The sequence below is a fragment of the Lepidochelys kempii genome, chromosome 27 (assembly GCF_965140285.1).
Source record: "Lepidochelys kempii isolate rLepKem1 chromosome 27, rLepKem1.hap1, whole genome shotgun sequence".
Lineage (NCBI taxonomy): Eukaryota > Metazoa > Chordata > Testudines > Cheloniidae > Lepidochelys > Lepidochelys kempii.
Window position 1 is genome coordinate 14,811,755 of NC_136406.1, and position 141,979 is coordinate 14,953,733.

Sequence of the window (141,979 nt, forward strand, 5' to 3'; positions counted from 1 at the left end):
CTCCAAGCCCCTGCATCCCCCCCAAGCTCCTGCACCCCCCCCCTTACAGGAGACTGCACCCCTCCCCAAGCCCCTGCATCCCCCCCTTACAGGAGACTGCACCCCGCTCCAAGCCCCTGCATCCCCCCCTTACAGGAGACTGCACCCCGCTCCAAGCCCCTGCATCCCCCCCTTACAGGAGACTGCACCCCGCCCCAAGCCCCTGCATCCCCCCCTTACAGGAGACTGCACCCCGCCCCAAGCTCCTGCACCCCCCCCCTTACAGGAGACTGCACCCCTCCCCAAGCCCCTGCATCCCCCCCTTACAGGAGACTGCACCCCTCCCCAAGCTCCTGCACCCCCCCTTACAGGAGACTGCACCCCGCTCCAAGCCCCTGCATCCCCCCCTTACAGGAGACTGCACCCCGCTCCAAGCCCCTGCATCCCCCCCTTACAGGAGACTGCACCCCGCCCCAAGCCCCTGCATCCCCCCCTTACAGGAGACTGCACCCCGCCCCAAGCCCCTGCATCCCCCCTTACAGGAGACTGCACCCCGCTCCAAGCCCCTGCATCCCCCCCTTACAGGAGACTGCACCCCTCCCCAAGCTCCTGCACCCCCCCCTTACAGGAGACTGCACCCCGCTCCAAGCCCCTGCATCCCCCCCTTACAGGAGACTGCACCCCGATCCAAGCCCCTGCATCCCCCCCCTTACAGGAGACTGCACCCCGCCCCAAGCCCCTGCATCCCCCCCCTTACAGGAGACTGCACCCCTCTCCAAGCCCCTGCACCCCCCCTTACAGGAGACTGCATTTCTCCCCAAGCCCCTGCATGCCCCCCCCTTACAGGAGACTGCACCCCTCCCCAAGCCCCTTCATCCCCCCCCCTTACAGGAGACTGCACCCCTCCCCAAGCCCCTGCACCCCCCCCTTACAGGAGACTGCACCCCTCCCCAAGCTCCTGCACCCCCGCCTTACAGGAGACTGCACCCTTCCCCAAGCCCCTGCATCCCCCCCCCCTTACAGGAGACTGCACCCTTCCCCAAGCCCCTGCATCCCCCCCCTTACAGGAGACTGTACCCCTCCCCAAGCTCCTGCACCCCTCCCCAAGCTCCTGCACCCCCCCCCCCAGAGAGACTACGCCCCTTCCCCAGCTCCTGCATCCCCCCACCCTAGGGGAGACTGCACCCCTTCCCAGGGCCATCTGATCCGCAACGCGAGGCTGCACCCTTCCCCGTTCAACACAGGGCACACAGCAGCACCCTCTCCCCCGACAGACAGACAGACACACACACCCCTAAAATCCAGGGGAGATGGCAATTCCTCGGGTTTAACCCCACTTCTACCTCTCTTAGTGGAGCTCTCCCCCCCCCCCGGGGACTGACCACAGAATCTGCATCCCCTTCACCTTATCCCTAGGGCCCTGCAAGGGGGAGATCGCCACCGGTCCTCCAGGAGCCTAACACCCCCCACCCCGGGCAGAGGGCTGCGTCTGCCCCCTGGGAAACTTCACCCATCACCCCTCATCTACCCAAGGAGATCACACGCCCCAAACCTGCCCAGTGGGAGATTGCAGCCCCCTTCCCCCTGGAGCTTTGCGCCCCTCCTGCACCCGGGGGGCTGCCCCTCTGGCAGTGATGGTTTACCCCCAGCTGTGGCTGCTAGCGCTCCCCCCAGCGGTGCCAGAGGAGACTGCAGCAATTTCCGGTAGGAACCGCCGTGCCCCGGCTGCGGCCAATCACCTCCCCGCTGGGCGGGGCTTCGGAATGATGGCGGGAGAATCAAGCGTGGTAGGGGGGATTTAAATAGGCCGAGCCGCAAGAGGTGCGGTGGCTCTGGGGAAGGTAGCAGGGATGGACTCAGCTGAACGTGAGCTGCAGCTAGAAGCCCAGATGGGCTGAGGAATTCAGACCAAAAAGCCCGTCTGAAAGAAGGACTCTCCGCCTTAGGGAAAGACAGATTCCCTCAGCTGAGGAAAACAGATTCAACAGGAGCAGCACCCTAGAATCTACTACAAAACTCCAGAGTAAAAGGAAAAGCACTACCCTGACACTAGATCAGAGGTCCCTGGTGGTAAATTATGGCTGTTGGAGCCTTTTCTATTCTCCACTACACCCTGTGGGCAAATACCCGTTTAATACACGTTGTACTTCTACAGTGCCCTTCTTCAGAGAATCTCAAAGGACCTTAGAAACATCACTTAACTTTCCCAAGAGCATTGTGAGAGAGGTCCACATCATTTACAGATAGGAGAAACTGAGGTACAAAGAGGAAAAGGACCTTGCTCAAGATCACATAGTTAGGCAGTGGTATAGCTAGAATTAGAACCCAGATCCCGACTCCCAGTCTTGTGCTTCTGCTTAAAACCATCTTTCTCCTCACATCAGTCCTCAGTTGGGCCAGTGAGTGCTCTCTGTATCCTGTTCAACTGTGCACATTTTAACCTATGGGGGAATCTTAGGCAGCAACAATCACAGTCTTGAAATTGTACTAGGGTGAGGAGCCATCTAAGTTCCACAGTGGTTTATAGGAGACAACTGAATGGAAGACAGCTGAAGCACATCAATTGTGAACATAAGCTATAATTAAGGGACTTTAAAGGACCACTAGGGATACAGAACTACTGCTCTGTAGCTGTCTTATCCATAAACACATGGCAAACATTTATATTCGACAAGCCAGTGAAACGTGGTGACCATTGGACTACATTGAATTTTTGTGTAACAGAACAGATTAATCCAATAGATTAGCTTCCTGTGCGGAAGCATGTCTCCACCAAACATTTTGCTAGAACTAAACTAGTTGCTAGCTAACACTAGTTCTCCCTTCACTAATGTCAAATTAGTTACAAGAATTCCTGGTCCGGTCCAGTGATTTTAGCAATTCTGAACAAGGACTGTGTATATGCATATACGGTGCCCAGTATGTTGTGGGTACTAACAGAGCTAAATGACAAAAACCTTGTAAACTGAATATATTATTTGATCATCAGTTCTCACTTAAGAGGGCTAGCCATGAAAGGCACAAATCATTAGGGAATACAAATTTTCCTCCCCATTTTATTTGTTCCTCTTTACCATTAAATCAGATGAGGGCTGTAATTCTAAACCAGAGCACTAAAAAACTACACGTTAAGATTCAGTGCTCTGACCCCCAAGACATGCAGTACGGAAGGCACAGCTGGTGGACAAGGGGGGCAAAGATGGCTGCACCCCTGGGATTCTAGTCTGCTGCAGCCCACAGAATAAATTAGGCTGCCAATGGGCTGTGTTACAGCCCAAAATCTACATTAGGCCATGCACTGTGGAGATGGTTTTAGCATAGCCCTTGCACCAAGGCATACAAAGGAGGTGGCCTTATGGTGTACCTGTGCCTGGGGCATTCTCCCCTAGCCTCTTGCAGCACAAGTTCTGGCTCCTGCATGCCACCAGAGCAGTGGACAGAATGTGTCCCGTACTGTCAGAACCAATGTTTCACTGACAGGCAATAGCAATCTTTGATTTCTAAAATGATTTTTTGTAAGAGTGTTGACTTTACATACCTTGAAGTTAAGACAGTTCTTGGGAAGCAGAATGCTTTTAAATAAAGACAAGACAATATTCTTACCAAAGAAATGTATTTGCATGTAAATAAACATGTTTTGTTTTTTTGCAGTATTTCCAAAAAAGTTGAAAGTACACTCTACATTGAAAAAGAATGAAAAATTAGCAGGAAGTATTTACACGGTTGCTCACAAAAAGCAGATTTGAAGACACTTATTTACATAATGACCATTTAGGAAAGAACCATTTTCTTTTAATCTCAACATCCACTTCTTAACCTGAGATTAAAAGGTTTGGCTTTTTAAAAATTTTTTAGTTTGTTTACACATTTATCTTTCCAATACTGAAAGATGTAAAATATCATATAGAATAACAAAAATATTTTAAAAATAAAACATTTGTAAGAGATCAAACATTTACATGTAAAATGTCTGTGTAATATTGACAAGTGTACCTCATCTCTGATCAGTGCAATAGGAGCATCATGCAACTGTTGCCTGACTTTTAATGGCTGTCTTTCTCCCTTACTTAGTGTAAAACAAATAAGTGTATAAAGGGGAAAGGTTACAGTGCATTATAAGTGGACTGAAAAGCTATTTACCTGCTATGACTACTGTTCAGGATTCAGTTTCTCTCGCAGCACTCAAAGTCACAGATGCTTAAAGAGGATGCAACTTTGTTCCCTGTATTTCTTTAGGTGTTAGCAATGATGCCCACCTCTTGCAGGAGAAATTTAGAACCCTGAACTTGAGTCTTAGGTAAGTAGTGAAGGAAACACATTCAGCTGTTTCATTTAAAATATATTTATAATTTAAATCTTAATAATTTGCAAAGCTGAACAATTTTTTAAAAAGCCTTTTACTGAATCTTTTATACTGTTAAAACACCAGTCCATTTTATTGAGAAAATTATTCCTTGAAAACCCAAACCTTGCTTTCCTTTTGTAACAGTGCTGTTAGCTTCAGCTAAGCCGTCACACAATCCAAAGACATTTAAAGGGTTATTTTAAATAAAGCAACTTAAAATGAGACGGACAGAACTAAAACAGATGACAACCTGTTGCCATCTGAACAAGTATTATTTCCAAGGTGCAGCCACTCTAGCAGGGTCTCAAGATGGGTGTTGTATTTCTTACATCCTCTTCATTGACACCACACAGTCATACAATTCTGATACTGCATCAAATAATGTCATTTGCTGCAGGTTTGGACTTTATTTACTATTTTCTATGGGAGTATTGGTGAGAGGGAAGCCATGGAATGCAGACCACTAGGAGCAAGGGATGGAGGTTGGAAAATAAAAGGGAGAGCTATTGTGTTTGAGAGAGAAATTCCTGCCTGCTTTCCATGTGACAACAGCAATTTCAGTATACAGCCCCAAATAGAGCTGAAGACAGGAAGAATGGAAAAGCCTATCGATAGCTGCATAGAAGCCAACCCACCAAAAAGATACAACCATTCCAGTTTTTTAGGGGCTCTACATGAGCCAGAAAAGAGAAGCTGTTTGGCCTGAAAATTATCAGGGGGCTGGACTGTGTGCAAGACAGGAAATATCTACAGTTTAAAGGAAACCTAAACCTTGAAGTCTTTTCAAACTGCAAACCCAAAATAAAGGGTATTCTCAAGCCCACAGGTGAAATCCTGGCCCCATTGAAGTCAGTGGCAAAACTCAGTGGGGCCAGGATTTCACTCAGTGCATTTCCCTGCAAGACCTAAAAGGAGATGGGTTCACAGTACTCGTTAGATACACTGTGTTCCCTTGTCTGCAGGCTCTTCCATGTCTCCTCCTCTATCAAAACAATCCTAAGTGCTTTTGTTTATAAAATGGACTTCTCGTTCCTATCCTCTCAAGGACAGAGACTAGCAGGTCTTGCCTGCCTCTTCCTTTAAAGTCCTGGTGAGAGAGGGAAATCCGCCATTCGGGGAAATTATTGCTTCTATTGCAGCCAATCAGTTTTCACAGAGCCAAGACATTTCAGCATGGTTTTCATCAACATAAGTTCTAACACCGGCACAGGAATGATTCACACCTATTGGTGAGCTAACAACCTCTCGGGGGGGGGAGGCATGGGGAATGCTTGTGTGTGTATTACCAGCAGTGCTGCTGTGGAAAAATGTGCTGCACACACACAAAAATTAAAAACTCCCCTTAGGCACTTTTGCAACAAAAAGATTAAAAAAATAAGGCCTGATTCCACAAACCGTTTGCGCACACGAGTAACAATAGTTGCACTGACTTCAAATGGGATTTTTTACAATGAATAAAGTTAAGCCTACTCTTAAGTATTTGCAGGATTGGGCCCTAAATGTATCTCTGTAAAGGTTGTGAATTTTCACAGCACTGGGATTCCGGGGGATTTCATTTCCTTTAAACCTAGCAAAGAGCGCTCAGATCAGGGCAAAGCATGCTGTGATTTTACCAGCTTTCCCAAAGCTACAGTGGCTGCACATTTTCCAAGCTTTCCTAACCCACAGCTAACCAAGCTCCCACTCTCCCAGAGTCCCTTCAAACCCCGCATCACACCATTGAAATATAGAGACTGCATGAAAACCAAACAGCATGAGGCATTCAAATAGGGACATAAATAAATAGCTAAAATGCAAGGTCAATCAAACATCGACATAAATATCCTTCATCGCTTTGACCTGGAATAAAACGCTGATGTCCATCAAAACACAGTGCCTGATTTTGCAGAGCTGCTGCTGTCAATGGAAGATGAAGGTCCTCAGCACCTCTAAGAATCAGACACTAAATGATGAAGAAACTCCATAAAAGAAACCTGCAAAGCATTTCTCTTTTCTCCAGCCACCCTTCAAAAAAAGAGAAAACCACAAGCCCCAAACATTAAAATATGCCCTAAAGTTATTAGCTCAAAACTTTCTAAAAATTTCTCATGAAAAGGAGAGGGAGGGGGGAAAAATCTGATTCTCCCACAATAATTTATGTTTCTGCACCAATTTAGGGTCTGTTTCTCCAAACACTTACCCACATGCTTAACTCTACGCCCACTGACTTTACAGGACTATTAATACGTGTAAAATTCAGCATGTGTGTAAATGAGCTGCACACTTGGGGCCACAGTCAGAAGACTGGTTTGCCATTCCCAGTCAGAAAGATCAGCACTCGCAGGTATTCTGTGCAGGTTTTTGAGATCCTCAGGAATACTGTTTTCATTTTAAACCATGTCCCTCAAGGTAAGTGTGGAACTCTGAAATGAACGATTCTTTGCTTGCTATCTCTAGAACCCACTAGGGGGTTCTAGAGATCTTTTAAAATTATTTTTTTTTAAATTAATTGCCAATCAGAGCAACATCCATGAGGTCATCATCTTCCTCCCCAATCAAAAAATCAGGGCTTGGCCGAGATGGCCTGTCAGCTGATAGGCTAGCACTACTTGTCATGGACAGAGTCTGGTCAGAAGAAATTGGTGATTTAGACCAACTTTCTGGTTTAATGCTGTGTGACTTCTTCTTGTCTCTGTCTTTGTCACGATCCCTATCTCTGTCACGGTCTTTGTCTTTCACTTTCTTCTTCTCTTTTTTGTGCTTCTTATGTTTTTCTGAACTATATTCCGGCAGTGGCCTAATGCCATCATCAGAGCTGGGACTGTTCTGATAGGATTTCTCTGCTATAGAGGAGCCAGACTCGCTCTCACTGTCTATGTTTTGAGGAGTGTATGCTGGTGACTTACTGTGGCTGGGTGAGCAACGTTCATGCTTTGGAGTAGACCCACTGATCAGAGGGGATCCATAGCTTTTGGAAGAAGCCATCTGAGGCCTTAAGCTATCTCCACCTCCTTCCCCAGGTTTCTGCAAGGTTACTTTGGCTTTTATGCTAGGGGAACCACCATCGTGTTTGCTGATGATAATCTTGGCCACTCCAGTACTACCAATGTTTTTGGAATCCGAAGTCTTCTTGGAAGAGTCAACAGATCCTCCAGAAACAGAGACTTTGGATTTGTCTTTGTCACTTTTCTCCCGCTTCCCCTGAAATTCACCTCCAGACATGTTGTGTTTGGAGGACAAAGAATGGCTTGAGGAATTGGAACTTGGCCCCATCTGTCCATCCATTGGGTCTTCACCTCCAGGCCCACTAGTAACAACCCCATGTTTAAGTTTGTCTATGACTGCAATCAAGGATGGCTTCTTGTTTCTGCTTGGAGATTTTCCCTTGGAGCTTCCATGCTGGTTCTGAGATGAAGACATGGAAGAACCACTAGATGAAAAGGAAGATGAAGATGTTGTAGAAGAGTTTGATGAAGGAGGTGGTTTCTGGGACATGGACCCAGAGGATCCCATTCCTGAAGAGGACTTCATATTTGACCCTGATCCAGTCCCAGACATATGTGAGCCCCCAGAACCTGAAGTGATAGGCGATTTTGCTTTAGATGATGGGGGAGTACCTGGAACAGGTTTCATTGGAGAGGCAAGCTTGTCAGAACCCCCTGATGGTCTAGAATGTGAAGGAGAAATGTTTGGTTTACTCATGGAAGGGTTCATAAGTGATGAAGGCTTCCCTTGAGGCTTCATCTTGGTACCTCCGGAACTGCTGCTGAGGCCATGTTTGGTGATAGGGGAGGATCCAGGCTTTCCCACAGACTGAGCTGAGCTTTTTGACTGACCTGAACCTGAGCCACCTTGGCTCAGGTAGAGGCTGCTGCTCATCTTTGAGCCAGAAGACCCTTCTGATTTACTGCTTTTTACTTTGCCTGAGGCAGAAGAGGAGGAGGAAGAGGAGGACGAATGGCTGTGATGGCTTTTGCTGCTCGAGACAGAGCCACTGCTTGTATACTGGCCGTGTGACGGTTTGCCAACAGTCACTGTCCCTTTGGGGATCTGAATTGTGATTTTTGGAATAGGAGGAGTGGCTACACCAGGAGGAGTCTGAGATCTGCCTGAACTTCCAGGAGATTTTGATCCGCCGGAGCTTGCTGGTGGGGTGAAAGGTCTGTTTGATGAACTATGAGAGGGAGATTTCCCTTCTACGTCTGCTTTCTTCCGCTTTGGAAGCTTTTCTTTACTTTTACCATCACTGGACGGGGTCCGGCTGCGTTTTCCTGGCTTACCATCTAGCCCAGGACCCGATAAACTACTCCCAGAGCCATTGCCTTCCTTTACCCGTTTCTGAGACTTTTCCTTTCCCAAATCCCCTGTACTTAGTAAAGGGCTCTGGCTTCCACTGTGATGCTCCATAATGTCAGAGGACCCCAGGGTTTTGCTCGCAGCTGCAATAATACTAAAGTCAACCATGTCTGCCTGATTGCTTCCTTTAAATTTATTTTCTCCCCCGTCACCCCCCAACACTTGCACTCCCAAACTACTTAGGGCCTGGGATGCAAAGCCCTTGAAATCGTCAGCATCTCCACTCTGACTGCTCTCATCGAAGTACTCCTCCCCAAAGCCACTCTGACTCTGACTGTTCAGTAAGTCAGGGTTGAAATCTACTCCTTCAGGGAAAAAATGGTTTGAAGAGTCACTGTTTGGGCTCACAGTCGCATCTGCTATAAGGTCAGCTGGATCAGTGTACGGGGTCTCACTGCTATTTGTCTGAAAGACATCTGGGTCAAATAGGGCACTTTGTGAATGTCCTGAACTAGAAGAGTCCCTTACAGGCGTTCCAATGGGTGGACAGTCCTCATTAGTGCTGGGGAGCTTGGCAGCCTCCTCTGCTATATCAGAAAGGATATCAGTAACGTCAGCTCCAATGCTGTCTGAACTGGAAAGTCGAACCATCCTCTGAATACTGGGCTGAGAGTGAGGTATAGGCTGGGGGTACGTAGTAGGAGGAGTGCTGCACTGACTGGGCGCTGGAGTAATATGAGGGGTATCCAGAGTATCGGCGGTCATGTTGACATCAAAAATTGGGTTCTGGGAATCAACGTCCATTGAAAACAGCTCTCTCTGAAAATCATCCTCAGTTTGATGCTTGGGCTTATCTGCTGGTGTGCGAGATTTTTTTTTCTTTTGCTTGTTCCCCCCAGGGCCCATTTCCATTCTGGGGGAGCCAGAAGAAGAGTTCTGCCTTTCAAGAGGGCTGCTCCCATACAAAGTGGAGAAGTCCTGAGGAGGATTGTCTTTAAGGAGGTTCATGAGCATCGGGTGGTTCTTGGTGTTGCTTGCTGGTGAGGATACTGGTGGTGGCGTGTGATGGGGAGGGGTTGGACTTGAGCCTATGGTAGACCCCACATTCCCTGTGATCTGCAACAAACTAGTGAGAATAGGGTTCTGAGACACTTTGCTGTAGTCCTCCCCATGGCCCACCGAGTCATGCCTCTCTTTCATGCTCATGCTCATGTTAAACAGGGTAGTGATGGGCCCCCCCGGAAAAGTGTTTGTTGGTGTAGTGGTACCACTCATTGGGTTGCTGCCTGTGGTCATGCCGTACCCTGGGCTGCTGGCGGGGGGCAGGTTTTTCTTCACCATGTCTTCTACTGTCTCTGCAATAAGGGACAGGGCTGGTGTATCTGCCTGAATGGTTTCTGCCTTTCTACGAATGGCTCTCATCGTCACAGGAATGGACATACATCTGCAAGACAGAAAGTGTGAAGGATTTAGTATGCAATTTGCTCATGTATAGAAACTGTCAACTAAAGAGTTTTAAAAACATTACAGGATTCACTGCAGCTCTGAGAGTTAGGAATTATCTCCCTTTTGCAGGAGGGTAAACTAATGCAAATCGCAAGAGACTTGCCTCAGGTCACATGGAAAGACAGCAACTGAGCCAGGAATTGCCAGAATTTAGAATCTTTTGTTCCCTGCTGTATCTATTCATAGCTACTCTATCATACTCCTCTAACCACTGAACAACAGTGCCTCTCTACATTGCCTTTATTAATATTATCTGCTACATTTTTAATTACAATCAAACTTTAATAATTAGTAACTAAGTAATACTTAAGAGAAGAAGGATGATCTTGCAGCTAAAGAGATTGGGAGTTAGGAGGGATAGGTTCTGTTCCCGGCTCTGCCACAGGCTCTATGTGTGACCTTGGGCAAGTCAACTTAATCTGTGCCTCAGTTTCCCCATCTATAAAATAGGAATAATCGTACTGACCTGGAAGGTAGGTAATTCATCAACATTGTTAAAGAAGTCTGTAGGGTCTCTGTATGTGCAGAGCATTATTAACACCTTGTAGTTTTCTAAATGCTTCCAATGTTGCCTGGGGCTGAGTAATTTTGATAAATGTAAAATCTGGGGGGTGGCAGGGCTATCAAATGTTGGAACTGTGAGTGAGTCACCCTCTAATTCAAAGAGAGGCAGAGACTTTGAAGGCAAATACAAGCTCATCATGAAGCATGAAAACACATACAACTAACAGGTTTCAGAGTAACAGCCGTGTTAGTCTGTATTCGCAAAAAGAAAAGGAGGACTTGTGGCACCTTAGAGACTAACCAATTTATTAGAGCATAAGCTTTCGTGAGCTACAGCTCACTTCCTCAGATGCATATCGTGGAAACACGATATGCATCTGAGGAAGTGAGCTGTAGCTCACGAAAGCTTATGCTCTAATAAATTGGTTAGTCTCTAAGGTGCCACAAGTCCTCCTTTTCTTTCTACATACAACTAAGACAGGCATCCAGGAAACAAATATTTAATAAGGTCAGCTGTTGCTGCTCCACAGTTACAATTGGAACCGAGATTCCAATACAACCCTGGTTTTGCCTCCCTTTCTCCCGACCATCATTTGCCTGAAATCCACAGACAAAGGATGAATGGCTTCAAATCTGGTAGGTTTTGTCCAAGGCTGGCGTAGAAAACTCTCAACAACAGGTGAAGTGCAATAGAAATGGAGTTCTGGAATGATGCCACCCAGACAGAAGTGTTCATCAGAATTCAGAAGTCTTTTAATGATATTTTGTCTCTTTTGTAGCTAAGAAATAGAAAGGATAATGGAAGCCGTATGTACCAGTAGACAGGGCATTAGACAGAGGCTCAAGTGACTTGGCTTATATTCCCATCTCTGCCACTTGCCTGCTCGGTGACCTTGGGCATATGACTGTAAACCTCCGTGCCTCAGTTTCCCCATCTGTATAATGGGAATAATGCTACTTAAGTCATTTGTAAAGTGCTTTGAGATTTATGGATGAAAATTGCTACAAAAGATCTAGGCATTATTATTTATTTGTATTATTGTAACGCTATTACTATTATACAGAGAATTGAGGAGGCTAGAAATCTATGTCGCATGCTTAACACAATGATTGTTAAGCAAGAGTTACTGATATATTAACTCGGTTTCATTAGACACCTTCTATTCAAAATTGGAAGACTACAAATGTTCAGCTATTCAAGCACTCTCTTTGGCTGAACAAACTGTAGTGCTTTATAAATAACTATGGAGGATAGTCTGAGCGAGGTAGCAGGTGATACACAACGGGATCTTTCTGCAGAAAAATGAACTGTAGAACCACTGTCCCCTAGATATTTGTGAAGTGCCCACCAGTATCTGGGTGCTAATGTTCTGGGGATTTATAAAAGATGCTCTGAGTAGCATCTTATAGCAGCACAGAGAAGGCCTGGTTTACCTCTGAACAACTTTGGCAATGAAGTCATCTGTGCAGATGAGAGCATCAGAGAGCCCTTTATATAGTTTACAGTTCACATGTGTGGAGTCCTGCACATCCATGACCACTGAAAGACAGAGAGGAGGCATTTGGGAGAAATTAAACTTCCAACTGTAGTGGCAAAAAACAACACCCCTATCTTCACCTGAAATCCATTTATAAATACATGCTTTTCACTGAACCCTACTCACCACACACCAGGGAGTCATTCACAGGATGCTGAAAGGATACACTGAAGCAGGAATCTGAGAGGGGACAAACTTCAAATTGCAGGATCCCAGGAGAATCTGAAAGACACAGGAGCTGGTAAATGCAGCATCTACACAGCACAAGAGACAAAGACAGACATGAGCTCAAATATAGCCATTGAAAAGAAAGAAAAATAAAAAGGTGAAGCAAAGCAGCCTGGGCCTCTAATTTCCTATTCCCCAAACCCGCCGTCTGATTCTAATATGCTACAGAAAACAATCCAGGATCATCTCCAGTCACAGAATTTTATTTATGTTAGTCAATGTGTCACCCACCTTCTTTTAAAACAGTTCGCTTGACACAACTGCCAATCAGTGTGTTGTAGGCCACTTGATGCCTGATCAAGTTGAGGATGAGAGGAACCCGGCCAGGGTGCTGGAAGGTGATTTTACTAATGAGAGTTCCTTGCAGGCTCCTTCCATCTGGAAGAGGAGCATCCTTGTTCAGGAAATAGCAGTGCTGCTGTCCTGGAAGAGCCTAGGAAACAACCTGTGCGTTACCCCAATGGTACTGGATACAAGGAAGTAAAGACAGCTACCAAAGCAAATGCAACTCCAAAATCTGTGTCATGCTAAGTTACCTTTGTGGTTGGAATTGACAAACATTGTAGAGACACTTTCTAAGAATCAAACCCTTTTATAAACTGATTTACAACCTGAACCAACAAAATACCAGTCTAGAAATACCACTGCCAAGAATGATAGTATCACTCTGTACCTCTATACTGCCCCATCAGAGGTTCTCAAAGCACTTTTATACACAGTAAACTTCACTGTCCTTTTGTGAGGTGGTTAAGTATCGATTCATTTTACAGTTGGGGAAACGGAGGCACAGAAGGTGAAATCTTGGCCTCACTGAATTCAATGTGAGTTTTATATTGACTTCAGTGAGCCCAGGATTTCACACAAACTGTTTAAGTGACTTACCCAAAGGTCACACAATGTAGTCAGTGGAACAGCCACATACAGAACCCAAGAATGCTATCTCCCAGATCTCTGCCCTAACCACCACGGTGACATTCCACCTCTCATGGTGCTTGGGTTTTATAATTACACAGTCAAAGTCAATTCCCACTCATTGTACCTGCAATTGCAAAAACATCTATAAAACCACAAAAAGTCCATTCAAATTACATTAAGAATCTAAGATACCTATAGAAGCCAGATAATTCCATGTTAATGTAAACAATCAGTCACTTGCTTTTTACAGATATTGGAATGTTCAATGGAAACTGCATCCTTCAACACAGTAGCCAACCCAGAAAGTACCTTTCTCTTCCCTCCTCACATCAGCTACAAGTTTTCCAGCTCATGGCAGTCACTCAGAGAAGCAGTGGTTTAACAGTACAGATGATTTCAATACCTTCCCATAAATCCAGGCTCCGGCATACCATAATTTTGGCTACCCTCATAGTTCTCATCTGTGCAATTAACCCAATCAAAAGAGCAAGTCTGTCCTTAGGAGGATCAGCTCATTAGTACAGGCACACATTTAAAAGAGGTCATTTATCAAATGTTATTAGACCAAATTGCTGATCTCCTCTGGTCACTTTACATTCTCCACTTGTGTTCTGGTATGTGATTCTCAGTTAAATAGGAACATTAAACAAGACAACCCATGCAGACAAACTCATTGGTTGCACATGCATCGGTTTATTTACCAACACAGTACATCGTGGTTTTGGGTTACCTTTTGTAATGGAGGTAGATCAGTTGCAAAAAGAAACTCTTGCAGTCCAGAGGATGACAAATCCACAGTTAAGACAGGACAATTAACCTACTGTGATTGTGTCTTTTCCAGCATTCTGGCTTGGATAACAGGTTGTGTCTACACACAAAAGCTGTAGCTCTTTAAGTATAACTGCATCCACTCTAAGGGCTGTACTGGAATAACTACTGATAAAAACATGCCCCAATTGACAGTTATACTGGTACAAGAGAAGGCTGGAGTTGTATTTAATAGATTCCAGTCCAGGGTTTCTAACTTTTTTCAAGAGTCTTCAACCTGCCTCTTCTGTGTGCTTAGTTCCCCAGTTCTAGTGACATACTTACTGCATAGAAGCGCATGTTGTGGTTTAAAGGTACAGAATCGGTCTCCTTGGATAACTCAAACTGTGTGATCAGCTCATACAGGGGGACAAATGTTGGCGGGGTGTCAAACAATGGGATTCCTGAGGGGAAACAGCAGAGCATAATGACATCACAGAGCTAAAAGGAGCTGCACAATAACATGGACCTAGTCAATCCTCAAAAGCACATATAAAAGAGAGTATAAGAGTTTGGGTTAAACTCACTTGGTGTGCTTAAAACAATCTACTAGTAAAAGCTAGTGAATACTTGTCTGATAGAGTTACAGCTCACCTGTGCAGCTCTGCAGTTTCTGAATGAAAGGCCGGGATACTGGAATAGGTCGTGGGAACTTCAAGAAGAAGCAAGCTGGCAAGTCAACACTGTTGGCACTGGTGACTGATGAGAAGGACGGAGTCCTAAAACGTTGAAGTTACTTGTTATTTTTTATTACATGCATATTTGTATTTATGTAGGTACATTATGCTCCTATCCCCCGAAAACAATGCCTGAGTACCATACAAACATTAATAAATTTATCCTCACAACACACTTGTAAGGTAGAAAAGTATTATGATGTATGCACAGAAACATTTTTTAAAGTGTATATACATTTTAAGTGTAAGATACACATTTTATCCTCTGCCCAAACAGAAGTATAGTGTCTGTTACTTCTGAAAAATTACGACACTTGATTAACACCTGAAAACTAGGCTTCACTCATGTCTCAAGTGCAGGGTATTTCACAGATCAGGGCAACATCAAATCCCATGACTGATGATATGACATTGTGTTACTGACATGCCTTGGAAAGATGACTCAAAAGAGTGACATGCCAGCAGCATCTGAATGAGGCCACTGTGAGAGGCCCCAGCAGAAGTGCCCTTTCCTTACCCTTTGTTGTCAACAGGATGAGATCCCATAATTAATGGTGCAATTGGGAGTTTGTACATAGCCAAGGTTCCTTCGATTGTTATCGACGCGTTCATGCCCAAAGACCGAGGGACTGGAAGGGGAGGCAAGAGAAAGGAGACCATATCAAAACCTGCTGGAAAACCCATTCATGTGTTTTAGAAGTTAAAAATACTGCTCACATAGAGATGTGTTATTTGTCTATGTAGCACCTCTTTTAAAGTTTGATATAGCCTAGTTTGAGTGTGCAGCCTTTTGTTTATGCTATTTGAAGTTCTATTTCTGGAGTGGGCTTGTTACCGGTCAGCAATAACTTTCAGGTGATTTTACAAGCTTGCAGTACACGTCTATGTGCAAAATTATTTATGATTTTGGAGCATTTCAGCCCCAGTGTCTTATTTTTCCAACTTGTCTCGCTTTTGCTAGATACAGAGCTTGGTGTTACTGTATAAAATGCTACCGAAGAGCAAACACCTACGAACAGGTGAAGTTTACTATTCTCGTCCTACAAAAAGCCACACTCATAATCACAGCTGGAACCAGGGGAAAGAATTTTTTTTAGTTTTCTTTTTAAATTAATCAATATAAAATAAACCTACAGTTAGCCATCCTGGATGAAATTCACTCCAGTGCAGAGGACCAGCATATTTTGAGGGCTTAAGCAGGATTTAAGTGATGCACTGGCTTTGTGCAGGCCTGCACAGAAGTGGATTTCACCTCCAGAGGTCAACTGTATCCAGAAAATGGGAGAAGTGTCCCAGGATTTGCATGTGCTTATCAAACCTACGTCCGTCACTCTGCCCTTGATTCTCTCATATTGGAGAGCAGTGGTTGCAGACAGCCAAATGGTCATGACTCCCTGATCCTGGCTGTCCAGCCCCAGTGGAAGCTGGAGTAGCAGGGGATCTAGTTTAACTTCTGTCACTGGTGTAAGGTCCTGAATGGACCATTGGCTTTATGTTAGTGGATGACCAAGAGCGCTGTAGCTCTGCTTCGCCCTGCTCCTCCTGCCCTTGGAACACATCGGCCATGACCTCTCCTTTCTGTTATGCCAGAGGCAAGGGGCTGGCTGGCGTAGAAAGCAGAAGAGCCACCTCTGCCAGCTTTCTGCTGGTGAAGACTTCCCCTATGCAGTGTGAATTCTCCATCAGCCAGCTCCAGATAGGAAGGCCATTTTGTGCTGCTTATGAAGGAGAAGCCAGCCATCAATCTTCAGAATTCTACACTTTCCTCAAAAATCTAAACTCTACCACCAGTGAGTCAGTCACTCACGCTATAAAGAAGCTGCCTTCTTCTACAATATTCTTGCCTCTGACTTCATAGAAAAGTTTAAACAAAACTAGGAACAAGTTTTAGACAGACTGAAAATCTTATGTGCCTAAAGTACAATCAGTGGCCAGAAGCAGCCTTTTAGGTGACGTACCGTTGTTCTCATGCAAAATAATGGTTGCTCCAGTGCCTTCTTCAAATAAATCATAGGGTGAAATGTAATACTTGAGATTCATCAGATGACCTGTGGGAAAAGGCTGGTTAATGAGGGCCTTGATGGATGAGTTACTCTGATCCTTCATAAAAGTCACTAGCAACCAGACCATACTCACTTTGCAATACTGCACAGCACATGAAGTGCAAAGCTGTTCAAACAGTCGCTCTTTTTAACAGAGGCCAAGATGTCTGACAGAGAGAAACTGTGCATTCTAAATCCAGTATACTGAGTGATTTTGTAAAAGTAAAACTACCCTACTGGATCATGAGATACTTAGAAATATGTAGATGACCACCACTCTTACACTGGCAACTCTTATCCACTATTAGTATCTGCTAATATGAAGCTCAGCTACCATCTGTAAAGGTTTAAGTCACCTGAATAAAATCAGACAACTAAGAAGGGTCTGTTCAATCCCCTTTTCTCTCTTTTGGTTACACAAAAGACACAGATACCTCCACTTCTTGGGGTGAGATACCCAACACTGCCATGAAGAATCTTGTCAAGGGGACTTGCGTTGGTGGCTTGCCTACAACAGAGAGAATAGTACATTTAGGATGTGCTGGAGCATAGCTCGAATCCCAAACATCTAAGCACTGGTGGCTCCTTTAAGATCTTACAATACACACTTCACAGTCAGATAAAAGTAAATATCTTAAGCTCCACACTATAACTGGAAAATGTCTCAAAGTATTGGCAAAAGGAGTCATCAGTTTCCCCACTAGCTAAGTGGGTTTTAGTCCACTAAACCTAATGTAAGTGGTTTCCAACCTGTTTTGTTGGAACAACCTCTGTGATGGGTGGCTGATCAACCCCATCCCAGGATCTCCTCCTGCTAGATACTAAAAAAGCTGCTGTATCTATTTTTTTTTTTTGGTCAGTCTCTCGTCCACGCTGTCTCTGCTCTTTTTCTATCTCTAATCTCTCTTTTTCATCCTCAGCCTGTTTTTTCCTCACCTTCTATTTCAATTGCTCATTCTGCAGTTAAACACAGACTTTAGAAAAGCCGAAAAAATTATGAACAGTTTCTATAACGCTTTGTATCAACCTCCAGTTGCATGGGGTTGCTCTAATGTAAGCATCAGTTTTTAAAAGGAAGTCAGAAAGTACCGGTCTCATCATGCCGCCAATTCATGCCCAGGTATTGAGAAAATCAAAGGTGTATAAATGTTCTTACCAGTACATCACTGCCATCTTTGAGAGATCCAGCTCCAAAGATTGAAGAGCCAAGTACATTTTAGTTTTAAGTTTGCTTGAAAAAAAGCAATATGGAAAAAAAAAAAAGAATTCAAGAAACTGTACAGAACCTAAAGTTACCTCAGAACTTCAGATTAAATTCTTTACTAAAAGTATTACCCTAATCATGGTATTAAATCACTAAAGACAGTCACTTTTTCCTATTATGGTTTCAATGTAAACTGATAAGACATAAACAGTGAATGATACAATGTCTCACATCTTAGATTGTATATTATATTTTATCTTCTTTTCTCAATTTGTACAGAGCAAATCATGTACATATGTATTCCTAATTTGATATCTGTGTACTTCATGATTATAATAAAATATAAAATTAAGGGATTTACACGTACATCTGTGTTTTTTAAATAAAAAATGCACAGAACCACAGAGGAGAAAATGAAAAGAATAAGAATTTTTATGCTTCATAGTCTTAACTTAGGCCCTGATCCTGCAAACATGTATGCATCTGAATAACCCAATGTAAACCCTTTGGGGCAGGGACTGTCTTTTTGTTCTGTGCTTTTACAACGCCTAGCACAATGGGATCCTGATCCACAATTGGGACTCTTAGGCACAATGGTAATTCAAATAAATACACAGAGGATCAGGGCATTGGTAAGGAAATTTGTTAATATTGTTTATCTTGACAGTAACCTTTAAATGCAGTGCTTTTTTATGTATAAAAGACAGATGGTTATCTGTCACACAAGCAGGCGCATGGAAGCCAACAGGACTAGTCACCTGTGTAAAATTAACATGGGTTAAGTGCTTGCAGAATTGGGGCCTAGACTGGTTATATAACCATGGGGGCGGGAGGAGAATACACTACATACACTTACTTGTCTCCAGGAAGTTTATAAAGGTTCACAAGCCCCTTTAGATGCTTAGAGAATTCATCAAAGTTTTTCTCTCTAGGAGGAGGAAAAAATTGTCATTGTTAAACAATTTGGATAAATCGTTCATAGTAGATCGTTTTATTTTTAAGAATTATTACCTTTATAATACAATTCTTAAATCACTGAGGAATTTACTTTTGCAACACAAAAACTGCGAAAATATGTTTCTTTAATCACTCCTTTAATATTTGCAGTTGATTTAGTTTTAGTTTTTTGTTTTTTAAATGTCTCTGCAAAACACCCTGGTCAAGAGACAATTGTGTGGCCTCGTACAGAGGCTTCAGAGGTACCACGCATGATGAAGAGAGTCAGGAAGCCCTAGCCAAACAAAGCCAGAAAACCTCTTGTGAAAGTGCAAAGACTTTGTGAAGAAGGAACAGTTACCAACTGCTGTACAATTCCTCCCATAAAATAGTACTGCTGATCAATATCAGGAAAAAGAATCTTTTTCAGGATGCAATGAACAGCTGTTTTTGCTCACCTCAGCTGTTGCACCAGTTCTGGACAGCTCTGAAATGGAAAGAACATATACTACATTCATTTCAAATTCATCTGTGACTTTTGAACATTTCTATGACTATAAAATACAGGGACAGAATGAGGTTTCTGACCATTATCTTCTGGTCAGAAACAGTTTTACACTCACTGCTCTACACCAGCATGGTTCTGATGCCCTGTTTGTCAATCACTTGCAGCACAAATTCATTTAATACTATCTCCTGTTAAACAACTATACCAGTTTTCAAACTTGGGGGCTTTAAGTTGAATACCTAAATCCATATGTAGGTATCTACTAAAAGTGGCATGGTTTTCAGAGGTGCAATTAAATCAATGGGAATTGCAGATGCTACTGCCTCTGAAAAATCAGGCCACTTTTTTATGATGCCTAACTTTAGGCCTCCAAGTTGAAATATTTTGACCCAAGTTTCATCTTCCATCTACAGAACTGTAAGTTTTATCAATGATAAAGAAATATGCTGAAGAAAACCAATAAAAAGCTGCAGATAACTGTAATTCTGCTTTGTCAATTGATTATACTCTGACTCAAAGAAAAATATGGACCATTATCTAAGTGGTTCTTGTTCACATGCACAGAACTGAACCAATCACCAAATTTAGGAGTGAGAAGGAATCTCCCCATGGAGGTTTTCACCTTCCACTGAAGCCATGAGTAGAGATTTTCTATGAGAACTAGATGGACATATTTTACACAATTGATTCCCTGTGTTTGTGCAGAGGGGAGGCAAACCAACACTGCTTGCCTTTGGCGTTACCCATCTCCTCTTTCTAGGTTATACGTACCACAGGATTTTCTCCATGGTGCGCCACCTTCACATCACACAGCAGCCCTGTAGGATCTAACTGGACTTCCACATAGAACATGTCTGAAGTGATGTAACATTCAGTGCCATTTGCACTAAGGTGAGATCCAAGGCTTACATACAAAACAAAACAAAAATTGCTATGAGATGCACACAAAAAACAATCAAACCAGCAGTGAGATTATGATGATTCTGTACAGATACACAGGAAATGCTTCTGCCACAAAAGAAGACTTACCCATTTTGTCTAGCTATAGACTCCAAGCGATCGGTCATGGCAGGCAGAGATGATACTAAACAGGAAAGACACAAGGCAAGTTTAGATCGAATGACTCTTACTTTTCCCATAGGAGTGTATTCCTTTGGCACTAAGTGCAGTCTCAACTACCCTTCCTCACACACACACGAGCCAACATTACGCACTTGTGCAGTTACACATCTGGGTGTGCGCACACATGAATTATCCACATGCAAAAAATAGCAGGAGCAATTTTTAAAAAGAAAAATACAGCCCACCATCGCAGTCACAACTGCAAAGAAATGAACTGATATTCTTCCATGTTCCCATACCTAATCACTTTTGGGTTGAGGCCAGGCAAATGGTTTAGAATAAAATACTACTGGCAACCTAAACTATGACATTCTACTGTGGCATAAGTGGTAAATATGTGCGTGTGAAAGTGTGCACGCATATATGTCAATGCACATACCATAAACACAAAATGAAACATTTGCTATTTCTGTTTGTTTTTACAATTTAATATTTCTATCATGTTTCATTCTGAACACCATGGAAAGCGTAAGTACATTTTTTGTTGTTACATTTCCAAAGAGTTTACCAACCTTTTAATGCTTTCTGCAAAGTCTCCAAACAGCTCACCAGATGTTGATGGCCCCCAGAGTTCATCGCAACCCGTTTTTCCTAAGTGAAAAGGGAGAAAACAACCCCCATTTGTATGCAATGTTCATCAAGAGTGAGTCATTATAACTATTATTCAGGGCCAAATGTTGTTTATTCAAACAATTTAAAGTAAATTAAATCCCATCCCAGAATTACTCTTCCATTTAGGTCCCTAAAATGAGAACAGGAGCAAGATAACAAAGATATCCACTGCGCACACACCTCTTTTTTTTCCTTAAGCAGCTGATTGAATTGGAGGAACTGACTCTAATAGCTTTTTATATATGCATAATTCTAAACAAACAGAATAATAAAGGAAGAAATGGGGGGAGGGGGAGGGAATAGCCAGGCATACAAATTTCACACATCACAGAACAATATTTGCAGAAAACTTTTCGTTACCTTTCCCTAGCATGACCAGACGTCCTGATTTTATAGGGACAGTCCTGATATTTGGGGCTTTTTCTTATATAGGCTCCTTTTACCTCCCACCCCCATCCCGATTTTTCACACTTACTATCTGGTCCCCCTATCTTTCCCTTCCCCATTGCTGCCTTTTCAACAAACACACCAGCCGGGCAGTGGTGCTAAAACTGAATGCAACATGCCTAGTATTAGGAACACTTCTACAATAATTTGGTGCAGTGTCTCACAAATTAACTGTACTTCTACCAGAAAAGGAGAATGAATGAGACTGTGCTGCATAACTGCACTAACAGCTAGTTGCCAAAGGGGACTGGTACCTTAGTTCTAAGTAGACACTGCAGTCCAGTGGTTAAGGGCAGCAGGATCATGGGGTCTATTCCTGACTCTGCCAATGTTCCATGGGTGTTAGCCCTTGGGTAAGCTACATCTTCTCTTTGTGTCTGTTCCGATGAAGTGAGCTGTAGCTCACGAAAGCTCACGCTCAAATAAATTTGTTAGTCTCTAAGGTGCCACAAGTCCTCCTTTTCTTGTTTCTCCTTAGTCTGTCTTGTCTATTTAAATTATAAACTTTCTCAGGCAGGAACTATTTCTCCCTGTTTCAGTTAGCACAATGGGGACCCTGATCTTGGCTATGCCCTCTAGGTGCAACTGGTAAAACTCTATCTTCTATGAGCGATTGTAAGGATTAATATTTTGCAAATCATTTTGAGATAGCTGGCTGAGGAGTGCTAAAGAAGTATTACTACTAATCCAGACTACATAACTACACCATTCTCCCAGTAAACAATCTCATCCAGACTCCTCCAATTCTCACCATGACTTGACGGACAAGCTTCACCGTTTCAGTCCAAGGTCTGTTTTGGTTAAACTTTGCATGAAGTCTTTCCAAGAGAGAACTCATCTTATTCAGCTTCTCCGTTTCTACAGGACAAATGATATGGGACAACTCAGTCAGGGGGCCTGCCACTGTTTAATCTCCGTGCTGACAATAAAATTCAAACTTTTACAAATAAAAACTCCTGCGAGTTCCAAATAAAAGATGTGTCCTTTGCCCTTAACAGCAACATAAAACAATTCAGAGAAATTTTACTTATTGCCAATTTACTCTTCTCTCTTTCTCTCTCTCACACACACACACACACACAGTTAAATAATGCAAAGATTGTACCAAAGATCATCAAACCCAGGAGACTATAAGACTTCAAATACCTCCTGGGGAAATCAGTAGTACTACATATGTGAGTAAGATGTGAGAGTGGGATTTGGTCCATCTTGTTTAGTCTTGGTATTGCATTATAACTGACTGGGTACCCCTTGCAGACACAAGAGGATGGTTTAAAGACCTGCTGAAACCTCAAGGAAAACAGAAGATAAGAAGTATAGCAGTTCTTTAAAAAGGGGAGGTTCTACTTTTAATCTCCTGTCTCTTATTGCACTGTATATACATAGTTCCTCTCCAACTCTTTTGTTCTACTAACCTCATTGTATGGCAAAGATCCTCCGCACAGACCACCTTCTCTCCCCACCTCCCACTACATATTCCTCAACCATTTGTATTCTGTGAATCTCCAAGAAGGAAGCTACAGATCACAGTTTGAGATCCACTGTAGTCACATTCATGAATCATAGAATATCAGGGTTGGAAGGGACCTCAGGAGGTCATCTAGTCCAACCCCCTGCTCAAAGCAGGACCAATCCCCCATAGTTGCCCCAGATCCCTAAATGGCCCCCTCAAGGATTCAACTCACAACCCTGGGTTTAGCAGGCCAATACTCAAACCACTGAGCTATCCCTCATGTATTCAATTACTTTCTTTTTTTAAAAACACCTTCACAGCACTGAATGGAAGTCAACATAACACACTATAAAGACTCCAACTGGAGCCCATTTGCAGTGAAGGACCTGACTGAGGCAGCGACAGTTGGAATGCTGTACAGGAAGGGACTCATGCCCCGACCCAACTGCCAGCACCTCAGAGGGCTCAAAATTCTATGATTTAGAGGTATTCTGACCTGCCTAGTGGGATGGAGCCAATACCGAAGGGTTGGTATCCTGTGGGCACGGTATCATTAGGTTGCAGAGATGTCCTAGAACTGGGATTGCTATTTGCACACTGCAAGGGAGTGACACAATTCGAGATTTCACAGTAAATGGGGTTTCAAGGGACACCATCACTTGAAATCTAGTCATTTTAAAAAAATGAGTGTCATGTCTCAGCCTCCTCCCTAGCACCACAACCCTTACTCATCTCCCACCCTGGTGCGAAGGCGAGGTCATGGGGGGAGGAAGGAGGGCAGAGCACTGCACCTGATGCACAGGATTGCAGTGGCACTCAGGTTTGGCCCAGCCACACCTCAACTGTGACAGGAGCCACTGCCGTGGGGTGAGTGCAGGGCAGGCTCATTTACCAACTCCCCCACCCTCCCCTCTGCACCAGGCCAGGACAAATGAACGTTTGCCTGCTTTTGCACCTGTGGTTTCATTATTTCTGTGGGTCCAACTGAACCCATGCTAATGCCACACCTGCTTTTATTAGAAAAGAAACAGGTTCCTCTATAGTTAGACTCTTTGAAATGTACAGCAATCATCACAGTTTATTTTAGCAACCTCATCTGAGTTGTCAGATCCAAGAAAAACAGAGGGAAACAGCACCTGATGATGTAAGTTACTGCTCATGTAAACACACATCTAGGGACTTTTCAAACTCAGGTTGGTGATGGAATAGATCAGAGGTTCCCAAACTGTGGAGAACACCTCTAGGGCAAGGGAAGCACAACATTATTAGGGGAATGTGAGGACCTGACTGTGCTGTGCTGAAGAGTCTGAGCCAAGAGGGGCCCAGTTGGGTAAGAGAAGCAGATAAGGGGGCTGTGTGGGCAGTCTCAGCTGTTAGGACCAGGTTCCCTGTTCATCTCACTCCCCCGCTGCCAACTGGCCGTTACCATGCTCTGCTGGGGAAGCCAGAAGGGACTCTGCAAGAAGGAAGCTGTAAGCTGTCCCCCTTACTTTTGATACCCCTGCAGCACAGAGCGCCTTCCTGTCCCCAGCTGCCTCCCCTGCTGGACAGGGCCTGAGTAGAGGAAGCAGACAGAGCCTAGTGCCCCAGGGCCAGGCTAAGAGGCCAAAGTCAGGAGGGGGCCACTACTCATAGGGTGCAGCATTCTGCTGCTCTCCTGATCCAAGCAGGGCTCCATTTGCTTCTCTGCACAGGGAGGAGTGTGATAGGCAGGGAGCCAGGTCCCATCAGCCAAGACCACCCCAACCCCTGTAGGGAGTGGAAACTGCCACATGGGACACACCCACTCTGCTCCCCATAGGTAGCAGGCATCCCTCCCTCAACGTGGGTACCAGACACTCACCCCGTGCGTACCAGGCACCCCACACAAGGGCGTGTGTGCTCAGGACATGAATCTCCAAAGGAGGGCTCAGCAAAAAAAAAGTTTGGGAACTTCTGGACTAAATTATATCATTCACTGACAGTGTAATAGCAACTGAAGGGGCATGTTTAATGAAGGTGAAGGTGTCTGCAATCTGATCTATTTTATGCTACACCCATCCCCAAAAGATCTCAAACTCCACTATATAATGCTGTATCTTGATCAAAGCGCAAGCTATTTTGATCAACATAAAGCTTTGCACAGTAGGACCTACTGTAACCTCTCCTGGGCCATATAGGATCATGCTGGATCACCACGGCTTAGGTAGCCGTACGTTCCGTATACCAGGAGACCACGCAGCCCAAGATGAAACGTCCCACCCTAAACAGCTGTGCTGTCCTCAGGCTGCTCCCACGAAGATGCAGCAGCCTGGGCTAGGAACCCGTAAGCTCCAGCAACCATTCACATCCCACTGGGGCGACAGGTAGCGAAGAACCCCAGCGTACATGGGCTGTATTGCTGTGACAGATGTGGGTGGCCGTGGGCCCCCCATGTCGGTCCCCTTCCATGCAGGGTAGCAGAGCAACATGGTAGCAACGGGGGGGGGCAACGTGTGTGTAGGGAGGAAATAACTCCCCATTAGCCGAGCAGGGAGCAACCTAAATCCCTTGGCGCTGACGGGGGGGGGAGCTGAACGCAGGGAAGGGGGCGGGGGCAGCAGAATCTCTGAGGGAAGTTGGAGCAGATCGCCCCCTTCCCTAGAAGCCAGGGCTCCCCCTACAGCGTCTGGGGCTCCCCCTTCAGCTCTCCCCCCCCGAGCCCCGCCTCTCCCAGGGCCAGGGCCAAGCCTCCCCCCGCCCCGACTCACCCTCGGCGCCCCCCTGTGCCGCCTTCATCCCGTGGGCCGGTGCGGGCCTGGGAGGGGGGGAGGGAGGAGGGCCCCGGGGCAGGCCGCAGGCGCCGGCCTGGCGTAGAGCAGGTACCCGCGGCCAGGCCCCTCCCGCTCGGGCCTCAGTCCGCGGCGGCCGCCGCCAGCCCAACGGCCATGGCTACGCTCCAAACCGCGCGACACTTCCGCCTTCTCGCAGCCACCGAGACGTCTCGCGAGAGCGGAGCGGCGAGACCCGGGATGGGAGCGAGGGGGGGGGGGGCGGGTGTCATCTCGCGAGACTTGCGGGCCTCACTCTTTCCCTCCGGCTCTCCCCTTCCTCGGGCAGCGGGGCTGGGTCGTGAGAGGTCACAGGCGGGGGGCACGTGTGCGCCCATGCGGTGCCCAGGAGGGTCACAGGGCAGGCAGCGGCTTCTGCAAGGGGAGAGGGAAAAGGGGTGGGGCGTTTTACGTCCGCAGGTGGAAAAAACACTGCCACTGAAGCCAAAATGTTACAAAAATATTTAATTGCCCGGGGGGAAAAAACAAAACAAAACAACCTAAAAAGTTTTAAACAGAAAAGTTTCATCCCCTTCCCCCTCCCCCCCCACTTTGTAAAATAGCTGAAGCAGCAAATCGTGGTTACTGCTGGGGGAAGGGTAGCACACATCTCAAAACCTACCATCCCAACAGCTAAGAGACTTAACATAAGTAATGCAAAAGCAGGGCAAGTTATTTTAGACAAGACAGGATTCTTTTCTTAGGCCGAAACAACATTGCTGTAACTTCAGCTTCATAATTCCCTGTTTCAGATAGCACTTTACCATTATGATACAAGATACCGCATGTCAATATGAGGCAGAAAATTTCATGTCTAAAATGGGACAGTTAACAGACTTATTTTATTCATTTACAAAGTAAGTTTAATATCACAGGTGATGTGCAGGGGTTATGAAGGAAGCTGCAAAAGCAGCCTCCACTGACTATAGTAATCCAGCCTGAACCTACTGTTGGGTTATAAAATGGGGCAAGAAGAGACTTGAGGAATTAGTGGTTTCATTGGGTATGGCCTAATTCACAGTACTGTAGCCACATATGTCCCAAGATGAATGAGGTAATAGCTTTTATTGGTCCAACTTTTGCTGGTGAAAGAGACAAGATTAATACTGTGCCCCAACACACTTTTCAAGATCCATGGGTCCTATACATGCCTATCACATCATTCAACGTATTTCATCCAGTGCACTAAATGCTCCAGTAACAACAATGTAGTTGAAATGAGCTCTCCAATGAGTTCACTCAGAAAAATGGTGAGACAAAAACACTATATCAGCTGTAAGTAAATACTTTTCACAAAATGATCACTCCCTATCTGACCTCTTAATCCTCATCAAAAACCTACACACCACCCTCAAAATACAAACCTGGGTAGTGGGTCACTTCATCTTGAATGGTTTCTTGCAACAGGCATTAACTCCTTATACCAATTTGTACCACTTTGTATTTTGCTAGGACACTGTTGAGTACGTGCCCCACACCTAAGAAGAGTTGTGTACATTCAAAACAACTTATCTTTTACTGGATCAGCTTCTGTTGGTGAAAGACATTACTTCACCCACTATGTATCTAATGTGTAATTTATCTGATCTGTAAATTCCTACTAAGGTGCCACAAGTACTCCTGTTCTTCTTCCTGCTACAGGAACCAGTAGACAAAAAAGTTTAGGCCCTACATTAACAGTTACAGTTCTAAACACATCTAAAATGAGCTTTTAAACTTATTATAGGTTTTACACCTTTCTCCCCAAAGAAGGTTTTTAAGAGGCTATGTTAGGCACCTTTACAATTAGAAAAATCTATGTAAAATAACACAAGTCCTCAAAATATATTAACTATTTTTACATTATTTTTATCCAGTGGCTATTGTTGCTCCCTTTCATTGAGTTAGGTCTTCTGCAGCTGAACATTGCTTGGCTTTTACAACAGATGGCTTTCATCAGAAGGCCTCAAAGAACTTTACAGGCATGAAAGCTCACAACACCCAAAAATAAGGGGTCACTAGTCCCCTAAAGGGGAAACAATACAAGAGCATGGGGAAGAAAATATCCCAAGCGCGTATCATTCTTCTTGGAGCAGGATATAATGCGTCAAGTATCTAGTTTTTTGTAGGCAGCCACACTCCCCATCAGGCCCAAATGCATAGTTCTAGCTCCTTGTAGAGTAAACAGAAAGATGCCCTTTTGTAGAATCCAAGAAGCATACCTGCTTCGCTCCTACAATATGACAAACAAAGATCTCTTCTTAGGAGAGTTTGCCTAAGCAGTTGATTTTAACCGCCGACAGACAGACAGATAGGCAAGCACTCTTCTCTCCCCCTGGGGCAATCCAGCCTACTTTCATACCTTCCCTCTTTATGGCACTGACGTTCTGTTAATAAGCCACAGCTGAAGACCCTCTTCTCCAAGAGTGGCAGCTCAGGCAATCTTTGTGAATGGGATAGGATTCTCTCTTTCCCCAAGGAAAGAGATTTATCCCCATTCAATGGCCTATGGTGCAGGGTACATATGACTTAACACGTACCCATGTGAGGTAGTGAATACAAATAAATTAATATTTAACAAAAAAGTAATGGAAAACTGTCCTGATAAAACTAGTAGATTTGCCAATGCAATACAAATGGGGGAAAATGCTACCTAGGACCATAATGGTTGTCACTTTTTTTTACAGAATAATCACTCTGAAATTCATGACATGTGGAGGTAGAACTCATATCCTTCTGCTCCAGAAAGCACTGCATTCTACCAAGTAAACTAAAGGAGAATCTCCTTCAGCTGTTAGCAGTATAGGGCCTCTGATGCACAGGTCTGATTCCATCCAGTAGAGAACTGTGTTGAACACTTATACAGGCCAGCTCATTACAATCTTGTAATAAATCACAGTGCTCTCTGTGGAACCAAACACACATTATAGCGGATCAAATTGAAGAATAAAATCAGGGTGCAAGGAGGTCATCTGTCTACCAGGATATTAGTGAGGCCCTGATCCTGTAATGAGCTCCATGTGGTAGGTGTCCCAAAAAGGAAGTTAGAAGGTGACTTGATTGTGGTTTTGAAGTACCTATATGTGAAGATTTCTGATAGATTAAAAAAACCTTTACTACCAGACAAAAGCATAACAAGATCCAATGGCTGGAAATGTAAGCTAGACAAATTCAAACTGGAAATTAGGTGCAGATTTGCTAACAACAATATGTGGGGTGGGACACTATTAACCATTGGAACAGCTTGCTGAGAGGAGTGGTGGATTCTCCATCTCTTGAAGTCTTTACATCAAGATTGGATGTCTTTCTAAAAGATATAGTCTACTTCAGCCAAAAGTTATTGGCCTTGATATTGGAATTATTGGTTGTAATTCTGTGGCCTGTGTTAAAAAGCAGACAAGGAAAGCAGACAAGATGATCACAATAGTCCTTTCTAGCCTTAAAAACTATGAAGTTGGTGGCACTCTATGTGGGCATAAGGGGCTTTCCATACCGAGCTCATTGCAGAATTGGGGCTTTTAGTAGGGGAGGTGGGAGCAAAAGCAGCCATAAACCACAAACTATTTGTATTTCTTTTGCCATCCTTTAACTTAAAAACAAAGCATAGATTTGTTTTTAAAGTCTGTAAAATATGAGCCTAAAGGCAATTTTATGGCCTAGAGAATATAGTCAAGGAGGTCTATAATGAGATACAAACAACTATTATAGGCAGAAGGCTGTGTTCAAAATGCTGACATGGCTACATGGAAGCCATATATACATACATGCAAATTGAATAAATACTAATCACAATATTTCAGAGCTTTTGAAAAATTGCCTTTAAGTGATGTGACCATGATACAAAACTACATCTGCCTTCTACAGTAACAGTCCAAACCTTACAGTTTCCAACAGATTTAATGGTGCATTGCTGCGGCCACTGCTATATCATTCAGTAGCACTGATCCCCAATCCATCATGTGTAGCACTCAAGTCTCAAAATAGTCCTTTTCACTATTTTTTCTCTTTAGAATAAGACAGGGATGGAAACTGCAAGGGGGTATTTTTTATCAGAGGGAAGGCAGGGAGTTTTTACTTGCTTTTTCTATTTGATTTAAAGTTTTAAAACTGGCATTTAAAGGCCCTTACTATACTCCTCACTATCAGCCAAATCTGGAGGCCTTCACCCAACTTTTGCTCAGTCCTTACTCAGGTAAAATGTCCACTGAAGTGAATCAAAGTGGGTGAGGTAGTATCTTTTAGTACTCTGTTGGATAGAGAGACAAGCTTCCAGCCAAACAGAGCTCTTCTTGGCTGAAAGCTTGTCTCTCTCACCAACAGAAGTTGATCCAATAAAATATATTATCTCACACACCTTGTCTCTCTAATATTCTGGGACTGACACGGCTACAACTACACCACATACTCTGGAGTGACAAATTGTCTGAGTGATAGGCAAGACAAATGTTCCGATGTCTCCCCACTGATTTTGAGTGCTTCAGTTTCTGGGTAGAAACACGCAGGGCCTGTTTCTCAAAGGGTGCCAAGGACCTGCAGCCTGTGTTGTAAGAACTGCAGGAATTCACTGTCTATGTCAAAAAATTGTCTAGGGGGTGAGAACCATAGGATTGGGAGTCAGAACTCCTGGGTTGTTTCCAGCTTGAAGGGGAGTGTGATCTGGGGTTTAGAGCCACTGCGGGTCAGGACTCCTCAGTTCTGTTTTTGGCTCTGGGAACAGGAGTGGGGTCTAGTGGTTAGAGCAAGGGACTGGGAGTCAGGATGCCTGGGTTCTCTTTCCATGAAGCTGGGCCTCGACAGGCACTGACTCACACATCCCCTCCCTGCCTGGGGGCACTGCTGGGGGGGGGCGTGCTTGGTATGTGTTTCATGCCGCCCATTGCAAGGCCCTCAGGCTCCCTCTGGAGCTGGAGAGGGCGTTCCACGGTGCTCCTGATACAGATGCGGACCCAGAGTAACACGGCTGCCACTCTGACACCTGAACACAAGTGTGTTTGGGGCAGGGCCCTAGCGATTTGTCCACACTCTGCATCTCCATAAAGTTTTGTTTGGGGGAGGGGGGGGAGGAGCTGTCCGAACAGCTCGCCTGGCTCCTCAATAAAGTTTTGTTAAAAAGAGAGGCCGCCTTGTGCTCGCTTGTTTCTCTGACGGCGTCACCAGGTCGCTCAATAAAGTTTTGTTGCGGAGCCCAGCGCGGAGCTCTCGCGAGGTTTGAGCGGGCCCGGCCGGAGTTTCTCGCGGCGTTTGGGCGAGCGAGGCGGGGAGGCTTCGCTCATCGCGCGAGAGCGGGAGTCTCGCGCGAGTTGGCGGCTGCCCCCTTGGAAGCGGTGCCGTTTCGCTTTGGGAAGTGAGAGGGGAGGCGGCCCCGGGAGCGGGGCGGACAAAGGGGGCCGCGAGCCGGGCACCCGCCGCGCCGCGGCCGAGGGGGCGGGATCCGGGGACCCTCCGCGTCGGGAGCCACTCAGGGAGCCGGGCCTAGGGACCTGCTCAGAGGCCCAGGGGGCCCCTGCCCAGGCGACCCTCTGCCCAGGCCAGGGCGCCCGCTCCAGGGCCCAGCCACCCTCCTCCCCAGGCCCCCCTCCCGGGGGCTTTCCAGGCCCTTTAGCTTCCTGCCTAGGGGCCCTGTGAGGTCAAGGCCCCTCCCCCCGCCACCCACCCCGGGGCCTGATCCAAAGAGCTGCACCCCATGAAGCAGGGCGAGAGCTAGAAGCAGGGAGGACAGGCAGCGGGGGCAAGTGGCTGTGAATGGTGGGAGGAGAAAGGAGAGCCAGGGAAAGAGGAGAGAGGCCTGTAGCGGGAGGGTGTGTGTGTGTGTGACTGGGGTTTAAAGTTTGGGGGTTTTGGAGGATTCCCCCCTCCCCTCTTCCAAGCACAGTGGAGAAGGAATGCCAAATCCAGAGAGACATGGGGGCAAGAAGGATGGAGGAGGAGGGGGGTCCTTGCAGCAGCAGACATCCAGCAGTGGCAGTTCGAACAGCAAGGAGAGGCACCGGCTGGTCTCCAGACACAAGAGGCACAGGTCCAAGCACTCCAAAGATTCGCCGCTGGTGGCTCAAGAGGCGGCGGCACCACTGGGTGCAATGATCAAGCCCCTGGTGGAGTATGACGACATCAGCTCCGACTCGGACACCTTCTCAGACGATGTGGCCCTCAAGCTGGAAAGAAGGGAGAATGATGAGAGGAAAGGAAGTTCAGACAGGAGCGACAGGTTGCACAAGCACCGGCACCACCAGCACAAGCGTATTCGGGAGCTGATCAGGAGTAAGCAGGTGGACAAAGAGAAGAAACTGGAAAAGAATCAGGAGGTGTCCAGCAAGTCAGGGTCCACCAAGGACCGGGTGTCGGGGACCTCCAAGAGACTCAATGAGGAGAATGAGGAACATTTTAAGTCACAGCCATCAAGAAGCAGCAACAAGGAGTCCAGGTCGGCCAAAGCACACAAGGAGAAGTCCAGAAAAGAGCGGGAGCTGAAGTCTGGGCACAAAGACCGCAGTAAAAGCCATCGGAAAAGGGACACTCTGAAAAGCTACAAAGCAACTGATAGTCCAAAACGGAAATCCAGGAGTCCCCACAGGAAATGGGCTGACAGCCCCAAACAGGATGACAGCCCCTCAGGAGCATCCTACACCCAAGAATATGATCTCAGCCCTCCACGGTCGCATACATCCAGCAACTATGATTCCTACAAGAAGAGCCCCGGTGGCTCATCGCGCAGGCAGTCGGTCAGCCCACCCTACAAGGAACCTGTAGCATACCAGTCCAATACTCGGTCTCCTAGTCCTTACAGTAGGAGACAGAGGTCCGTCAGCCCGTACAACAGGAGGCGCTCATCCAGTTATGAGAGAGGAAGTGGGTCGTACAGCGGGAGGTCACCCAGCCCATACAGCCGAAGGCGCTCGAGCAGTCCTTTTGTTGCCAAGCGGTCAGTGAGCCGAAGTCCAGTAGCCAGGTGTGTGATCTCTATGTTGTCTCTTATGTGTTGGGGGGAGATTGGATGGCTCTGGGGTTGCGAGTGATTGACCCTCTAGATCATCTATTCAGGTCTGGCCCAGGTAATTAGTGTTCACTTCTTACTGCCAAGGGCTCCTCACTGGTCTGTGTGAGTTTGATGGGCTCGTTACAGTTCCCTTTTGATAGATATCCGCATCTTAAAAAGCACCGCCATTGTTGGCACTGATCAGCCTCCGTGTTGGCAGCCTCAGCAAAGAGGCCAATACTGAATGAGCCATTAGGATTGAATTACACTTGCCTGTAGAGGTGGCTCCTGCAGAATACGAGTGAAGCATTGTGGGGAAGTTTGCACTAGTGAGTGTTCTGTAGAAAGTATCTAAATTTCTAGCGATAAAAATCCAGCACCTTTCATTAGCACTAAATGTACTTTAAAAAGCTCTCACGTTCTGGAAACTTTGATCAAAATTCTAAGAAAGAGATTTATCGCAGTTGTCAGAAGGATTGTTTAATTCAGAGCATATCTCACTCTGAGCTGATTAATTTTTTTCTTTCATCATAATTAGTTGACCGTATTTAAGTTGCTTCTTTCTAGTTTAAAGTTGATTTTCTCAGGCTGTGTTCTGCTCAGTTATGGATCATTTGCTTCCATTTGTTTTAAATAGCTCCTTGGCATTCTAGAAGAGTAATTAGGTAACTTTTTTATTTTGGAACAGATGTATTTTTTTCTCTTTATGCACCAGTAACTTTGACACACACACAAAAAATGCCTATTTTTGTTTGAAATTAGTAATAGTGCTGCATTTTATTTCAGATGTATAGTAATCAAGAGTATTTTGAGTACAGATTGGTAGGTAGCCTAACATTATTTTTCAATCTAAAGCTTGTGTCTCCATGAACTTCCAGTTCACAGCATGTGTGTTATGGAACTATGGGTATAGCTTTATCATAATTCTAAACTGAACTTGAAAGAAGTAAGCCCTTAGGGTAAACTGTCAAAACAACATGTACAATGTTAGTTGTGTTGCTTCCCTGGATTCCATTGGGAGCTGTGAGCAAGGAGATTGGTCTTGGGAATCTTTATCCATGTGATTGGTACTTCTCATGTGGGTAGTCCCATTGAACTCCTTGCTTGTGGAATTGAGCCCTAAAACCACATCCACTTCTCTCAACGTTTAGGGAGTAGGCTTTCCAATGAAAATTAGGGCTGGTATGGGCTAAGAACATTGCCTTTGTCTTCACAGCAAATAGTTATCTCAGTGTAAAATCCTAGTGGCGATAAGACATTGGTAATTTTTGCTTCAATTTAGCTCACTGAGGTCAACCCTATTCTCCCCCCATCTGGAATTTATTTGACTAGCTACATGGAAGCAAAAGCTACCTGTCCCTTAGCCATCTTGATATAAAATCCTAGTGGAGACATCTCCATGTAAAAATGTATATATATTGGGGGGGAACGAAGACATTGCTTTCACAGACTATGCGCTTTTAAGCCCCTTAGAAAAGTCTACTGGGTGACAGATGCCTTGTGTATCCTTTCTGGCTGTGCTTGTAGGCTCTGTTAAAGGTGTGTATCTACTCTTCCTTAACCAGCAAGAGGGTTGCTATTGGTTGGAGGGTAGTAGAGGAATCAGTGGGATCCTAAAGCTCTGTGTTTTCCCTCCATTCCTCCCCTTAGTCTGTATAATGCTAGTTACTCCTGTGAAGTGAAGATCACTTTTTCTGAACCTGGTTTCATGGAAGCAGCTTTGAATGTGCTTCCGTGAACTTGCATAGCCATGTGGGAAAGTTTTCGAGGACACCTTTCTGGTACAGCACTTAGCTGGTTAACCAAACCCAAAAAAATTCCAAAGGTTACTGTTTGTTTACACTCTGTTTATTTCAAATTCTTTGAATCTAGGGTTAAATTGATAACCCACCACAGTCCCGCCCCTTTCTCTTAAAGCTGGTCTGCAGTTTTTTTTATAGCACACTCTTTTTAATCAAAGCTCGGTTTCAATGAGCAACACAAAGCAAGAAATAAAGAGTCAACTGAGTGTGCAAGAAGCTTTCGGAAAATGGCTACCCCAAAGTACAATATTGCACTTAAATGAGCAGAGGGAAATGTTCAGACCTTATTTTCTTTCTAACTGTTACACACAGGAGTTCTGATTTTCAGTTTGCTTGTGTTAGTTGTTGCTTCACTGAACCTGCATTCCATGCAGTGAGGAAAGTTCAGTGTAAATTCCTCAGAGGGGGAGGAAAGAGTCTTTCCTGTGGCACTGATGTTTTTTCATTGGCTGAGGGTGAAATCCTTCCTAGTGATTCTTTTACCTCCCCATTCCCAAAATGTAGTCTGAGAAGGAAGATGGTGAACTAAATACTGGAATGTCCCTGATGCAGAAAGCACACTGTGGGTCACATTCCAAGTGGGCCCCCCAAACAAACTGCTTTTGGTTAAGGAGGAAATGTGGAGTCTTTGGTTGGGAGGGAAAGTAACAGATATAATCACTGTTGTTCTCTATAGCAGTTGTAGTAACCATGCCATTGCAGCTGTAGCCAAGAGAAAGAATTCAGGTAACACCCCACTTGATGGATGTGGGCTTGTACACTGTTATGAGATTTTAGTTTCTGGGTTTGTATGCGCGCCATAGTCACTGGTGTGCAGCACAAAATCATGTATTGTCAGATGTCCATGAACTGGATTTAGAAGGTTTAATTTGAGGTAGTTTCTCTAATGCAAGGGTGGGCAAACCGCAGGCTGCATCCGGCCCACCAGATGTTTTAATTCGGCCCTTGAGCTCCTGCTGGGGAGCAAGGTCTGAGACTTGCCCCGCTCCTGTGCTTCAGCCGGCGAGCAGGGTCGGGGGCTGCTCTGCTCGGCTCATGGAAGCAGTGGCATGTCCCCTCTCTGGCTCCTACATGTAGGGGCAGCCAGGGGCTCCACTCCACACACTGCCTCCGCCTCTAGCGCTGCCCCCGCAGCTCTTATTGGCTGGGAAACGTGGCCAATGGGAGCTGCAGGGGCGGCACCTGCAGAAGGGGCAGCGTGCAGCAGAGACGCCTGGCTGTGCCTCCGGGTAGGAGCCGGGCGGGGGACATGCCACTGCTTCCAGGAGATGCTTGAGGTAAGTGACGCCCGGAGCCTGCACCCTGAGCCAGCCCCATGTACCCCAAACCCCTCATCCCCAGCCCCACCCCAGAGCCTGCACCCCTAGCCAGAGCCCTCATCCCCTCCACCCCGTGTCCCTGCCCCATCCCTGATACCCCTCCTTTCCTCCGAACACCTTGGTCCCAGCTTGGAGCACCTCTTACACCCCCAGCCCCACCCCAGAGCCCACACCCCCAGCCGGAGCCCCCTCCCGCATCCTGAACTCCTCATTTCTGGCCTCACCCCCTCCAGCACCCCAACCCCAATTTCATGAGCATTCATGGCCCACCGTACTATTTCCATACCCAGATGTGGCCCTCAGGCCAAAAAGTTTGCCCACCCCTGCTCTAGTGGTTAAAACAAGAAACCAGGAGTCAAGATGCCTGAGTCCTAGTCCCACCTTCGCCACTAACTTTCACTTCAGCACTATGCTTGTGATTTCTCCATTGCATAATGGGGGAATAATGCCAAATAACCTCACCTGTGAGGTATGCTTAATGTTTTTAAATTGCTCTGAGAGCCTCAGGTGACAGGCATTCTGGAAGTGTCCAGTTGTGCTCTCTCTATCATCTCTTGTTCTGCATTCATCACTGGCTGAGGGGAAACTGTTGCTAACAACTCTTAGCAACTTCCAGTTTCATAGTATAGATAGGGCTAGAGATTTCTATCAGTTATTCCTCCAACGATCTCTTTGGTACCGCTCTGATTGTTCCCAGAGTGCTTTGGTCTTGTTTAGTGAGCCATTCCCATTCTCTCCCACTGATACCTTTGTCTTAATTCACGGGCCTCGTGGGTAGCATTTTACACGTCCAGTTTCCTGCATTAGAAATAACAGGAATTTTGTAACCATTCCGCTATAGCTGGAAAGAAAATCTTGAACATCTCTAAAGCTGGGAGCTTTTCCTCCCTTTTTAAGTCCTATAAACTAGGTAATCTGCAGTGCAGTGTTGGTTTCAAAGGTGATGTGTGAGGGCAAATCACTAACCTCTCGGTCAGAGATAAAGTTACTCAGTGATTACACTAGACAGGGGAAACACCTTACAAAACTTCCTGTATATATTTGCTTCTCTTAAAACATATTTCAATTCAGTCAGCAGTGACAAAAGCTAATATTGCCTGTGGAGGGGAAGGTTTCCAGATCCATGTTATGAATCACTTGTAGCTGGGATTTAGTGCATGATTCAGTGCTCTTTTAGTTTAGAATTAAGTTAGCTCTGTTTGCAGCTAACCATGTCATACAAGTTCAGTTAGGAATGTTGTCCTCAGCAAAGTCTGCAAGTGTGACCTCTGAGTGCAGTGAAAGCATGCTGCTAGCTATTTCAGCTCTTGACAGTTTTGCAGCGGGATGTGGAAAGTGAACTACTATCCAAATGGCAAATTCTGCCTGTGTGTGTGACAGTTAAACTGATTATCCAGAGTCCCCTGAAGATGACATACCAGCTTGAGGCATATTGCCAGCTTCTGTTTAAGCACAACTTCCATGAACATTGAAGACAGGATCTGAAATAAGTCTTGACTTTTTTTATACTCTTATTGCTGTTTTTTTTCTTTAAGACTAAAGGTAAGATCCACTTAGTCACATTGATATTTGGCCACTACAGTCACAAATGTCTAGTGAAATGCTTTAAAATAAGCCATTTCTATCCTTCAGCTTATTTTTAAAGCATTTATGTTGTCAGAATATTTGTTTAAAATTGTGATTCTCTTATCTTATGCAAATTATATTAGTCTCTTACACTGCATTTCAATTATAGTTGACAAATCTGCTAACAGCTTCCATGTTTAAACACAGTTGCTATTACATGTTTTCTGAGCTGTGTGGAAAAGGGAATTTCTTTTAACCATGATCTAAAATCATGCTATATTTTCTACTGTGGTCAGAGAACTCTAGGTTTGAATAAATCATAGAATAAAAATCAGTTGTGAACATGATTTCAACTAAGCAAGGGTAGAGTCTGACTTCAAGATTTTTTTTATTTTTTAGTAACGTGTGTCTTCCAGATCATTAAAGTCGATCATTTCCACATTACTCCTCTTAAAATACACTGTCCCATGACTTGCAAAATCCCAATCTTCCTTAAAAAGGAGAAAATATTCACTGACCTGTAAATTGAAAATACCAGTTTTCTGTTTGTTTGGTTTTTATTTCCAGTCTTTCCAATGAATCTTCATTCCTAATCTCCACTAGGTTCACAGATACTGCAGACTTGTGCCTAATCCAAGTTTATCCTCTATTCAGCTCGTGTACTTTAAAGGAAGGCATTTTTCTCCTTATTTGTGGCTCACACTACGGTGCAGATTTCCAAATTCATTTAATATCTCTGCCTATGTAATAAATTGTAGCTCACTTTTTGTAAATTCAGGCTTAGAGTATCTCTGAACATGTCTAAATCAGGGTGAAAGCCTCAAATTGTCTTTCTGACTTGCAATGTACAAATGCACTTATGGTAATAGTAAAACCTCTACTTGGAGTGAGGATGTTCTGTGGGCAAAAGTGGCATTCACTAGGAGAATGCCTCATTGCAGTGATACTCAGACTTAGGCTCTTGAGCTGCAAGTAGCTCTTGATTGGGTCTCCTGCGGCTCTGTGCAGCATATGATATTAAAACACTGTGTGAGTGAATATATAATACTATAGTGAATGAAACAATGAATTCACACTACTGTGTCTATTTTGGGTAATGTTGATTGCTAGTTTGATTCCTTAGCCACTGAGGTCTGAGTATCACTGCCTTACTGTAACACCACTGATCAACGCCGCAAGGTTGTGCAGAACATTCCCACAAGCAATACTCATGTCTTATCATTGTGTTTTCCCTCCTGCTCTACTGCCCCGAAAGATTCGTAAACTGTCAGCTCATCCTCTCAACTAAAATCCTCCAGTCAAGCACTGTGCATGTGTTATCTCTTCTTCAACTTGGGGTTTGTCTAACCGTCATCTTGCGGTTCTGTTATTTTAATTGTTGATTTGTAAGCAGCAAGATCTTTGACCTTGGAAGCTCCCTAGATGGTGGATAATTTTCAAGTGTCATCAAACTGGTATCCTTAATTTAAGTGTCCTCAGACAAGCCTTGGGTATGGTCAGAAATGGAGTTGACAATTTATGAATGCTCTTGTCTTTCAAGAGGGCTATCCCTATATGTTAATTTCAGTAACTAACAGAGTATGCATTAGACTGCATCTCAGTTTTCTGCTTCCTGCTCTTTCCATAGGAAGTCTGTGAAGTCCCGAAGTCGAAGTCCTGTATATTCAAGACACTCATCATCTCACAGTAAAAAGCAGAGGTCCGGTTCACGTAGTCGTCATTCCAGTATATCGCCTGCGAGGCTACCATTGAACTCCAGCCTGGGAGCAGAGCTCAGCAGGAAAAAGAAGGAACGAGCTGCAGCAGCGGCGGCAGCAGCGAAGGTGGATGGGAAGGAGGCAAAGAACTCCCCTGTTTTTCTGTCTATAAAAGAGAACAGCTCATCTGAGGTTAAGGAGACAGGGGCGGAGTCTAAAAAGGTACCCAAAATCATTAAATCTGAAAAATCGGCCTCCGACACGGAACTGGTTAATTTAATACACATAAATGCAGAGACTAAAACATCTCTGGAGCCAATAAAAACCAAGATAGACGAGAACTCTGAGAAGAAGCATGCAGCTCCAATTAAAGACTCAAAACCGATGGGAACAAAAGACTCCAAGTCTGTAGTAGCGAAAGAGGAGATTGCAACTCCAAAAGAGACAGAGACAACAGAGAAGGAGAACCCACCTCCATTGCCCTCAATAAAATCACCTCCCCCACCTCTACCAACGACTACGCCGCCACCTCAGATTCCCCCGTTGCCTCCTTTGCCTCCATCACCAGCTGTTCCACCTCTACCGCTTTCCCAGCTGACTTCTGTTCAGGTCCCTACTTCAGTCCCAGCCTCTTTGCCATCTTCTTCCCACTCAAGAACATCTGCTTTGTCCACTCAGGCAAACTCTCAGCCCTCTGTCCAGGTCTCTACAAAACCACAGGTGTCTGTGACGGCTGCTATCCCACACCTGAAGACTTCAACGCTGCCTCCACTCCCGCTCCCACCTATTCTGCTCGGGGAAGATGACTTAGATAGGTAAGGTCATGTGGAAACCTCAGTTCTGCTTGGGTTGGAATACATTGTACTAACACGTTACAGAGAAGAGATTTTATTTTTAGCTTGGTGACTCTTCCTTTACCCTGTATATGTTTCCTAGAAGATACCTAGTTTTGTACTTGATTCTGTTGAAGCCTGTGCCATTCTACTGAAAACACCACTCATAACTAAATGCCCTGTCACGTCGTCGTTCACAATGTTATCTTCTTGTCCGTCTCTCCATCCAGAATAGCTATTTGGAGGGGCTTATGATTCCGTGCTGAAACTAACACAAAATCTCGGTGAGGAAGAGAAGTTTAGAGGCTTTTTTTAAAAAAACAGTTAAAAAAAAAATATGGGAGAAGGTGGGGCTTCACATGGGAGAAGGGATCCTCTTACGTGCAGCAACTTGCAAGAGAAGGTCCTGAATTATTATAAAAACTGGAATGCTCCAAAAAGCTGTGTTAAAGTAACAGGAAAGAGCATGTGACTTATAGGAGAGGACAACACAAAGCAGTGTCGCACTTGCAGCATGTTGTTCGGACATGCAGGCCTTGTCTACCTGAAACAAATTGCATTGCTTTAATTTACATTGGGTTTTTTAATCAATTGCTAATTGATTTAAGCTAAACTAAAAGTACTATATGAGAACTAGGTAGTATTTTATTTATTTATAATAAACTGAACTAAGAGTGTCGACAGAAGTTTGCCTCAGACTAACTAAGCTGCTTTAAAATTGCACCTGGTGCAACTGTGTCCTGTAAGCAAGGCCATAGACAGAAAATAAAAGAATCTCAGAAGTTAAGTAGCATATCTGGGAGGTGGGTTGTTGGGAATAAGGAAACCATGCGTAGTTCAGTAGTTTTAATGGTAATTCACCCTGTGGTTTTACGTGCAACCTGTTCTTTATCTGTGCCCCATGCTGCTTATCTAATTACATTGTTATATAATTTTAATGTGGAAGAGGGTAACCCTTTACTGTCTATCTCTAAGGGGTTTTGTTTACATAGGGATGCTCAGGAAATTAATCCAAGTTAACTTTTAAAGTGGATTACTTAAACCAAATTAAACCCAGGTGTGGATACTCTTATTCAAAATAAAAGTTACCTTAATTTTGATTGTGTCACACAGGGGTTTAATGCAGTTTAACCAATCTACTTTAATTTCACATCTTAAATCAATTCTAATTAATTCTCCTGAGAGTTCACTTATAGATGAGCCCTAAGCAGAATGTCAAGACTGAGTCCTTTCCCAAGTGAGCTGTAGTATTGACTGCTACTCCAATCATTTTGAGATCTGATAGATTACTCAACTAATCCCCTAGATGACTCCAAACACTCGCTTTTTATGGTGATGGAAATTATCTGTATAAACCAGGGCAAAGGAAATAGAAGCAACTGAAAAAGGATTAAAAACTTTTTTGTCATGGCAGAATACTTTCTTGAAGTTTTGTAATTTGTGAATGATTCCACATTAGGTCCTCACTATTTTTTACTTTACTAAATTGCTCACCAAAACCCTTGCTCTCTCTCTACTTCTCAGTAAAGAGGTACTGGGATATCTTAATATGAGACTTAATTACTCTTGCATAATGTAAAACAATTCAATCTACTAGTATATTCTGAAGTATTATTACCACTTCTTACGTGAACAAAGTTCATTATATGTTCTTTGTTCACTTACTGTTCTCAATCGATCTTTTAGGCATTAGTATTAGCAAGGTACTGCTGTAATTGTGATCATTACAATACGTTATAAAAGTTTAGACCAGTGCAACCTTATGTTGTCTTTCACAAACAGCACTTGGTTTAGTGTTGTTCAGCTTTTTAAATAGCAGTGAGAGTGGAAAGAATAGCCTTAATGTGGTATCTAGACCAGTACTTGTATTGGAAAAGTACACACTAAACATAATGCTGTGGTTGCTAACATGGTGTAATAGCCTATAGCCTATTGAGTCAGCTCTGGTATAGTTAAGCCAGCCTTGTAAAGCATCATAAACTTTACCACAAACTCACACACCTCTTATTTTCATCGCTGCCACGCTAATATTGTATGTGTCCCCAGATGAGTGGCTGATTACTCTTTCAAGGTTGACTTGCAGCTTTGTCAGTTTCTTCATTTTACCTCCACTACCATTGTGTATTTTGAGAGATTTATAACATAATTGCAGAATATATTTCCACCCAAAGATTGGCAAACAAGTTCTCAGCCAGCCAGTTCATTTGAAAAAAGAGGAGGCAAACAAATAAAGCCACTTCATTAGGGTTAGCAGGTGTTAGTTGCAAATGACACATTGACCATGCACAGGACATTGTTTTCAATCACTTATAACTATTTGTTGATGGTGAACAAAATTTCTTTAAGTAGGTTTCTTTATTCTGTTTCCAACATGTGGAAAAAACACATGCCCTTCTCGATTTCTAAGACTATGGCAAGCATGAAGTTTAGAATCCCATTGGAGTTACCCAAGTACAAAATGCAGCTCAGATGAGTAAATAAAGATTCTTGTACCTTTCTCTTCATGCTTGTGTAATGCTAAAAAGACTCACGATGTATCATTGCAAAGGATTCACCTTTGCATTCAGATGCAGCATGAGATGTTTCATCTTACAGGGGAGGGCATGAGGAGGGAGTGGAAACGAAGGTTTTAGAATCATTTTAGGCATGTGATGGCTGACGTCACTCTAAGTCTCATAGCTTGAATTCCTTGGGATCTCTGGGAGGTAATGACTATCCCCAAAATAGCTAAGAGATGTGCTAATTACAGTTTTTTAGAGCAGCTACAGCTGTTTTACTGTTATGGGATTTTATTTCCCTTGTTCTTTGTATTGATGGGGTTTTGGTTTTTTGAAGCTTTGCAGCTCATCTTTAAGGTTTTCCACTCCATCTGTATGCAACACTCAGGTTTAGGTAATGCAGAGGTGATGTTTGTTTAGATTTAGTGTTTAAAAAAAAGAATGGCTATGCAAATGTCTTTGCGCCCTGACCATAACTAAATTTAAAATAGCCACCTAGCAGCATAATTCTGAGATACAAATAAATTAACTCCAGCTAGCCAGCAGCCTTAAATAATCAAACGAAGGTGACAGTTTACATCAGTCAGCAGATAACCATGAAAAAACTCCAGAAAAGCCTCTCCTCTCCAGATGCTACCGAGCAACACATCTTCATCCTTCCCCAAAAACCCCGTCAAGCAAATACGCTTCCCAGCAAGCTGCAAAAGTATCAAATTCAGGCTTTTTTGCATGAAGGTGTGTGGAGCATGTTAAAACACTGCATAATGTTACGGATCTAGAACAAATTCCCTGCTAGCAAAAGTGGGTAAAGCTCCGTTGCAGTTGGTGGAACAGGAACTGCTTCTCCTGATGGTGAATGGCACACACAGGCTGAATAACTAGGCGCTGAATCCGAATAAATAACTTTTAAATATTCTTCAAATAGCTTGTTTATAACCTATGAAGCTGGCGAGATAATTTGACCACGTCTATCAGGCTCTACCACAAGAACTGATTTTCAGACGTGGCACTTGAGTTAGGTGCCTTCGTCCGACATTTAGGTATGTCTACACTGCAGCTGGGAACATGCTTGAGCTAGTGCGCCGAAAATAGCAGGGCAGCCAGTGGTAGCACAGGCAGCAGCTTGTGCTGGCTGCCCAAGTACAAACCTGCCCGCGCCCCCAGGAACGTTTGTACTCGAGCGGCTAATCCGAGCTGCCGCCTGGGCCACCCCTGTTTAGACTGCTATTTTTAGCCTGCCGGCTCGATCCCATATCTGAATCCCATTTTGAGGGCTCCTCTTGTCAGCCTTAACGCTGAGGTTCTTTGCTTTCATTAAGACTGACCAATACGGGGCAATCCTGCTCTTCTAAGTTAACTGCAGTACTTCGGGTGACTTTTAAACAGGGGCAAGAGCAGGCCCATAGATCTTTCTCTTGTGTCTGTTGTTACTTTCATGGCTTATAACAGCCATAGTGATACATATCAGTGACAGTTTTCCTCTAGTACTTGGAGTAGCAGGGCTTTTCTAATTAGTTCACTAAACCTATGTGCTGACCTCAGTAGAAGTAAAAAGACAATTTTTTTTGGTCTGTTCCTTTAAAGAGTATCAGAACTCAGTTATTCCAAAGGGGAAAGTACTGTACTTCAATCAAAACCTCCTTCCATGTCTTGCTTCTGTATTCATTTGTGGAATACATTGTGTTTCATCACAGGTTTCAGCTAGGTTGGGAAGTGGCTAGTGAGTAAGGTAACTTTCCTAATTTTCTATTCCCATCAGTTCAGTTGCATTGGCTTCTTTGTGCTGACGAGCAGAATTTTAGACCTGCTGATGCTGACATGCATCAACCTCCCCAAGCAGGTTGCCCTAAGAATGATCCAAGAAAGGCTGCTTGTCTATTTCTCAATAGACAGCTTTTCCCTTTCCTGGGGAGGGTGGAGTCTTGTACAGGGTAAGTATTATGAATAATGTGACTTGCCTACTGCCATTCAACTTGGATTGTAATTCCAATTTATTCAAATCCAGGAATTCTCCCTGATACTCCTTCCGTGTCCCCCCGATAAACTAGATTCTGCATTTCAGTCTCCCACTAGTTAAAGATAACACTACATTACCATTGGTACCATAATAAAAGAAGAAATGAGCTGGTGATCTACCTGCAATATGCAGAAGTTATTGTTGCCCCATTTCTGTCCTTGCGTTAGGTCCTTGAGTTAAAAGCAATATAGTGGAGAGATGGTTAGTTTTGCTTCCATGTTATAGATTTGCAATGGCCATTAATGGGCTTAAGGATCAGAACATGCCTTTAAATCTGTTTTAATGAGTAGACAGGAGATGGGAAGTAGGGCTCAATAAATAGATAACAGGTTATATCCCAAATTTGTTGTTGCGTTTATATAATGTTAAGAATTTTTATTCCACTGTCATGGGAGACTTTTAGTTGCAAAGAGTTATGTGGTCTTTTGAGGCTGGACTGTGTTTTTAATTTAGTATTTTTCTATGTTGACTTTGGCTTTGAAACAAGAAAGATGCTTAATTTTAACCCTGAGTGTCTAGAGCTAGGCTCCTAAATCCATACTTGGCCCCCTAACTTCAGGCACTCAAGTCTGAAACTTTTGGCCTGTGATCCTCTTTATTTGAAGTGGCATCTTAAGTTTGACCATATTGTATTAACTTGCTGTAACTTTCTGGGATTTAGTCCAAAGGAGATTCTTCCTCCAAAACTTGTGAAGAAAGAGAGAGAGCAGAGACCACGACACTTGCTCATGGACCTCCCGCTCCCTCCAGAGCTTCCTGGAGGGGATCCATCTCCCCCGGAGTCTCCAGAACCAAAGGCAGTCACACCACCTCAGCAACCATTCAAAAAGAGACCAAAGTAAGTGTTTGCACAGACTGCATGTTAGCATCTCTAAACGGTGTCTTCTTACGGTGGTGATCTTGTGTTTATATAGCACCTTTCATCGAGAAAGATCCCAAAGTGTTTTAGAATGTGGCTATAAATTGGACATTGAAACTGTTTTCCCTATCATGAAAATGCACCTACCTCTGAGGTTAAATCTGCAACTGTTTTAGCAGTTCTCAGCAACCTAGCAAGTCACTTCATGTTGAAAAAAAAATTCCTAATGTATTTGATGAATCTGAAGAGAGAAGTGTAAGTAGGCACAATGCAAATGCCCAGTTGGAGTCTAGTCAGGACACTGCTGTTAATGCTACCAGCTGTGCAAAAAGTACTAGCGGATTTTTAATGACTACACATATTCAGGATCTCAGTTTTATGTTTCTTCAAGGGGCATGTTCTGTTTTACAGCCCAACTTACCTCTCTTCTGGACAACCCATAATTTTTTCTGGAAATCATTTGACCTGAGACAGGCTTGAATCATGATACTGTGGTTCTAAAAAAAACCCAAAACGTTCGAAAGAAACTAAACCCCTGTTGTGCTGGCTTTCTTTTATTCGCTGCATTGACTCCTTTGGGTTTCTAGTTCACATTTGACAGGTTTAAGGCTCTGTCTGTCAGTCTAAACACGGGTGTTTGTCCATGCAGGAGAATGGGGTCCTTTCTCCATCCATTTGAATATTAACAAACTAGAAGGGCTACAGATTGGGGGGGGGGGGGGGGGGGAAGAGCAGGTGAAATGTAGCATATTTGCATCACAATGCCTGCCTGTAATTCAGACTTTATTTTGTCAAGGTTCTGACAGGTCCCATTGTTCTATAATCTATTACATGATCCTTCCTATGGTGTGAATTACTGGAGTGTTTCATGTACACCATAAGCCTAGTCCACCTTGAAAATTCCCATAAACTTTCATTTAACAATTGCCTTGAAAACAGTATTGTGGCTGAATTGGGAAAGGACCTGTCCTTCTGAAGCCAAAGAAACCTGGCTGGCAAACAACCTGATGTAGAATCTTCAGTGTTTCTAGGAAGCAGTTGTTCAGGAAAAGGGGCTACATACCTTCACTCATGACATTGGTGAAGTATTGGTGATCTATTCTCCACTCGGTGGGCATACTTGACTTTCTTTAACGCTAATGAGAACTATGCATTCGTCAAGAGTATAAACTCTTTTGTACAATTAGGAGCGTCTTCTATATTTTCTTTCCTTTCCCAAGGCATATTTGCTACATTGTGTCCTAAATAATAATCAAATGTCCTATGTTCATTTCCAAATACTTAACAAATCTAAAATTATGAAAGAATTATGTTACAGTAAAGAATACCAATTGGCTTCTGTCCAAACCCCACTCACATTAAGAGCAATGTAACAAGATCTTTAGCAGAATCCTGTGTATCATTCTCTGTTCATAAGACAGGGCAAATCCATTTATTTGAGGTACAGGCTAACTGAAGAATGGTGAGACATACTGAGAACCTTTTAGTAGTGTGTTTTGATACATCATAACCCTTGATCCCTATTTTAGATCATTGTATGTGGAGAAATAAGGGATGACATTGGATGGAGTTCAAATTATGCTCTTTGGTCTTGTACAATTGTTAGGTCTGTTCTTTAAGTGTAGGGACCTGATATAGCATAACACTGCCGGATGATGGGCATAGAAAAAAGTCCCATTTGGCTACTCTGCCTGTAGGAGGTATAGGACTATATAGTGTAATTCACTAAAGACTATTGGAGTAAAAATTTACAAAATAGCACTTAATGAGAGTTAGTCATGAAAGCGACCATGGAAATAGCCTGTTACAGGCCTCATTTTAGAGCAGGTTGAAACAATGAGTACAGTAGTTGCCATTTTAAATTAAAGATGGCATTTGTTGCTTGGATAGTTAATTTTTTTCCTGTTCTTATTATGTTTTTTCCTGTTCTTAGTATGATATTTAATATTGTTGTGTGGGATGGGTTGATATAAATGTTTGTCTAGTGATGCCTGCTGTATTGAGTAAAGAAAATGCACCTCCATCTAGCGCAATGTTTCTCAATAACCGGTCTTTGGCCTGGCGCCAGTCCCTGAAATCTCCCTGACGCAGCAAGCCAGTCCCTGGTATCAAAAAGGTTGAGAAACACTGATCTAGCACACCGTATAAAATTCCTAACTCTGCAATCTGTTAGATTACAGAACAGTCCCCCCCAAGGAAGTGATGGTATCCCTTTGCTTGTTGGTAATTACTATCTAGATTTAAGGTATACTGTAGTCTGAGGAACAATCCTGTGTTACAAGTTGGATAGGTAAGATGACCAAATTGCTCTCCAGTCTATTAATTTTTAGGATTTAAATTTAAAAAATTCACTTCCATTTAAAGCAGTTATGATCAAGTCCTATTGTTCGGGATTTTAAAACTAATCTTCCCTTTTTCAGAATCTGTTGTCCTCGTTATGGTGAGAGGAGACAGACAGAAAGCGACTGGGGGAAGCGCTGCGTGGATAAATTTGATATCATTGGGATTATTGGAGAGGGAACATATGGGCAAGTGTACAAAGCCAAGGACAAGGATACAGGTAAAGGTTAGATATAGCCTTAGTCTGAATAAGGCAATATTGAAAGAATTTCCCTAAGTGATTCTTGGATGTCTTTTTAATTATTTTTGGTGCTATCACAGTGAGCCTGCTTAAAAGCTCATTCCAGTTTTAGTGCTGTTACTACTCAATGGGGAATACCACCATGACCAGTAATGGACTTTGGAATGTGGACTTTCAGAGGACTCTCAGGGAGCAAGGCTTCCCAAACCCCATTGGCCTTCTTTGGAAGTTGGCACCTAACTGTTCTTTTGTTCCTGTGAAAATCTCCCCATGTGCATCCACAATGTTACTCCATCCTGTAAACCCACAAATTTGTTTTCATGGCTGCTGTCTCTCAAGCCACAGATGAGATCATTGGCACAACAAAGACTCTAACGTAGAGTGACCAAAGCAAATAAGTTAAACAAAACTGTGATCCTGTTCTTAACTCACCTTTCTCTGCTTAGTATTGTAGCATCTATTGCTCTCAATGTTTCTGGTTTTGTGTGGGTATACTATGGGAGAGTTTGCTAATCCTGCACTTTATAGTTTGCACATAGATGGTGTTCTCTCCCCACTTAGCAAAGTTTTAGTAGATGAGACAGCATTGTAGATAGTGAGTTTGCTTAATACGAAGTGTTTCACCCAATGTCCTACAGTGCGTTTTCCAGTGAATTACAAAGTATAACAAATCAATTCCAGATTAAATGAACAAACCACGTTCTGCGATGGTGGGATCCTTGCTCTTTAGTGTGCTGTCCACTTGCTAATTTGTGTTGTCTCCCAGTCAGTGCAAATTAGTGAAGCTCTATTGTCATGTACCTTGCATTTCTAGGATGTCTTTCATCTCAGGATCTCAAAATGCTTTACAAACACTGAATCTCACAAGCCCTATTCCTGTGTGAAGAAGGTGGCGTCCTCATTTTTCAGATTGAGAAACCACGCCACATGGTTTGAACTGACTTTGGGAAAGTAACATAGTTAGCCGTTTGCAGAGCTGGGAATAGAAACCAGGAATTCTGATACCCTCTGTCTGGTTCTAACCACCACTTCACTGAGTAGCTCTTTTGTGTTGAACTAGTGAAATAGTATTCGCAAGCAAAAAAATACTTTAAGATAGAGTTCAGATTGAGCCATGTAACTTTTTTGGAAAATGTCTTCGTGCAGGGATGGGCAGCAGCAGGCCCACCAGATCATCTTATTTGGCCCGCCACAGCCCAGCTTAGGGCAGGCATCTAGCAGCATGTGGGGCAAGGCATCACATGGTGAGAACCAGTGGGCCGGATCAGGTAGCTGGGCCTAACCTTCTGGGACAATAGCCGTCGCTGTCAGGTGGACTCACTCTTCATCTCCCACCCTGGAGGCCAGGACCCGACACACATACACTGTGTCACACCCTCTGGGGGCAGGACCCAACATACATATGCCCCAGCCCAAAGGGTTTTAGTGGCTTTTGTGGCCATCTACTACCTTAAAGTTGCCCATCCCTAACTGTCTTCAGATTGCAATGTTCTTCTATTACCAATGTAACTGGAACCTGGAAAGGTCTTTGCTAAGAACATAATTAAAGACTGAATGAGCAGTTTTCTTAATGAAAACTAATCATAAAAAGACCAAACTCAAAGGCCTGGGCAGGCCAGAGGCGGGACAGCATCAAGAGTTTATCATTTGGAGTATCTATCCACAAACACTTTGACACTGACTTGTTTTGACAGGTGAACTGGTGGCTTTAAAGAAAGTGCGATTGGACAATGAGAAGGAAGGCTTCCCCATAACGGCCATCCGCGAGATTAAAATCCTTCGGCAGTTGATCCATCGCAGCGTTGTTAACATGAAGGAAATTGTTACAGACAAACAAGATGCACTGGACTTCAAAAAGGACAAAGGTATTGCTAGCTGCATAGTGTGGTTGAACTAACAGAAATGTCTCCAGCACCTTGTTTACTATCCTGGTGTAAGGGTGGGTCTAGAAATCTGATACAGTTCTGATTTATTATAGGGTTTCTTGCTAGAGAAAACTCTAGAATTGCCTGTTGCTATGTGTCTGCATCTGGATTAAAAAAAAAAAAAAATCTACATGTATTTTATGACTGCAGATCACAGCAACAAAATCTCCACAGCCTGCTACTGATTTTGCTTCGGTACCAGATATTATCCTTTTTGTGGGTTGCCTGCAACAGAACATGCGTTTTCTGATCACTGGTACAGAATCATTACTTGGAAGTGTTCCCAAGACTCCAAGCATTCATACTAGTCCAAGTATCCAGCTTTGCGGCAGTCTTATAGCAGCATTAGCTCATGAGCTGCTAGAGGCCGAGATCAATAGTTACGCCATTTGGAAACTGGTATCAACATAATGAATTACTCTGATGCTCTAAAGAGAAGACTCCAGCGTCTTCTCCCTTGGCTGCATTGGCTCTGCAGGGTATCAGACTGTCTAAAATGGGAGGTGTGGGGGGAGTTTGTGAGCTGAGAGTGAGCTGAAGTCTGTCCTTTGTGCATCAACAACAGAATTGTTGCTTAAATCTTAATCAGTTACACCTGAGCAACCCTGTTCCTATTGAAGACTGTGGATTTTCATAGGTGTAAAAATGGGCTGCAGATCCTTTAATAATGGTGGTGCTGTACAAGGGTCCAGGTTGACTTTGCAGAACTGTCTGTTAGAAGAAATATATTTGTTCTTGTAAACTAAGCATGCTTGAGATGAATGTGATTGGGAGGCAATGAATGTGGAATGCCACGGTACCAATCTTAGAGTCCTGTCACTTTACAGAGCCGATGCACACTTAGTGCGTCCCAAGGGTAAAGTATACTTGTTTCTGTCCTGGGAGGTTTGTGAATGATCAGTCTTTAAAACTGAGTTTGCCTTTGCTGGTTTAGCTGTAGCATTTTTCCCCCAGCACTGGGCAGTCCCTTTATTATGCTGGATAACGTTGCCTGTCTCAAGAGCCAGTTAATGGTATGGAAGGTTTCCCATCCTGTCTCACTTCTAAGTTTGATGGTGCTTTTAAAAACACAGCCCTTTTAGGTTGCACTTGGAGAGTCCCTTTTTCCAGCAGATTCAAGTCCTTGATGCCATAGGTAGCTTATGGTAATGCTTCCACTCTGGCCTTTTGTCGCTTTCCATGAAAAGAAAAGTGCTGAGCTCCTGCCCTCTGGAGATCAGACCCCCTCCCCTCCTCACCCCCTGCCTCAGAAGTATGCAGCTGAGCATATAAAATCACAAGTCACCTTTTTCTAAATCTTGGCCTTTATCTTGAAGCAATTCCTCTACATAACCAAAAACATTGAAACTTTTGACTCTACTTTTCACCCCCTGTCTTAAACTTTGTTTCTGTGGCAGGTGCCTTTTACCTTGTGTTTGAATACATGGACCATGACCTCATGGGGCTGCTAGAATCCGGCCTGGTGCATTTCTCAGAGGACCATATCAAGTCTTTCATGAAACAGTTGATGGAGGGGCTGGATTATTGTCACAAAAAGAACTTCCTTCATCGAGACATTAAATGTTCCAACATCTTATTAAACAACAGGTAACTTGGTACTGGATAGGGTAGATGATGATTTCATCAAACTGGCTAATTTGAGCTGTGAGATGATAGCTCACTGATTCATTTAGATTATGGGAAAGAATACAAGGATCTTATCTGCTGTAGTGGTCCTGTCTCCTGTGTGTTTCCATCAGAAGTGATAGATATTCTAATTAAGCAATAGGTAATATCCTATCTGTAATAGGAGTTTTCTTTAACCAAAGGTGAATGAACCTAATAACCTTCTGCTTAACTTCCTGTTGGCGGCAACCTCTGCAGAAGAGACCTTTTGCTGGCAAACTTACTGCTCCTTATCTCAGTCTCTTAAGGATGGCAAACCGTGTCTGGGTGCAGTTTCTGACTCCACAGCATTTCAACAAAAATGTTGCTTATTTAATACTAGTATTTAGGGGACTTGTTTGGTTATGTTAAAGGAAACATATATGCCTTTTGAATAGGAAATGGCATCCTGGAATGGATCATTCCGGGTGCATCACAAGGTTAAACCTTGCTACTGAAAACCATCTGCAACAAAATGTCATAAAGAACATTGTGGGAAGGCTGAGTTGTAATAAATAAGGTGTTTGTTCAGTGAAAGAGCCCAAAGGAGTATTCCTGCAGCTATTGCTGCTAGGTTCAAGTCTCAAAGTCCCTGGGGGAGAATATAATGGGTTTATTCCAGCACCATCTCCACTGAGTCCTTTGTTGGCATAAATAATGTGGGAAAGGAGTCTTCCTCTCTCTCAATGTCTCTGGATTTTTCTGACTGTTCCTCCCCACTTCCCATCGCCTGCAGACGCCACCCATGCTCTGCACTGTCAGAGTTTAATTCCTTAGCTGTTTAGAGGCTGGGATTGTGGTGGTGGCAGTGTATTGGATGTGAGCTCCGATGTCCCTCACTGTTGACCACCTGGAGACCAGTTTTAGGAGTGGCATAGAGGTGTCAGAATGACTTCCTATGTAGTCTTCTGCTAAAGTCGCTGGATGCAGTGGGATAGGTTACAAATTGGAGACAGTTTTCTAGGATTCTTCAGGTCGCCATCTGAACGCCAGTGAGGGCAAATTAAAACTGATAGAATCTGATCGTAACACTGCAAGTCACTGCAGCCACATGCCCATTTGTGATGGTCGTGAAATTGAATGCTTGTATGTCTATCCTTCCATAGAGCATAGGATCTGTTAAAAATCAGACAGGCATATCCAACATGAGCAGTTGCCAAACACCAGTTGTCCTTGGTCCTTTCTGTTACCTTTCTTTCTATTTCAGCAAGTGATCCCATCTGTAACTCATGCCCATAGTTGTGCTTGTGTTTTTCAGTGGGCAGATCAAACTTGCAGATTTTGGACTTGCTCGACTGTACAGCTCTGAAGAGAGGTAAGTCACTCAAAGGGGGAATTTGCTAACATATGTGAATTGAACCACTGAGTCTCCTGATGCCCCAGTACTCGGTCAGCCTGGGAAGCTAGCCGGCAGCCCCTTTATAGAGTAAATGTGTAATACTATGCCAGCTGTCTAATAGCCTTTCTTTAGACAAACCCAGCTGACTGTGCAGAAGTTTCACTTCCTTGACTGCCATGAGTCTGCTCTTCAAATTTTTGTACCATTATTTTTCACTTCCTACTTTAACTTTTCAGCAGGGTTGCTGTTAAACCTCAGCTACCTTCCAGTTTAGAGTTAGCTGCACTTCAGTGCTGGGTTAGGTGATTTGTGTATGTGGGTGTATCGGCAAGGATTTCTGAGGCTAGCCACTTAAAGAAGTGGCCTGATTTTCAGACATGTGGCCCACCTACAGCTCTCATTGACTTACAGAGGAACTGTGTGCCCCCTCCCCCACACTTCTGAAAACCAGGCTGCTCTTGTTTAACTGCCTAATTCTAGGCCCCTGTGTTTGAAAGCGAAGGCCATGGTTCTTAAAGCATTTTGGGATCCACTGACGTGAAAAGAACTGTACAAATGTAAGTCTGTCATCTTACCTTCCAGCCGTCCATACACCAATAAAGTCATTACATTATGGTATCGACCTCCAGAATTGCTGCTAGGCGAGGAGCGTTACACACCAGCCATAGACGTGTGGAGCTGTGGGTAAGTGCCTCGTTTTATTCGGTAGCATTTTGTTTGAGCTGTGAGAATCCGAAAGAGTCCAAATGTGGTTCTAAAGGTTCTGACAGAACAGCCTTGTGTAATGTGTTGTATCTGTTGGTCGTGCAATAGTAACCATACAGGTAGGTTCCACTTGATCGCGTCTCTGCAACATTTGAGAAGTTCCGAAAACCCTTGTGTCTTTTCCAGAACTATCATTAATTAAACTTTTAACACAAGGGTTCGTCTAAATGGAAACTTGGGGATGGTCTGCTAAAAATTCGTAGCTGTATCTTTCCCTGTAAAGGGCTTAATTCCTGGTTATAATGACTTTCTTTTTTTGACATATGTAAGACCACTACCATTACTATACGTAGCCCACCTACTAAAGTAATGCCTCTTTCTTTTCACTTCCTTCATCCCTGGTATAGTTTCAGCCATGCTTAGTTAGCAAACTTTGGGTAAATTCCAAATCCAATGCAGTTAATATTCTGCACAAAGGACCTTTGTAGAATTTGTATATTCTCTCTCGTTGACTTCTACGTCAAACTAGCTCAGTTTACAAGTCCGAAGATTTTATTTTATTTTTTTCTAAACTGGCAAAATCTCCATGGGGTCAAAGAGATCTAGGTGGAATTTCATTCTTCTGCTACACCGGGTAAACAAAGGTGCTGCAGTCAAAACCTAGATGACAGGTTTGGTGATTATTGGACCCTGTCCAAGGATTTAGCATGGTTACAGAACATGGTTAAGTCGATTCTGTGCTACAAACTGTGACCATGCCATGTCTGTGAATCCCTGACTGAGCTGTAGTGGGGACAGGAGTAGAGAAAAGGCCTCTTTAGCAGAGTTTTCTCTCTAGCTATAACAGTTGACGTTAACCCAGTGAAATTTGTATTAGCTTTGTAAATATCTTTATGAAAAAACTTGAGGCGGAGTCTAAAATATTTTTAAACTGGATCCAAAATAAGGGTGCCTTACCACCCAAGTAACTGAAACATTTATTAAGGACTCTTAAGAGCGAGTGTGGAATATTTGAACGCGTGTCGGAAGGCCAGTGTACATTAGTATTGAAGAACAGTAGCATAAAATTTACCTAGTTAGCTTTTTACAGGGACTGAGGCATCGTTGTGTTTAGTTCTAAACCACTTGCTTAGATGTCATTACTATTTAAATTTTAACTAGTAAGCCTTGAAGTTAATGCCCCATTAAGGTGCGCAAGGGAAGTTCATTTCTCAGGTGCTCTTTGTTCATTTTGTGCAGCTTGCTGACTCAGTGCATCAATGAATTGATGACATGATGGAGGTTCTTCGGAATCAAGGAAACTTTATTTAAACAGAGAAGCTAAAGGAAGTTTAGATTTCTCAGAAGAGAGCAATATCCATACAAGATCACAAATTGGAGAACTCAGGGCTTTCCAGTGGCCTTATATAGCCACCAGAGCAATTTGATGCCTGTGAATTTAGCAAGATTTTTAAAGAATCTCAGAACTTGAGTTTCAAGAATGCAGGATCCACAGGTGGGGCCAGATTTTCCAAAGGGCTCAGCACCCAGCAGCTTTCTTTGTGATGCTTTCGGATGAATTTTCAGCTGAGCTCAGCACATGACAGGCCGAGCTCTGTTTTGTAAATCTGCTTGCTTATGTTGGCCTTTTAGTGGGAACTCAGCTCTCTTGACAATTTGGCCCCAATCTGAGAGTGCCGATCCCTTCTGAAAACTGTGACTATGAAGTCAAGTTGTTGTTCAGTGTCCAACAGAGAAAGAGTTGTTAGCCCAGGTGCCCACATCAGACCACTGCTATATTTGGCACTAATTGGTACTCCTGTCGGAAGGCTCACCACAGAGGCCGGGAATTGAATGGATAATGGAGACTGAACTCTTCCCTCCTCTATTTTTTTCCTAGCTGGAGGTATAATAGACTCAATTTATCTTTTTCAAGGCAGGTGAAATACTGCTGGCAATTTCTTATAGACTAGCCTAGCTAAGCCTTCATGATCCTGTTTACATTTCCCTTTGCCTGAGAAGAGTTAATATGTCGCAGGTGTGACATCTTAACAGGGCCACTGGCAAGTGTTGCTCCCTAAATGCATGTGATGGCTGACTCTTCGCACGCAGGTTAGTTGGTCAGCTCCAAGTTTTGAGCTCGGATGCAAATGAACCCTCAGGCAAAGCTGCTTATAGCCAGAAATGCAACACTAGTCAAATGATCGTCCCCAGTGTCTGCTGTCATGACCTGTCGGTTTTCCTCTTCCAGTTGTATCCTCGGGGAGCTGTTTACAAAGAAGCCTATTTTTCAAGCCAATCTGGAACTGGCTCAGCTTGAATTAATCAGGTAAAGCATTGTGCACGCATGTCTGAGTAGTAGTACTGGGGAACCTGCTCATGCACTTAGTCTTCGGTGTCACAGCCGTTCTCGAACCCTAATCAGTTTGCAAAGTGAGACCAGCAATGACCGTAACTCCAGATACAAGTAGTTAGGCCTCTAGGTGTTTGTGCTTGCAAACCAGGTTGATGCCTGACTATTCATATTTACACCAATAGTGAAGTGAGGGTGTAAGTATTTGAGTGTAAAAATCACTCCTGCAAAAATAGAGATCAGCACTGAAAACTCTTGTCTGTCAAATGGTTTTAAAACCAAGGTAAGCCTCTGTCTTTCTGATACTGCTTTTACCTGAGCTTTTGTCTAATTCTCCTCAGTGTGTCCTCAGACCTGGGCTGTCTGTATGCTAAGCTGATTCAGAGAGGAAATTGTTTCACTTGGGCAGCTCTTCTTCTTCTCCTGCTGTCTGTGCTGCGCATGCTGACTGTGTTCTTGTTCCCCGGTTCTCTTGTAGCCGGCTCTGCGGGAGCCCCTGCCCAGCTGTGTGGCCAGACGTCATCAAGCTGCCCTACTTCAACACTATGAAACCGAAGAAGCAATACCGAAGGCGCCTACGGGAGGAGTTCTCTTTGTGAGTTTGATAAGAGAGGAGATGAGTGACTGTCTTTGTGGCTTTGTGACCTTCTGTAACTGCTTGCTAGTGATGGCACTGTAATGTCCACTGGCTGCCTTCTACTTTAGGTGGCACGGCAGGTGGTGGTGGGATGAAGGGACAGTTCTCCCATTTCACTGTGCCCTCCTGGGGGACTCTTTCCTGTCCCAGGAAAGCTGGAGGTGGCCTATCAACACCTCTTTGAATTTCTACCCCATGATTGTTGCTCAAGAATGAGCTGCCTTCTAACCCCACCCACAGCTCTTTGCAGCGCTCACTTTAAATCCACTGGCTAGGAAACTTTCAGGACAGCATCAGCCTGTCAAGACTCCCTTCATGAGAACCAGGCCCAAGGGGCCAGCTATCCCAGAAAGCTGCAATTGTCTGCCTCCAAGGACAGTGGTGTGCATGGTCTCTGGAAGACCTTAATCATGTGATTTGCCTTGTGGCTTCAAATAGGAATTTAAAGTCACTAATGGCTAAAGTGACACTGAAAATATTATGAATCCAGTGTCTGTTTTTTGTGCCACAGATACTTTGGAGTGTGTTCCTTGCTTGAGCCGGTACGACTCCAACATTAATTTGGACTGAGTGGGTCTTCCCATGTCTCAAGGGGAGTGGTCAAGCCATTTTCTGAGCCCTCTCCTTTTAGAACAGCCTCTTAATTCTGACCTGGTCCCCATAATCTTCACCCAGCGTTCCTTCGGCTGCTCTTGATCTGCTGGACCACATGCTGACGCTGGACCCCAGCAAACGTTGCACGGCAGAACAGGCCTTGCAGAGCGATTTTCTTAAGGATGTGGACCTCGGCAAGATGGCTCCTCCAGAGTACGTATTGATGGGCATCACCCACTGCAGTTTGCCAAAAGTGGTGGCCTGAGCTAGGATTCCTAGGCTCTTTGCTCTGCTCTGCCCCAGCCGTGTGGCTGTGGGCAAGTCACTTTACCTTAGTGTCTCTTTTGCCTCTCCCCTCTGTAAAATGGGGATACCACTTATCTCTCACAGGGGCTGAAGTTCACTTTAGTAATGCTTGTAAAGTGCTCTGAGATCCTCTGATGGAAGATGATATAGAACGGTAAAGTATCATTAAAAACCCCCAACCTCTTTGCCAAGGAGGATTGGCTGGGCCTTTTGAGTTCGTTAATACTGCTTATTAATTGGCTAGAAGGCTTGCTGTTGAGTAGCATCACACAGCTCCACCCACAGAGCACACTGATAGTGAAACCCTGTTCCTTTGTGTCTCCGTATGCAGGGATGACGGGCTTTGAAATACCTGTGACCCCTTTAGAGCTGCCAAGGGCAGCCCCGTCATGAGACCATCACTTTGTCTCGCAATTTAGCACGTCACATGAATGGCCAGGCCCTGATGGGTTTGGGTTTAGAAATCTGCTGGAGCAGCTGGCTGTTCCCAAGCAAAACCCAAAACTATAAACATACTTGGATTGTTTGAAAGGTCTCAGCGAGGCACTGAACTCTCTTAACGCTCCAAATGAGGAATCCAGACATATGCAAGGCAGTGAAATGGGAGTCTGGGTTTTTCCTGGGCCTGTGAACTAGATTGAGGTTTTCGATTTTTTTTTTTTAAGGCCAAAAGGGACTGTTACCCGCACAAAATTATCTATCACTTGCACACTCTAGAGAACCCACTTCCTACCTAGTTCCTAGGGTTCGAGGCATAACCCGGTTAATGTAGGCACCACCACCCTTTCCCAGTTCCTAGGGCTCCAGGCAAAAGGCACCTAACTTTACCCTCCGTGGGCTCTGGGCTCAGAGCAAACACTCATTCCTTGTGGACTCAGGGCTTAATCTTTTGTGAGTTTACAGGATCTTTTACCAGTGAAAGAGCCTTACACAGTAATATCCTACTTACCCTCTGTTTGTTAACAATCACCAAAACAGAATGCACACGCTACACATACAATGCTCATCACTCCCAGTAAGACAGATTAACTTTGCCTGATGGCTAGACAGGATCAGGTCATCTGGAGGACTCCAGCTTCTGCACGGTGTGGTTGGCAGAGTGTTGAGCTCTGATCTTGGGGCTGTGTCCTGGAGTTGGTTCCCAAAGAACTTTCTTTTGGACCCCAGTTTATATAGTGAAACTTGAGTCCTGCTTAGCTGTGCCTTAACTTAGCCCAATCATTTTACTAAAATTTTACTAACCAAACCTAACATACTGTAACAAAATTCTCTAACCTAATCATCCCGCCACCTTAATTAATTTACACCTAGTAAAATTAATTATGTAACAGACAGAAACAATCAATGAACAAGACAGAGATCATACAGACAAACAATAGAGAAGTGGGGACCATAATGACAAAACAATAAAGAAATGAGGATTTCACAACTATTGATAAGCGATTTCTTGACCGACAGGATGCTGTCAAACTAAGTTTTCTTTAACCATCTTAAAATCCGTTTATCTGGTTATAGTAGGTGCCATTAGGACAGGATTCCTTCCTAACAGCCTGAGATGACATTGTTTTAATGTAATTGAGATGGAATGTGAGGATGACTTCCTGCTTCTAAGCTAATGGCTGCTGCTCTTAATATGGCTGCAGACAAAGACCTTAGGTCTTATAATATGGCTACAGGAAAAGGCCTTATCCTTACAGGACCATTAGATCAGCGGTTCTCAAACTGTGGGTCATGAACCCCTTTTTAATGGGGTTATCAGGGCTGGCGTTAGACTTGCTGGGGCTCAGGGCCAAAGCCCGAACGCCACCACACGGGGCCAAAGTCTGACCCCCTACTGCCCAGGGTTGAAGTGGAAGCCCCACCGCCCAGGCTTTGGCTTTGGCTTTGATGCGCGCCCTCCCGCCCATTTGGGGCAGTGGGGCTTGGGTGGGTGTAGGCTTCAGTCCCCCTTCCTGGGGTCATGTAGTAATTTTTGTTGTCAGAAGGGGATCACAGTGCAATAAAGTTTGAGAACCCCTATATTAGATCATCTAATCTGAGTCTTCTGTCTGTCCCAGGCCATAGAATTTCACCCAGTTACCCTTTTATTGAGTCCTAACTAGGAGCTACATGCCTCAAAGCTAATCTAGCCCTGACTTAATTAAGATCCCTGTACAGTTTAAGCGGTGTGAGCACAGTAATGTCTCCTTCATCACTGTAGGACACAAACCCCTCCTTGTTTGGTAATGTTGCTGCCATCAGAACAATGTCTCACGAAAGCTCATGCTCTAATAAATTGGTTAGTCTCTAAGGTGCCACAAGTCCTCCTTTTCTTTTTGCGAATACAGACTAACACGGCTGTTACTCTGAAACCTTTGTGTTACTGAGAACTTCCCCAGCCCATGTAAGGTTTAACTCAGGACTTCTCATCGCTTTTCCTATGTTTCTTCTCTCATCAAGTTTTGTCCTCTTCCAGCCTCCCTCACTGGCAGGATTGCCATGAGCTGTGGAGCAAGAAACGCCGACGACAGCGGCAAAGTGGGATAACAGTGGAGGAGCCTCCGTCGTCTAAAGTTTCTCGGAAAGAAACTACCTCTGTAACGAGCACAGACGCTGTGAAGAACAGCAGCAGCCCGGCACACCCACAGCCTGTCCAGCTCAAGATAGAGCCTGGTGCTGGAGATGCAATAGGTCAGTTTGATGTTGTCACAACAGTTTCCTGTGTCTATTCCAGTGGGAACTTTGTCAGTTGCAAATGTTTCCAGCCGGTCTCTGAAGGCTCCTGGTGGAATTTATAATCAGCTGGAGTATACTTTACATAGAGAGGAAATGAGCGCCTAGTACATACAATTATACACCCTCTGCTCCTTTGCATGTATTCCTATATGACAACAAACATGAAAGAGAATCTTGTGAGTCACTTAAGACCAGCAAAGTATCTGAGAATATACTGAAGGAAACAATCGTGCACTGGCAGGCGGATGGACTGGATGACCTAAGAATTCTATTCTGTAACTGTTTTTGACCTAATTGTGTGTTGCATTATAATGACTAACTTTCAGAGTAGGAGGAGCTGGGAATATCTTGTAGGCAAAGTCCAAATTCTCTGCTGGGATCAATGGATTTTTGCCCATTAATCATTGTAGTAAATATTATGCCTGGTAGTAAACATTTGCAGGATCAGGACCTTACACTATCTATTCATGCTGGTGTCTAAATATTAAGTAAACGCAAGGGAGCCATATTGACTCCTGGAAATAGACATATGCAACGTTTTCTAAACAAATCTGTTGTCTGTATTATGGAAGCACCAAGGAACCTCAGTCAGGTCAGGACCCCTTTGTTCTAGGTGCTGTACAGACAAAGGACAAAGAAGACAGTCCATGCCCCAGTGAGATTGTGCGTTGGGATGCAGCATGCGGCTGAAAGAAGACGAATGGGGTTGGGTGAATGAGGGAACAATAAAACATGCCGAGTGACGTGGAAAATCAGAAATCCCAGCTTGCTATTTGCCTGACAAGTAACGGAAGCTTGTTTTCAAGCTTCTGACGGTTTTGCAAAAAAGAACAAAGTATAAAATAAAATACCCCGGCTAATTTCTTACTGGTTATCTGACAGTGTACTCACAGCTTGGTGATTCAGCAACAAATGGCGCTTTCCTCTGAGTCGGCCGCTGAGTCAGATGCTGTGCTCCAGCTTGGTGCAAAGGGAGGCTGTGCCCTTGGTGGTGTCATATTTCAGATGAGACTTTGACACATGCTTAACAGGGCCCAGTCCCACATGCTCTCTGACCAGATTCCAGCGTGAGAAATTACATTTTTCCCAGTACAATTTCCCCTCCCATTTTGATTGGATGCCTACGCTGCTGCACTTTCTGCCCCAGATTGTCATGTGTGCTGTTAAACAGCTGCTGCATTCCAACCCACAAGGACCTGCTTTTCAGGGCTGAAGGAAGCACTTCTGGTCTGCAAAGCACTCTGGGGAATTCTGGTTGGAAAGTGCTAGGTGAATGTAAAATATTAACCACACAAAGGGGGATAAAAATCAGCCAGAACAGCCAAACGCTAAGTGCCCAAACCGAGGAGATCGTCAGGAGGTACTTGAGCAAACTTTAACATGGAATTCCTTTCCTAAAACTCCCTCCTTGCTTTTGAAAGGTTGGGGGGTGGGTTTTCTGCTCTGCTTTTCCAAAGGAATGGTTCTGCACTTATGTGCTATGCCTCTCCTGAACCGCTTTCTGTGACGCTTCTTGTATTCTCTGCAGGCCTTGGAGACATCACGCAGCAGCTGAATCAAAGCGAACTGGCTGTTTTACTGAACTTGCTGCAGAGCCAGACGGATCTCAGTGTCCCACAGATGGCCCAGCTGTTAAACGTACATTCTAACCCAGAGATGCAGCAGCAGCTGGAAGCTCTCAACCAGTCCATCAGTGCTCTGACAGAAGTCACAACTCAGCAGCAGGACTCTCAGAAAGTGGCCCTGGAGGAAGCCATAGAAGAAGAGCCAACCACAGAGGTCCAGCCGCCAGAGGAGCAGACAACCCCAGAAGCGGCTAGCACTCAGGGAGATATGCAGAACATGCTGGCTGTTCTTCTGAGTCAGCTGATGAAGACCCAGGAACCTGCTGTAAACCTGGAGGAAAGCAACGGGGAAAAGAGCAGTGAGCAACGTGGGCCAAGGAAAACTCCTACCACGCATCAGGAGGAAAGCACAGGTAAATAATCGTGACTGTTGCTTGTGGACCTTGGGTGCCATTCACCCTTCTGAGGAATCTTAAGCATTCCATAAAAGTGCATCTAGTTTATAACTGTGACTGTGGGGAGCCAGGCCTCTTGTGCATTGTAAAGAGGGTGATTTACGAAGGGATGAAAAGAAGCATGGTGCCAGGCTTACACCAGCTTTGGTAGTGTGTCAGACTGCAGGACTCTCTGTGGGAGGTGACTGGCCACTCACTCAAGTCGCTTTATTTGAGACTGGGTGCAGCAGAATCTCATAAATAGGCTTGAGCAGCTAGGGCAGATGGTTAAAACTTCCTGAGTAGCCAAGCACACCACAGATATTTCAAAAATTGGTCAGGCCACCTCACTTCTCCAGAGCACTTAAAATCCTTCAACAGGGTGGGGAATGGGCAGTGAAGCCTGAAAAGATTCCTCTTGTAGAAGACAAACCCGATGAGTTCTTTTTTGGTATGATCCAGTGCCCAGTGGCTGATTAACATTGGCCAGTGATACTGTGCTAATAAATTCATGTTGCATTTATACACATGCAGGCAGGTTTTGCACGGGGTATCAGAGCCTCACAGTGACTAATTCCTCTTAACATCGTAGTGGTCTTTCTCACACATGCAAAAATATATATAGAAAAGACTGAAGTGTGTTGGGGATGGGATTGGCAGGGAATGCAGCAGCAGTTCTGTAAGGAAAAAGCTGGCACACCTGGCTTCGCTACGCCTGGTTTTAGACCGTTCTAATGCTGTCTCTCATTTTCATGAGTCCTAAAATTCAACAGACTTGAACAAAATTGAGCTGAGTGCTCATTCCTAAGATAGTGAGAGAGGGAGAGGTTTGTTTCTAAAAGATTTTGCTTGTGCCAGTGGAATCTTGGATTTCCTTTCCAGAGGTGAGTTTAAATGTGCATTCATATTTTCCATTAGTGCCAACAGAGCGACACAGGATGATAGGAGAAGCAGATTATAGAAGCTTCTGCTGCATATGAATTACAACTTATTTCTCCGGAGAACCGCTTTCAACCTTATTCACAGCTCCTCTCTGCAATACAGTTGAAGACCTTGCTTTTCAGTAATAGCAATCACTCCATCCAAATGCACACACCCATCAGAATTTAGTCATGATCATACTTTTGCCCCAGTACTGAAATATAATTATTGTAGAACAGGTTCAAGTACAGTGCAACATCTTGTATTATTATTAACTATTTGAAAAATGGGCAGTGGCCCAAAAGAGTCTTGCTTGTCCTCTGGATTCTAACACAACCTAGTTTTAAAGAGCAATTAATAGAAAAGTAAACTTAAAAATATTACAGGGAAGTGTGTGCTTTATGTTCTGACCAAATCTGATCTGCTTGAGGTCAAAAGATGATTTTCTTAATTACCATTGTGGCAAATTCCACCAAGGCTCTGGCTCTCAGGCTATGTCCTTGCTGCATCTTATAACATCATCGGTAATAACAAGAATCATTATCCATTCAGCTGATCGTGTTGTTGACAATGAGCTCACGTTGAATCACATTCTTACGGCTGCACTGGCTCTGCAAGCCTAACAAGAGCCAGGACTGTTTTTTTCAGTAAAGCCAGCACACTGCCACAAAGACACCTAGGGAAGCAGATATGTCCAATAGGAAATTGCCTTCTTTCTGTTTTTTTTTTTTTTTTTTTTAAATGCATAGTCACTTTTCTGTCTGTGACTGCACTTTAACTGGGAATGGGATGGAACCCTTCACTGTTGTGATGTAAGAAAGCAGAACGCTTTGTTCTTACCACTGACTCAGTAGCAGGAGTAAATAGGCACCAGTGACAGAGTTGTGACCATGACAAAGTGCAGAAAATATTTTGGTCTCATAAGGGGAGATCCTTTTGAAACAAACATCCTCATTCGTTCAAATCTGGGCAAAACAGAGCACAAAAGAAACTGATTGTCCTTTTGTAACTGGCAATCTGTAAATCATGTGAAAACATTTTTATACTTCTAAGTGTTTTATATATATTTTTTTAAGACTGTCCTTGTGCAAATTTATTTCTTAAGCTGCTATAAAACAAACCAAGTAAAAAATATAATTCTTGTCACAAGCTTCCTAAGTAGTGAAGAAGGGAAATTACGTTTTACTCTAAGGCTCGGATCTTGGTCAAAACTTGATCTTGATTTTTACACGGTGGGTCCATGCTTCATCAGTAAAATTGCATACAGTTAGCCCCGAGATACAGCTGCCAGTAAGTGTATTAATAGAGCATTGACGCCTTATGTCCTTTTGCAGCAGCAAGAGGTAGCGCTTTCAAGGCGCACACTCTGTCATGTGATTCGCATCTGTCTTTCTCTCCCTCGCTGCGTTAGTCTTTGATCTAGAAGTAGGAATTGTATTCACAGGTACCCGTGTGTTAGGGCAGCAGTGTTTGATGAACCAAGAATGTGGGGAGGTGGGGGAGTAAGAGCAGGGGAAAATGTTAATGAACTGTACACTTGTCTTTCAAGGATTACCAGCTTTAAAAACTCCGCCTCTTTCTCTGTCCATCCCAGAAAGCAGGCTGTCTCCAGTGGTGGGCTGTTTGTTTTCTGTAAATGTATTGATATCTGCTAACATGTGATTTAAGATGTTGTTTAAAAGAAGTAACCCTTCCACAGCATGTCCTCCTCGCATTCTCCCACCAGAGAAGAGACCCCCTGAGCCCCCTGGACCACCACCGCCTCCACCTCCTCTGTCTGAAGGAGATCTCTCCAGTGCAGCACAGGAGTTGAACCCAGCTGTGACGGCTGCTCTGCTGCAGCTTTTTTCTCAGCAAGAGGCGGAGCCGCTAAGCCACTCGACGCAGGATCACCAAGCCTTGAGATCTGCGGATTACGTCAGATCACAGTCGTCCAGGACTTACGGCACTGAGGAGTCGGAGGGGGGATTCAGTGCTGACGAGCGGAATGCTGGCCAAACTTTAACAGAACCCTCTGCCCAGACTCTGGGGAAAAGCAGGACCTTTTTGGGCTCTGTGAGCCACCATGGGGAGGCGAGCAATTACCAGGGCACAGGATCTGTCCAGTTTCCAGGGGACCAGGACCTCCGTTTCACCAGAGTCCCCATAGCGTTACATTCGGTTATTGGGCAGTCCTTTGTAAAAGCTGAGGGGAGCAACAACACACTGGCACACCCAGAGGCCAAAATTCAAAACTACAGCGAGCTGGGGCCAGGGACTGCTGGCTCCAGCGGGACAGGAACAGGTCACAACTGGGGCATTTATGGGAAGGCCTATCGTGGGCCTAGTAGAGTGCCTCCAAGAGGGGGAAGGGGCAGAGGGGTTCCTTATTAAGAGACTTGAGTTTTGTGATGATCTCCTTCCCTCCCTTGCCTCTCAACCTTTAGTGAAATGAATTATTATTATTTTATTATTTTTTTTTTTTTTTGCCAGAGCGAGGTATTGTCTACATTTCGGCTACTGCAAAGCTCTATGTTGTATTCCTTGCTCGCTAGGCTGCTAGCCGGTGCCCTCCAAAATACTGTAAGAATCCTAACTGGGCATTTTGCTAGCCAAACTTCTCACCTGGTTAGTTGGTTTCTGCCTTAGTCTGCAGATGGTGGGGAATCGTTTGGAAAAGGAGAAAAAAATGGAAAAAGGAAATAAAAATGTTTTACTTGCCTGGCACTCGGGCTTCTCAGAAAGAGAACCATCTTGGTGTTCAGGTAGGACTCGGAGAGGGTCCGTTTCCCAAGGCAATTTTTTGTCCCCAGTCTTTTTATTTAAAGTATTCATGGAATGGTGCCTAGATCACCTATACTGGATTTGGAGAACCAGGATATGGCACTGGTTTGTATTACAAATTTTTATTTAGCGTCCCTTCTTTCCACTAGGTTGCTGGACACCCCCTCACCCTCTTTCTTTTCAGGTCAGATCGTCTCTCAAAGTTTTACACTTGGGAGATCACAAGCTCAGTCTCGCTCCCTCCCAGATCCTAGATGGTGTGTTTTGATGGCAGCCTTAGTGCACTGGCTTTTGAAAGGGCTCTTTGGGGTTTTTTTTTAATTATTATTATTATTCCTCCATACATTTGCAGTGGAAATGGTCTTTTTAGAAACTCAAGAGCCTAAGAGAACTCCTGACTTTAAAACAACAGCAAGAAAAAAACCTTTGTAATACTTAAAATCTAAAACATTTTAAGATTTAAAGCAGAAATTTTCTGGCAGGGAAACTTTGCCAGCTGGGAGTGTCTTTTGTAAATGTCAGTCATGCTCTCAGGGCTGGTGGTGTGTGTGTCTGCTGTTTTAAATCAGGCTGACAGCGTTTGCGTACTTCGAGGGTTAATGTATCATTTCTGTATACATATATATTTTTGGTGTGGTCAAGAAAGTATTTACAATGGATTTTCTTCTCCTGCAGAACATTGCAATGGTGTCCACTTCAGTAAGGCTTCAAAACAAAAAACAAAAACAAATTAATAAAACAAGAATACACATTTTGGGGATTTTTCTTCAAAGTGGGCTTTTCTGAAGGAAAACGTACATCTATTCTTTTAATTTTTAAAATGACAGCGTTGATGTGTAAAATGGATCAGAAACTTTATGGCCGTGAGACCTTCTGATCATTGCAAAAGGATTTATTTTCTTGTTTTTTTTTAAAAAAAAAATAAAAGCCACGCCCTACCCCCAGCAGGTGGTGCATCGTGACCTACAGGGCAAAAATCTGCCTTATTAACACAGACAAGTGACTGTAGGGAAAAGCTTTCCAGAGGCAGGTGGAAGAAGGAGAGAGAATATATATTATCCTGTAATATATACGAGTCCATTTGTATGACTAAAATAGCAAATCCTTATATTGTCAATTCAGCAAAGACTAGTAACACACTTTGCAAAATTCCAAGTGTAAATTTGTGGATTTTTTTTCAATTGCCAGTTAATGCCTAATGTGCAAAAATAGTACTGTAAAAATGCAGAGTGCACTAAATAAAACAGAATAACCTCTCCAGACATTTTATTTAAATATACATATATATATTTTTCTTTTCAACATGCAGCTGTCAGACATTCTGGCACATTTTTAGTTGTCCTGCTCTTCCTCCCAAGCCTGTTTGAATTTTGGAAGGAGAATTGTGTTACAGTCCTGAGTCTGTGCAGGAAGCAGATGCATCCTTTTCTTTCTTTAATTTTTTATTTCCTTTCCACTTTTGTTACCAGTTTTCATCCACGGATTTGTCCGCCTCCCCAAAACTAGTGTTCGTTAGGGGAAAACAAAAATCTACTTGAATTCTTCTGATGTGGCCCCATCTATGTGCTATTCGCTTTCTAACAGAACTGAATTCCAGGAGTTCTAGTCAAGAACCTCAGTCTTGTGAGCTGCTCCATGAGACCAGGCCTGTATTGACTTTAGTTGAGCTCCTCGGTCTGTCTGGGTGGAGCAACTCTCAAGATGCGAGGGCACTATCTGTCTTGGCTTTTGTAGTAAAACTTGGCTCTGAAAAGAAGCAATGCTGTGAACCCTGACTTGTCCTGCCAGCTTCCCCATAAGCGTGAATAAAGAGAACAGCCGTTCATGCTGTTTCTATACACGTATTTGTGTCACAAACCATCAAATGCTATTACATTGATTTTGTTTCTTTGATTGCATCATTCAATAATAAATTATGCAGGATGCCCTAAAACCATGCTGGGGATCCCAAAGGCAGTGGTAATGTGAAAGTGGATTTTCATTTCCCCTTTCAAGTCTGAATCTAAAAACAAGACAAAATCTGAATTTTTTGTTTGTTTGATTTTAAGTTTAAACACCCTCCCGCCCCCCCTATGCACCTGATATTCAACCTGATCCAGCACCCATCTATTTCAGTGAGCATTGGGTCATGCCTTTGAATACCAGGGGATCTTGGCGGGAGGGGAAATGGTATTTGCTGTTCATCTGTTATCCCTTTAAACATGCTGAGCAAAGTTGGACAGAATTAAATCTCTCCTAGTTAGAATGAGAGTGGGGGGGGGGGAAAGTTCCTGAGCTCCATCCAAAATGCGTTTACTTAAGTGCACCATGAAGACATTAATTCCATTGCACAGGTGACTCTAGGACAGATGAGAGAAAGTGGCTCAATTTCTGATGAAGGGAGCTGTAGATCGAAGGGGCACAAACTTCTACTTTGTATTTGTGATCCTGGGCAAGGAGGGTGGTGGAAGCGTTTGTTTACTCCCTTTCGTTAGCCATATCTGAATTTATCCTGAGGGACTCTGTACGTAGAAGACTAAAGGATTTTACAAAGAAAAAACAAACTGTCTGTGATTATAAGCTGGTGGTACAGGTTACAGGGAACTCATTAGATGATTATTCACCCCTCTTTTTTCTTCTTCTTAATGTTAGATCATCTTTGGGTTTAACACCAATGTCTAAAAGCTGTAGCCACTGTGTTCCCCAGCAGAAAAGTGTCTGATACCAACACCTTCTTGTACCTCTCCTGAGTTTTGTTTTGAGACTGAGCGCGCCTTTTTTTGGTTGTACCTTTGTCTCTGTACAGATATTTTGTAATATATTAATTTTTTTTTCAGTTTATAAAAATGGAAAGTGGAGATTGGAAAATTAAATATTTCCTGTTACTGTATTATCTTTTGCTCCATTGCATTGAGTTATTACGCTCCTCATTGTAGTCTTTAAAGCACATATGGTAACTTTTGCCTTTAAAGGATTCTCTTTTCCCACTTCTCCATTCCCAACTGTAGCTTGATCCTGAATGGCCAGATATACCGGTAAGTGGGTCTTACCTTAATGCTGGTTGGTGTGGGTGAATAGGATTTGCCATAATGCACCAACACATAGTCCCAGCCTCTTAGATGCATTGTTGAAATACCATTGTCCATTCATAAGGCCCAGGTTGTGGAGAGAATCCTTTTCAATTGAGTCAATACCAGAGCCCCAGGAGTCTGTCTCCATCCTTCCCTGAATCTCCTTGACTGTCGCTCAGAACTGTGGCTTTGAAGTGTTTAAGTTACCTGTGCTCTTCTAATGCTTACTCTGGTTAGGTCTGTGGAGGACAGGCTCTGGACACTGGGGCGTTTCGTTTATTTGGGCAACACTTAAATCTTACGTTTGTACAGGTGAAGGGAAAAATAAGGGGAGGACAAATTTGGGAAAACACAGTGAATGGAAGGAGGGGAAGCAGTGGTGAAATAGAAGCCAAGCCAGGTCTGAGTTGGAGGAGGAAAGACCATTAGGTGTATTGAGAGAAAATTATTATAATGCCACTGGGTGTGTATCGTGCACACCCAACTAGTGAACATGCCAAACCAGAACAGACTTCCTGGGCCAAGAGGTTTATGAACAAAGGGAACAGTCCATTCCAAAAGAGCTGCAGGAGAGCAGACAGGTGTGCAGTCTGGGTTACCGGCATGTATTCCAGAACAGGTCTGCCTCCTGAAGCATCTGAGGGGAAGGGGATGGGATTTGTTGCATGTTGCTGGGAAAAACCTTTCCCAAGGTTTAAAAAAAAAGGGGGGGGGCATGAAGACACAGTGAAGGAGCAAACCCAAGAAGCTGACAGAAGCCAGGTTGGGTCTGACTAGGCAGGAGGTGATACGTAAAGAGGAGCTGAGGCCAGTGCAAGAATTTCAGAAGGTGGGGAGACATGGTTGGGCCATGAAGAAAGGATGGTGGCATCAGCAAGCTGGAGGGAGAAGGAGAGAACCAGAGCATGGGCTAATTCGGTGTGGGGATCATGGTCTGGAGACCTAGATGAGAAAGCAGCAACAAGAATTGGAAAGGGCCTAAAAAGGGAGAACGAGGAAGGAGAGATGAAGGTGGGCGGGCTGGCTGGTGGTAGGGCTGAGAGGAGAACAGGGAGCAGAGGGTGGAAGGAAACGCAGGGATCTAAAATTAGAGCCTGGCAAAGAGCTGCTGGGACTCAGTAACAAGTGAAAGGGGTGGGAGTTACTGCAACAAGGGGAGAAAGGGGATGGAGGGAGAGGAGGGAGAGGAGGCAAACCTGGCTCCTATTCCTCCCCTCCTGTGGGTGTGGCCTGAGCAACCCTCTCACCTCCCTGGGAGTGCCAGACTCTGTGTGTGTCTACACTGCATGTGTTCTTAACTCAGGTTAAAATAGCAGGGAGGACATAGCAACTCAGCTTTTAACGTGGGTTAGCAGATAAGCTGCTGTATAGGCTTTAACTTGAGCTGCTAACCTGAGTGACGAGCCACGTTGTGTCCTCACTGCTATTGTAACCTGAGTTAAGAACACACTTTTTGCATTGAAGATGCAGCCTTCGTCAGATTTCCCAAAGATCTCAGCTGCCATCACAGCCTTTCACTAAAAGGCTGATTTGCCTGAGATCAGCACAGTGCCAGTCTCTTAGGGTTGAGCGTGGCCCTTGCCTAGTAGGGAGACTTGTACCATTTGTTCCTAGTGTGTGCGTGGGGGTGCCGTCCTTACTGCTATCCACCTGTCCCATCCCCTCTTATGTACAAAATTGCCCTTTCCACGTGGCGTGCTTCGGAAGGCAACTTTTGCTCTGCCCCCAACACCAGAACTGTGAGCCAAAGCATGCTGGGTATTGACTCATGCAAATCAAGCCATAGCATAGCTCTCCCCTACCCTGCTCCAAGCAGCTGCTAAAACCAGAGGATTCCCTTAGCTCTCTGCGATTTGTGTGCTCCACCCCTATGGAGAGCCAAGGCACAGCCGTACAAGCCTGGCCTCTAAAGCTGGGGAAAGCCACCAGACCCATGTCAGAATTGTAACATTTGGCTCATTCCTCCAGGGTGAATTTGTCCTTGATGGGTGTGTCTAGCCTGAGACTCTCTTGACTGGGACAGGTGATTTCCCTGTTAGACCGTACTGTAGGGCCAAATCCTGCCCTGGCAGAGGTGGGGTAGAATCCGAGAAGGGAAACTGGGTTGCTGTGTGCTCAGATCTGCCTGGGTCCAGTTCCAGTCTATCCAGGTGCTTAGATGGTCCTCACCGCACCGATGCCTGAGCGCCTTCCTGAGCTAGAGGTCTGCTCACCCATCCTGCTAGATGGGCATCTCTCAGGCATTCTCTGTCCTGCTGGCAGGGTGCCAGCAGTGATGGATCATCAGGGCGTTTCCATCAGGAGCGTGCAGATCATCTAGTCCTCGCTGGACTTTAGAGTCCCTAATCCTAGATCTGGCCTGATCTCTCCTGGCAGAGGCCTGGGTTGGTGTCCCCCCTGCCTCTGACGCTATTAAAAGAGATCAGTTTGTAGTGGGCGGGTGCCGGGGAAAGAGGCAGCACCAGGGATTCATGCTCTGCTGTGCGCTTGGAAGCAGTGGCAAAACTTAGGGATCTGACCCTGTTGTGGTGACTTATTAGCAGGGCAGCTGGCCTGCTGCGTTGACTCCTCTGCCCTTCTGAGCCATCCCCAGGGCCACACGGGGGCCTAGTCTGCAGGGTGTTGGCCAATCATGGCAGTGGGGAGACTTTACACATTAAAAAGCGGCCCTTTGCCCATCATGGAGGGGAGGCCCCTCCTCACCACGTGGGCTGGTCTTTCACCACTGTGGCCCTTAGGAGATCCCTCCCTTGGGTTTAGGCCGCGCCGTTGGAGTTGCGTGCAAGCAATTCCAGCTCGGTTTGCAGAAGAGCATAGGGAATGGAAGGATTAGTTCTGCCTGAGCTCCTGCGTTTAGTCGCTGCATCTTCAGAGCAGGGCAGGCAGAGCAGGTTCTCCTCGGAAACCAGATTAAATATAAAGCTTTGAGAGGGGAGGTTTAGAAACAAAAGCATCTTATTTAACACCTCCGCTCCCAAGAGAAGCCTCAGCATCACAGCATGGCTTGGTGTGTCCCCACTGCAGGCTGTGGGAAAGCGTGTAGGCAGAGATGGGTCCAGCAGGGCAAGTTAAGGACTCCAGGACAAAACTGAGCCTACAGGCCAAGCAAGAGAGAATCAAAACTAAGGTGATGTGATACCAGTTTGCTACCCAGGCTCCCCTCCCTTGGGCCTGTCTCCTGCATTTGCAGAGGGGCAGATGAGATGATCTCAGTGGGTCTCATCTACCTATTGTGATGCTAGCTCTCGTCCCCTAGAGAAAGGGGGAGTTGGTAGAGCCCCGAAAAAGGATTACTGTGCATGTGTTGTGAATCTAATTGTTACAGCAGCTGCCATGACCATGAATGAGCCCAGGGGAAGGGAAGAGGTGATGAACTAGATCAAACTGGATTTAGCACATTTTTATCTTCAAATCGAAGTGACAGTCCGCAACCATGAATACATTGAATGGTTTTGCCCAGAACCCTATGGCAATTGCCATGTTATCTTTGGCTGGATGCCCTTGCCAGCATAGGCGCAGAGAGCAGCGGGTGAAGAGTTAACTCTAGCTGTTTCCCGTGCCCCCACACCTGCTCAGATATAAACGGAGGGAGTAATAAAGCAGGAGCCCTCGTTAAGGATAATCGGGATTTAAGTGCTTCCACCAGGGAGCCTTAAAAATTGAGCTTACTGGGATGCAATGTAGAGGTTAGCCGGCAGATCGGTCAGCCTAGACCCTTAGAGACTGGTGTGTCTCATTGCCTGATTGAGGACTCCTTTGCTTCCCTGTTTCTGCAAAACTCTTGGTAGCTGTAAAAACCAGCTGAATTATAAGTCTATGTGAGGGAAGTTCTATCTGAAAGACATTTATTGTTGGACAGCCTTGGCAGGTTCCCAGCAGCATGCATTCGCTTAGCACAAATTGCTTGTTACCTGGCCATGGGACACCACGGAAAGGATCTGCATTGCCATCCATCACCCCCGATGTGACTGCCTCAGACTTGATTGATGTCCTCACTGAATGAGTCTGGCAGAGAGCTGCTAAGTATGAAGAATTAAATGGCGTTTTGATACCATGTTTTAAAGGTTGAGATCAGGAAGATGCAGTTGGGCATCTTCAGTTCAGCCCTGCTTTGTTTGCTGTTGGACGTTGAAAAGGTTTTTGGATGTAGCTGAAACCCTAATCCTACCTGTGGCCCAGCTATTCTGCCTTGCACATCAAGAGTAAAATTACCAACACAAGGCTTGAGGCTGTACTCCTTACTCAAGCAGAATTCCCACTGATTTTCAGTGGAAAACTTGTGTGAGGAAAGATGGTGGGATCCATGGCTGAGAATCGGGTTCTTCATAGCTGATGATGGTCCTGATGGGTGAAGTAGAGAGATCCAAGGCTGATTTTTCCCAGTATCACATTAGTTTGAGGCTCTGATGTTTGTAGCTACAGAGGAAGATGGCTTGGTCAGTGGAATGGGGCAGGCAACCAGAAGGTTTGAAATGCCTGTTAACACCCTGATTGCAGGTTCCAGTCTAGACAAGGTCCACTCCGGCCAGAAAGAGTTCTGTGCGGTTTGTTTTGTCTGGGTCTTTCAGATAATTCATGGAGAGGCTTTATCTGTTCCACATGGTGGGACATCAAAGATTATGGCACTTCTTGGGAGGGTAAGATTGAGACACATCCTAGATCATAATTTCTATGGAGCATTTATGGGAAAGAGGGGGTTGATGGTTCCATCAAAAGGGAAGCTCTAAGGTAGATGAAATTTGAGCACTGAGCTACTTTGTCCTGTTGAGTTGTTCTCTTCCCCCCGCCCTCCCCATGATGTTTTGCATTTACCAACAAACTGAGCTTTCTTCATTGTGTGTTTTGTACTCGTGTAAACTGCTGGATTGAGAGCTCCTGGTTGCAGAACCGGCAGCCGCAGTGCAAACTGTCCCGCCATTGTACCTACTGCTGACCTGGCTGTGCTCTAAGGTTATGGGAGTTGTTTCCTGGGCTCCCTCAATCCTAGCCTACTTTGCCAATGAAAAGGCCCAGAGCTGCTGGTTTGTCCTGATTGGGGCTTTGTGGACTTTCTTTAAATCCTGAGCTTGATGGAGCAGGAATGGCCCCCTCTTTGGGAAGTGCTTGGCGCGTTGTGGACACTGCTGCAAATGCATACAGTTGGAGAAGCCGGTTTCAGAAGGGGGTTGGGCCCTAAACCGCAGCAAATTGGGAATTAATCCTCATTTACCTGTGTCCGTTCTGCACTAGTGCCCTGGGGGGAAGGCTCAGGAACCCTTTACCAATACCCCCAGGAGAAAGTACTCTGTATTTGGGGTCTAAGCGGTGTTCACCTCAAGACTGCTCCCCCACTTAAGAACTTACAGTAGATTTGAACAATTAAAGGTGACTTGGGAATGATTATGTTTAAAGGGCCTGCACACTTGTTTGTTGCTTTATGATGTGTGAGGAAGACTGCAGGCCTTGGCTTGTTTGTTAACCCCAGTCAGAAGTAACACTACTCCCTAGCACATTTATTGCTTCTGAAATACAACCCTGGTCCCCTTAGTCCCAGCCTAGTGCCTTATCCACTGCCTTAGGACTGTCAAATCATATCATCGTCCCTTTTGCTGGAGGACTTCCGGGATGACTCATGTTTCAGGAGTCGTCTTAGCCCTTACCAGCGGGGGTGAGGAGTCCTTACCAAAGAGATTTCCTCCCACGAGTTTGGACTAAGCGAGTGTTCACCAAAACCGAGCCGTTAGCCAACCAACAATCAGCCCACTGTTCTGACAATCCTGGCCTAATGGAATACGTTTGAAATGCTTTTTAAGGTACTTTGTTTGGCCACTTCTATTGCCCTTCCATCCCACGCAACAGTGGTCCCGCTTCCCACAGGTTGTCTCATGCTGGGGAAAAATCAGATCTGTAACTCTCAACTGGAAATAGCAATGATAGATCTTGTAGTATAGCCAAGGCTCAGATGGACTTCCTACCATCTCATCTAATCCAACTAAATCCCCTGACTGCTCTTTCTGCTGACTCTTCCTGCTGTTGATTGCACTGGGGAGAACTGGAGTCTGATTTTCTGCCTTGTATAGCTAATACTCTGTTCATTCACCCCTATACAGATGCCTTCCTCAGCACTTAGCCTAGTGAGGAACCCCAAATGTGGGTCAGTCTGAAATGGGGAATGTGAGACCCATGGTTTGTCCCTTGTCAAATACTTCTGCTCTCATTCAAACAGGCTTCGCCAGGACTTCAAGGGATGCAATTAACTCGTGAGGTAGTCCATCTAAAAGGTGTCAGGGGAAGCAGCAGTTGCTGTATTTGCCCCAAGTCTCCCTGCCAATTATGGTTTTACAATCACATTTTCCTAGCTGGTTTAAATAGTCTTTTTTTCCATCACTTCTGTGAAAGACCCATGCAAACACCTTGGGAAACTGACTAGCCTCAAAGCACTGTCAAGTGTGCAAAATAAACAAACTGGAAAAGTAAATGTCATTTTTCCTGGCTCTTTGTTACAAGAATCTTGGAAGGGAGGAGGAGAATTACAAGTAGCAATAGTTGTTTTTTTTAAAAAAATATCCAGACAGATGTATGGCTGACTGTTCCTTTATCTTGAGAATGCAGGTTCATAACTGGGGCTGCTTTTGCAGTTTTTATATGGGACCAACGGACTGCTGGGCCCAAATTTGACATAATGGCACTAAAAGAGCGTGGAAGGTAAAATCTGGGGTCTTTGTAACAAAAAGAAGCAAAACCCCCTGGAAAGTAAGACCCATCACTGAAGACTTATCCCATTACCTCTCTAGTTTGCAGTCAAGGGTGTTTTCTGCTTCTTGCTGGTGCAATATGTTCTAATGCACAAGTTCTGGATGTCTTGAACATCTCATTTATTTACATTACGGTAACACCTAGATATCCCAGTTGCACTGGGTGCTGTACAGACAGCAGAGAGATATATTACCTGCCCCATAGAGCTTACAGTCAAACTGATTAGAGTCCTGCTTATTTTATTGGCCCCAAAAATTTAAAGGTCCCATGTTTCCTACCCTTTCTGCTTTTTCCTAAGGGCCGATCCAACGGCAAACCCTTCTGCTGTGTCGTAGATGCCCTAGTTTGATTTAGTCTCATCCCGTTCCCCAAGCAATAAAGCGTCTCCGACTTCTTATTAATTAGATTGGGTTTAAGGAGCGGGAAGGAGGTTAAATCTTCAATCCTTTGGGTCGCCCCTCTGAAGGATCCCATTAGCAGATTCCTATGAACAATGGTAATTGTCTTCATGTTCAGTTCTTCCCCTTTAAAAACTCTCCCTCCTCACCTTAAGCAGATCCGAGCAAGGCCTGCGGGAGCCTTTAGCGGCCCATTACAGCTGTGAGGACTTTGTGATTTGCTGCAAGCCAAAAGGCTCTTCTCTCTGTCTCCTGCAGTGATGTAGGCCTTGGCAACCCCGGGCTTCATTCCCATCAGTCTCGTCACGCTGCCAGTATCGATCGTGCACAGCGCTGCTTCGTGCATCTCCCCAGTGCGGTGTCAAAGTGGCTTTTAAAGCTGGCTGCTTGCGTAGTGGCTGTGGGACTGTGCTGTTAATGCCAGAGTGAAAACCCCAACACTGAACTTACTCCCTCTCTTCCCACCACTATGTCCACTGCTCCCCTTTCTCCCATGGGCCTATTGGTACCTTTCCCCTCCCAGCTGAGATCCCCATATCCTCCTGCCCCTTCTTCCCAAATCCATTGTCCATTGGCAGTAGAGATACCAAAGCTGCGTTGAATGTTTATCATGGACATCTTAGAATTCCCATACCAGATCAACTCAATGGCCCCTCTAGTCCAGTGTCTTGTGCACCATACCAGAAGGTGCAAGAAATTTTGCAGTAGGCGGTTATGGATTAATCTGCTGGTTGGAGAGATTTCTTCCTAATTTCAGACACTTAGAGATTGGCTCTGCCCTAATACAGGAACATTCCAAAACTCTTGGTTACTTTTAAAATCTTTGCTCTGGCTGCTCTTGTTCTCCATAAAGATGGCTGATCCCTTCTGGAATTCTGCTAAACTCTTGGCTGCAATGACATCATGGGGCAATGAGTTCCACAGGCTAGCTATGCCCTTGCTGCTCCCAAGATGAGGCAGAATGAGCATACAGATCCTTCCCTTTTGGTCTGACTAGAATGGTGCAAACACAGCTGGAATCTGGTTATTGTACATGTTGGCAAACTCCTATTTTTCCTCCTTGTCTAGTTAAGATCATGTTTCCATTTGGTTAAAGCAGTATGGTGCAATACTGCTGGTTTAAGATCCAAAGGAGAGGGTAATGGCATTAAATGCTTTAGCTCTGCTCCAAGAAAAGCCTCTTGCCTACGTTTTGGTAACAGAACTGCCCTGCTTCTGGCTAGATCATTTCTATTCTATCTGATGATTGCACTCTGTGTTCTTGGCACTGTGTGTACATAGAAGGAGCTAATGGTCCCTTCTACTCTGAATCAGATCTAATACATAAGTTGAAGGTCCAAAATTCAAGTGGTTCAGCCACAGGTGATTATTTGCCGACTAATGGCGTGTGTCTGTGTGTGCACGTGGTCCTCATATTTTCATGAATCAAATTCAGAAATCCCATCTTTTATGTATTTTTAAGACTTTTTGCTACAGATCAGGTTCAGGGCAGTGCAGTGAAACCTTAGATTCCTGGACATGAAATCAAGAAGCAACTGTTCTGATCCTCCATCCTGCATTCCAGCATCATGCAGGCCATAGATTAGTAACCAATGGCACCTTTCAGGGTGCGTCTACTGCAGGTGCCCTGCTTCTCAGAGACTGGATGATGATCCATTTCTTTATAGCAAAAAGGTCTGGCCCATCTTGATTAGCCCATGTTGCAGGGTGGGACATTGGTAGTGGAACTGAGCCCCTGGGCCAAGCCATGGTGACCACTGGCCCAGGACGGCTCTCTGGTTAGAAGACAACTTAAGGTTCAATACATTTATAGCCTGTTTGCTGAAAAAGGCCATTCCTGGCTCTGTCCTCACTGGTCCCTGCCATTCTCAGTAATTACAGCTGTCTGATCACTGCTTTCTTTTGCATACTCTGTGATCCCAATCTTGCAGTCCGTGGCATAGTCTTTAGTAGCGCTGGTTGAATTTTCTTTTTTCCCCTCATGAAAAATGGTAACTTTTTTTTTGTTTAGCAAGAATTTGGAAACCAAAAAACTTCAGTTGACACTCTACATATTTTGATTTGGATCTGGTTTTGTGGTGCCTCATGGGAGTTGTAGTTCGAATGCCCCATGCTCCCATTCTCCTCTAAAGGCCAGGTTGCCTGATTGGATTACATCTCCCATGATCTCTCCTCTTGGAGAGGCAGAAGCCATGTGTCTTGGAAATCCCTGGCCATGGTGCATTATGGGAGATGTCCACTTGGGAACCCTGCCCGAGACAGGAGAATGGAGACCTTTCGGCAACTGCACTGTAACTCCCATGAGGCCCAGTAGCGGCATATCCAAATTGAAACACCCCAATTTGGGGGAATATGAAAAATGGAGATGTTACTGCAGAAAGTGGGTACTTGTTAACTGCTGCCATCCCATCCTTTCCAGCCAAGGGACAGGACGTCCCCAGGTTACAGTGGATCAGGTGGGATCACTGAGGCAAGATTCAGCTTATCTAGTTGCCTGAATGTGTGCTGGCAAGGAGAGGCAGGATCCACTACAGAAGGTTATGTTTGATGGGTTTGCTCAAAGTATTATTGCTCCCAAGGCACTTTGAGGTGCTGTTATAGCCGGTTAGCTGGGCATTTTAGTAGCCAAATTAGAGACCTGCGAAGGATTTGTTTTTAACTGGGTTTGTGCCCTTTATTTTGCTTAATGGTGTAAACTTGACAGCTTGAAACTGTAAAAATAAATAAAAAAATTTTAACCTTAAAACTATTAGAAATGTCACCTCTGGTGTCCTGACTTCATTGGAGAACTCATTAGAGGGTCCCTAAGGAGGTTTTGTTAACTTTAATTGAATAATGGGTGTTCTTTAGCAAAGGCTTCTTTTCTCCAAAATGTTAACAGGCCGTTTGTATTTGTCAATCGCTATTGACGCAAACCATCCCACCCACCCAATAGTCTGACTGCGAATGTCTTCCCCTGTCAATGGCTCAGCTTTCACTGGCTTGGTTCTCATGATGTCGTCATGGCGCTAAGTCTTCAGTCCTGAGAGAGGCACCCGGTTCAGACAAGCCTTGAATTTCTACTGTAAAAAAAAAAACAACAAGGCAGGAAGAAAACCCTTAACAATAAAAATATAAAGAACCCTTCAATGCTTCTCTTCCTATCCTAAAGAGGGGGAAAAAGGAGGCCCCCGGCTTAAATTCCATCCCACCTCCTCTTCAGGTCACCTCTACAGTACTTGGTAACATTTTCAAAAGCACCTCAGTGTCCTTTTTGAAGAGACTGAGGCTTTCAATGAGATTTAAGCGCCAATGGGACTTAGGCTCCTAAATTTGATCCCATTGTCTACACTGTGATTCTACCCCAGGTACAATAGAGTTAAAAGCTGTAGTGTGGACAACACGTCACCACTGTCTTGACACCAGGCTGCAAAGTCTTGGACGGAGGAGGAATTCTACCCCAAAAACCACCATGTGGGTGTGGCATGTTTCTTTTACCGTGTCTGGGTGGGGGGAAATGGGTGGGCCACATGCTAACCCCATGTTGTAAGCCTGGTAGATCCCTAGATTAGAACATGGGTTTCTAACATGATTATATCCACACGGGCAAGTAAAAATAGCTACCGTGGCCATGCTTTTCAAAGGTGTTCTGGGGGGTTTATAAAATCAGGAATGGGGTGGAGAAAGGGAACAGGGAAGTGTTATTTATCCCTTCCCATAACACGAGAGCCAGGGTCACCCAAAGAAACTAATAGGGCAGCAGGGTTACAACCAACAAAAGGTTTCAGAGTAACAGCCGTGTTAGTCTGTATTCGCAAAAAGAAAAGGAGTACTTGTGGCACCTTAGAGACTAACCAATTTATTAGAGCATAAGCTTTCGTGAGCTACAGCTCACTTCATCAGATGCTGATGAAGTGAGCTGTAGCTCACGAAAGCTTATGCTCTAATAAATTGGTTAGTCTCTAAGGTGCCACAAGTACTCCTTTTCTTTTTACCAACAAAAGGAAGTACTTCTTCACACAACGCATGGTCAACCTGTGGAACTCCTTGCCAGGGGATGTTGTAAAGGCCAAACGTATAACTGGGTAGAAAAATGAATTGGCTAAGTTCATGGAGGATAGATCCATCAGTAGCCATTGGCCAAGGTGCTCAGGGACACAATCCCATGATCTGGGTGTCCCTAAACCTCTGACTGCTGGAAGCTGGGAATGGGTGACGGGATGGATCACTTGATGATTACCTGTTCTGTTCATTTCCTCTGAAGCATCTGGCATTGGCCACTGTTGGAAGACAGGGACACTGGGCTAGATGGACCATTGGTCTGATCCATTATGGCTGTTCTTATGTTAACTGTGGTGGAACCAGGTCCCTAGCTTGCTGATAGTCATGGGGTCTGTTTAGTAGGGGAGGAAGAGCTGGCTAATGGGGTCTCCTCTCAGATTTCTAGTTGTGAGGCTTTGAAGGAGTCAATGACACGTCCTTCACGGCTGCTGTTTGGCTGCAGATTAGCCATTTGCAGTAATTCTGGCACACAGGACCCGATTCTGCAAATCACATAGGCACATGCTCAACTTAGTCCCTGGGCAGCTCCATGGATGTTACCGTTAAGCAAGTGGTGCCTTTGGGCTGTCGTAGCTATGGAGAGGTTAAATATTTTCTGAATGAGGGGCTAGAGAGGTCCTAATATGTGTTTCTAAAAAGTCAGCTTTTTAAAGTCTCAGTGAATGTAGCAGTGTGGTCCAGTGGATCGAGTGCTGGGCTGGGACTTAGGAGACCAGGGTTCTATTCCTGGCTCTGCTGTTGGCCTGCTGGGTGACCCCTTGGGCAAGTCACTTCCCCAATCCTGGCCTCAGTTTCTTTATCTGTAAAATGGGGATAATGAAACTGCTCCCCTTTGTAGAGTGCTTTGAGATCTACTGATGAAAAATGCTATATAAGAGTGAGGGGTGGTTGTTATTAAATGTCTATACGAAAATAAATCACATCACCTATGCATGTGAATCGATGATTGAGAAGAAAAAGGAAAAGGAGCATAACATTGAAATCAAAGCGGACAGGGCCTGCATCTCCTGACTGTTGTGTATCGTGCGCAGCCCAACAGGGCCTTGCTTCTGAAAAGTGGCTGTTGGATGCTGCTGAAATACAAATAATAATACCAAAGTAGTGGCTGGAAATCAGTGTGTGCTGCCTCGTTGGTCTTGCGGTTTCCAGCAAGGTTATTTTTAAACACCTGTTGCTCTTTCACTAAGGGCCATAACTGTGAGTGCTGCAGCTTTATGTACTACTGGGAAAGAGGAAGGAGTAGGGGTTAGTGGCTGGAGCAGGAGAATGGGCGCCAGGATTCCTAGGTTCTATTCCTGGCTCTGCCGGTGATTCACTCAGTGACTTTGAGTGAGTCCCCATGCCTCAGTTTCCCTACCTGTGAAATGTTTTATGAGACTGACCTGCCTTTTGTAAAGTGCTTTGAGATCCTCTGGGAATCCCAGGTGCTGCTAGAGAAGGGCTAATGCTCATTACTCCTCTTCCACTTCTCTGCTGCCATAACATGGGGAGACCGCAGTTGTTCTTATAAAATGTCGACAGGGCAGCTGGGCAGTTTAAATCTCTGCAAAGGTTTTTCTTGACTTAGGCTACAGTAAAGGCAATGGGAGCCGTGGGCTGTTCCTTGGGACTTTCTCTGCACCCTGCGGTGTTGCACTAACTTGTGCAGTGCCTCTCAGAGCAGAAGGGAAGGGGTTTTTCCAAGACTGTCTAAAGCACTCCCCTTTTTGTTTAACGTTCAGTACATGTGAACAAATATGACCAGTGAACACGCTGGAGAAAGGTAGTCTGTGCTAAATTACTCTTATTTACTATGTTTTACTGAAGTAGCTCCAGGGAGCCTCACTGCTGGACCAGGACTCTTTTGTGCTAGGAACAGATTCAACGCCCTCTTTCTTTTAACAGAGGCTTGAATAACCTCCCTTCGGGGATGGCCAGGCTCACTCTGCAGCCCCTTCCTTCAATACACCCTCATGTATAGTCTTCTTCTTTGTTTTAGGTCGGGTGCTGGCACGTCTCTTAGCAGCTGATGCCTGACTGGAGTATGCCTTTAGCCAACGCCCGTCTGAGAGTCCCTGCTCATTGTGGAGGGTGATGGCCCATGGCACCTTGGCATCTTTAAGCCTTCTTCCTTCGTGAGTAACCAATGGTCGAGGAGCTGCACCAACCCCAGCTGCAAGGGCTGGTTGCAAACTGTCCTCTTGTGATGTGGTCTTGTGTATCTGCTAACTGGGGACGGGGGTTGTGCTAGGGAGACGGAAAACTCAAGGCAGGCAAGGAATGGTTTAGAACAGTCTATAAAGGCAGAAAGGAAATGAGATGCCACTAAGCCAACCCACACTGGATAAAGTCTCGCATGCTTATAAAGTGTCTTCCCGCTGGTAGCTGGTTCCCAGTGGATAACAGCCTTCTACTGCTACCAGCTAATGTTTGTTTGTTTGTTTGTTTTGTGGCAGCACCTGGGAGCCCTGCTTGTGGATCCCATTGTAGGGCTGCTAGTCGTGTAATTAGAAAACCAGCATAATCCAGAGACTGATACGTACTGAGCACTAAAGACAGCATGATAGAGCACGATTTGTAAATGGTAGGAATGTAAAACTTACAGCGGGAGATGGAATGGAACGCTAAATTGCAATACCCTGTTTAGCCAGGAGAAGGTACTGTGTGTAACCTACCTGAGTTGCTAATAGCAGGAGCTAGCAGTGAACTGAAGACACATTTCTAGTCTCTCTCGCTCTCTGGAATAGAAGCTCTGTAGCCAGTCCCTATCTGGAGGTGTGGAAAAGCTGAAGTTCTCTGGGGCGCTGAAAGTGGCATGTTCATGAGACTGATCCTGCAACCTTTGTTGCTGCTTTCCTTCTGTTTGTGCTCTCCTCTGAGTGCCTTTGCTTCTGACACCATGACATGTCCCTCTTGCACATGGTAGGCTGCAGGGCTGCTACTTGCAGGTCAGACTCATACTAGATATGAACTGGCTACAGAGTCTGGATCCAGATCAGGACGTTGCGGCTCAGAGCTCACCGTAACTGGGAGCCAATGGGCAGTCTGTGGCCATAGGAAGCTGTTTGCAGCTACTCCCTAATCTGCTCCCCACAGCAGGCGTTGCTTTGTTCTGAAGAGTGGGCTGGGGCATTGGGTGCAAACCAAACATTCAGGATCCAAGTTAATGGCTGCAGATGGTCAGCAATGAAGGCCGCACCTGTCCTTTGTGGATCCATCCTCACCTAATTTATGGATCCATTTCCAGACACTGAGGGTATGTCTACATTCACACTAAGCCCAAGCTCTGACTCGGGTTTGAGCCCAAGCCCCTCTTCCGTCCACACACAAGTCAGTCGGACGTTGGACAGCAAGCACTCAGGTCCTAGCTGCGAGATCTGGGTCCTGCAATTATAAACCCAAGCTTTACAATGTAGGGTGGATGCTCAAGCCACGGGCATGGAAACACCATGTCCCCAAGCCCGGGCCCCACACACCTAGGTGTACAATGCAGTGTAGATGCACCCTGGGAATGGAGGTGTTGGAAGGGCTCGGAATCACCCAGTAATGCCTGCCATATGTGGAAGCATGAAATAGCCACCAGATGTCGCTCTCAGCACAGTGACCGTGTAGCACTGTGGTCAGGATTTCGTAGCGAGCACATTTAAAGTTAACAAAAGTTAGTCTGTCACTTTAAATTTTCACACCTACATTTCTCCCTCCAGATACTATTTATATCTGCGTTACAGGTTTCCGCTGTAATATGACCTGTTTCCTTCCAAAGCTGCTACCACCTTTGCTTAAGTGTTTGAAAAAGAATTGTCCTCTCAAATGGATGATCGCTGCTGCATTCAATGCAAAAAGCCAAGGAACTCTCCATTAATAATAATGCATAACTGTTGCCTAGTGCTTTTCATCCCCAGCTCTTCAGGTTTTTGCCACAGAAGATCAGTGTTGTTATCCCCCCGTTTTACAGAGGGGGAGACTGAGGCACAGGTAGGGTAGTGACTTGCCCAAGGTCGCACAGGAAGTCAGCAGCAGAGCTATAAATAAAGCCCAGGCGTCCTGACTCCCAGTCCAGTGCTCTACCCAGTGGGCTTCAATGCTTGGTGGCATGTTCTAGGCCTGGAACCTGTTTATTAAAACTGATACTGTATTGCATGCAGAGTCTTTGGTTTTCCCAGTTTTTTAAAGAACAGTTTGGGTGACACTGGACTAGAGGTTGATCTTGTGAATAAGTCACTGGACTGGAGTTCTAGACCTCAAAATTCAAACCCCAGCTCTGTCATGCTCCCGTGTGGGACACTGGGCAAGTCACGCCATCCCTTTGTGCCTCAGTTTCCCCCACCTGCAAAACGGGGAGAATGACAGTTCCCTGCCTCACTACGGGGGCAGGGCGGGGGGATTTGCAAAAATAAATGCTTTCATGTGTGCCAGGTGGAGGGATCCTGCAGGGGCTGTGTGAACACCCAAAGAATTTCAAAGCCACCAGAATGCTGCTGGTTTCAAAGTGCAGCTCAGATGCTGACGTGATTAGGTTGAGTTGTTTGGCTCAGGACAGCAGGTGAAAAATGGAGCAGGAAAGGGAGTAATCCAAGAGTGCAGGATCTATATCAACCTATTTAATGTATAATATGTGCCCTCTGTATCCTGTATTGGGGTGTGCTCTGTGTATGCTAGGTGACCTATCCCTGATACACACTTCAAGCTGATGGGCTGTGTGTGTGTGTGTGTGAATCGAATGGGTTGGAGGTGGGCAGGGGGAAGAAAATTGGTCTTAAACATTGTTGCCAACGCTCGTGCTTTTCTTGTAATATTTGCAGTTTTTCTCAAAGCCCCAGAGTCCCTGGTTTAGGTGCGAATCTCGGCTCTCAAATACAAAGTAAGTTTCTAGTCTTCATGGTTCAGAGAAATCTTAAAAACGTGAATTCTTGGCTCGGACACCAGAAGGCCAAGAAAGAATCCCAAATGTATGATTTGTTTTAAAAAAAAATCCCCGGTTTTTAAGTCAATCTGGTGACCTGATAGTTTGGGGCCTGACTCATGCTTTTTGAATGCTGCTTTAATGACGAAGGGCTTTTGATTTCAAATACCTTTGCCCAGACGCTAGTCTGAGAGGTTTGCAACCCCTCTAGCTCTCTATGGGTCACCCGTCACCCCCTCCAGCCCTGCTAGCTTCCAGCAGTTTGCAAGTTACTTTCTACTTGTACCCGAACTCAAGAACGGAAGATATTGTTCCTCCAATGACATTCAGGACTCTAGTGCATGTGTGTGTCCGGCTGTGTTTATCTGTGGAGGATTCCGTCTCTTTTCTGGCCACACGAGGGCACTGCAAACCAGTAAACCTCCCCCTCCCCCCTTCCCACACATGCGGGTTGGGTTGGAATCTCTTAGGCAGCTGTGTGTCCTAACAAGAGACCCCCTTTTCCATCCCTGCTTGCATTCCTCTCCCACATGCTGTGTCTTGGGGAGAGCGACCTGCTGTCAAAGCTTCCATCCGCGTGGGACCTGGGTTTCTGTTCCCCACTGCCCACTTGTCCTGGCGTTTCACACTCGGCCTCCGGTCAAGAGGGGCCTGGCTTGCGCACAATGAATTTTGGCCTCATGGCTCTCATAAGCCGCATGGGACAGGGGAGGCCACCTGGGGAAAGTGGTTGGTGAACGGGGAGGGGAGGTGGGTGCCTAAAGAGGCTCCTGTGCTGGATCTAGCAGATGGCAGTTCCAGGGAAAAGCCCTTGCAGCCTGTATGAGCCGGGCTGCCGATGGCGAGCGGGAAGGCGCTTGGCCTTAGCGTAGGGATGAGCCAGTACAATGGAGAGCTGGCCTTGTGCTTAAGGCCCTGAATCAGGACTCTGGAGAGCTGAGTTTAATTTCACGCTCTGCCACAGACTCCCTGTGTAACCATGAGCATGTCACTTAGCCCCTCTGGGACACTACAGTGCTGGGGCCCAGATGATCCCTGAAGATAGACAGTGACTGGCCATAGTCTGGTGGTCTTCTGGGCTCTCTGTGCTCATGGGACCGTTCCGCGCGGAGAAGATATGTGTCGTCCGTGCTCAGAGCCGCGCCACGCTCCTCTCTGCCGGAGTAACAGGCTCTGTGCTCGTGCTGCCGAGCAGCAGGATTTGAACTCGCAACCTTCAGCACAACTGTTACCGAAATCTCCTAGGTGGGAGCTGTAGCAGACGCGTGTGTGGACCAGCCATTAGAGAGAGATGTGGAGCATGCCCAGGACAATGTGTTGCACGGCCATCTTCCTCGATCGGGCTGAACTCCCCTGCCTCTTCTTGAGCTTTGCTCACAAGAGGGGCCCAGAATGCCTGTTTCTGCCAGAGCCTGCGAACCAGCCTGCTTCCCCACAGCGTCTCTCTGCAGTGCTGGCTTGATCACAACTTTCCCCACCTCTTCATTACCCCTCCACTTGGGGCACAGAGTGGGCAACCCATCACACCGGAAACAAGGTGGAGACAGCAACGGTGGGAACTTTTTTGCATGAAACCTTGGCTGGGTGATTTCGAGCGACAAACGGAAATGCATCAGCGCCGAATGCTTCAGGCACCTTGAATGGTACCTACCACCCCACAACACACACTTCGAGACCTTGTGTGTGCAAATCCTGCAGGATTCCCGCTGAACTCAACCTGTAGTTAACTGTCAAGACCCTCTTCCCGTGTTGCTCTTGACCAGTCGTTGATCCATAGAACGCACGTGTAGATCCAGAGCAACCTCATCCTACTTTACGCTCAGATAGCTTGCTGAGAAAACAGCCATCCTCAGAGACAGCTGGCGCAGTGGTTAGGACACTAGTCTGGGGCTCGAGAACTGGGTTTAATTCCTGGCTCTGCCACAGCACCCCTCCCCCCCCGGTGACCATGGGTAAGTCATTTAGTTTCCCTGTGCCTCAGTTTCTCCATCTGTACAAAGGGGATTACAGCCCTGCCTGGCCTCCCAGGGGTGTTGTGAGGATAAATACAAGATTGTGGAGAAGCTCAGATACTAGGGTAATGTAGGGGTGGTTGATAAAAGAATGATAGATAAAAAGCCACCCGGCCCACTCATTTAATGACCAGTTCAGGGTGTTTGGGACAGAACAGTGGTTCTCAACCAGGGGTACACAGAGGTTCTCCGGGGCCACATCGACTCATCTAGAGATTTGCCTAGTTTTACAACAGGCTACGTGAAAAGCACAAGCGAAGTCAGTGCCAACTAAAACTTCATACACACAGTGACTTGTTTGTACTGCTCTCTAGACTATATCAGTGTTACTCAAACTGGGGGGAGGGTTGGGGGGTTTTGCAATTTATTTTACAATTACATGATATAAAAGGAAAGGAGGACTTGTGGCACCTTAGAGATGAACAAATTTATCTGAGCATAAGCTCACTTCATCGGATGCATTCAGTGGAAAATTGTTAGCGTCTAAGGTGCCACAAGTCCTCCTTTTCTTTTTGCAGATATCGACTAACCTGGCTGCTGCTCTGAAACCTGCGATAAAGGAGAAAGTTAGCAATTTTCAGTACTAGTGGGTTGAGACACTTTTTTTTGTATTTTTATGTCTGATTTTGTAAGCAAGTGAGATGAAACTTGGGGTACACAAGACAAATCCACCTCTCGGAGGGGTACGGTAGTCTGGAAAGGTTGAGAACTACTGGGTTAGAGGTCACAGAACCCAAATTTCCCTCCACCACGTGGGGGAAAATGTCAATGAAATGTGCTTCTGTTTCAGTGGTTTCTCAGGGGCTAGAAATGCCTCAAAATTTGGAATTTCTAAGAGCCAAGTTTTTGAAAAAAAGTTCATTCAATTTTCTGCCCTTATTTTCTGCCCAGCCCTGGTTCTGTCTGTTCAACCCAGACATTAAACCAGAAACTCGATGCAGGTTCCCATGGCTGGGGCTTGGTTCAACACCCCTCAGGGTTGGGAGCCTGCTGCCCTGGGCTGTGGTTTGAAAGGCCCTGCAGAGCTCTCCAGAGTCCCTGCCTCTCTCATCGAAGACAGGGAGGGAGCTAAATTTGTGGATGCCACCCAGAGGTGAGTCAGTGCTAGAGGAGCCTGCGTGAGGAGCTTCAGCAGGGCCATGGTGAGCTTGGCAATTGGGCACCCGTCTGGCAGGGCCAATCCAGGGTTAATTGCAAAGAACAATTTGAACAGCTCAGATGTGGCGCTTGATCTTGCATTTCCACTCGGGGGGAAAAAGAAATCTCTCTTTGTGCTACTTATGTGGCCCTATCACCGTAGTGACTGGGCTTCACACTCTCTTAAGGTATCTATCCTCGCAGCACCCTGATTATCCCTACTGTACAGGTGGGGAGACTGAGGCACACAGCAACTAAGTGACTTGCCTAAGATCATACAGTATGTTTGTGGCAGAGCAGGGAATTGAACCTGGGTTTCCTAAGTGCCAGGTTAGCACCTAGCCACGGGGTCATCCTTTCTGAAAGATCGAGGTGGCCTCGGGGACAGCTGCCTGCAAACCTCTCTTCAGTACCGATCCCTGTGTTTGACCATCACCCTTCCACAAGCTCAAAAGTGTCACATCCCTGAGCCAGAGAGGGAGAGACATGGGGTAGGGTGAGGGAGGCTGAGAGGAGAACTGGGTGGCAAATCCCGTAGGCGGCGTTGTCAATTTCAGCCTAAATCTCGCCATTTTACGAGACTCTGCTGGCAGGTGCTGTAGAAAACCCACGTACGAGCCGGGGCAAGTGGCCACCTTCACTGGATTGTTCTGTTCCCTCACCGCCTTTGCATGATTTGCACTTATGAAGCTTGATCAGTTTAGCTTAGCGGGAGATTAAGAGGCGATTTGATCTGTAACTAGCTAGACAGGGAGAAGGCTCCACTCTGGCAGAGCAAGAGCCAATGGCTGGCAGTGGAAGCAGAGAGAGATTCAGGCTAAAAATAAGGTGCAGAATTTGAAGGGAGGAGAATTAACCACTAGGGCTGTGGTGGATTGTCCATCACATGGGGTCTTCCACTCAGTACTGGATGTCTCTTTCTAGAAGCTCTGCTCTGGCTCAGCCGTAAGATCTGGGCTGGAGGCAGGGACCCCTGGGGAAGGGTCTCTAGCCCATGCTACACGGGAGATCAGACTCTAGTAATCTGCCAAGGAAGCTTCACTTATTGAACTTGCAGCGTCAGATTCCCCTGTCCCCGCCCGCTGCTGAAGGCCAGCCCAGAGCTGTAGGGACCCAGCTTGGCAGTCTGGCTCCGGGGTTCTTTCAGTCCTTGTGCTGTTTGCTACAATGGGGTGGAGCGCGGTGCAGGCCGGATGCCTGGAATGAGACCTCCCCAGCCCAGCCGCCCTTTGAACTCCCGGGCTTGGCTCTGGCCTGAGATCTCTGAGCTCAGGTCTTGGGCGTGGGGGTACCAGGCGCACTGGCTTCCCTTGCTAGGGCTAGCAGGCCCCCTGGCCTCAGCGACCCTGCTCTGCGTCCTCCCTTCCCCCAGCCCTCCGCGGTGAAGGCGGCTTGATTAAAAAGCCGGCGCGGGTGGAATTGCAGCACAGCTGGTGCGCCTGCCGGCCCCCCGAGCGGAAAGTCACTGAAGATTAAAAGCTCCAATTAGCGTTAAAGTGAAGCCGGCGAAGCTCTGCGGGTTCCCCAGCCCCAAATGGCCTGGCCCCCTTGAACCGCCTCCTGGCCCAGGACCTCAGCCCCCGTTCAGATCACTCCTTTGCCTCCTGTCCCTTCCCACCCAGACCTGTCTCTTGTATTTACTCTGGTTGCTCCTGTCCGGGAGCTAAATAGAGCAGGGGCCCTCATCCTTCCCCCAGCCCCAATCTACCGGCCCCCTCCTGCCTGCTTCCACAGTTACTGCGCCTCGGGTGGGGTGCCAGGCGCTGTACACAGGTCCTGGCTGCTGGTGAGGTGTGTCCACCGGCCAGTTCCCTGCTTTGCTCCTGCCCCACCTCCTTGGTGGCTAACACAGGGCTCTAGCACCAGAGCGTCCCGGCCACTGGCAACTGTCTCCATGTCTGTGGCTTCTGTGTCTGGCCCTGGCCGTTTACCTGCCTGTCACTTCCTTGGCTAATGTGTGACTGCAGAGGGGTTGCAGGGCACTTGGACGTCACAGTGACAAGCAGCCCGCGAGCCAGGAAGCACCTGGTTGTTTAGCCACCTGGTCACTTTTGCCAGCTGCTGTTCTCTGCAACAGAGGCGTGCCCGGCAACTGCAGCTGGGGCTAGGCCCTTGGGCGCTAGGTGCTGTACAGACAGGGTAAGAGAGTGTCCCTGCTCCCAACAAGCTGACGGTCTAAATTGCAAGGCAGACAAAGAGGAAGGGAAACTGAGGCACAGAAGCAGGGAATGACTGGCCCCAGGTCCCACAGCAAATCAGTGCCAGAGCTGGGACTAGAGCACAGGTCTCCCGTGTCTCCACCCAGTCCTCTCTCCACTGGCCATGCCCGCTCTCTGGCTAGGTGTCTATGCTCCCTCTGTCTCTGTCTTCCAGCTTCTAGTCAGGCCTCTGCCATCAGCCCATGTGTCCCTCCACTCCCACCCCCGCCATTTGGCTTCCCCTCCACCCTGCGTGGCCTTCTGGCATTTCCCGTCTCCCCCGCCCTCCCCAACCCTGAGAGGGAATGCCCACCGGGCACCCTGGCTCCACTGGCCCATTAGGATTCATTTCTCCCAGCGGTAAGGGCAGGGGGGAGTTGGCACAGAGTCCACCCCGCGTCCGTGGGCACAATCAGTAATGAGCATCTTGCCAGATTCAGCCATTCGTATCCCAGCTGTCACATCATTACCAGGCCTGTTATCCTCTGTCTGTCTGTCCCATCCGTTTGGGGGGAGGGCACAGTGAGTATTTGGGCAGGGGTGTTCTACCCTGCAGAAGCCTTTGCACCGGCTTGTCGCTCCGACAACTCTGCTCACCGGGGCCCACCCCAGCCGTCCCAGCTTCGGCCCTGGCAGCCCGAGTGGCCAAGGGGAGCCGGGAGCCGTGCGACTTGAAGAGCAGCAGGGCACAGCTGATGATCCACCAGCCATGGAGATCAGTGCTCGTGCACCCACCCGAACAGACTGGCCCGGGCGCTGCTGGCTGAGGTTCAGAGAACCCTCCCCTATTCCTCTCGCTCAAATCAAAGCGCAGCTGAGCCAAGGCGGAAGGGGGACCGGGGTGGAATGGGCCAGGAATTGCACGTTTTCACCTGCCATTTAATTGGATGTATTTTTAATTAATGGTGCCTCTGGGACCAACATGAGACAACATGATCTCTGAATAGGGACAAGGGAGGAATTGGGAAAGGTACAAGGATTGGACTACAGGGTACGCTTACCGTGAAAACACTGCCATCAATCACGCGCTACTTTCAGCTCTGGACTCTTGGCTGGGGATCAGCGCGGAGGGAAAAGGGGTAGCGGGGGGGGGGGGGGGAAATGAAAATGAATATTCCAGCCTCTGCCATTTAGCCAGTTTGGGGGAGGGGGCAAGTTCGCCCTAAGAGGGTTATGAGGAGGAGAACCCTTCAGCCAAGATGAGAGCCACATGTCCTGCAAAGTCTCAGTGGCTGACTCTGTTGAGAAGGGTTTCCCTCACTGCTGTATCGGAGGCACTCCCAAGAGGTAATAACCCAATAATCGTCGTCCCTGGTTCACCTTATTTCTGTCAGTCAATCTCCAAGTGCTTTCCGGAAGAGAGCAGGATTGTTATCCCCATTTTCCAGGTGGGGAAACTGAGGCACAGTCACCTAGCCACCCAGTGGCCGAGCTGGGATAAGACCCCAGATCTCCTGAGTCCCCACCTGGTGCTTGCTCCACTAGCTTCATGGTGTTTCCGCTGTGCCTTCACCCAAGGCAGCTGGAGTTGGTTCTTGGTTCCGCAGGCTGGGATGACTGGGGTCAGTCCCACGGCTTTGGCCCTGGGGCTAAGAAAGCCAAAGGGCTGCTCCTTGTCCCTCTCCTCCAGGTCTAGAAATTTAAACTACCCCCATGTACCCTGCACTCCCATTTGCCAGCAGCCGGCGAGTTGAGAGCCCGATGGCTGAGGCCTGGTCTACACACCTAGTCGCATGGATTGACTAGAAGATGTGATTTGAACCCCTCTGGGTGAAATCACTGCAGACCTGCCTGGTCGCCCCACGGCCTGGTGTTCACGAAGATTGTGTCAGAATAACTGGGTCAGTAAGGGGGGTGATTTTTATACCACTCTAGTTAGACCGTTCCAGTATAATGGCACTGTGTCCCAGTCTGGCTAATTCCCCTTCCCTCTGGGGACCTTTACACTGGTATCGTCACTTCCAAAGTACACCGGTACACTGCAGGACAGCGTGGGTATGCAGCCAGTCCCCTTCGTCGGTTTCACCATGGCGTAGCCAGGGTCAGCTCTTCACTTTCAGCGGATTGTACACTCGCGGAGACGGGGTGAAATCCTAAGTGTTGACAAGGCCAGTTGGAGTTTTGATGTGTATTGGCGGGGAGACGAACTCCCAGTTCCTGCCCCAATCCCATGTTTCACCCCAACCAACTAACCCAGCTTAAAATGCGGCTTGCCCTGTCTACACTAGGGTTTTAATGTGTCTTTGAAAGCAGACCTTTCTTCCCGGTCTAGTCGAGGCCTTTCATGGGTGCCAGCTGAATGGCTGGACCCAGCCTTACATGGGGGGGGGGGGCGTGCTTGTGTACATGCTTTGTAGCAGTTTAGAGCAAGGGAAAGTTTGGCCATGGGCCAGCCCCGAGAGCAACGCCCCAACTCCACCACTTCTGCTCCACCCTTCACCCTCAGCCACTGTTAACCCCCCCCAACAGCCTTCCCCAATCCCCCCCCATCCCCACCTTCCGGCCAGGTGCTTGCTCTCTGTATTGTGCAGTGCCAGGCCCTGGATCACGGCCCAGGACCTCGTTGTGCTAGGCTCTGTACAAACCCGGAACAAGGAGCTGAAGGAAAACGGGCACCGTGGGTCCGCTAAGGTAGATGGATCTGTTTGGGGTTTGAGCCTATGAACGAGAGAGGCAGGGATGGGGCAGAGGCCTGAAGCTGGCTTGGATGCAGTGTGGACCCAGAGAGCGTGGGAGGTGGGTACGTTCTGTAAATAAACCGCGCTGGGGGAATTGCTGGCTGACGTCACCCGCACAGGAAACACCCCACTCCCCGCCAGGCCCCAGGTCTGCTTCCTCTTGGCCACGGGGCAGTCCCCAATCTGAGACCGGCTGGACGTTGAAGCTGGGCTGGTGCCCCACATTCTAGCCCGCAGCGGGCCTGGCCCTTTGTGCCCCTTCAGCCCAGGCTGGGGGCCAGCGCCCCTCGGGGTAGCAGCGGGCGGGTTTCCGTCCAAGAGCGGCTGCATGGTTGGGCTGGGGAGAGCAGCTTGGGCAGACGCTGTTCCCTCGTGCAGCGCGGGCACAGAACGGGTGGGAGACGGCACCGCGGGCAGACAGTGATGGGTAGCTGGGGCTCTTCTCGGGTTTGGCTCTTTTAAAGCAAACTTCCCCTCCTAATTGTCGCCCTCTTGCTGTTGCCCTTCACGCCCCACGTGGGACAGCTGCTGCCCTCCCTCCCACTGCTTGGGGGGTTGGAGCCTCTGGTGTTGACAGGAACCGTTCTGCTTGTTCACGCCAGGGTCCCTTGCTGCCCCGGTGCATTCTGGGAGTCTTGGAGAGCCAGGCCTGTTGCTGAAAGAAGGGACTTCTGGGTAATTTGAGCAGCTGCGTACGGTGTTGTGGGACAGTCAGGCGGACAAAGCCGTGCAAGGTGCAGGATGACCCATAGCCGGTCTCCCCTAACGGCCTCAGGATTCACTGATGCGTCTCCTCCCTTCGCCCTGCGGAGACCCCGCGGCCGATGCTCTGACTGCACAATGCAAAGACAACGCTTGGGCCTTCCTGAGATCCAGCGGCTTCTGCTTCCCCTTAAGCCACGACGGTTCTCTCTCTGGATGGACGGACAGACGGGAGGGCCCGGGCTGTGAGGCCACCTCCAGTCCACCTTCCCCACCCCTAAGAGGAGACTGCTGGCGGTACCAACCTCCAGGCCTTTGGAGATCCTCAGTGCCCATTCTAGAGCTGGGGTAGGTGACCCTTGGCTCGTTGCCTCCAGGACAGCAGTGTCCTCAAGCTGCTCTGGACCAAGCAGAGAGACGCCATGTGGTGCCAACAGCTTGATCCAGGATGGAGGTCGCTCCGAAGAGGCGAGCAGTCCTCGCTCCCAGCTGTTCTCCGTGTGCCCATGCCCAGCCCTTGGCTGGAGCACGGGTACCTGGGGTTTAGCTCCAATGCAGACCCCACCTCAGCAAAGGCCAGGCCCACCGGCTCTCCACCCTGGACCTGGGGCTTTAAAGGGGTTTCTCCTGGGGGTGGGGGGTGCAGCCCTGCTGGGGAGCGAGGGCAAAAGATCAAACTCGACAGGGAAGCAAGCTGCAGCAGGGAGGTAACCCCTTGTTGCCCAGACACTGTGATAGAAGCTTCCTCTGCCCTCCGGAGGGCCAGGGCAACTGTGGCTTTCTGTGGCCAGGATCTGTTGGGGAGCTACAGGACAACCTGAGGAAACAGCAAAACAGAAGCGAGGACCCGGCCTTGGGTCACAGGGGCAGGAGCTCAGCACGTCTCACTTGTCCCCTGGGTTATGGCAGCTTGGAGCGTCCATCCAGCAGCATCGGTTGGATTGGAAGCTGTCAGCTCGTGGCCACATATAGCAGGGCCTTGTGCTGCACCAGTGCATTCTGGGTGTCCCAAAAAGCCCAGCCCTTATGCTGAGAGAACGGAGTTTTGGGTCACTTTTAGCAGCTGATCATGAACCCCCCTACCCCCCATGCTCTCTCCACTGGCTGTCCCTGGACGATCTGTGGGCACCACTGGCCAGGAGAGGCAGCGCTGTGTGTAGGGCAGAGCTGGCCTGGGTCGTGCGTGGCAAACCCGAGTGCTGCTATGGTGTTTGGGCCCCCAGCTGAGCCGAGCGGGGAGGGGGGACGTTCCCAGCACGAGATGGGGATGGATGGTCCTGCTGTGGGGCAGGAAGGCGCTGCCCAGCAGGTGACTGGGAATGGAACGCTTTTCAACCCGGGGCGACAAACTGGAATTTCCTGTGACCGCTTCCTCCTCGTAGCGAGACCTGGAGGATGAAGACCCATGGGCCCTTTCCGTGCTAAGAGCCAGGTGGATGAGGGGGCCCGTCTACACTGAGCATTGCAATGATGCCCGTGGCTGGGAAGCCTTTTGCGCTTGGATGGAGCCTTGCTCCCACAAGCCGACCCTGGCCCTCCATGTGCGTCACTTGCATGGGTTGGCTGGGGTGGGCCGGGCTCTGGCTGGGCTGGACTCAACAGCTGATCGATCTTTTCCCATGCGACGCGCTGTCCAAGGAGCTGTTGCCTTTCAGGGCTGGGAGGCTGATGGCTCCTCCATTGGGTGGGTTCCCTCTGTGGCCTGGATCCCATCCAATGCTTCCCTTCACCCAGCCCCCCACACAGCTGGATCCTCATCAGCTTTGCTCCCCAACCCTCCGTTGAGACCCCCCCTCCGGTCAGTGCTGCTACCCCTTAGGGGCAAAGCCCACCCCTCCCGAAGCCCCCACTTAGCATCCAGCCCCCCTCCTTTGCTTTGTTTATATCTTCCCCTCCCTGGCTCCCATGCACACCGATGCCTGGGAGGTGCGTGTGTGTGTGTGTGTGAGGGGAACCTCTGGAAAGGGGAGCGCAGCTGGTGCACAAGCTTCCTGCTCGGCTGCACCAGCCCCCTCCCCCCCACCTTCTGGCGTGTCCCAGTCGGGGGCGGGATGGGGGGCGTCCTGCTGGCAGGGAAGGGAAGGCTGTCTCCTGGGCCATGCGCGAGGGCAGCTGCCCTGCAGAATGCAAGGGGTGGGGAAGGCACTCGGCTCTCCCGGCTCACTCGAGTCAGGTGCAGGCTGCCTAATGTAGGGCAGCCATTAATATTTAGTGTCATTTGGGGTTTTTTTTTTCTTGCCGTGTTTGCTGCACGGCCGCCGTCTGCGCTGGAATGCAAAGTACAGCCCCTCCGCTGCCTGCTGAAGGGGGGTTAGCGTCTCTCTTCCAGGCGCCTCCGATGGCCCAACGCCAGGCCCGGCTTCTATACCGACAGGATCTCGCTCTTCCCGCCCGTGCCGGCAGCACCACGTGGGCCGGCACGTGCCGCCAAGCCCAGAGAGGGAGGCAAAGCGCCCCCCCCACCCCGAGCCTGTCGGGAGCATGGAGAGGCCCTGCTGGGCCGGGTGCTGCACAGGCTCGGAGCGAGAGACCGGCCCTGCCCCGGAAGATGGCAGGGAAGGGCAACAGTGGCACAAAATGACTTGCCCGAGGGCACCGGCACGTCCATGCTAGAACCCAGGGCTCCTGATTCCCAGGCCGGGCCATGCCGATCACCTCCCCGCCAGCTGGACACACACGGCTCTTCCTAGCAAGAGCCTGGGAGTGCGGCTAAGCCGAGCTCTAACGCGTGGGGGCTAAGACAGAGACCCGCCCCCCTAGGCAGGCTATTCCCTGGCTGTCCACTCCTGGGTTCCTTGCACCTTCTTCTGAAGCAACTGTAGCTGGCGCTGTCAGAGATGGGACCTTGGGCTGGATGGCCCTTGGCTCTGGCCCATTCTGGCAATGCCTGAGTTGCTATAGGAAGTGTGGAGTGAAGCTATCCGTCTACCTACCCATCCCCATGCACACCCATCCGTCCATCCCTTCTTACCTGGCTTCCATTGCTTGGCATCGCTCCTCCAAACGGTTAACCTTCTATGGTTAGTCTAATTTCCCTGGTTACTCTTGCTTCCAGGGACTAACTGTGCATCCTTGGCCATGTCTCCTTTCCTGTGGGCACCATGAGTTGACGCACCGATCAAATGAATTCAGCTGGCAGGGTGGGACAAAACCTTTGCCAGTCCACGGGCGAAAGTCTGCCTACAAGAGCACACAGCCCTGATCATCTCAGGAATCTTTACTTCTCACCCTTTGCTGGAACAACAGTTACCTTCCACCCGGGACGTTCCCTTGCTGCTCGCATGTTTGATGCTGCTCTCAGCTCCGACGCTCCCTCGGACGGATGTTACTCAGAATTCCCCCTCGTTCAGTGGCATGATGGGAATTGAAAACCCAGACCTTGTGCCAGACAGCACTTCTCCATGTACACGGGGCCTGTTTGCTATCCCACGTGCTTGTTTACATGGCTTCCTACCTCCCTGAAGGGTTGGGGTGTGTACGTGTCTGTGCATCACGCCTGGATACAGTCTCTGTATACCCCCCTTGCGTCTTGGCAGCGTTTCTCTTGTGAGAATGACAGAGACTTGGAAGAGAAGAACAGGGACGGAGGAAATAAAGGGACAGGCGGAGAGATGGAATCTTGCTGCAATAGACTTGACTGGCATCAGTTGCTTCCTGATCTGAATAGAAAGGGGGAGACATTGGACTAGACCGATAGTCACTATCTCTGTGGCTAAGATCCTGGGGGCAGCATCCGCGGCTCCCCTTCCGGGCTGGGCGTGCTGGCATCAAAAAGCACCGCTGCTGTCTCTAGCTAAACACCTCCCTCGCCAGCAGGCAGTGCCAAGAAAGCAGCTGGCATGCCCAAGCCAGCTTCCGAGACCGGCCCAGACTGCAAAGGCAGAATCAAGTCTCTCCCCCCGGCCCCCCTTGCCGTAACACAGGGCTCACACGGAGGCCGCTTGCCTGCATTGCAGATTCCCGGGAGCCAAGGAAATGGGCTCCTGGGGCAGTTCTGGGTTTATCTGCCTTGCAGGTGTCATAGAGCCATAGACTATCAGGGTTGGAAGGGACCTCAGGAGGTCATCTAGTCCAACCCCCAGCTCAAAGCAGGACCAATCCCCAATTTTTGCCCCAGATCCCTAAATGGCCCCCTCAAGGATTGAACTCTCAACCCTGGGTTTAGCAGGCCAATGCTCAAACCACTGAGCTATCCCTTCCCCAAAAACTGCGACTCCGCCAGCTTGCCAAGCAAGGTTTTTTTTTTTAATGACTGGGATAAAGTCAAATCGGACCAGTGGAGATATCGGTGCCCAATGGATATGGGAAGTATCGCCTCTGAAATTCCAATGGGGCTTGGATTTTTCCTCCTGTATACCAGATCTTCTGGGAATATTTTTCTTGCCAGATCCGTGCACCATGAGCTACTGGAATTAGACACTCCAGGGCCTATTAATTAGCTAGAGCAGCTGCATCGTTATATTTGGGGCTCAAAGAGCCTCCCCCATGCTCTTACTCCCAAGAATGCGGCTGCCTTGCTTCCGACAGCAAAGCAAACCAGCTTGCATTTCCCTTTCACCATTGGTAGCCAGGGTGCAAGATTGTTAGCCCTACAAAACAACGCTCTTGCACTGAGCCACCGAGCAGAGAACGTGTGCGCATGGCCTCTTATAACGTACCTGACCTTAACCCTGAGCTGCCACCGCCTAGGGCTGAGAAGGTCAAGCACTCTTTAAAGGTGGCTTTAAAACTGGGCAACAAACGGGCAGGTGAAATTCAATGTTGATAAATGCAAAGGAATGCACATTGGAGAACATAATCCCAACCCTACATATACAATGATGGGGTCTAAATTAGCTGTTACCACTCAAGAAAGAGATCTTGGAGTCATTGTGGATCGTTCTCTGAAAACATCCACTCACTGTGCAGCGGCCGTCAAAGAAGTGAACAGAATGTTGGGCATCATTAAGAAAGGGACAGACAATAAGACAGAAAATATCGTGTTGCCTCTATATAAATCTGTGGTACACCCGCATCTTGAATACTGTGTGCAGATGTAGTTGCCCCATCTCAAAAAAGATATACTGGAATTGGAAACGGTTCAGAAAAGGGCAACAAAAATGATTAGGGGTATGGAACAGCTTCCGTATGAGGAGAGATTAATAAGACTGGGACTTTTCAGCTTGGAAAAGAGACAACTAAGGGGGGAAATGATAGAGACTATAAAATCATAACTGGTGTGGAGAAAGTAAATAAGGAAGTGTTATTTACTCCTTCTCATAACACAAGAACTAAGGGTCACTACATGAAATTAATAGGCAGCAGGTTTAAAACAAAAGGAAGTATTTTTTCACACAGCACTCAGCCAGCCTGTGGAACTCCTTGCCAGAGGATGTTGTGAAGGCCAAGACCATAACAGGGTTCAAAAAAGAACTAGATAAGTTCCTGGAGGATAGGTCATCAATGGCTATTAGCCAGGATGGGCAGGGATGCAAAACCATGCTCTGAAGCGTCCTGAGCCTCTGGTTGCCAGAAGCTGGGAATGGGCGACAGGGGATGGATCACTGGATAATTCCCTGTTCTGTTCATTCCCTCTGGGGCACCTGGCGTTGGCCATTGTTGGAAGCCAAGAGACTGGGCTGGATGGGCCATTGGTCTGACCCAGAATGGCCGTTCTTATGTTCAAGTGCAGCTGCTGTTTTGTTCTGTGCCCACAGCACTAGTGTCAGCCACACCTGGAGGCCACCAAAGCATGGTCAGATGGTCGCCACCAACCTTGAGTCAAGCATGGAAGTGGGCTCCACTGGCCATTTCTGAGTCCATGTGTAAGCCATACTGTGGGTGCTTTTCAATCACAGAATTGTGGGTGCCAACTCTTCAGTTACCACGATGATCCTTCCATCAGAGCCCCAAGACTCCGTTGTGAGGAGCACAAACCAGGAGCTTTGTTGATCCTGTCTGCATTGCTGAAGAATCCACCCAGCCCCAGCTAAACTCCCAAAACCTGGGCTGGGTTCTGAGGGGTGGGGTGCAGTCTCCCCAAAGCTTTAGTGCTGGAGGGTGGTGGGATCTGCCCCAGGTCCATGACACCAATATTATCCTTTTAGGTTCACCACGTTCCCCCCCGTTTTCTTCCTTTAAAACATCAACTCCTCCCCTCGCACCCCCGTGGATCTTAGGCTGGTGATTTGGGGTACCAGAAGCACCTCCAAAGGGCCTGGCTTTCAGAAAGTGCTGAGTACCCACCCTCTGGAAACCAGCCCCATTTAAAGGTGTCAGGGTGCAGCCCACAAAGTGCTAGTCACATTTGCAAAAGACGTGGCCTTTGTTTCTTTTCGCTCCTGTCCCATTTAGCAGCAGGATTCGGGCTGGAAGGGACCTCGAGAAACACCAAATGTTGTAGGACTTGGAAAAACAGAGAGTTGGTAACACTGCACACACAGGAGCAGTTGCACTGAACTCAGTGATGCTGACAGGGCTGCTCCTAGATTTAAATCTCATTATGTACCTATAAGCACCTATGTATCTAAGCGTGTATCTATAGGCATCTATGCCTCTAAGCATGGGTTGATAGGTACCTATACATCTAAGCGTGTTTCTATAGGCACCTATACATCCAAACATGGGGCTAACTGGGGCCTGTTATGTCTAAACTTAGGGTCTTGGTCTTGTGAGTAGAACCAAGTGGGTGGCCTAGTGGGCAGGGTACCAGACTGGGAACTCCCAGCCCTTGGTTCGTCTCCTAGCTCAGCCGCAGACTCCTCAGGTAAGTCTTTCTGCCGGCCTTGTGCCTCGATTCCCTACCTGTAAAACGGGGATGCTGCTCCCCTCGCTGTTTGAGGATTGAATCCTTTAACGACTAAGCTGCTCCAATGCAGGGTTGCCAAGGGCCTAATAAACAGACACCCCCTCCGCCCCCGGGCCATCGCTGACTTCACGCTCTGTAGCATACTGGATCGCGGCCTCCATCCTCTCTTGGCAGCATTTTTCATTATGACTTGTTCTCCATTCCTCTTTCCCCCTCCAGAGCTGGGGCACGGCTCGTGCTAACCACCAGCCCCCTCTCTGGATAGCAAAACTCAACTCACCATCCCCAGGCCTGTGGTCCAGGCCATCCGGGCCCCGGGTACGACCCTCTCCCCCCATGAACCGGCGGCGTGTGTGTGTGTGTGGTTTATTAGCGTTATTTCAACATTGTGATGCAGAGAGAGTCAGTGTAACAGCTGCTCCTTGCTCGCCGTGTTTATTGTTACCTAGAGACAGCCCACTGGCTTTTTCCCAGCTTCCCCCCACAGCTCCGCTCTCCCCACTCTCTGATGTGAAATTTATAGCTTACCCATCCTGTCCCTTTAACCCTCTCCCGTCCGGATGGCTGGCGGGAAAGCAAGGAATCCCGGTGGAGTTAAGAGAAACTGAGGCAACCGGCCCACAAGGTGAAAACTTGATGGCATGAATGAACCTTGGCAGGAGAGAGAACCCAGCTCGGAGGTTGTCTGGTTAACAGTGGGTGGGAGCCCCTCATATGAATGCAATTGATCTGGCTCTAGAGAGAGATTGCAGACACGGCTAGCAGAGCAAGGCTGAGAGGAGACGGTGCTGATGCTTGAGCTTGGGTTACTCTAAATTGTGTGTGCGTGCGTGTGTGCACAGGTAGATTGCTAGGCCATTCTGAACATCTCGTCTGATCTCCTGCCTAGCACAGGCCGGAGAATCTCCCCCAGTTCCTGCATGAAGCCCACTCGTTCGTGGTTGATGTACGTATAGTTCATACGTTCGTGGTTGATGTACGTACCACACCTGCTCGTCTTTACTCCATAGGTAGGATGGATTCTGAATTCCTCCAGACTCTCTCTGTTTATCCAACACGAGGTGCTCAGGGTCTTAGTGCAAAATAAACCTCCCTTTGAAGGAACGACTGCAGGATCGGGCCCTACATGTGCATGTGTGTGGGTGGCTTGCTAATGTACAGCTATAGAATGAGACAGGTGGTCTAGTGGTTAGAGGCGTTATCTAGGAACCAAGACTCCTGGGTTCTGTTTCCGTGCCTGGTAAGAAAGTGCAGTTTAACAGCTCCCAGCCCCACCGTACTCTGTCCAGTAGGTGACACTCCCCTCCCAGAACTGGGAATAGAATGCAAGAATCTTGGCTCACCATTTCCTGTTCTAACTGAGATTGCTGGGACCGATTCCTGGTTCTCGCCCCCCGTGACTCAGTTTCCCCATCTATACAATGGGGGGATAACTCCGACCTACCTTGAATAACTAATGCATGTACCTTAAGATTCTCCAGTCAAAGACGCCAAAGCATTCAGAGTATTATGATCATTTATTATTCCAGGCCTACTGGGAATGTGCTGGAAAACATTGTGACCATTCAGATTTTGGCAAACCTTACAGGACGTCACTGAATATTTATTGCCAGATGGTTCCATTTCATTGGGTTTTTTTAAATCTTCAAAATGGTACATCCGCTCTTGAGTCCATCAGGCCACTGCTTTCCATTGCTTGCAATTTGCAAAAGCTGGATTGATTGGCCACCAATGGCAGCCCTTCCAGTTGCACATGTGCCACCCGCCAATCCGATCGCAGGGGACCAAAGTATGTCAGTAGCAGGCTCAGATCAGGTGGCTAGAAAGTTAGGGGCGTGGCTGCAGGATGCAATGTGCTTTTCCCTTGATCTGATTGGTCAGAAGGAGCGGCTCACAAATAGATATGAGAATCTACTGGCTTCTGATTGGCTAAGAGAGAGTTCGCCCCCAAGCTCGGAAAGAGTTTCCTTGTACTGATTCTTCGCTGATGCAGCAAATACCACGGTGATGGGTGACCTGATAAAAGCTTACATAGTCAGGTGTGTGTGTATGCACCTATGACTACGCAGAGAACACAGTAATGGATGACATCATAAAAATCTAGATCGGTTTTGTGTGTGTGTGGGGGGCAGCACCCTGTGTTTGTGCGCATAATATATAATATAATTATTAAGTGTGTTTATTCTGTTTGCTTTTCACATCAGCCGCTCTGATCTCGTTCCCCTGGGAGACTCCGTGGACGACAGGAGAACTGGTAGAGAGATGACGTCGTGAATACCAAGGAAGCAAAGGCTGTGTGAGAAGGGAAGTGATGTTTATTCAGACTTTTTTGGGAAAACCCTGGGGAGAAAAAGCTCTTCGGGAAGGATTCCTTGCCCCTTCGACAAAGGGTTGAAAAAGCCCCAGGCCCCGATCCCAGTGTCCTGCAAGCAGCTCTTCTGCAAAACCAGGGAAGATCAGAGGTGACATCCCTGAGATTTCTAGGGAGGAAGGAGCAGAGGAAAAAACACTTGTCAGGCTTTCCTTCTCCACCTCTTCGAACCACACAGGAAAAGGGCAGAAGCCCATTCATTTCCTCTTTGCAGGGCACCTTTAAAGTGCATCTTTCTGGAAAGAGACTATGTGAAATAGCCCAAGCTGGACACCCTCCCCGCACCAGGGCATCTTCTCTAGACATATGGGTGTCCCAGCAGCAACTGTGTGCTCAGAGAACTGGTTGCTGCCCCTGCATTTGGGCCAGGAGGGTGTTTCCCCAGCTGGACGCAGAAAGTTCGAAGGGGGGGATGGGGCCTGCTGTGAATTCTGCATGGCAATATCAGTCGAGTGCCCCTGTGCCATGATGCCTGGGGCGCCAGCCGGGTGGCACTGCCATATGGGAGACATAGCAAGGTCTCGGAGTGCTGTGGAGGCTGAATGCTCAGCGCCTGGCAGGGGGGAGTATCATCCCCCAGTGCCCACTTTTGGCTGAGTTGGCACATTGAGCCTGCCCCGTCCCAGCCCACCTCAAACTGTGGAAGGAGAGCTCCATCTCCATGGCCCATTCGGTCCTTGAGTGCTCTGCTGAAACCAAGAGGTGCCAGTTGCGATCCTGGTGTCTTGTGACATCGACTCCCATCCCCGCGAGAAACTGAGCTGAGTCCCAGTGAACTCATTCACACAGACTATGATGTTGCCTTCCAGTTGACGTTACTAGCCACCTGGGTCAGATTGGAGCCTGTGACTGAGGTGGGTGGGGGAGGCTGGGAAAGGTTTAAGGATGGCTTGTTGAAATAAAATTATACGCGCAGGAGGGACTGCCGTGTGGTTAAAGGCAGCGGGTGGGGACTCGGGAGATCCTGGTTCTCATCCCTGTTCTGTGACAGGCTCCTTATGTGATCCTGAGCAACTCCCTTAATCTCTCTATCCCTGGTTCCTCATCTGTAAAATGGAGCCAATGGTCCTTCCCAACGCGATGAAGATTGTCAGCTGCTCAGGCAGGGCCTGTCTGTGCAGTGCCTGGCACCATGGGGCCCTGACCTCGGCCGGCTCCTCTCTGTAATGCCAGGATACTGGTAATAACAGGCCACCTGCTGTTTATCTCAAACTGAGAAATCCAGCCCAGAGCAGGCAGACGTGTAGGGCTGGAGATTCTCTCCCGGGACAGGGCAAAATCGCACTCGGGGAAACGTCGGCTAAAGAACGGGTCAAAACGTCCCGCTGGTTCCATCCGTCGAGAGTCTCCCATCGTGTGGGACGTTTCCGGTTGGCCTGGATCTGTGCGGCCCTGACAGAGGCAACCGACGAGGCAAAGCAGGGCCCCTCCTCTCCGGGTCCAGTCTCCTTTTCTCAACTCTGTGGGCAGAGCCTAGCTCCTGGGAAATGGAGACAGGTACAAGAAGTTCCAGCCGTCCGCGGAGACTTAAGATGATCAATTCCAGGACCCCAAATAGAACCTGCCTGACCCCTCCTGGCTTTCTCTCCCCAGCTGCATGAGGTACCTTCCCTCCCCCGACCCTCCCAGCCTCCCTGGGCGGCATTTGGGCCCCTCAAGAAGAGACTCAGCCAACCCACGTGATGTCAAACTCCCCTTCCTCCGGGTCGCCCAGCACGGTCACCACCTCTGCCCTGGAGATGGCGAGTGACTTGTTCCCGTCCTGGGCATCCCACACGGCTCAGCTGGTGCCCCTCAAGCCCAGCATGCAGCCCCATTGCTATTCCAGTTCTGGGGCCTCCCAGCTCTGCCAGCGGTCTTCATTCCTGACTTACAGCGCTCCCCACCCCCCGGATACAATCTGGGGCTCCCCCGTCCAGATTTGCCGATGCCTCTCAGCCTGTAGTGCCCCCTTATTCCGGACCGTCTTTTGAGGCCGCTCCCAGCCCTCTGGTGGTTCTTCCGCAATGCGGATTCAGGACTAAACACAGACCAACCAACGGATTTCACTTGTGAGTCCGATTCCATCACTGCTCTGTGCAATGGCTTGTGTGCGGCGCTGCACTCGACGGGCGTGTGACCTACACGCTTGTGCTCCTGTCTGGGTTGCGTCTCACAATCGGTTCTTCTCTAGCCCAACCCCTGCAAACCCCAGGAACGATGCTCCGTATTGTTGAGCGCCAACCCCTGGCACCTCGTTAGTTAACCAGCTACTCACGTGTGTTCAGACGTCCCTCGTGTCTAGAGTGTTCCTGTAAGAGGAGCTGCCCGTGCTCAGCACTTGTGGAAAGCAGCCCGGATGTGAATGCTAAGCTCTCCCCTCCCCCTTTGCTAGCATGAACAGACCCTCCCAACCCGCCATCGAGGGCAGGACCCTCACCCCCATTTTACAGCTGGGGAAACTGAAGCACGGAGCAATTAAGTGACTTGCCCAGGAAGTCTCACAGTCCATGCGTTGTCTCTCCTTTCCCAGTCCCCGACCTGCCGGAGGCAACTCAATTGCTTGGGAGCATGAAAAGCATGCGGGTAATCAGGAGAGGAGCTAAAACCAAAGCTGCAGCATTTTACACACGCACACGGTGTATCTGAACTGTTTGGTTTCGTATCCCTTGACGCACATCTCGAGCAAAGCTGCCCTCACACCCCTATTGATGCAGGTCACTTGATGGTTTGATTCTGGCCCCCCAGTGGGTTTGCTGCTCGCTCCAGTTGTGGGGACTTCTGCAAAGCAGATCGCAGTTGAGTTTACACCAGACACACCCAACAAAGCAGGACAAAAAACAGCTCCACCTGGTGGAGAGGTGGGTTTGTGCTTGGGTCAAAGAGGCTTCTGGAATCTACTGCTTGAGGAAGCATCAGCATTTGGAGACTAGCAAGTTCTTGAGACAGAAATAGCTCCCTGGCTCAGAGGCTGACACCAAGCTCATGATAGGGTTGTAACTGACCCACATGCCACCCTGTGCTAGCAGAAATCAAAGACCGTTGGGTTTTCCTGATAGGAAGTAGGAATTGTGGACAGCAGTACAACTGACTTAGATCCAATAACCAGCTTGGGACCTCAGTCCCAGCCTGGACCATGTCGGAGGTTCAAAAAAGTTTTGGCTAATGTTTTGGGTGTTCATTCAGGTGTGTGGGGGCGGGGGGGGAAAGGTGTTTCGTGAGTGGTCTCTTAAATGTCTGTGCCCTTCTGGCTCTCCTGGTTGCCTCTGGGGGCTTGTGATTTTTGTTCAAGAGTCCCCCAAGTGACAGCGAGCCCCTAGATTTATGGAGTGGGAGGATTTGGCCTTGAGTTTCCTCCTCTGCTCCTACTGCTGGAATGGAAGTTGTGGTGAAGGTGAGCTGATTCCATCGCTGAAGAGGAAGGCGAGGCCTCCCTGTGAGTTGTGGGCTCCAAATGGCCTGGTGCTTTGCTTGTCCATGAGCCCAGGGTTGCGTTTATCTGACTGCAAAGGCATTAGATCTTTGGAGAAATGCTTATTGCCAGTTATGGTGCAGTACTTAGACAATGAGCACATGGCTGGTAAAGCTTGATCCCTCCCTGAGTCCCTCTGCCTGAGAAACCCTTTCCTGGGTGCAGCTGATGCCGATAGGTTGTACCCACTGCTAACAGCACGTGGTGCCATCACGTTACCACCGGCCTGAGGTGGGGCACAGCTGTAACCAGAATAACAAAATCACTGCCTCTCACTCCCTTCGCTCTTCTGTTCTTCGCCTCGCTGCTCCCTCGGCCTCCCTCTCCCAGCCTTGGCTTTGCTCCTTCGACCACGAGCCCCCTACAGTGCCGTCTTCCTGCTCTTACCCACCGGGCCCCACACCCTCGCTGACTCGAAGGGTTGTCTGTGAGAACCGCTCTGGCACTGGTGTCTTGCCTACCTTGGGGCCCCCTGTCTGGCTGGGAGTTGGGTTGGGCCTTTACGCTGTAAGCTCTTAGGAGCCCAGAATACGTCATGCTCTGCAACTAGATAGGGGGAGACGGAGCTTCAGCATTGCCATTGTTTCTAGGGCAAAGAAAGAAGAGATGGGCAGGCTAGGAGGAGTGGGGTATGGAGGCTCTCACCTCTTGGTTATGGCTTTGAATGCAGCCCAGGTCAACAGCAACCCAAAGTGGCTATGGTCCCATGCCTGTTTGGCGACCTGGCTGTGTGGGCTTGTGGGTAAGGTGCTGGCCTGGCCTGTAGGAAACTGGGTTTCTGGGACAGAATTCCTGTCTCTGGCACAAACTCCATCTCTTTGAGCCTCAGTTTCCCCATCTGTCAATTGGGTAGAATCATCTTCCCTTTGCCTGTTTAGATCGGAAGCTTGCTGGGGCAGGGACGGCCTCTACCTCTGTGCAGCATCCAGCACAATGAGACCTGATCTTAGCTGGGGACCTCTAGGTGCTACTGTAATACATGTAATAGCAAGGCAGGTGAGTTTCAGCTGCAGGGTTTTAACAGGCCTTGGAGGCCAAATTCCCATGGTGATGCTTGCTCTGAATTTGAGCAGAGGCCCGGAGTGTGCATATGAGCAGGAAGCCTGCACGGCAACTGCCCAGGTCATCCCATAATTCCACGGCGTTGGCAACTTTCACAGGTGCTAAATTCACTTCTAAACTAGGAAAACTACCTCGCCCAGCCTCCGTTGGAAGGATACAAATCTCCTCACTTCTATTAAAAAGAGGTCTTTAAAAAGGCTGCTTATCGCCATTTCCATTGGGGGCTACTTGCTTTAATTCCTTGCCGAGCGGTGGAATTAAAGGAACGACAGAAATATTATGTAAAGCGGAGATGACTTGATTTAATCATCACGGCTGGAGTTTGAGTTGTATTCTTAAAATCCCACCAGCGTTTAGGAGACAAAAGGCAGCTCATGCGCGTTCTCCGCTGTTACTCAGCCATCCAGGAATCTTCCCCTACGATTCCACTCCCCTCAGCTCTGCCCCTGTGGAGGGGCGTAGGGTGGAATCAAGGCACTGGTCCTTTAAATGCATAGCTTCTCTTCCATTTTTCTTTCTTTCTTTTTTTCTTTTCTTTCTTTCTTTCCCCTTCTCTCTCTCTCTCTCTCTCAGCAAGTTTTTTTATGTGATTACAAGCACTGCATGGTAATTAGTGCTAAACTCATTTGCACAACTACAGTTAATTGGCTACAACAATTAATTAATGTGTTGGAAATTTGGCACTGGAAAAAAAAAGTTTGTCTTAAAAAAAAAAAGAGAGAGAGAGGAAAAGAGAGAGAGAAAAAAATTGCAAAGTAGAATTTATCCTAAGCCACCCCCCTCAAGAAATCCTGGGTTAGTTTCCAAATCACAAAGACTTCTCCAAACTTTTTTTCTGGTAATAAATTCTGCATTTCTCAACTTTTCTTCTTTCTTTTTGTCTTTTCATTCCCCCCCCCCCTTTTTTTTTACATTCTTTTCTTTTTCTTTACAACTTAAGCAAACTCATTTCCCTGATAAAATATAGCATGACTAATGACTGAAGCATGTAAAAATCATTGGGAAAATGTCCTTGGAAGACGAATGCATTTTCAGCAGAATAATTAACTTAATTAACAAATTCACATGCATATTCATCAGGCTATTAATGTCTTCTCAGCTCAGCTTGACGAACATTGCGGTAATAACCATCTCATTTGCATACTGCATTCTACTGCTATCCAAAAAAAAAAAAAAAAAAGGGAACATATACACACACACACACACGCAGGAATACACTCAGCAACATACAGCTCCATGTCTTGTGTTGGCACATGCTTAGAGTCTTGGTGGTAGATTTCAGAAGGGCTTATAAATTCATGGGCTTTTAGCATACATAAGCCATCATCTGTGTCTTGTGCGTATGTGTGTGTGTGTGTGTGTGTGTCCTCTCAGTGTGTGTGTGTCTCTCTCTTCTTCTTCCCCTCCCTCCCGTATCTCTCCCAAGGGAAAACTTGGCACCGGTTCCAACTTTTCTTCACTTTCCCCTGCTCCCAACTGCTGCCAGGCTGCATCAACACAAAATTGCCATTTCCCCCAGCTCTCTGCGGAGCAATCTTTAAAAGCAGTAAGGTGTGACGCCAACGACAGCCAGCTTTGGCAGAACAGCCTGCGGAAAAAGCGCAGAATGGAGGAAGATGAAGAGAAATAGAGTGAAGGGCACCGTTTCGATCGGTGTGTGGAGCACTGAGGAGGAGAGAGAGAGAGAGAGACAGAGGGAGGGGAGGAAAAAAAAAACCCCCACAGCAGCTGTCGTCCTAATTCCACTAACTCTCTGCTTGTGGTCATATTAGAAAAACAGATTAGGCACCTCTGTGGCAGTCATTTATTCCTGACATACGTTAATATTCTATATCTTAATTCGCCCATCTTGAGGCGGGCAGGCTTTTGGGGTTTAGCCTTTGCGTGCTGGGGAGCGGGGGGCTCCCGATAAAGGGGGTGACTCGCGCCCTCCTGCCGAGCCCCCTACCCCCAGCCTCCAAGGAGTGAGAGAAAACCCAGCCCTGTGCATGGGTGTGTGTGTGTGTGTCTGGCTTGGATTCTGCAGCCTACTGTACGCAGATGTCTGGAAGGCCTCTGCCCTGTGGCATATAAGGGGTCAGACTAGATGATCACAATGGTTCCTTCCGGCTTTGGCATCTATGCCTCTATCCTGCTCCCCCCCATCGCCCCCAGTTTAACCCCTGGTGCGGTGTTTTGGTTCAGCAAGGCAAAGGGTTAAATGAAAAGGGGAGGCAGCTGGCCGGGGGTGGGGGGGGGAGGTTTCGTTCTGAGGAACTTTGAACCTCCTCTCCCTTAGGCCAGTTAATTGGCCAGGTTTGGACAGTGTCTGGCACGGCGCATGGGGGCAAAACTCGTCGGCAGCCAAATTAGAACCTGCTGTCTCGAGTTATTCCTCTCGACTGGCTGCGCGGAGAGGGCAGTCTTGCCTGGATACCTAGGTGATGGGCACTTTGTGGCCGTGGGGAGGAGCTCTGTGTTGTATCCTTGAGGGGAGGGGAGGTGGAGGCTCTGAAAATTTTAACCCAGTCTTTGTGCCCAGCCCCCCCATGGCTGGCCTAAATCAGGCTCAGAAAGGGGGCAACCGTTATCAATCTGGCTCTTCACAGAAAGCCCTGGTGTAATTCCACTGACTCGACAAGGGACCAGATTGGAACCCAGGTGTCCGGGTATTCCCAGCCACTCTGTAAGAGACAGCACTGTCAGAGGCTCCTGCTCGTCCTGCCCTGACCCTTTGCTCTGCTCTGACTGCTGCCCTCTTCCAGCTTGGCGGGGCTGACGGGACAGCTGGGGCAGCGGGAGGGGGTTTCCTACCCATCCTCTGCCCCCCCCCATTATTAATCTCGTCCCACAGCCCTGACCTGGGATGGCCAGCTCCTGCCACGTTGACATGCCACAGAAGCCCCTGGGGGGGCGTTGGCTGAGCCGTGGGCCGAAGCTGTTGGTGGCTGGATGGCAGCAGTCACGGGAGGGGGGGGGAACAGCTTCCTACTGCGGTCAAAGAGCCCCACTTTTGTCCCTTCAAAAATCCATGTCTCTTGCTTGGAAGCTGCCTCTGTTCCCCTCCCACACTAGCGCCCCCCCCTCCCCTTTCCCACCCCGTTGGGCATCTCCCCATGGACTCTTCTACTCAGTCTGGTTTGTACAGGCCCTGCGGTTCCTCTTCACTCCCCAGTCCCCGCCAAAGCATCTGAGGATGGTTCCTCCTCCTGGCTCTGAACCAAGAGTCACTCCAGATCGGGCCAGATGTTCACCAATCTCCTTTACAGCCTATCTCCTCTCCTTCCCCTCCAGTGAGTGCCCCCTCTCCCCTGGCAGCATTCACCAATCTGGCTGGAAGGGATGGGGGAAGGGCAAAGGGGCGCGGTTCTAGGCGACTGAGATGGAAGCTGTCTTTAAAGAGCCAGCAGGAGGTGCCAGTCTCCCTCCTTCCCTGCACCCCAAGTGGTTTGGTATTCCCCACCCCGCACGACTGGTAGAGCTGGACATAGGGCTGCCCAGCGCCATGCCAGGTTGCTAGCTTGCTTGCCAAGCAGCTGCCCCCCTGCTTCTTTAGCTGAGTCTCAGCACCGGGGCTGGGCCAAATCCTCGGCTGGTGTAAATTAGTCTCGCACCACGGATGACCCCAGCCAATCTTCCAGTGGCAGAAGCCATAGATGCAGGCTCTGAGCCCCTAGGAACCTCCCACGAGCCGCTTCCAAAGGGCCCTCGAGTTCCATTCCTTCAGCGTCACCTGGGAGAGAAAAGAGGAAGGGCTGATGTGCGCACCGCTGCCCCCCATTGGGTGAGATCCGCACGAAGCAACTGTGTCATAGACCCCACACTGCCCGGTGTTTGTGTGTAGTAGAGATTCTCCTTTAGTTTGGGCAGTTGGATGCAGAGGTTTCGAGTTCTACCCCCGCTGTTGCGTTTCCTTTACTAAGAAGCCCTGTCATGACAGCTGCCATTAGTGGGCACCCAAAATGCTATGTGCACACCCCGTTGCATTTAAGGGAAGTATTTATTTCCCCAGCCAGCCTGGCCTCCTGCTTGGAGCTTCCTGCAGCCAAGGAGTTTACGTGTGTTTGGCCTGCAGGGCGTTGAAGCCGGCCTTTTCCTCCAGCCTCGCTTTGCGGGGAGGCGGGGGGTGTTCATGTCCCACTCCCCAAATGTCATGGTGAGCTTGGGATTTGAATTGGTCTGAGCAAAACTGGTCCTGGAAACAGAGTGGGATGTGGGGTGGAACTGTGGGTTAGGTTGGCTTGGCTCCAAAGCTTCCTGAACCTCCAAAAAGCCCTGGGCTGTCCACATTTGTACTGCTGTGGCTGCCTCCGTAGGCAGTGCTGCTGCACACGGTTCTTGGCACGCAAGCGAGTTTTAACTCTTGGGAGGAAGACATGCTGGGGGTATTGTAAGTTTTGGGCTGTGCAAGGTTTTGTGCAGAGGCGACTTTGGGAGCCGTACAAGCAGCAGGAGTTTGCACTGGGCCTCGAGCTCTGACTGGGGCAAATTCAACTGCTTCTCGGGAATGGGGCACAGATGGTGGGCTGAGATCCCTGGGAGCAGGGATTGCCTGTGTGCTGTGTCATCGTTGCAGGACTGGTGGGGGTGTGAAAACAGAGCAAACCCCAACTCCATGAGACTCATTTCTCCTCTGTGGGAAAGCTAACGTGCAAGGCCCTGGACACCTGCTACTCCTAGCCAAAGGGGTGAGGATGGTGGCAGTAGTGGGATACTGGAGTCAGAAGAAGGGGCAACAGCTACCTATAATGTGCCCATCACAATAGTTCATCTGATCTGAGAAGGAGAATTTCCATCTGGAAAGAGCCATCTTCTCCCATTGCTATCATTCCTTGTGGGCCAATTATCTGTCTCCCTGAGAAGGCCAGCGGGGCCAGTGTGCAGCCACTGTTATTATGGGGAACTCTGCTCCATCTAGTATTTCATCCCCAGCTGTCTCCAGCACCAGTTGCTTCAGATGAAGGTGCAAGAAACACCCCCCTAGTGGTCAATTTTCCATAGGGAAAGTGTTCCCTCAACTCTTGTCGGTTACCAATTGAGCTGATTTAACTGGGAATTGGTCCTGCTTCGAGCAGGGGGTTGGACTAGATGACCTTCTGGAGTCCCTTCCAACCCTGATATTCTATGATTCTATGATACAAGAATTTATCTCTTCTAAAAAACAAAATGCTTTTCATGCTCTCTAATGCAACTGTGGGTGATCTCATTCTCCATATAAGTGTCCAGAGTCCTCCTAAGCTCAAAGATCTCTCGTGGCAATGAGTTCCAGAGGCTAATTATCAAAGGTGTGGCAAATGTTTCATGTAATTAGTGAGAATGTTTCACGCATTTCCTTTTAAAATTTCCTTTTCTCAAACTTTTCCGTTAAAAATTTTGATGTTTTCTGGATTTTCTCTTTTTTTGTTGTTTGTTTTTTACTTTGTTCCAACCCTCCACTTTCTTCGCCCACTTTGCCACTGGCAGAGTGGGATGAAATGAAAATATGGAGAAAGCAGGGTTTTCATTGGGTGGTTTTGAAAACTGAAAGAGGTTTGTTTTTTACCCCTCAATGACGGTCGTTATTTTGTAGCTCTCTAGCAAGTCTCCTGTCTAAACCGCTCCAATCATTCCAGCCCCTCTTCATGCAAAAATCTCTCCAGACCTCTAGCCATTTTCATCGCCTATCGCCAACCCTCCTCTATTTCCGCTAGATCTTTTCTGAGACAGGTTAGCCAGCGAGGAGAACTGGGAGTCAGGAGTCTGGGGTTTGTAAGCCAGGTTGACGGTGTCACTTTGCCTCGGTTTCCCTATGTGTAAAACTGAGATTGAGTCAAACCTCCCTGTCATGATGTGGGTTTACGGAGCTGCACCCTGGTTGCAAAGCGCATGGTGACTCAGCTGTAAGGGGCTAGAGAAGAGCAAATTCTTGTCGTTACGTTGAACCCTGTTGGGGAAAAAAACATGAGAAACGTCAGCCCAGCCCCGCTGCTGGTTCAAGCCCATCGTCCCTTTCACCCTGGATTCAGATCAGGGAACCCAGCGCCCGCCTTGATCCTGGGCAAGTGGTCCAAAAGTGCCTCTCAGCAGGGGGGGCATCAAGCTGCCAGCCCTCTGCGGAGACCTGTTGCTTAGCAACACCCACTCCGTTTTTCTGAATCAATCCCTGGCACTGGGGCCTTTGGGTCTGGGGGTCAATTACTGTTCTTTTGGGGGCTTTTTTGTTTGTTTTTGAAGAAACCTTCATGCAACTCCGGGAAACAAAAATGGAAGCCGAACCCCCCCTCCCCCCCGACTGAGAACGGAAGGGCCCCGTGAGCGCACTGAGCTGCCCTGGGGGGCAGAGGGCTGGGAAGCCTGGCCTGGCACCACCTGTGCAGAGTCAGAAGGAACGGGGAGCTCGGGACCTTCCTCGCAGGAACCTTGGTGTCCAGTTCTGGCTTGGGTCAAAGGCCAAGTTCACCACCGTCCGGTCCAAGGCTGGGGTCTGTCTTTGTGCAGGAGAAGCACCGAGCTGGAGCAGCGGAGGAAGGAGGGTGCAGTGGTTAGAGAACTAGCCTGGGACTTGGGAGACGTGTGTTTAATTCCTTGCTCGGCTGGACTTTCAGCGTGACCACGGGAGCCTCGCTTCGCCTCCCTGGGCCTCAGGTCCCCCGCTGTGCAATGGGGGTCAAAGCCCCGCCCTGCCCTGCAGGGAGGAGAAATACTGGAAGGGATTGTGACAGCTCAGATCCTGTGGTGATAGCCAGGTGAGCCCACTGCCAGAAGGGGGGGCTGCAAGAGCGGGGCAGGGGGAAGCCTGGAAGGGCAGCGGGCCAGCTGCGGAGATGCCTTGGCAGAGAGGGAGGGGGACTGGACGAGCAGTGGAGGTTACAGGTTAGGATTGAGGGGTATTTAGTGGAGGTGTGGCTGGAGGCGCAGCCCAGGGTGGGGATAGTGGGGAGGGGGAGCCCTGGGGTGGGACGGAGGGCTATCAGCAGGGCTTAAATTCAGCTGGAGCCATCCGGAGTCGGGGCTGAAGCCCTGAGCCCCGGGAAAGATGCTACGAGAACTTAAGCCCTGGGTAGCAGTGGAGTGGTGTGTGTAGGCAGGACCCCACGACTGGCCCAGCAGTTGGGCTCTGTTCTGTGCCTGTTTCCCCAGCCCCTCTCTCTCCTGGCTGTTAAAACCCCAATCAGGCGCCTGTTGGCTGCACGCAGGGGCCCTGATCTGGGGCAGGCCTTGGCTCAGGGGTCCCTGAATTGTATTTCAACCCGCCCAGGAGGCTCCCGATTGGGGAATTTGCTGTCGAAAGGATCGGCCCAGGGTGGTGGTGGGCACTATGGGAGAGCCCATGACACCGGCTTTATGGGTTTGGCAGCAGGAAGGTGCGAATCTTGCATGGCAGAGGCTGCTCATGTTCCCTCCCCGCTGGAGGGATGGGGCTGCCCCCACGCCCATCCCCCTCTTGGCCTGGGATCTCTCAGCAGAAGGAGCTGGCCCAGGCCTCTTCAGATCCAACCAAGAGCAGCTGCTGCTCTGAGCCAGTGACAGTCTAGAGCAAACTCCTTGTTTGTGAGATCGTGGCACTTCCCTGGCCCCTCCACCACTGCTTCAAAACCTGCCACGTCCTCTGTCTGATCCCAGCCGGCTGGGGCGCAGGGGGCATCTGCAGCCTTCCACAAGGAAACCGCAGCGCTGAATTTAACAGCATCTCAGGCAGAGCTGGTGCCTCTGCCAACCACGCCTGGCAGCTCATCGTGTACAGGAGCGGTTCAGCAGGCCTCCAAGTTAGAGGACAGGGGCGGAACTCCAGCCTCCTGGGTTCTATTCTCAGCTCTATCTCTGCCTGCCTTACTGATAACCTTGGGCATGTCATTTAACTTCCGTGCCTCAGTTTACTCATCTGGAATAAAGCCAGCTATTTGATAATGGTGCTGGGAGGTTTGGTGAATGAATGGATCTAAAGGGCTCTCGGCTCCTGCCAGGTAAGATGCTTTAGGAAGGCAAAGCAGGTGTTAATAACCTGGGAGCATGGAAGATTTGGAATCTTTTGGGGGAACAAATAGCTTCGTGCACATTTGCCAGGAGGAGACCTAGGGATCAGGGCCAGCTGAACTGGCTGGACTGTAGGAGAGAGGGTGTCATGCCCCGGGGTATCATGGCGGGACGCTACTGAGCAGATAAACAAAGATGCTTGTCTATATCAGTGGGGCTCATGCAAGCACATATGATGTCCTTCCGCCCCCTGAGCCTCATCCACTTGTTATGGTGGAAGATGCACCAGGCTCCCCTTCTGGCAGGGGCCTTGTGCCCTGGCTGGCCTGGGCAGAACTAAGATCCTGCCCTATCGCCCCAGCCCTGTAATAAACAGAGGGCTAATGGATCCGTCTTGTACAAACCAGCAGAGGAGAGAGGAGGGCATTTGGCAACTCTGTTGCCTAGTGAGTCACCCACTGCAGGCTGCTGGCCGGAGCTGAGGAGGGCTGAGATTAGCAGAGGCCGGCACGCCATGCTGGGAGCAGGAGGCGTGCGCGCGCGGTGGTCGTGAAGCAAGGTGTGTGCGTGCCCATAGAATTAGTGATCAGTAACCTAGCCGCGTCTGTGTGCGAGAGAGAGAGAGATGCCTTCCCGAGCCCTCGCCTGTGAGTAACTAGACGGCTTTGCTCCCCGTCCTTCGGTCTGTCAGAACCATCCCACACGTCGTATTTTATGCGCAAAGACGCTCTTTGGAGAATTGATCACGCTCTGACCCCACCTGTTCCCCAGCTCAGTGGAAGCCCATTAATGAAGTTGGGCTGAACAGGATCCCAGCCAAATCCTCATGTCCTCATCAAAGGAGACATCTGTCCCCTCCAAGAAGGAAGATATCACCCAAGGGGGAAAAGGGAGGGGAGTGGGGGCTGGGCTAAGGGGGGGGGGGGCGAGCGAGTGCGAGACCTTCCCTTTGATAATAAAAGGGCTCAAACTGCCCCTGCAAATGCATCGTGCTCTGCTCTCGGTCCCCAGCAGAACCCCCGCATTCCACTGCACAGTGCCAAAGGGGACCCGAACCCCTCAGAACTGAGCTCCCAACGCCCCCGCCCCCCGGCCCTGCTCTTCGATCCCCCCCCCCCCCGAGTACAAAGCTACCTTGCGATCATGTGCCAGAGCGACTCACTTTCTTTTATTCATGTGTTATTTTATTGCTGGCAAAAGCTGTCGGAGGATGGCTCATGCCAAACGCGTCCCCAGCATCTTGGCCTAACATACAAACGGCATGCTAATGCGGAAATTTAAAGAGGCTCTTTGGGTTAAATCGGAATTTTAAATGAGAGCGAATGCACAGAAGGGACCCAGTCAAAAGCTAACAATATCGCACCCCCCCACCACCGCAAACGGACCCTCCCCTCTTCGGCAATTTGATGGGCATAGATGGATGTGGAAGGAATATGCTGCTGGGCTTCTTGTTTTCTTTTGGATGGTGTGTGGAGGGGGGGAGGGTAGGCAGAAGTTGCCTGGCATGGGTGAATGTTCCATGCCAAGGGAGAGATCTGATGCCAGAGAGTGCCTCCCCACACATACATGGGAAGCTCTTGAAGTTGGGGAATGTCAATGAGGTCAGAGTTAAGGGGAACAGAGGGTCAACCCTAGATCATGCTTTTCTCTGGCCAACCTTCCCTGACTGGAGAGCTGGGTCTCAGAAGTGGACAGTTACTGAATAACCACTCAATAAAAGAAGTTTCTTCCTGACCCACTAGGTTAGAGCTTGGTTTGTGCCCTGGAGCATGAGGGTTGAGATGATAATTTCATAGGTTCCAAAGAACTAGGGGGGAGAAGACACTTCTACTCTTTTCAATAAGATTTTGCAGGTGAGTTTTTAAGTGCTTCTGCAGAGGAAGTCTCATAGAAGTAATATGTAGCAGGGTTACGGATGCTTCTTTAGTGGTGGGCTTATACTCAGTGGTACAGTGGTTGAGTGCCAATCAAACAGTCACTGGTTCAAATCTGGCTGTCCCTTGAATAACTGCCTTATTTGGCGGGGAGATGCTCTAGTCTGGGTATGCAGCAGGATGCGCTCGATGACTGTAATGTGCCTGGCCTGGCTTTCCCATCCTGGGATCTTGGGCAATGGAAACGCTAGAAGCTGTTTATAGAAGTTCCAGTCCTACATCCACTGAAATTGGTGGCCAAACTCTCCCTGCTTTAACAGCACCGGCTCAGGCCTGCAATGGAGGGGGCCACAGCTGGGGGGGGGGCAGTCAGCACACGTGCGTGAGTGGTGGGCCTGCAGCTGGAGTCGACACTGGAATAAAAGACGTCTCAATTTAAATTAAAGTTTCGTTGGGAAGGTTCTGAGGGCCCGGATGGAATTTGTGGTCAGAACTAGGGAGAGCGAGAACCAGCAAACGGCCAATAGTAGCCTTGCTAATAGCCCATTGGCGGACACTTTCCAGGGTTGTTGGAGTTCTGGGTTCAACTCCCTCCGCTCTATGATTTGGACTGAGAACCTGACCCTGTGACTGTTGTGTCCCAGGAATAACCACTGGGCTATTGGACATCTGGGCTTGGGCTTCTCTCTTTCTTATTAGTTTTTCATGAAACATATTGAATGGTCTCGGGGATAAGAAAAAATTATTGAAACCTTGACATTTTTCACAAAACAGGCTTTGTATTTTCTGGCTAGTTCAGAGCCTGCACATCCCACACCAGGGAGCTCTCCATTGCCCTTGGGAATACAACCCCCTTGTACGGATGTTAACTAATCCCCTTAGCTCCCCAGGGGGAGAAAATATCCCATCCCCACTCACAGATGGGGAAACTGAGGCCGAGGAGTTAAGTACCTTGCTCACAGCTTCAGAGAGAGTGGGTGTCAGGGGCTGGAACTCCACAGCTACTGGCTCTCAGTCCTACACTCTGGCCTCTGGATCAAGTCACGCCAAGCAAAATGAGGCATCTGTAAGATCTCTGGAGAGTGACTGTTGGCTCAGACCCCCTCCTACCAGCCCAGCCTGGGCAGGTGACTCCCAGCTGGGACCAGCTCGGGATGGCTCCTGCTGAGAAAGCCAGTGGTTCTAGACCAGTAGGACATTGTCACTCTCAATGGCAGTAGGATGCAGGAAGATCCACAGATGGGTGTTGTGGAGAGGAGCTGGTGGGGCGGGGGGAGTGGGGGAGAGCAGAGGCTGCCGTGCTTGGCCATCAATAGGCAGACAACTCCGGGGAGGAGGGAACTCCGGGGAGAAGATCACTTCATCTGAAATGTCCTGGAAGCGGGCTGGACTCCATGGCCTGCTCTGGCCGGCCGATCTTTCTTCTGCTGCTGTTTGGGACGTGGTGTTCTGATGGAACAGCGCTGGCCCCTTGCTTCGGTGCTGGGGCAGGGAGAGCCCGTTCGGGTCTGAAGGAGCAGGCAGCACATAACTCCAATCAGCAGGGTCCGAGCCCAGGCAGCGGGGAAGCCGGTTCCAGAAGAGCGGTGGCTCGCCCTGCCACACATGGCACCGTGGAGAGAGGAGCCCTAGCTCATTTCCAAGCCAGTCCCACCACCTTGTGTGGCACTGGAAGGAAATGCGGGTGTTGGTGGGGGCGAAGCTGAGGGTGGCAAAGTGAAAGCGGAGGTGTTGATGGGGGGCGGCATGACGGTGGGGGTGCTAGATTCAGTGCGAGGGGTTGGCGTCAGTGTGATGGTGTTGGGGTGATGGTGGAAGTTCTGGGATGACGGTGCAGGTGAAGATGACGGTGGAGGTGTTGGTGGGATAGCGGAGGTGACGGTATCGATGTGACGGTGATGGATGGAGCTGTTGGCATTGATGGAGGTACCGTTGTTGTTCTGGGGCAGGGCGGTGGTGGTGTTGGGTGCTGGGCGGGGTTACTCAGCTGTGACAGGGTGACTCCTGCCCTGACCCTGCCCAGTCTGCACCCTGCCCAGCATGTAAACACCCCGTGGCGCAATGGCCATGGGAGCCATCCCTACGGACGGCTGGGCTGTAACTTTCGGGGTGAATTCTGTGGGAGGGGTGGGAGCGCTGCCCACAGGAGGTCCCCTGAGTCCCCTATCAGCACCCAGCCTGGCACCCCGTCAGCCAGGGAACGGGCAGGTCTCTGACACCGCACGGGCCCAGATTCCTGTGTGGCAGCCGAACTCAGCCATCTTGGAGCTTTATGAAAAGACGGGCGGGGGGAACCAGGGAGGAGAGAGACTGTACCTGGGCCCCCTGATTCTGATGCCACGTGAATGTGACCATTGCCAAGGTGCAGTTGCTTTGGGACAAACCCAGCCTGTCAGATCCCTCCTGCTCCAGCACGGCCCAGCTCACGCAAGCACCGGGCCCCGAATCTCTGAACCGTCTGGAGGACTTGGCACCATTTCCCTCTCCTCAGTGCCCCTGCGGTGAGCCGGCATGCATGGCAGGCTGCAGCTTCATTACGGTGATTGATTCCTTTAGCTGCTAGCACACAGTGGGGGCCTGGCTCCAGAGGAAAACAGGGAGTGGGCTGCATCTGGGAAAGTGCCACAACCCTGCTCTGGCGCTTGGCTCCAGAGCGTGGCGTGGTGTTCTTGGGGTGCCCTCTTAGCCTGGAGATCAGGGGGTCCAGTTTCAGATGGAGCCTAGTGAGCTGCGCCCCAAAGAAGTGAGGGAGAAGGTGTTTTATTTGCTCCGTGAAGTGGGAGATGTGAGTGGAGAGCAGGAGGCATCAACGTTGGAGAAAGGCCCCTGGGGTGGGATGTCAGCAATGCTCGGCTCATGAGCCTCTCCTCATCTTGGCCAGTCCCCGGTGAGGCTTCCTAATGCAGCAGGCCAGGATGGCTCTGAGGCTTTCCTGGTTACGGGCACAAAGCAAGAGCCCAGCTCTTTGCACAGGCCTGTAACAGCTGGGGATGGCCTGGGACCTGAGAGCCCAGTGGGCCCATTCTGGACAGCGTCCGCAATGGGGAGGCAGTGGAGAGCTTATGTCCTTCTCCAGATGGGTTTTTATCAGTGCCCATGGCACCTGAATACCATGGTGAGAGGTGCAGCAGATAGATTAGATTGGATGATGTGTATGGGAATGGATGGATGGATGGATGATGTTCAAGGGGGTGGATGGATGGATGGATGGATGGATGGAGAGAGGAGTGTGTATGACTGGATGGATGATGTGTATGGGGATGGATAGTTAAAGAGAGACAGATGAGATGGATGGAGGGGTGGATAGCTAGATGTGTGTGAGAAGGAGTGTGTATGAGGATGGATGGATGATGTGTATGGGGATGGATGGATGATGTGCATGGGGGTGGATGGATGGATGGACAGAGGATTGTGTATGGCTATGGGTGGATGAGAGACAGATGAGGTGTGTGGAGGTGTATGGAGGGCTGGATAGCTAAATGTATATGAATAGACAGATAGAGAGAGAGAGACAGATAAGGTGGATGGAGGACTGTATAGCTAGATGTGTATGAGAATGGACAGATAGATAGAATGTGTATGCAGATAGATGGTTGGATGATTTGTATGGGGATGGATGGGTGGATGGATAGAGGAGTGTATATGGCGATGGATGGATGTTTGGATAGATAGAGGAGTGTGTATGGGGATGGATGGATGATGTGCACGGGGGTGGATGGGTGGATGGATAGAGGAGTGTGTAAGGGGATGGATGGATGGATGACATGCATGGGGGTGGATGGGTGGATGGATAGAGGAGTGTATATGGCGATGGATGGATGATGTGCACGGGGGTGGATGGGTGGATGGATAGAGGAGTCTATGGGGATGGATGGATTATGTGTATGGGGGTGGATGTATGGGTGGATGGAGAGAGGAGTGTGTATGGGGATGGATGGATGATGTGCATGGGGGTGGATGGGTGGATGGATAGAGGAGTGTGTATGGGGATGGATGGATTATGTGCATGGGGTGGATGTATGGGTGGATGGAGAGAGAAGTGTGTATGGCGATGGATGGATGGAGAGAGGAGTCTGTATGGCGATGGATGGGTGACGTGCATGGGGGTGGATGGATGGGTGAATGAATAGAGGAGTGTGTATGGGGATGAATGGATGATGTGCATGGGGGTGGATGGAGAGAGGAGTGTGTATGGCGATGGATGGATGATGTGTATGGGGGTGGATGGAGAGAGGAGCGTGTATGGGGATGGATGGATGATGTGCATGGGGGTGGATGGGTGGATGGAGAGAGGAGCGTGTATGGCGATGGATGGATGGATGATATGCATGGGGGTGGATGGAGAAAGGAGTGTGTATGGCGATGGATGGATGATGTGGATGGGGGGGTGGATGGAAGGATGGATGGAGAGAGGGGTGTGTATGGGGATGAATGGATGATGTGCATGGGGGTGGATGGAGAGAGGAGTGTGTATGGCGATGGATGGATGATGTGTATGGGGGTGGATGGAGAGAGGAGTGTGTATGGGGATGGATGGATGATGTGCATGGGGGTGGATGGAGAGAGGAGTGTGTATGGGGATGGATGGATGGATGAAGAGAGGAGCGTGTATGGCGATGGATGGATGATGCGCGTGGGGATGAAATCAATGGGCCGAACTGATTTGACCAATATCCCAAAGAGCATCTGTGGCAGAACCAGGAATTGAAGCACAAGCCTGTGGTTCATGCCTGATCCGTTGGACCAGATCCGCTCCAAAGCCCTGGCCAAGTCCATGGGCCTAGTACACGGGTGTGACATGCCTCTGTGCAAGTGAAATCTCCCCATGCAGAGGGGCCGGCAGAAACCCCAAGACATCACCTGCTAGCAGCAGTTCAGTGGCTTCAGCAAAGCTCGGTCAAGTCACGTGTTGCCCAGACCAGTGCAGCCGGCACCTTTCACCTGGGCCGGGCATGAGTCTGTCCTGGCCTGGCTCTCCCCTCCAGCCCGCCTGTGACGGCAGCAGCCCCGGCGCACTGGCAGGGGAAGGCAGGTCAATCTCCTCCTGACACAGACGTTTGAAAACGCTGCAGCATTATGTCGCAGCCCGGCTCTGCAGCTGTAGCAGGCGGCTGGTGCTCCAGTCCCTGCACGGCTCAGGGAGCTGTGAACTCTCCAGTGCAAGGGTTAGCTCCTTGCCAAGCGGAGTAATTAAAGCTTCTCGCTGAGTCTATAAAGACATGTGTGAACAGCCAGGGTTCTGCAGGCTTTCAGGTGCTGGTTACAGCTGTGCGGGGAGCTGTCTGGCTGGGCAGTGGCTTTTGGAATCGGTCGGTGACTGCTGACTAGTGGTTAGAGCAGGGAGGACAAGGCGTCAGGACTCCTGGGGTCTACTTCTTGCTGGGAGAGGGGATGGGGTCCAGAGGTTAACACAGCTGAGGACTAGCTGTCAGGGTTCCTGGCTCTGGGATGAGAATGTGGTCTAGCAGTTGGAGTGGGAGGACGAGGAATCAGGACTCCTGGGTTCTCTTGCTGGCTCAGGGAGTGGAGTCCTGTGGTTGGGGGGGACACGGGCAAATGAGTCAGGGAAGGAGCGGAGGTGCAGAGTGGGAAAGGCTGTGCGCAGGTGTGACTGCTCCCTTCTGCTTAAGGCAGAGCTTCTGAAAGGGGGGTGATTGTGTAACCCACACAGCACCTGGGTGTGGCGTTCTGTCCCAGCTAATGGCCCCGAAACCACTTAGAAAGAGAGAGAAAATGAGTCTGCTCTACAGCCTTAGCTAAGAGCTGTTTGGCTTTTAGCTCATGCAGGAGAGGCTCATGCACTAAAGCTCCGAGGTCCCAGGTTCGATCCTGCCCGCCGATGACTGGGGTCTATCAGTGTTACAATTGCATCGCTTTTGGGAAGGTGGCGGGAGGGGGGCAGACCGCACAGCTGCAGGCCCTACAGCTCACAGCGGATCCCTTCAGCCCAAGCTGGAGTGGCTTGTACAGCAGCAGTTCTTCCTCCAAAGCCCCTGAACACCATTATCTGGCTGCCGCAACTTCCAGCCACAAGCTGGCTGACGCTTAAGTAGTAGCCGAGAAAGAAACAAGGGCATTTTGGCCACATGCTACTTAACTCTCATTTCATGTACAAAGAGCCCATCTCCCGTGTGTGATCCAAGAGGCTGAGCAGAGATTAAGTCAAACTGGGCCCTGCAACTGGGAGACCCAACCAGACTGTTCCAGAGACGCAGGCTCCAAGGAAGCAGAGCCGGGAAAAATGGAAGGGCAGAAGGACCGGAAGCCTGGCAGGCAGCTACGGAGAGTCGGCAGTCCCTGCGCCTCAATTGGTTCATGGGTTTGGTCATTAACCAAAAGGTTGGGGGGCTGAGCCCCTCCAAAGGGGTCGGGGTGCTGCAGACGAAGGATGGGCTAGCAGTTAGAGCACTAGCCTAGTCCCAAGGAGCCTGGAGTCTGATTCAATGCCCTGCTACAGGCTTCTTGTGTGACCTGGGTCAATCTCTGGGCCTGCTCTGTACAATGATGTTAATATCCTGACACTGTCCTGCCTCCCGGGCTGCTGTGAGAGGGGATATAAGTACCTTACTGGTCCTATAACTAAATGGCCTGATTCTGATCGAAGGGGGAGGCCCATATGTACCTCCTGCAGGTTGGATCTGGGCTGCCAGCTGGATTTCTGTGGCCCGCACAACTGGTTGTGAAAAATCTCTACTCCTTGCAAGTTTCTAGCCCTTGGGCTTGTGAAGGAAACCTTCCAAGGGCAAACCCCCTGCAGTGTTGCCTTCCTGAGTCTGCAGACAGCCTGGAACAATGACTCAAGCAGATGTGACCCCCTTGACCCTCTATTTATCTCACTGGCCTTGCAGTTAAAATACTGCTTGAAGTTTGACATTGACTGTGGCATTGTGTGATGGGATATACAGGCATCACCCTGACCAGGAAGGGGTTAATGAAAGCCTGGGGCCCCAATCAGCCCCACCGTGTTACACCTGGGCCAGGTGTCAAGCCTGGAGGGAAGATCTAAAGAGGAAGAGCTCAGCTCAGCAGTAGGTGATTGGGTGAGGGAGTGGATCTTTTTAGCTGGCTCTGGAAGGAAGGCCTGGCAAGCCAGATTAGAGACTCTTCAATGTTTGACCCTCCAGGGAGCAGGTAGGCCTGGAGTGGGGACCTTTTATTTCCTTTAAGTAGTTTGGCTCCTCTTTTGGGAGCTCCACAGAAGAGTCAGCCTGGGAAGAGACTGAGAAAGGCCAAGCTGGGCACCGTGGCAGGAAGCAGCCCAGGGATACAGCAGAGGGCCTGAAAAAACGGGCCAAGTCTGCTTTGTCCAGGGTCCCTGCTCTGGAAGGAACCCAGAGCAGAGGGCTGGCCTAGGTCCCCCCACCGCCCCACGTAGGGCGGTGGCCTGAAGACCCCGGTGGAGGGCCCACAAAGCCTGACGTTGGGCCGAAGCTCTGGCATGGTGGTGCCAGGCTATCGGCGTGTGGACTCGGTTTCTCCCTGGTCACAGGAGTGCCTGTCGGCAGAGGAGAAGAGGCCACTGTGCCACCTGAAGTGAGTAAACGCTTCCATCCATTGCTGCTCCTTTTAGCAGCCGGCGCGGACGGGCGTGTGGGAGAGACGCCCGGGGGTGGGAATTGCTGCAAGGAACAAAATGCAGGGAGGGGAACGGAGGCAACCCAGACGAGCGAGGAGGACAGGGAAGGAAAAGGACGGAAGGGCAGCGGCCAAATCAGCGCAGGGCGGTTTCCCATCGAGTAACAATAACAAGCTGGGGGGACGACGGGTGGTCCAGCAGCCTCGGTAACTAATCGCCCTTCGTGTCCAGGCCAAGGACATGCCAGAGGAGGGAAGCCGAGTGGGGGTGGGACCCGGGACGAGAGGCCAGGCCTAGATCAGGAAGGATTTTTACAAACCATCAGCAGCTGGCCAGGAACCCGTGCCAAGGAGCCAACAGGCCTCCCTGGGCAATATCCGCAGCCAGATGCCAGTCCCCTGAGTCTTTGTGTTTCTGCGAAGCCACCTAGTGGCGAGTGGGCCCCACTGCGGGCAAGTGCCCCCCCCCCCCTCCTGCGGGGGCGGCTGAACAAAAGAGGCTGTTTGGAAGGTGGCAGAGGGATGCTGCCGGTCCGATCTCTCTGCCTCCTAAACCAGGAGCGGGGAGATCACAAACACGGGGGGGAGCCGGGAGGGTCTTTGCTTTTCATCTGGGAGGGTCACGCGAGCTGCGAAGTCACGTCGCAGAAATGTCCTTGATGCCACCGACTCAAGCAGCGATGGGCAAATTCTGCCCCCCCCACATACCCCCCCCCACCTGAGTTGGAGTGAAGTGTGCGGGGAGGGTTTGTACCTGCTTTGGAGGAGGAGCAGGGGGCTCTTAATCGCCAGCCAGCTGAGACGTTCTTAGGAGCGGGGGCTCGGGGGCTCTGCGTCCCTGGGGGAGGTAGCCGGGGTGAGCGTCGCCGGGTTCTTAAGGTGTAAGTTCGTCTGTCAACTTGGCCGCCATGAAAGCCAGAGATTAATAACGGCAGAGAGATTCGAGCCGCAGACAGGTGCTGAGCTTCTGCCAATCAACGCCCTGGGCCCCCTCCTCTCTGCTCTGCTGCTCCAGCGTCACCCACAGCCAGGGCTGCCAAGGGGGTGAGAAAAGGGGGCAAAGGTATCAGGTCCCGCGTGTGGGGGGCTCCCTATATATCTGTAACATCTGCGTGAGCGGGGTGAAATGGGAGGGGATGGGACGCCAGGGAATGTGATGTACCAGGGCCCCACATTTCTCTCTCCAGGCCCTCCGCTCCCCCTGCTGCTGCAGCAGCCCTGGGCCCACACCCAGCTCTGCCAAAGCCCCACGTTCAGGGCCCTAGCTCCCACTGAAAATCCGAGGGGTTGGAAGGATCTGCTACAGAGCGGGGCATTCAGCCGCTCCGGTAACGGGGGGGGGGGGGCGCTAGACGTACCGTGGCTCGTTCCCTGTAAGCTGCCCAAACGTGTGCTCTAGATATTTTGTTTTGATCCGACATATGGTTTCATCTGTTCTCCAGTCAGTTACTTTTCAAACTGCTCTTGCATTAACTTTTGCCTCCAGGCTTCCAGGAGGTCAGCTCTGAAGGCAACATACGGCCACTGATTTTTGCAATGAACAGTTTTACAAGGATGGAGGGGCTGGGGAGAGGGGGGGGAAGCGAAGGATCTCAGGGGCTTGTTCTGCCTGCCTCTGCCCCCTCGGCAGGCTTGTGGGGGGGGTGTCTCTTGCACCAAGAACAATGGCTGCAGCGCCAGGCCGCATTACCCAGCTGCAGCTCTGGATCCATGCAGCCCCTTTCGATCGGTGCGGGACCTGATGGGACCCTGCCTCTTGTCACCTCTCCGGTCCCATCTGCCAGCCAAAACGGAGGGAGGAAATGGTGCCGCTTGAATGCAATCGTCCTCACTGCAGTGAGCCCAGATCTCAGCTGGTGTAAATCACTGCAGGCCTCTGCTGTTGGGGGAGACACCTTGATTTACATCCGCTGAGGATTTGGATCTCTCTGTGTCTCTTTGAGTTCTGCCCTGCAGCCCTGCGTCTGCCCCAGCCCTTCCCCTACCCTGCTCCCCAAAATTTCCCTCCAAACCCTTCTTTAATAACAACACACTTGCAGAGAGGTGTCAACCAGAGCGGTGTTCATTCACTGGAAAGGCTGCAATGCGCACACAAGGTATTTTTCCAAATTTTGGCCACACTTTCCAGTGTTTTAATACACACACCCACCAGCAGGGAAAACTGATCAATTTGGGACTTTTTTCCTAGTTAATTTTCAAAATTGGGAGTCATTGACATTTTGGCTGAAATTTCAAATTGGGGAGAAAAATGTCACCACTTTATTTCCCACCCCCAGCATCTGAGAAATTGCAGAAGGAATTTCAGAGACCAACATTTGAATGAACAAGGCACCGATTCAACCACCCCGTGCAGATGCTTTGTTTTCTGTTGCATCTCGGTCCCTAATATTGGGACGTCTCTGGTCACCCCAAGGAGGCGTGAAACGCTCTCATTCGGATCCCACCTTTGCACTTCTGTAAATGACACCGTAAGATGGAGGATAATGGTGAGTGAAGGCCCAGCCGCAGGGTCGCGGAGCATTGGGTCAAAGCAGCAGGGCAGCAGGGGGCCAAACCCTGCCTGCCTTTTATAGCAGGGGTGGGAGGAAGCAAGGTCAGGTGAAGGTCACCCATCAAATCCTTGGCAAGCCAAGTGAGGGGAGGCACAGCCATGAGTTTAGAAGACAGGGATGGGGGGGGGGGGGGAAATAATCACAATGAAATGGAACAAGCCAGCTATAAATGGGAGAGAGCCCTCCCCCGCCCCCCCCCACACAAGCCCTGGCAACTATTGCCAAATACCAGCAGTAAAGTAGTTAATTTAACGGCAAAAGCGAGCAAGCGAGATTGAGAGAGAGAGAGCAAGTTGGGCCCCGATCCAAAGAGTTAATGTTCCACAGTATGATCGATTAGTTGTCAGATGTGATTTCGAACCAATACAAGATGAATAGCATAATTTTCCTTCTCTCATTTTAGACAGAATTAAGAAGCCATTAGCTAACACAAATTTTTGGCAACTTTAATAAAAAGCTCCACTCTACATTGCTAGCAAACGCTCCCCAAGGTATCTTCCAAAGATGCAAATAACCTTTTTATTTCCCACCGCCTCCCGTCTCACCTCCCCCCTTTTTTTTGTAAATAAATTGCCCCGTAGCTGGCACGTGCTCTCCCCCCCCCCACTCTATTCTAGAGAACAATCCCAATCCTAGATGCAAGGTTATTTAGCTGTGAAAGAGGCTGCGCTAAGAGAGGCTGGGGTGGGGTGGGGGGGTTGGTTGTTTGTTTAAATTGGCACGGAAATAAAGACCTGGCCCCGCAAACGAACCCGAAGGAGAGTGCGGATTCTGAGCCGCTCCATCAGCGGAGCTCCCTGAGATGAGAATTCAGACTTCAAGCGGCACCACCATCTTCGCCCCTCCCGGGCCCACCTGACAATTCACCCGGCCTGCGAGTGCCTCGCTGGAGTCCGTGGCCTGAGCCACCGAACGGGGAGTCGGCAGCAGTAGTTTTGCAAGGGCTGTTGCTGCCGGGGGCTGGAGCCCAGGGAGGAGAGCGGAGGGGACGACGGGCTGCTGTGCTAGATTGATCTCCCTGGAGGCCTCTGCCCTAAGGAGGGATTTGAAGCCACAAGTGGGATGAGTTTGGTGGTCTCAACTCAGCCATGTCACCGCACAACGTGCCATAGTCAGCAGCTGCCATGCAGGCCTAGGACTAAAACTGGAATATAAAGGGGCTGCGGGACGGGACGCAGCAAAGCAGTGTGTGTGTGGGGGTGTGTGTGGGGGGTGTGTGTCTGGGGGTGTGCATCCAGGGTTGGGATAACAGGGGAAACGGAAGGTCTGGACTAGGGTGCACTGGCAGGATTGAGCAAAGGAGGGCGGTGGGTCAGGACTGAGGGGCGGGTGCAGGACTGGAATTGCAGGGGGAGGGGCTGAGGGTTGGGATGGAGGGGCATCGGCCGAGCTGGCTGTAGGGAGCCTGTGGCTGGAGTAGCGGGGAGGGGGCTGCAGCTCAGAGCAAAGGTTCGTCGCAGAGACCTGCGGGGAAAGCACCGCAGAATGTTCAAGGCCGATCTCCCAGGTGCCCACGGCCCATGGCTGTGCCATTCTGGGCATTGCCCCTCACAGCTGGTCAGAGCAGCAGGGTGCTCCAGATTAAATCCCTGGCTTCCCCTCCCCTGGGGCACCAGGAGCAATTGAGGCCCCCCCGGGCCGGCGTTAGGCTACCCAGCCAGCTGTCTGCACCTGGAGCCGAATGACCTGTTGTCACTGCAAAGCACCCCACTGTGGGAGCAGACTCGTTTGTGACACATTGTACCAGGCTAGTGCACCCGGTACCATTGTCTGTCTCTCTCACCCCCCCCGCCCCCGGGGTGTGTTCTGGGAGCGGGGGGCGGGGTCGGTGTCACCTCTTCCCCCTGGGAGCTGTCCCAGGCCATGGCGCAGGGTTGCCTTCCAAGGTGACATGTCCAGCGCCGTTAATGCCTTCCTGGAACGCCGCCCGGTTGAGCAATTAGGGTTCTATTCTTGGTTCTGACACTGATTGGCTGGTGACCTTAGGCATGTTCCTTCTCTCTCTGCCTCAGTTTCCTCCTCCCCATCGGTTGTGTCTATTTCGATGGGAAGATTTTCAGAGCAGTGACTGTCTCTTCCTGTGGGTCTGCACAGTGGGCGCCCTGTGATCTCAGCTGTGCTCTTCAGACAACAGTCAGTAGGTGGGAAAGGACTAGATTTGTGTGTTGATTTCACTGTACGCACATGAACCAACGAAAAAGATTTCCCTTAATGATGATCATCCTTTACCATGAGCAAAGCAAGAGAAATGCTGCTTCTGAATTAGGCGTTTGAAAAACGGACAGGGAAAGCATAGTGAAAACCGGTCTGAGTTGTTGATTTCAGGATATGGACTTTGTGTGTTTTGACGTGTGATGTTGACAAGTTGTGCTTGAGAGGTTTGGCAAGCTTTAACTTTGTGAATCTCCCCGTCTACTCTCATTATATAATTGTCTGACCCTGCCCCCTCCATGATTTCACACAACTGTGAACATTTAAATAGGTAAAAATGCTTAAAACCCATCATTTCGTGCAACTGTGAACATTTAACTGGGTAAAATCCTAAGCAATGCTGGAAATAACCATTGATGGTCTCCTCCCAAGTTATAAAACTGGAATTCTGCCAAACTGAAACATGAAGCATAACGTGTGGGGATCCACTGCACAGGCTCCAGGAGAGCCCCCATTTGACAGATAGGGAAACTGAGGCATAGATGAGTGAGCAGGGCTTGTCCAAGTTCATGCAGCTGAGCCAGTCCAGGGCTGAGGCCATTCTCCCTTTGAGCCACCCTTTATGCCTGGGGGGTCCCCGTTGCCCTCTGGGTGGCTTCCCAGCACCACTCGGCAATCAATTCCCTGGCAAGCTGTCTCAGGAATACTGGAATGGCAGGTGCCTTATTTGCATATGTAACTATGCAAATAGGAGCTCCTGGCATTGGAGCTGCTCCCTGGCCCTTGGAGAGAGACTAATCTGATTGGATTTCATGGGGCTCCGAGCTCACTCCCATAACAACAAGCCCCACCCTTTGGATCACATTGACCTCTGAGCAGGACCCTCTGGGGTTCAGAGGGGACCAGAGCCAGCCAGCATCCCTGCAGGCAGCTGCTCGGCGCAGGGGGAAGTGGGTGGCAATACCCCTTTGCACACAACCCCTGAGCCCTGAAGTAACGCCCAGGCCTTGTGCTGCGTCTGCACCATGCCCTGGGGTTTGCGTCTCCTCCAGTCCAGCTGGTGGACGCGGCCATCGGCGAAGGGGTGAGAGAGGGTGGAGCCCAGCGTGGCCCCAAGACGCTGCTGTTGTAGTCAGTTGAATGCAGTAGATGGGCCTGCCCCCTCCACGGTTGCCCGAGCTCCCTGCTTGGGCCTGAAAGTTCAGGCCGTGCTCCCAAAGTTCAGCCCTTCGGCTCTTTCTGTCTCCATGGCGCTTGTTCCCCAGTGCATTGTTTTACCTTGCTTGGTACGATGCTCCCGGCACTTCCCTGAGGGCTGCAGTGGGACCCACTGAATGCAGCCGGTCCCAGGATATTAGAGAGACAAGGCGGGTGAGGGAACATCTGGTATTGGACCAACTTGTCAGCAGCACGTGTTGTACTCCGGACTCTGCTGATGTACGTGCACCTTCCTGATCCTGGGCCCAGTTCTATGCCAGCCTTGTCCCAGTGTAGTTTAGAGCAGCCTCAGGACTTCCCTACACTCTGCTGGCAGGGATGATACCTCTGCTGAGGAATGCCAGGGCGGAGGCCTGCTCTGACCACGCCCGCTTTCCCCCAGCTCTTCCCCCCCGCCACCAGGGACTGGTAAATGAGCAGCTGTAGAGACAGCTAAACCAGCTGGGGGCCGGGGGGGGGGGGAGCATTGTCAGCTGGCTGGATTCGCTGTCTTTCTGACCCCTTCACCCCACTGGTGTGCAGTGAGGGACCCCAAGACCCTTTGGGAGAACTCCAGGGCACAGAGATCCAAAGCTAACTGACTCTCGGCCCCGGAGAGGTTGACGCATACCGTGTCTCCCCCACCCCTCCCTTAGCCACCTGAATCTCTGGAATTTAGGCACCAAATGGGTTGAATTAGGATTATTATCACAGCTGTTCCAAATGTAATTAGTTTTGCTCTGAGTTTGTTTGCTTTGCCGGGATTATGCAGCATTCCAGCCTATGCTACCGGCTTTAACTTTAGAAAGGCTTAATTACTCTAATAAAGAGGATGGTGGGTTAATTTGATGATTCCAAAGGTGTGTTTTTCAATTACATTTAACGGTAAGATTTATAGTCAAGTGAAATTCAATTAGGCGTGTGCAAAAGGGCTGGCCCACGGGAATCACCGGCACCCAGGGAACAGGCTGGCAGGGTGAGGTAGAGACTTCACGGGCCCAGGTTTGGGTGCCTGGCTCCATTTCACTGCATGGCAAGGGACGCCCGAGCAGTCCCCGTGATCTCTCCGAGTCAAGGAATCCGGGAGAGAAAAGCCCATTGTGATTATTACAGTCACACCCAGAGGCCTTCACCAAGATCAGGGGCCCGTTGCGCTCGGTGGAGCACGAACACAGAGTGAGAGACAAGCCATCACCCACTTGTTACATTTTCAAACCAGCACCTTCGGGCTTTGTCCCAGGCTGACCTCTCCATAACCCCCCCACGCACACACAAAATCCTCGTTGTCCTTCGTATCCTGGTGCCTGTGAAGAACTTGACAGCGTCCCATCCTGCTGCCGCATGATGTGGCCTTCTCGGTTCCATGCGATCTGTCTGCACCCAGCTGGTGGCTCGTGCCTTGTACTTAGATTGGACCTTCCTTGGGGCAGGGACCGTCTCTGTGCTGCCTGTACAGCACCTGACACAGTGGGTCCATAACTCGGGTCCCTAGGTGCTACTGCAGTACAGAGAATAATCTAATAGGCTGGGAGCCGAGGTGGGTGGAGGATTCACGCTCTGTTTCGTGGAGGATTTTGAAGTCCAGGGAAGTAGGGAATCCCACTGGGGTCTCCCAGAGCCCTAGACCAGCCTTGCTCCCGGACAAGGCCCTAACAGTCCAGGCAGGGATTGGAAAACAATCCCCCCACCACCACCCCCAGCTTCCTTCAATGTTCCCTCCTCGCTGCACTCATAGACCCTCAGGTTTCCCCCAGGCTTCCTTATCCCAGGCCACTCGCCTTCCCTGCACACGTGCTCCTGGACTAACGCCCGTGCTGCTATTGGGATGGAGGGAACTTACCAGCCCCTGCTGTCTGACTGTCCCAGTGCTACTCGCTCTTTGGGGTTTGGCTGTGGCCAGGGTCTCTGGCAGGTAGGAAGATGCAGCTGCTGGATGGCCCGGAGATGTTCTCTGACCTGCTCTGGACTGACCCTGGCTGGAGGAATCCGTCTCCTCTGACCCCTGCACTCTGGAGCCAGTTCAAAACCCAGTCCTGCTGGTTACAGAGCTCCATCGGAGATCAACCCCCCCTGACCCCAAAATCACCTCTCCTCCTTCTCCAGCCCTCAGGGCCCAGGGAAGTCAGAGGGAGGCAAGACCTTTGCTGGAGGTTCTCAACACCTGCCACTGTGGGTCTGTCATCTCCCCATGCCTCCGCCGGGCAGAAATTGCTGGAGAGAGGGAAGGTGCTTGTCTCCTTTCAATGGGATCGCAAAGCCCAGGAAAGTGCTTGAAGACCCCTTGATGCCAGGATAACGGCCCCCCACACTAGGCATTGCACCAGTTTAACTGGAGCGGTAAAAGAATCACTCCCCTTGTCGTCAGAGGTAAACCAGTGCGGACACTGCAATTGACTTACTCTACCCCGCAGACCTCAAGGCACTTGAGCCAAACAAGTCACTGGGCTCAAGACAACGGGGGGAAATGTAATGGTTGTGATATACAGGAGGTCAGGCCTGACAATGAAGAGCAGGCGCAAAGCCCCCTGCACGGGTTTAAACGCATTGCGTTCAATACCCACCTTCTCGACCCGCCCTGCTACTTTCCCTGCAGGTGAGACATGAGGGCTTGGGTGAGGGGCTGTGGCCTGCGATTGGCAGTAGGTCGGACGAAGTGATCGCGATGGTCCATGCTGGCTTTGAAGTCTAGGAGCCATTTACTGCCTTTAGTTCTTGCCTAAAAGCCATCCTTTCTCCCTGCAGCCTGGCCCTGACCCTTCTCAGGTTCAGCCCCACTGCAGTGGGTCTAATGGGGGACAGGCACTGGCCTTTTATCCCCACTACTTTGCCTGCTAAAGTTTTCTACATTGACCAAAGAGCAGGAAAGCTGCAGCACGCAGGAGGCCATTCTGCGTTGAAATCCGTGAAATCACTCTCCAGGGTCCCAGGAAATCAGTCCCACAGGCAATGAAATCAATACCAGTGTGCTCCATGAAAACACTGAAATCTGTCCCTCTGGTATCCCACCAAAATCAGCTCTGAAATCACCTGCCTGTGCCCAGTGAAATGAAGTCAGAAATCAATTAAATCAGCCCACCAGTGTCCTGTATGCATAGACAGCAGTCCCTCTTTTGTCCCATGAAATCAGGTCTGAAATCAGGAAAATCACTCACCAGGCCTCCATGAAACGAGTTCCCCTGTGGCCTAGAAAATCAGCTCTGAAATCAAGGAACCATCCGCCCCGTGTCCCACTGAATCCAAGCTCAGCCGGGGCTGCAGAGCCGAGCCCCCGGCATGGGGTGGTGACAAACGGTTACATCTCCCTCGGCAGCTCAGCTCTGCCTTACCACCGGTGTCAGCATTGAGTCCCTCTCCACTAGCCCCGGCACCTACGGCCTTGGTGCGGAGCCCACCCCCTACTCGCTCACACTTGACCGCGGTCCCCGCCCGATAGCTCCCACCCTCCCCACTACCTCAAGGGTTGGCACTGAAGTGGGGAGCTTCTCTTCCGTCCTTTGGGTTCACTTCCCCCTGCTGGGCACCACAGACCATCCCGCCAATCCTCACCCCGACAGATCCCCGGGAAGAACGACCCCTTCCGGCTTTGGAACAGACCACCCTCGTGTCAGGTGTCGGCTCTTCTCCTGTGGCCAGACGCGGGGGGCCACCCCACAGCCAGCTCCGCCGACCCCCTCTTCGAAGCCCGCCTCGCTCTCTTTTCTTCCTCCACGGCGAGGGCCCTGTGCCCAAGCTCCGCTCATTAGCGAGACGGGGACGTGCGTACGTTCGTTCGCCAGTCCTGGCATATTTGATCTTGTCTGGACGGGAGTCACGTCTTTGTCCTGTAGAGATCTGGGAGGGTCACGTTTCCCCTCCCCGATTTCTTTCTTCCCTGTCTCATTGCAAAGATCACCTGGAAAAAAGAGCAGACGATGGGGGCCGGGGGGAGGTTTGACAATGGGTGGGGGGGGGTCTTGGAAAAATCTCTGCCTGCTATAAGATTGTGGAGCAGGACTCTGGTCTGGATCCTGCTGTTCTCTGTCTCTCTCGCATTCACAAAGGCATCTCCTGTGCTCTCCAGGCTGGTGATACTGCTGCCGTAGTAGCCGGGTTGGAGTGGGAGGAACAGATGTTAGCACCGCTGCGATGCGGAGTCGCCCAGGGTTCGCCCCCTCCTGGCCTTGGAGGCGCCAGAGCAAAGCAGACGGGGGCTGCGTCTGGCCTGCTGGGGGACTCGAGGCTGGGGACGGGGGAGGACCAAGGCCTAAAGCCGCAAGGTGCAGAGAGCTGGTCAAAGGAGCAGCAAGCTGCTGGGCCCCCCCCTTGCCTTGAGGCAGATGGTGCGCCCGCCCCCCCAAACTACGCAGATCCCCCGCCCCGCTCCTTTGCCTGAGGTCTCCATCATGTCTAAATCTACGACCTGGCCAGGATCTGACCTTCGAGCCCACCCTATTGAGCTCAGTACAATGGGGCAGCTCCCAGCATCACCCCCTTCTTCTGTCTCCACTCCCCTGGGCAGGGACTAGAGTCTATGGCCGAGGTTTGAAAGGGGGGCTAGGAGTGGGGGGTGGGGGTGGCTTTTTTCTGGAGGGCGCCCAACCATAAGGCACCATAAAGAGGCCTGATTTTCAGGAATTGCGGAGCCCCTCCCCCCCAAATCAGGCCCCCCATCGAGTTATCTCAAGTTGGGCACCCAATATCTCTAGTTCCTTTTGAAAATCTAGGTCCAAGCCCCTAAGTTGCTATGGTGACAGGTGCCCGTTCCACACTCTAGCTAGAGTGACAGGTTGGGAGGCAGGGTTAGAATCCTGCCCGGGAGAGGAGATGCAGCGACCTGTCTAAAGGGGGCAGACGCCTGTTCTCCACCACGGGCTACCACAGGGGATGGGTCCTTCGATGTCTTCAGCCGAATCCTCCGTCAATTACCAACTCCCAAGCAACTGGATGGTTCACACTGCTGCAAGGTGGTTGAGTAATGGCTGTAACCCCCGTTTTGTTGATGGGGAAACTGAGGCAGGGATTATTTTGTGAGCAGTAAGGGATGCAGCAGGCAGGCGGAGTTGTCGGGAAGAGATCTGTACTGAGCATGCACGGTGTCAGCATTACAGGCTAAGGGGCTGGTGTGTGTCCAGCCACCTGGCCCTGGCATCCCGGAATGAGTGATGTCACACCAGATACAGCCTGGTCTACGCTAGGAAATGGGTCCGACACTAGGAAAGATCCACACCCCTGAGCAACATGGTTAAGCCGACCGAAGTCCCCCGTGTAGACAGCCCCTCAGGGAGGTGGATTACCTATGGAGATACGCGTGGGCCCATTATGGCACAGGCTGAGGCTAGCTAACTCATGGCACTTGTGATCCAACTCGGAGGATTAGAACATAAGCGTTGCTGGCTCCTTATTCTGCACTTGCATCTCCTCAGATGCTGCGTGTGGAGGCCAGGTCACCCTGGACAAATCCCATTGCAGGAAAGAACAACCGTGTCCAACAGGGATCCCTGCAAAATTGAAATCATAAGGAGGCTGTCCAGCAAATGCCCCCTCGGCGGCACACGGCGGTTTGTTAATAACGCACAAAGGCTGCTAACGCTGGGCTGATTGAGTGCCATCATTATGCCCTGCTTCCTGCGTGAGGAGGGGAATTCCAGACTGTTCTTCCAGCTGTTGACACTGGCATTATACTCCCAGAGCTGCAGGGCCCAAGACACTGCTGGGAGCAATGCATTACTGGGCCACGGCGAAGCTGCAGCCGCAGTCGAGTGCCAGGGAAAGAGCCAGTGAAGTGTGCGGGTGTGTGTGGAGTGGGTTGAGCATTAATAACAGTTGAACGAACCATTTGGAATTGGATTGTTTTGTGTGCCTTATTATGTCGATGCATTCGCTGTAACAAGCCAGGAGGGAGGGTGCCTCTTTATTTTAGCAAGTGGTGGTTTTTGTCGTTTGGTTTAGAAAGAGCACAACCGCGCGGGGATCGCAGGTCACAAATCATAGCAATGGCACCGAAGGGTCTGATTTTTGTCCCAGGTGCTGAGTTCCTCCCGACTTGCCTCTGAAAAGGTCTGAGCTCCACTGATGCACCAATTTGCACCAGCTGAGGATCTGGCCCTAGGTCCAATTTCCTTCACTCACTGAGTACAACGGGTCTCAGAGTGGAACCAGAGTGTTTAAAGCAGACTGGGACATTTAAAAGCCTGAAAGGAGACTCGGACTTTCTCTCCATACAAATGATCAGTTTCTCCCAGTCTCAACCAGGACGGTGAGGATAAAGAACCAGCTACACTTGACTAGCTTTGCCCTCTCCTAGACCAGAGATTTGTTTTGATTACAGCTGTCAGGGACCAGCTTGGAAAACTGGAGAGGGCTGCAGAGAAGAGCTCCTGGACGGACGGGTGAGCTGCAGCAGGGCCCTTGACGAGCGATGGGAGAAGATCAGTCGATGTAGCTTCTTGGAGAAAAGGTTCCCAGGTGACTCTTGCGTGGTCTATGAGCACCGACGTGAGGAGCAGAGAACAGAGCGTAAAGTGATCTTTAACCTAGCAGACAAAGAGTGAATGAGATCAAATAGCCCGAATTTGAAGTCAGACAAATTCAACCTGGAAATAAGAGGCATGTTTAATAGTGAGGGAATTTCACCCTGGAGCTGCTGCCCCAAGGGTAGGGCAAGTTCACATTTGGAGTTTTCAAATCAAGTCTGGGTGTGTTTGTAAAAGATGTTGGATTAGCCCGTGGGGCTGGGGGGCAACTCTCTGGCCTGTGTTTAGGTGCTGAGGCACCTTAATCCTGATTTACAGCCAGGCCCCTGCTCTCTATGGCAGCTTCAAGCAAGGCCCCTGACTGGAGTGGTTTGAAGACAGGGACGGGCCACTTGTGCTCCAGCTGGGCATTAAACCCAGGTCCTCCATTCTCCTTAAACAGTGCAAGCCTTTAGGTGAGGTCTAGTGCTGGCTTGACGGGAGGGCTCTGCTTATTCCCAGCATGGGTACCGCATGGGCACCAGCAAAAGAAGCTCCCCACACTGCCCACCCCAACCCCCCGAGTCCGAGGCACCATCTAGGGGCTTGAGGCCAAAGGCACAGTTCACTGTCATGGCCCATGTGGTCCTCAGTCTCTACTGAGGCTGCCCAACCAGGGGGCCAGTGAATGCCAGGCTTGAGAGTAGGTTTGGCTCTGTCCACTGGGAACTGGACTGAGACCTCCCCAACTCGTCTCACAGATGAGCCGCCAGAGTCCCTTGGGCTGAACCCAGAACACTCCCCTCACACCTGTAATGACAGCACAGAACTTGCTATCCTAAAGCGGTATCTAGGTTTTCGATGCTGCCCATGAGGAGAGGGAGGGGCTAAGAGAAAAATAAGCCCTAACTCTTATCTAGCGCTTTTCATCCATAGATCTCAAAACACATCATGAAGGATGTCAGTATCTTTAGCCCCCATTTTACAGATGGGGAAACTGAGGCCCAGAGCTGCGACGTGACTTGCCCAAGGTCCCACAGCAGGCCAGTGGCAGCACCGGGAATAAAACGCACACCAGTGTTCTAACCACTAGGCAATACCACCTCCCTTTCACCTTCTTCCTCCCTCCTCTCTCGTGTCTCTTCTCTGTCCTGGCATCAGTTCTCAGTTAGCCTCTCCCAGCCCCCAGAGAATAGAGGCTGAGTGGGGTCATGAGCATTAATCGCAAGGAGCAAAGACCTAGCTCAAGCCCTTCCACCCTGGGATTAGATCCACGGGGGGTAGCCCGGCTCTCAGGGGGTTCAATGAGACCAGGACCACCTGCAGATCAGCATGTTACATTGTAAGCTGTTCAGGAGGTTGTTGCCTCTGGCTACATCTCTTCACGGGGCCCTGATCCTGCCTGGGTCCACCTGATAAAAGCAAGGAGCAACCCTCCTGTCCTCTCCTCTAGGAAAGGGGATGCGGTATGTTGAAAACTGTGTTACAATTGTAGAGCTATAACTTTTAAAATCCTCAGGGATTTCCTGGTCCTATCTGCAGGCTAGAGGGCACTGTAGAGAAGCAATCAGTCAGCTGTCAGCCAGCCAGCCTAGAATAAGATGGGTGGAATTGTGCCCCTGTTTTAGGGAGCAGCCTGCTTTCTCTCTCTCTGACTTGGCATTCTTGGGCATTATTGCTCTGAATTCTAAGAAATCAAGTGGCCCTAGTGCAGTAGCCTTCCAGCAGGAGTCTTTCTGTTTGTATCTCTCGGGGCGTGTGCCAGGACTGAGCAGAGCTTGCACCTTTGGCATGTCATAGGAGTTAAAAAGGCAGCCTCATGGAATCAAAACCAAACACTTTCCATGGGGAGATACTGTACTCTCTCTGACCCTCTGCCTGGCCCCAGTCAGGAATCCACAGTAGAGATTAAATCCCCTGCATCCTTTTAGGTGGGTCCCCTGAGGTCCCCAGAACCCACACACTCTCTTTGAAGGGAAGGCATCCCCTCCTTTAGGGGAAGTATCTCCCTACAACCTGATTCCCTGCCCCTTTAAAAAAACCAGGCCCTGATCCAGCAGACGTGTCTGTGAGCAGTAGCATTGACACCCCTTGTGTGAACGCATTTGCTGTCATCTCTGCCAGATCCAGAATACCCCGGCATGGGAGAGAGAAGGCCCCGTCCCCCCTTCAGGACCGCAAGACTGGGTTAGACGAGAAGTCATGCACTGCCTGATCTCTGGCGTGTCAGTTTTGCCTCCTCGCTTTCCAAATGTCACCAGTGTCTGCTGGGCCCGATCCAGCCACCTGCATCCCACAAGAGGCTCAGAGCCTTGATCTTGCTCATCGGAGCCATTGGGAGGAATACCACAGGGGTGGGCAGTGTGGGTCCATCTGAGAAGCAGCCAGCTCCAGTCCCTCTAAACGAGGATGACCTGATGTCCTGATCTTATGGGGACAGTCCCGATATTTGGGGCTTTTTCTGATATAGGCGCCTATTACCCCCCCCCCCCATCCCCTGTCCCGATTTTTCACACTTGCTGTCTGGTCACCCGACTCTAAACCTTCTGCATTGCACTCCTCCATCAAGGCTTCCCCACCTACAACCCATCCACCTGTGTCAAGCCCACCTGTCTTTTTTTTTTTTTAAAGGCGCTAGACATTTGTGGGTGTGTGTTAGGTCCCTGCCAGAGAAGGGAAGCTAAGAGGCGGGGGGGGGAGTTAAGATCCCTTTAATTCCCCCCCCCACTGAGGACACCCGGATTTTACTAGCCTGGTCCCCTCCTGCCCCCCAAAAGATGCAAGCCCAGTACGACTACTACTAATAAAGGCCCCTCCCTCCTGCCGCAGTCAGCACAAGGCATGCAGGATGCATCAAGCAATGCTCCTGTCTCGTCACTGTCAATGTTCAATCAAAGCAGATGGGTTACAGCTGTGAGCACCAGCATGAAGAACAGGCTGCTTAAAGTCACTTGGGAGGGAGAGTAAGTGAGAGAGAGAGAGAGAGAGAGATGGGGGGGGGGGAAGAGCTACTTTGATCCAATACAGGCCTCCCCCAAGCCTGGCCATCCCCAAGCTGCCAAGAGAAATGGGCATGTTAGGGGAGGGATTCAGGCCAAACCAAGGCTGGTGACATGGGGCTGTAAATCAGCTTTTAAGTAGCAACAAAATGGACATTTCCCATATGCAATTTGCAACAACTACCACACACAGGAACTGGTCGAATCATCGGACTGGAAGGAACCTCGCGAGGTCATCTAGTCCAGTCTCCTGCACTCAAGGCAGGACTAAGTATTATCTAGACCATCCTTGACAGGTGTTTGTCTAACCTGCTCTTAAAAATCCCCAATGATGGAGATTCCACAACCTCCCTGGGCAATTTATTCCAGGGCTGAATCACCCTGACAGGTAGGAAGTTTTTCCTAATGTCCAACCTAAACCTCCCTTGCTGTAATTTAAGCCCATTGCGTCTTGTCCTATCCTCACTGGTTAAGAAGAACAATTCTTCTCCCTCCACCTTGTAACAACCTTGTATGTACTTGAAAACTGTTCTCATGTCCCCTCTCGGTCTTCTCTTCTCCAGACTAAACAAACCCAATTTTTTCAATCTTCCCGCATTGCTCATGTTTTCTAGACCTTTCATCATTTTTGTTGCTCTTCTCTGGCCTTTCTGCAATTTGTCCAGACCTCTCTGTCTCACACACACGCATACAAAAACCCAGGGCTGACAATGCCCTTGGGGATCACAGCACTTTGCCCTTCTCCTCAGCCCTGGGCTGGGGCTAAAACCCAGAGCTGGGCTCAGCAGAGGGTAGATGGGAGAGTAGGTGCCCCACTATGCCAGCATAATTTGGTTTATCTTTGGTTGTGGTCAACATGTGTGATCCGTCTGGCCCAAGGCCTCATCCAGTTGCATTAAGGCTCCTTTATGCTGTTTGCTTGTGGAAACCTCCCCCTGAGCAGGGGCGCAGAGGACGTGAGCAGTGTTCCTAGGACTACAGCTGTTCTCTGCTTCCCACAGACCATGGCGATGGAGCATGGGATGCAGAGCAGAAGTCAGAGCAGCCCTGAGGCCTATGAGCTTTCCACCCAGCCCTGCAGGTCTGTCTACACTTGCACTAAACCCAGGTTCTGACTAAGGTTTGAGCCCAAGTCCCCCTTGTGTCCACGCACAAATCGGCCTGACTTGGGTCAGTGAGCATTCAGGACCCAAGTCCTAGGGTTCTGCTGGGGGTGTGTGGCTCAGCGTCCGAGTCCCGGTGTGACTCGTGTCCAAGCCATGTCCTTTTGCAGTGTGGATGCAGGTCAAGCCGCACACCAGAGTCAGGTGCAGCACGGACGCAGCTGTGAGACCCGGGCCGAGCCTTGGTGAACCAAGGAGGCTGAAGCGCTGGCTTGGAACCACCAAGCCACGGAGCCTGGGTCCCACGGACCTGGGTTTACAATGCAATGTAGACAGGGATTGCAAAGAGGGTTTAAAGGCAACTGAGCTCCTCCTTCCCCCAGCCAAGGAATGGGTGACTTGGACCCGGGTCCCTGGTTTGGATGGGTGGCTGAAGTGTGATGGTGTGATGCAGCTAGGACAGCTACTGAATGTGCAAAGGTTTGGGCTGTAGCCTCTCAGCGAGGGGGAGCTGATTTCCTCTCCCAATTATCCACCCTCTCCCAGGGGCCAATGCCCAGCTCCCCTGCCCTGGGGGGTTCCATTTGTTCCTGTGGCTTTAAAACCCCCCAGCCAGGCCCGGCAGCAGGACCCAGGCCACATGGCAGCAGAAACCCACTTACCAGCCTTTGCAGTGCCGCCTGGGGACAGCTGATCAGGTGGGCAGCACCTGCTCCTGGTGCATCCCCGGCCAGGGAGGCAGGAAGCTGCAGCCCAGATACAGCCAAGTG

The 141,979-nt window shown here is 48.6% G+C and overlaps 2 protein-coding genes across 9 annotated transcripts; one reads left to right on the forward strand and one right to left on the reverse strand.

Annotated features, from left to right (window-relative positions):
* Positions 1-4,358: 4,358 nt before the first annotated feature.
* MED1 (mediator complex subunit 1) lies at positions 4,359-26,056 on the reverse strand. Of its 3 annotated transcripts, XM_073326329.1 has the most exons (17): positions 25,828-26,056; positions 22,397-22,503; positions 21,099-21,177; positions 20,494-20,548; positions 20,236-20,368; positions 19,415-19,443; positions 18,877-18,948; positions 17,973-18,047; positions 17,251-17,324; positions 16,733-16,822; positions 15,292-15,403; positions 14,692-14,816; positions 14,383-14,501; positions 12,607-12,808; positions 12,274-12,369; positions 12,044-12,149; positions 4,359-10,043 (listed from the first exon to the last, which is right to left on the reverse strand). In XM_073326329.1, exons 1-17 carry the CDS (start codon positions 25,853-25,855, stop codon positions 6,809-6,811), a joined length of 4,737 nt encoding a protein of 1,578 aa, XP_073182430.1. In that variant the 5' UTR covers positions 25,856-26,056; the 3' UTR covers positions 4,359-6,808. The 3 variants fall into 3 exon arrangements, with proteins under 3 accessions (XP_073182430.1, XP_073182432.1, XP_073182433.1); XM_073326331.1 differs by lacking the exons at positions 17,251-17,324; positions 18,877-18,948; positions 19,415-19,443; ... (3 more) ...; positions 22,397-22,503; positions 25,828-26,056 and having other exon boundaries at positions 17,973-18,048; XM_073326332.1 differs by lacking the exons at positions 17,251-17,324; positions 17,973-18,047; positions 18,877-18,948; ... (4 more) ...; positions 22,397-22,503; positions 25,828-26,056 and adding an exon at positions 17,173-17,239.
* A 5,094-nt stretch (positions 26,057-31,150) lies between these two features.
* Positions 31,151-103,762, forward strand: CDK12 (cyclin dependent kinase 12). 6 transcript variants are annotated; one of them, XR_012156417.2, is made up of 15 exons: positions 31,151-32,812; positions 39,154-40,038; positions 45,233-45,409; positions 47,851-47,990; positions 49,706-49,876; positions 51,334-51,523; positions 52,839-52,895; positions 53,502-53,603; positions 55,855-55,932; positions 56,435-56,551; positions 57,269-57,400; positions 59,949-60,163; positions 61,737-62,186; positions 82,094-82,229; positions 102,716-103,762. XR_012156417.2 is itself a non-coding variant. In XM_073326205.2 (14 exons), exons 1-14 carry the CDS (start codon positions 31,749-31,751, stop codon positions 82,129-82,131), a joined length of 3,816 nt encoding a protein of 1,271 aa, XP_073182306.1. In that variant the 5' UTR covers positions 31,151-31,748; the 3' UTR covers positions 82,132-82,700. The 6 variants fall into 6 exon arrangements, 5 of the variants coding, with proteins under 5 accessions (XP_073182306.1, XP_073182302.1, XP_073182303.1 ...); XM_073326205.2 differs by lacking the exon at positions 102,716-103,762 and having other exon boundaries at positions 82,094-82,700; XM_073326201.2 differs by lacking the exons at positions 82,094-82,229; positions 102,716-103,762 and adding an exon at positions 64,828-68,763.
* The last annotated feature ends 38,217 nt before the right edge of the window (positions 103,763-141,979 follow it).

What these genes read in the sequence shown, in the direction of transcription:
- MED1 (XM_073326329.1), bottom strand. Translation starts at nt 25,855, where the DNA reads ATGAAGGCGGCACAGGGGGGCGCCGAGG. An exon ending in GAACTGGTGCAACAGCTGAG is followed by an intron (nt 18,949 to 19,414) that starts GTGAGCAAAAAC and finishes TCCTCCTCCTAG; the next exon opens with AGAGAAAAACTTTGATGAAT. An exon ending in GAAACTGCAGAGCTGCACAG is followed by an intron (nt 14,502 to 14,691) that starts GTGAGCTGTAAC and finishes GTTTCCCCTCAG; the next exon opens with GAATCCCATTGTTTGACACC.
- CDK12 (XM_073326201.2), top strand. Translation starts at nt 31,749, where the DNA reads ATGCCAAATCCAGAGAGACATGGGGGCAAGAAGGATGGAGGAGGAGGG. An exon ending in CTACGGGAGGAGTTCTCTTT is followed by an intron (nt 56,552 to 57,268) that starts GTGAGTTTGATA and finishes ATCTTCACCCAG; the next exon opens with CGTTCCTTCGGCTGCTCTTG. An exon ending in GGCAAGATGGCTCCTCCAGA is followed by an intron (nt 57,401 to 59,948) that starts GTACGTATTGAT and finishes GTCCTCTTCCAG; the next exon opens with CCTCCCTCACTGGCAGGATT.